The 134,450-nt window shown below is 59.0% G+C and overlaps 8 protein-coding genes across 15 annotated transcripts in view; 4 read left to right on the top strand and 4 right to left on the bottom strand.

The window, feature by feature from the left end:
* SCARA5 (scavenger receptor class A member 5) overlaps positions 1–35,808 on the top strand; it is a 38,485-nt gene extending 2,677 nt beyond the window's left edge. The window contains exons 3-9 of one of the 2 annotated variants that reach the window (XM_075750276.1): positions 2,637–2,765; positions 11,230–11,904; positions 18,157–18,237; positions 20,448–20,546; positions 27,405–27,452; positions 31,865–32,062; positions 35,541–35,808. In XM_075750276.1, the coding sequence (XP_075606391.1) occupies positions 2,637–2,765; positions 11,230–11,904; positions 18,157–18,237; positions 20,448–20,546; positions 27,405–27,452; positions 31,865–32,062; positions 35,541–35,677 (1,367 nt within the window). In that variant the 3' untranslated portion in view covers positions 35,678–35,808. The remainder of the gene's footprint in view (positions 1–2,636; positions 2,766–11,229; positions 11,905–18,156; positions 18,238–20,447; positions 20,547–27,404; positions 27,453–31,864; positions 32,063–35,540) is intronic. The other variant, XM_075750277.1, reaches the window with a different exon arrangement.
* Positions 35,809–36,797: 989 nt separating this feature from the next.
* PBK (PDZ binding kinase) lies at positions 36,798–46,444 on the top strand. 2 transcript variants are annotated; one of them, XM_075750284.1, is made up of 8 exons: positions 36,798–36,837; positions 37,728–37,799; positions 38,772–38,862; positions 39,271–39,413; positions 40,736–40,905; positions 42,736–42,865; positions 44,424–44,600; positions 46,095–46,444. In XM_075750284.1, the coding sequence occupies exons 2-8, from the start codon at positions 37,751–37,753 to the stop codon at positions 46,292–46,294; spliced, it is 960 nt and encodes a 319-aa protein (XP_075606399.1). In that variant the 5' UTR covers positions 36,798–36,837; positions 37,728–37,750; the 3' UTR covers positions 46,295–46,444. The 2 variants fall into 2 exon arrangements, with proteins under 2 accessions (XP_075606399.1, XP_075606401.1); XM_075750286.1 differs by having other exon boundaries at positions 36,803–36,842; positions 37,730–37,799.
* A 409-nt stretch (positions 46,445–46,853) lies between these two features.
* On the bottom strand, positions 46,854–65,709 carry ESCO2 (establishment of sister chromatid cohesion N-acetyltransferase 2). Of its 4 annotated transcripts, XM_075750262.1 has the most exons (12): positions 65,022–65,709; positions 64,062–64,288; positions 63,271–63,336; positions 60,672–61,677; positions 58,191–58,278; positions 55,425–55,485; positions 51,600–51,729; positions 49,942–50,073; positions 49,537–49,626; positions 48,945–49,088; positions 48,409–48,590; positions 46,854–47,479 (listed from the first exon to the last, which is right to left on the bottom strand). In XM_075750262.1, the coding sequence occupies exons 3-12, from the start codon at positions 63,318–63,320 to the stop codon at positions 47,341–47,343; spliced, it is 2,022 nt and encodes a 673-aa protein (XP_075606377.1). In that variant the 5' UTR covers positions 63,321–63,336; positions 64,062–64,288; positions 65,022–65,709; the 3' UTR covers positions 46,854–47,340. The 4 variants fall into 4 exon arrangements, with proteins under 4 accessions (XP_075606377.1, XP_075606375.1, XP_075606374.1 ...); XM_075750260.1 differs by lacking the exon at positions 64,062–64,288; XM_075750259.1 differs by lacking the exons at positions 64,062–64,288; positions 65,022–65,709 and adding an exon at positions 64,916–65,005.
* A 222-nt stretch (positions 65,710–65,931) lies between these two features.
* CCDC25 (coiled-coil domain containing 25) lies at positions 65,932–77,539 on the top strand. 2 transcript variants are annotated; one of them, XR_012834969.1, is made up of 9 exons: positions 65,932–66,087; positions 68,301–68,348; positions 69,062–69,101; positions 71,541–71,592; positions 72,094–72,169; positions 72,734–72,837; positions 73,910–74,129; positions 75,186–75,231; positions 76,611–77,539. XR_012834969.1 is itself a non-coding variant. In XM_075750288.1 (9 exons), the coding sequence occupies exons 1-9, from the start codon at positions 66,063–66,065 to the stop codon at positions 76,638–76,640; spliced, it is 624 nt and encodes a 207-aa protein (XP_075606403.1). In that variant the 5' UTR covers positions 65,932–66,062; the 3' UTR covers positions 76,641–77,539. The 2 variants fall into 2 exon arrangements, 1 of the variants encoding a protein (XP_075606403.1); XM_075750288.1 differs by having other exon boundaries at positions 73,927–74,129.
* A 4,119-nt stretch (positions 77,540–81,658) lies between these two features.
* On the bottom strand, positions 81,659–87,055 carry SCARA3 (scavenger receptor class A member 3). Of its 2 annotated transcripts, none has more exons than XM_075750264.1 (6): positions 86,702–86,881; positions 85,456–85,515; positions 85,270–85,389; positions 84,718–84,816; positions 83,267–84,310; positions 81,659–82,439 (listed from the first exon to the last, which is right to left on the bottom strand). In XM_075750264.1, the coding sequence occupies exons 1-6, from the start codon at positions 86,706–86,708 to the stop codon at positions 82,000–82,002; spliced, it is 1,770 nt and encodes a 589-aa protein (XP_075606379.1). In that variant the 5' UTR covers positions 86,709–86,881; the 3' UTR covers positions 81,659–81,999. The 2 variants fall into 2 exon arrangements, with proteins under 2 accessions (XP_075606379.1, XP_075606378.1); XM_075750263.1 differs by having other exon boundaries at positions 81,672–82,439; positions 85,456–85,615; positions 86,702–87,055.
* Positions 87,056–95,399: 8,344 nt separating this feature from the next.
* Positions 95,400–101,432, top strand: CLU (clusterin). The gene is made up of 9 exons (XM_075750278.1): positions 95,400–95,527; positions 97,085–97,192; positions 98,244–98,392; positions 98,555–98,725; positions 98,821–99,238; positions 99,797–99,910; positions 100,484–100,710; positions 100,973–101,154; positions 101,249–101,432. The coding sequence occupies exons 2-9, from the start codon at positions 97,108–97,110 to the stop codon at positions 101,253–101,255; spliced, it is 1,353 nt and encodes a 450-aa protein (XP_075606393.1). The 5' UTR covers positions 95,400–95,527; positions 97,085–97,107; the 3' UTR covers positions 101,256–101,432.
* A 349-nt stretch (positions 101,433–101,781) lies between these two features.
* Positions 101,782–106,037, bottom strand: SLC35F6 (solute carrier family 35 member F6). The gene is made up of 6 exons (XM_075750283.1): positions 105,904–106,037; positions 103,916–103,988; positions 103,673–103,844; positions 103,041–103,253; positions 102,759–102,869; positions 101,782–102,559 (listed from the first exon to the last, which is right to left on the bottom strand). Exons 1-6 carry the CDS (start codon positions 105,978–105,980, stop codon positions 102,087–102,089), a joined length of 1,119 nt encoding a protein of 372 aa, XP_075606398.1. The 5' UTR covers positions 105,981–106,037; the 3' UTR covers positions 101,782–102,086.
* Positions 106,038–114,295: 8,258 nt separating this feature from the next.
* KCNK3 (potassium two pore domain channel subfamily K member 3) lies at positions 114,296–129,426 on the bottom strand. The gene is made up of 2 exons (XM_075750282.1): positions 129,041–129,426; positions 114,296–115,273 (listed from the first exon to the last, which is right to left on the bottom strand). The coding sequence occupies exons 1-2, from the start codon at positions 129,321–129,323 to the stop codon at positions 114,384–114,386; spliced, it is 1,173 nt and encodes a 390-aa protein (XP_075606397.1). The 5' UTR covers positions 129,324–129,426; the 3' UTR covers positions 114,296–114,383.
* Between the last annotated feature and the right edge of the window lie 5,024 nt (positions 129,427–134,450).

Here is a 134,450-nt window from a genome sequence, read left to right as displayed (position 1 = left end):
GCTGAGTCTTGATGCCGTTCCCCAACCTCGATGTCACCCTGCAAGTGTCCCCCTGCTCTCAGCAGCGCGTCTGCTCCCACCTCTGCCCACCTCCTGCTGCCAGCTTTTCCAGTCCAGCACCCATCCCACCTTCCTGCAGCAGAGAGAGAGGGGCCGATCCTGCCCGGGGGGGCTGTCCCCACGCCCTGCCACACTGCGAACATGGCAGGGGGGTGGTGGAGCCTGGAGGGAGCCATGCTGGAGGAGATGGGAGGGAAGAGTTGGTGTCTTCTAGAGCCAAGGCCACCATTCCCAGCAGAGACCTTGCAGGGGCAATGGTGGGGAGGGGGTAGGTATTTTTGTGGCAGGTTGCCCTGGATCTCTCAGGACAAATCTGCTTATCCGTAAGTCACCCCGATGCAGAGCTGGCCCTCCAAGGAACCCCATTCCCACGGGAGAAGCTGCTGGAGCGAGGTTTGGGGGGGTGCGTCTGCTCTGCAGCCACACAGGGTGGGGGGCAAGGTCAACCCTGGGAGCTCCATCATGAGGATGGGACACACCCCCCCCCCCTCCCCGAGTCCCTCCCAGGCTCATGGAAAACACTCGGCGTGGGGCTGAGGACAGCCTGCTCCTCGCCTTGCCCCCCAGGACAGCAGCCCCAGACCCCCCCCCCAGGGTTGGGGGATGACGAGTCCTGGCTGCTTTCAGCCTCCCACCTTCTGCACCCCCACTGACCGGGCGGGCCACAGCCCCAGCTCCCCCGGGCATGGGCAGGGGGAGGAAATATTTGCTTTTCCCCTTGGTTACTGGCCGGAGCCCGCCCGTGGGCTCCTCGGAGCGGGCTGTTGTGAAAACCTTGCTTACGCAGCTGCGGTCCCTCCTGCTCTTCCGAGAGCAGCAAAGAGGAGTGGGTGGTTCGGGGCGCGGGGCCAGCTCCTCCCGGAGTCTCCCAGGACCTGATATAAGTGTTAATGTCAGAAAAATATTGCAGCTTTCCTCATTCCGAAAGCCTCGGCTCTGTTTGTTTGGCCGGTGATGGCATATGGGAACCGCGTGCGGGTAATGGATTGCAGATGGAGGGGTCCCGGAGGAGCGGCACCGCCTTTCGCACCTGAGCTGGGGCGCCCCGTGCACCCCACATCCCCACAGCATCCCCGCGGGGTGTCAGCGAGCCTCACCTCAGCGCTTTATCATTTGGGAGCCCCAAAACGGGGCTGAATTAAGCGATACGCCCAACGTAACCCTTTGCTGGCTGGAAGCTTTTGCAAACCCCCCCCGCCCCGTGCTCCAGTGGGACAGACACACGGACCCCCCAGCTGGGGACGGGCACGGGTGCCGTGGGGAAGGGTCCCTGCCGGGCTAGGGACGCCCCCCACCCGTTGTGCCTCCTCTCCATCTCTGGCACCCCAAGGGCCGGCTTGGTCCCACAGGGACGTGGATGGGGGGGTGGGACGGGGTGAGGTCCCAAACCCCAGCAGGGGTGGTCCCGGCTGGAAGGGGGCATTGCTCCCGGCCAGGGATGAGCGTGGTCTCCTCCCCAGGAGGTTTGGCTTTGGGGTTGTGGTGCTTCTTCACCCTTTCTGCCGGCTCCACGCAGGCTCTGGATCGGTGCTCGAAGGGCAGAAAGCGATGGGATGGAGGCACCCAAATGTCAGGGGGGGTGGGAGGGTTGGGCTCTTCCTCCACCTTTTGTTGGTGTCTCCCTGGAGACATCTCGGATCTGGCAAGGGGAAAAACCGGGCAGCGCTAACTGACCTGGCATGAAGTTGCTGGTTCTCAGCTGCTCTCCGAAACTTGGTGTTTCTGCACGTGTCCAACACAAAAACGCAGGCACCCGACGCCCCGCACCCCATCCCAGCAGCACTCGGTCACCCAGAGAGCCAAGGCGTCAGGCTGAAGCGTGACTGCAGCCTCGGGGCTGGGGACTGAGGGATGCGGGGTCTGTGTCCAGAGCAGGCTCCGGCTCCCACCTGAGACCACGACCTGGCCCAGACTTCAACCCGAGCTGTGAACGCATGCAAAGCCCCAAAACCAGATGATTTTTCCCTGCCGCTGGGTTGACGGCACAGGAGCTTTTCCTCGTCTTTCCTTGCATTTTTCCTCCCGGCTATTTTATTCATCAACCCCCGCCTCCTTCGCGCGCAGCTCTTGCTGCTCAGCGCTCGTGGAGGAGCTGGATCGCAGGTTTGGGCAAGCAGGGATGTCAGGATCCAGGCAGCTTAGAATCCTGGAGAGTGGTTTGGGTGGGAAAGGTCTTTTAAAGCTCATCTAGTTCAACCCCAACCCCCCTGCCATGGGCAGGGACACCCTCCACTAGCCCAGGTTGCCCAAAGCCCCATCCAACCTGGCCTTGACCACTGCCAGGGAGCCAGGGGCAGCCACAGCTTCTCTGGGCACAGGATCAGGCCTGCCCCTGCTTACTGCATTGCTGATGGTGTCCTGGTTGCGTGTGAGCTCCGCTCAGGAGCGGGGGTTTGTGCCAGCATCGATGGTCCCAATTCGGGGAAAACCGTGTGGATCAACACCGGGGCACGCAGAGCTCTGCCTGCACCCACGAGGCGTTGTCGAAATTATATTTGCAATATTTTTCTCCCTGTGGGAGATGGAGCCCGGGTGGGTGCACGATGCTCTCCCTGACACCCTGCTCTGTCTCCCAGGTCCCGGGCAGAGGATGAAGGCAGCAGGACGTTGCGGTCGGATGGGCTCCTTGGCAGCATTGAAATACGCCGTGGTGGGACTCTACCTCCTCGTCTTCCTCATCCTCGTCGGGGTCTTCATCCTCGCAGGTAAGGGCTGAACCTGGGTCCTCCCTCCATGGTGCAGCGATACCCGGAGCTCAGAGAACCGTGGGCATGGGACCACGTTTCTGCTGCCTCTGCAGAGGCGTTGGGGAGGGTTTTCCATGCCATCCAAGGGAGGAAAATATGGGATCCAGCAAAAGCGGGGTGCGGAGGCGATGCCTTGCCTTGGTTCGCAGCCACCGCTGCAAGCGGTGGCTGCGAACCAAGGCAAGGCATCGCCTCCGCACCCCGCTTTCAGCTCCTTGGGGACAACGACATGAGCCCATACCGGCTCCATACTCCATGTCTGGAGAGGTTTGGATCTAAGCTTTGAGGCTGGATTCGCTGCAGGGTCCAAGTCTCATGTGCTGGGAATGGTGAGGCTCGCGTTCGGGGCTCGAATGGTTCCTCGGTGATGAGAACCCATCGTTTTGCCTCGGGGTAAGGGTGAACCCCAGCTCCATCAGCGATGGAGATGCAGGCAGGGGGTTATCGTTGCACAGGGCATCCCGCACGTGCTGGGCAAGGCTCCTGCTTCCCCTCTCTGGCTTTTTTGGTGAGCGCAGGGATGGGAAAGCTGCTCGCAAATGCCTGTAATTGCTCCCAGCCCCAGCTCATCCCTGCGTACGCATCCCATGTGGTCCGTGTCGCCGCCGGCTTGTTTCCCCCCGCCCTCGTCGTGCTGGAAGCAGTTTGGGAAGATGCCTGGTTTACCCCATGGTCCCAGTAACCCCCCCCTTGCCCCAGTACCACCCCCGTGTGGGGTTCTGCTGGGTGGAGGGGCTTGGATGGGTGCTGCAGCGGGCGCGGGTGGGAAATGCCACCACCGAGGACCAGCTCCTCGCTTCCCACCCACCTCCTTCCCAGCTTTAACCCCAGCATCCACTGCGGGGGCGGTGGGGGGGAGAGGGGGGGACCCCCCTTTCCAGCCCCAAATCACCACTAGCTGTTCTCCAAGGCTGGGCAGGGCTGAGCGCTGCCCCCACACCATCCCTTCGGGATGATTTTCTGTGCCCTGCCTGTGCCTTGCCTGCTGCAGGCAGCTGGGGAGGGGGGGGGGCAGGGAGGGGGGATGGATTTCACGTTTAACTCCTTGCTGTGGCAATACCAGCACTGTGAAGGCAGCCTGTGACTTTTGCAAAGAGCGCATTTAGCTTTTTTTTTTTTTTTTTTCCTGGGCTAGGGAAGGGACAGAGAAGGTTTTGCTGGAATTTGGAAGCCTCTCCCACTTATTTCTTGCATTACATTGTTTTAATGTTGTTGTTGGCCCGCGAAAGCCTTGAGCGAGGGATGCCATGAATTGTGCAAAGAGCTCGGGACAGGCGCTCTTGTCCTGGGCTGAGCTACAGCTGCTCACCCCAAAGCAGCTCCAGCAATAACAATAACATTATGGCACTGGCTGTCGGCGGGGAGAGCTGGAGGCTCACGGTCACGGGCATTGTGAAAGCCCCACCTCCTGGAGTCCCGTGACTGGCAGGATTTCAGCTTTCAGTAAAGATCCCAGTAAAACCACCTTACCTCCCAGATGTGGACCGCAATCTTGGAAAAGAAAGGCAAAACGCAGCGGAAATCATCTCTTTCGTTATTGCTTTCTGTATGTCTTGACCTTTAAGCCAAGCCTCTGGCTTTGGACGTAGCTGACTCACAAGGTCTGCAGCCAGCCGTGCCGACCGCGGTGCCCGGACCTCTCTTATCACATCAAGGAAAACCACAGGCGCAGGCTGGTCTTGCAACAGGGTGAAGAGCAGTTCATTAACCAGAGACCCCATCCAGATGGGAGCCACGTGTAGCCCATGGAGACATCCTGCTGATGATCCCCTGCTTCATGCTGAAACCTCAACGTGGGAACTGATGGTCCTCAGAGGACCCAGGACTGCAATTCATGGGCACCCTTAACCATGGAGGGCTTGGCTTTCCCATGGAACATCTCGCTTTGTGCTAGCGGAGACCAGGCACCAGCGTGTCGGAGCTGAGACCTTCTGCCCAGCATCCCTCATCTCCCATCCAGGGGGGAAGATGCACAGAGAGCTACAGCATTTGGTGAAGTAGATGTTCTCTCACCTGCTCCTTGGGCTGGGGAGAGCCGGCCACGATGCCGTAAGAGGAACATCACTGTTTGGTGCCGTTCCTGCCCTCCCACAGCTGCGCTGAGGTCCCTGCTCAGAGCAGGTCCCACCTGAAGCAGACACCATCCCACCCAGGGCGTACGAATGCTGGGTGTCCAACTTCCAGATCTGACGCTCTTTGGAGAGGGATGGGGAGCTGCGATACCCTGGCTGGTCCCCAAAAAGCAACTCTGACCACGTCGGGGACGGGGGTGCTGTGCCCCTGGTCCATGCCCTCCGCTGCCAGCATCCCTTCATCCCAGGGCCAGCAACACGGAGTGGGGACGCTGCTTCCCATCCCGCCCATGGGAAAGGAGGAAAATCCCCAAAAACCTCCCTGGAAAGCACGCACGCGCAAAAACACGCATGTGCGTGCAAACACGCGCTTGCACACCCCACGGTGCTTCCTGGCAAGGCTGGGGCATGGTGGGGGAAACCACCCCCCCCGGAGATAACCCCTCCCAACACGTGCCGGTGTCCCTGGCACGTGAACCCGGCGGTTTTGGGGAGGTAGCTCCCCCAAGCATCGTTTCGAAGCCGGCTTGCGCAGGTGTCCCGTGACTTGCACCACGCTCCGTGGAAATGGGTTAGAAAATGAGTAAACTGCTAAAAATATCATGAACCACCTTGGAGCTGCTGTAACAGGATGTTTTCAGCAACGGAGCCGGAGCGGTTTCAATGCAGCCTGCTTTTAATATCCTCTCTCGCAAGCCTGGCAGCAGTTTTCTGGCTCCTGGGGTCTCACACTCCCTTTCTCCCCATCCTTGACCCCCCTCCTCATCCCCCCAAAGTTAGGACTCTGATCTCGCCTTTTGTTTTCGCAAGGCCTGGGTTAAATCCCAGCCGCCTGCGTGCACAGACCTGTATTTTGGTGTTTGAACCCAAATCCCTGCCTGGCCCCACGCCCGGGCACCCAGCCCTGAGCTGCTCTGCAGCAGCAGCAGGAGGCCAGGCAGGGTTCGTTAGGACGTGGCTAACGAGCCAAGCTCTTTCGTGTGAGCATCTGAAGCGTGCGTACGGATGGGCACCTGACCTGCACACCCCAGCTCCACGCTCATTTTGCATTGAGAGCTGCCACGTTGCCACGCTTGGCGCTCCCGGTTGCCTGGCAGAGGCGTCCAAGGAAATGAGCACCCTCCGTTTCAAGGGTCGCAGCCCCAAAACTCGCGTTCTGATGATGCCGGCGGAGGTGAAGGCAATAGATCCAGCCCCATCACGTGAGCGCTCCCCGATCAGCTCCAGCGCAAACTCCTCCTGCTCCAAAGCAGGTCTGTGCCTGCAGCCGGCATCTCCCTGCGACACGGAGCAACCTGAGCTGCCAAAAAGCCGCTGGCAGCAGGGCCCCCATGCCCAATATTAGCCCCGTGCCCCTTATTAGCCCTGTGCCTGAGCTAATAAGCCCCAAGAGACTCATGCCGGAGCTGCGTGCTGGCTGCTCCCCACCGTCCCCCGCTCCTCATCCTGCCCCAAATTCTTTTCCTGCAGCCGTTTCCCCCAGCCCAGGGTTTGGTTTCCACCCTTCCTGAAATGCCGGAGGATGTCTCCTCCCAGAGATGCTCTTGCTGGGGCCCGCGTGGGGTTGGGCTGGAGGTTTGGGATGTCCAGACCCGCTGCCGTTGTGCATCCAGTCGTGTGTTGAACTTCACGCTCAGCATCTGCCCGACTTCCCCGTGGAAATAAAACTCAGGGGAGCTGGTGGCAACACCTCGGGGCTCATAGCTGGGTCCAAATTGTCAGCAGCGCTTCCAGCTCGGAGACTGCACTGAGGCATCCTGCAAGACTTTGCATGCAGGCGCTTACTTTTCTGCAGCTGTGTGACGCTGCAAGAGTGGGATGGGGCGTGCGTTTCCCAAGGAAGGTGAAAAAAATCCATATTCAGCAAGCACGTGTCTGCTTTACTGCATCGCCTTGGCTCTACGTGAGCCTAAAAGAGGGGGAGAGAGATTTTTGGGTGCATCCAAGGGTGCTTGTACGTGCTCATGGTGCAGAGCTGCACCCCGGAGCGGGTCGCGGCGGCAGTGACGGCGTGCAGCGCAGTGGTGCGCGTGCACGGCTGTGCGTGTGCGTGCTTGTCCCCTCCGCAAGGCTCCTGCGGGACAAGGCACAGGAAAATTATTAGCAGGAGCGGGAGGGCAGAGGTCGCGTTCTTCATGAACCCCAGCGTGTTTCCATCGAGGCTGGACACCTCTGCCAGAGCCGATGGCCTGCGGCATCAGACGCTTCCCTGGAACAAGCTGGGAAGAGCTGCCGGCGGTCCCCATCACGCACGAGCGTGCGTGAGCATCTGCGTGTGCACGGCTCAGGGTGCGCGGGTCGCAACGCAGATGTGCAGAGAGGGCTGGTGCAGAGGCACGTTCGTAGCGCGCTGTGTGCGTAGATGCGTGCATTTCTAGAAATAGATGTCTGCCTGGTCACCTCAAGGCCTTTCTCTCCCCGTACTTTTCCAGCCTTCCTGCAGCGTGCTGGAAGCTCAACCCACGTGCAGCCCCCTCCTCCTGTCCCTCCAGGCCTCTCCTTTGCCACCTTTCTCGATGCCCGTTAGCTTCTTAGCACCTTTGCACCCACGTGCACGACTGCGAGCACACGTGCAAGGCGTGACCTCGGCACGGGGCTGGTGCTGCTCTGTTCGGCAGCGGCAGAAGGGCTTGGAAGGGGTTTTGGGGTAGGAACACGGGGTTCTCGCAAACTTCTTCTCCTTGAAACAGCGGTGGGGACAGCAGGTGGGAAGACGGCGTGTCCCCAAAACGCAGCAGCGGGAGGGAGCAGCAGATGGCGGAGCCCTTTGGGGGCAATTAGGTCACCCCCCCCCGCCCCCAGGCGCTATTTTGGGGACCTATGGCAGGGAGGGTGTTTGTGCTGGGTGCGTGTGTGCGTGCATCTCTGCTGGGTGCATTCGTGTGTGCGTGCACTGTGTGCGTGCGTGTGCGTGTACTGTGTGCATGCATGCGTGTCTGTACGTGCTGTGTGCATTCGTGCACGGTGGGCATGCACGCGTGTCCGTACATGCTGTGTGCGTTCGTGCACGTGCGCCATGTGCGTGCACGCTCTTGCATTTGCGTGTGTGCACACCGTGTGCCCGCGTGTGCTGTGTGCGTGCACTTGTGCTGCGCGCGTGCAAGCTTGCGTTCACCGTGTGTGCGCACGTGCGCGCACTGTGTGCATGTGTGCATAAGTATCTGCGCTGCGCGCACGCCTGCACGCGTGTGTGAGCATTCGTGCACGTGCTCCAGGCTCCCAGCTCTGGATTTCATGCAGAGAGCGGAAAGCAAGGAGGGCGTTACGGGCCCCCGACACCCACGTCCTGCAGCTTCGCCAGCGGAGCGGGGCGATGTCCGTGCCTCTGCCTTGCAGCAGGATTAGTCCATCCTACCAAAAGAAGATTTGGGAGGCAGGAGAGCTGCTGGCACGCACGCGTGTGCATGCACGGAGCAGCCCGAGGCTGGAGGTGTTGCTCCTTGGAACCTTCCCGGTGTGGTTTTTGGCTGCGGGATGCTCCGGAGCGGCCTGGGTTGCTGGCGGGTTGGTGGCTTGCGGTGCCGGGGCTGGGCAGAGGAGAGCCGTGGGGATCCCGGCTGGTTGCTGGAAGTGATCTATGGGAATTTGGGGAACTCCGCAGGCTTTGCAACTCGCCGCAGGTGCAAAGCGGGGAGCTCACCTGGGCTTCCCAACCCTCGGCCACCCCTGGGGTTATTCCTCCTTGTGCTGACCGCACGGGGTTGCTTTTCCCCTCGGTTTCGTTGTCTCCGCACCCATCACGGGCACCCCAGGTCCAGGAAGACTTGTCAGAGCAGCTTCGATCACGCAGAAAGCAGCAGCCCCCCGCCCCTTCGCCAGCCCCGTGGTGACTTTTCCCAAGGTCTGTCCTGGCCGGTTGTCCCCTCTCGGGGTGGCCTTGGGCACGTTGCCTGCTTGCTTTCTCCGTCGTGCCTCCCCCCCCCCGCCAAGGGAAGACGGTGCCCGCTGGGCGCGATGACCGGTGACATCGCGATGTGTGTCCCCCCCCGCCGGTGATGATGTCGGGGACAAGCGGGGACGTGCAGAGGGGACCAAACAACGTCCCCATGCCCCAGGAGGAGAGCTCCGAGCTGGCACGCTGCAGCCTGGCAAGCTGGGGCAGTCCAACAACGGGATTAATTAACGGGGGCTAATTAACGGAGGAAAGATGCCTTCGATGCTTGGGAGATGCTCAGCTCCTCCGTTACGGCACCCGCCAACCCACGGCAGAGCTGGGGAGCGATCGCTCATCCCAGACCCCCTCTCTGGGCACGGCGGGTCCCCCCGGTGCGTCGTGTCCCCCCCCAGCACCCCCCTGAGCACCCAGCACCGCCGCTGCGGGTGGCCCCGAGCCCTTTGCGTGTGCGCGGCTGCTTTCGCCCTCTGCTTGCTCCTGCGATTTTAATTCAAACCAAATGCCTCCGCTTGGTTTCTCCTCCGTGGAAATGAGGGGGTGAGCTGCCAGGCGGGTCCCGCGCCAGCCCGCGGCGTCGCGCCGGCCGAAGCCCCACCACAGCTTCAAGAACAATGGGGATTTTTTTTTTATTTTATTTTTTTTTTTCAAATTCTCATTATTCGTGTGGGTTTGGCTTTGAGTCCCCCACCCCGGGCTGCATTGGAGATCCAGCGTCGACGCAAGGCGGAGGGAGAAGATGATATTCCCCTGCCTGGATCAGAGTTTTTGGGGTGTGCCGAGGCATGCGGAGGGACGATGGGGTCCGGAATCAGGCTTTACTGGGTGCTATTGGGCTTACTGGGCAGGGGGTTGCTGGAGCAGTGCTAGGAGCTGCTGAGAGCAAGAGGTTCCCCCCCCAAATTTCCAGGTTCCCTCTCCAAATCCCATCTCAGTGCTCTGGGAGCTGGTGCGAGGACAAGAGGGCTGGGGATGAAGGCAGGAGGTGAAGGATGATCCTGAGCTGGGGTGGGTTTCCTTCCTTGGGAAGAAGAAGGAGAAGGACTGGGGCTGTTGGGGGACGAGAAGCTCCCCATGAGCCGGCAAGGTGCGCTGGCAGCCCAGAAAGCCACCCGTGTCCTGGGCTGCGTGTCCAGCAGCGTGAGCAGCAGGTCGAGGGAGGGGATTCTGCCCCTCTGCTCCGCTCTGCTGAGACCCCCCTGCAGTGCTGCGTCCAGCTCGGGGGGCCCCAGCACAAGAAGGACATGGAGCTGTTGGAGCCAGGCCAGAGGAGGCCACGGAGATGCTGCGAGGGCTGGAGCACCTCTGCTCTGGAGACCTCAGGCTGAGAGAGTTGGGCTGGTTCAGCCTGGAGAAGAGAAGGCTGTGGGGAGACCTTGGAGCCCCTTCCAGTCCCTGCAGGGGCTCCAGGAAAGCTGGAGAGGGGCTGGTGCCAAGAGCAGGGAGGGACAGGCCAAGGGGAATGGCCTGAAGCTGCAGGAGGGGAGATGGAGATGGGATGGGAGGCAGCAATCCTTCCCTGGGAGGGTGCTGAGGCCCTGGCCCAGGGTGCCCAGAGAAGCTGTGGCTGCCCCTGGCTCCCTGGCAGTGTTCAAGGCCAGGTTGGATGGGGCTTTGGGCAACCTGGGCTAGTGGAGGGTGTCCCTGCCCATGGCAGGGGATTGGGACTGGATGATCTTTGAGGTCCCTTCCAACCTAAACCAGTCGGGAATTCGATGATTCGATGATTCTAAGAGCCCTGGCAGTCCCTGGATGCGGGATGCGGGATGCGGGATGCAGATGCTCCTCAGGCAGGGTGGGTTTCCTTCCTCCTCCCCTCCCTCGGGAAGAGCCCTGGCAGCCCAGGGATGCGGGATGCGGCGTTTGGAGGCTGACGGCAAACCGCACCCAGAGCCGTGGAGACCTGCCGAGCCAGCCTGATGGTCTTCATTATAGAGCAAGGGGTTGAGTTCAGGCCCGGGCTCAGCGGCCAGCAGGGAAACCTGACTGTTAAAATGAAAATTAAAGCCTCAGCGGGGGAAGAGGCAGGTTTTAAGGTCTGTTTTTAGGAAAGGGAAGCGGATGCTGTTAGCAGCCAGTCCTCTGACCAAAGGCCGACACGAGCCAGGCGAAGCCGCAAGGCAGAGCTTTGTAGCATCGTGACCCATCTGGCAAAGCCCAGAGCCACCCCGAAGCCCAGAGCTGCTGGGAGCCTTTGCCGTCCTTCCTGAGCGAGGTGCCTCCTTCTCCAGCTCTTCATCAACCAACCCCCTTCTACAACCATGGAGAAAACCGTGGGGCCGAAAGGGGCTGATGGGATGAACCTTTTGGGGTTTGAGGTAGGGTTTTCACCTCCAAGCACCAAGGAACAGGGGGATGTCCAAGCGCTCCTTGGGAGGAGATGGGGGTTGCCCCTCTCAGGAGGGTCCTCACTTCCGTGATGTGGTTTCTGATGCCCCCTCCTCTCCATCCCTTGCAGTCTCCAGGCCACAGACGTCCCCCGAGGACCTGAAGGCGCTGATGGGGAACGTCAACCGCCTCAACGAGAGCTTTCGGGACATGCAGCTGAAGCTGCTGCACCTACCTCTGAAGGGGGACGTGCTGGATCACATCTGGAGGCTCCAGGACCTCCTGCAGAACCACTCGGACTCCTTGTTCCTCATGACGGGGTCACTGCAGAAGCTGGAAGGGCTTCTCTGGAGCCTGCAGACCCAGGCCAGCCAAACCGACAAGGCAGTGTCCAACCTCTGGGACAGCTTGACCCAGCAGAGCGACGCGGCTCAGCAGGAGATGTACAAGCTCTCCGTGGAAGGCAACAGCAGCTGGCTGCTGCTGCAGCACCATGACCATCTCCTGAGCCACCTGAGCAGCAGGGTGGAGAGCCTGAGTGACCAGGTGACGACTGTGAGCGGGGCCATGGACACCATGAACAGGACCTTCTCCTACGATGTGAACATCCACCATACCCGCATCCAGGACCTGCAGGTGCTGATCAGCAACGCTACCGAAGATGCCCGGCAGATGCGTCTCATCCACATAGCCATGGAGGAACAGCTAAAGCATGAGCTGGCCATCCTCAACAATGTGACCGAGGACCTACGACTGAAGGACTGGGAGCACTCCATGGCGCTGAAGAACATCTCCGTGATACGGGGTAAGCTGAAAAGCTCTTCGTAAGCAGCTCCCCTGCTGGTGCATGAAGCTGTCATGAGGAGGGGGGTGTCCTCAGTGCTTTGGAGGGTGGTGGAAATGGTCCCTGTGGCATGGGGATGTCCTGTGGGGATGTCTCTGGGTGTATCAAACCCATCAGACACCACTGTTTAGGTGTCTGCAGTGTTCAGATGTCTCCATCACCTTGGACTCTACTCCAAATGCTCCCCCATCCATGTTAGGAAGAAAGCTCCCAAGGCTCCCTCAACGATGGCTGGGGAAACTCTGCCAGGTCCCTCCTGACCATGAAAATGAGCCAGACTAAGCATGACAGAGACGGCGGGGTTTCGTCCTGCTTCGTACTGCAGTGATCAAGCAGAGGGCTGGCCAGCAGCTACCCTCAGTCATCGTCAATCACTTCACTCGCTTTACCGTACATGCCCTTTACTCCATTTTCCTCCTCTTGTCTTCCCCTCCTTTACCACCCTCAGCCCCTCCTGAATCATCAAATCACAGAATCCCCGATGGGTTGGGGTGGGCAGGGACCGTTAAAGCCCATTTAGTCCAACCCGCCTGCCATGGGCAGGGACACCCTCCACTAGCCCAGGTTGCCCAAAGCCCCATCCAACCTGGCCTTGACCACTGCCAGGGAGCCAGGGGCAGCCACAGCTTCTCTGGGCACCCTGGGCCAGGGCCTCAGCACCCTCATTGTGGTGAAATAAACAACCCGTCCCAGCTAACTCTTGACCATTGACCCTAGTTTTCCTGATAGCCTTTTTTTTTCTTTTCTTGTATTTGTATGGTTACCTTGGTAATCCCCCACTCAGTCTGCTAAGCATCTACTCCTTTTTTCTTAATTGTCTGCAAGGTCCAGCCATTTGTCACACTGTTATCTCATGAGCGTAGCTGTATGGCCAGGGTTAACCATCTGCTTGGACCTTTCTTCCTCTCTGACATCAGGAACGTCCAGCTGGTTCCTGTCTTACTGTCTCGCTGCTGTGGGATCACCCGCTTCTCTGCATCCCACAGCACTAGATCTCCTAGGACAGCCCAGCTCCAAGGTGGAGGTGCCTGCATTGGAGAAACCCATGTCTGCTGGGGTGGACCCCAGTCCAGTTGCTTGATGCAACTGGGGAGCAGCAAGAGGAGGGTCCCTCTGTGCTGCACCAGGAGAGAGGTGGCTTTTGCTTCCAAGATCTTAGAGGTTAAAATAGGAGAGGGAACGAAGGGAGCTGCACTTCTTGGGAGCAGCTTGGCTTCGAGGGTGATGGAGAAGAGAAAGGGTCGAGATCATCTGGACAGGGACAGCCAAGCAGGGCTGTGATGGGAACCAGCAAAGTCATGAGCATCCTTGTGATTTACGGCACAAGAGCAAGAGGGACCCTCTGAAATGGTGGGCAGCAAACGCAGGAGAGGCTCAGGGCAGCCCTTTCCCACGTGCCACCTTCTCACCTGGCTGGAGCTCCTTGCTGCAGGACTTTGTGGAGGCAGAAACCCAAGTGGGTCCAAAAGGCGCTGGACAAATTCACGTGGGACACATCCCTAGCTGCTCAATGCCACGGCCTGATCGCAGTGGCTGTTCAGTGCCACGCAGATGAACTGGCCATGGGAGGGGGAAAACCATGAAGAAACACAGAAGAGCCCAGTGCAAGCTCTTGGGGGCAGAGCGAGAGGTTGGGCAGCAGCTGCTGCCCCACCTGCACGCTGTCGCTTTGCACCTGCGGAGACGCAACGGGCTGTTCCCCTGCTACGAAACGCCCAGCTCCAAGCAGAACTTTATTTCTGGTGCTTCCAGCTGAAATACCAGATGGGGAGGGAAGGGACCGACGCCAAGGCATTTGCTCCCTCTGGCCATCTGCTGAGCTGGGAGGGGACAGATGTGGTTTGAACCGCAGCAGCTACACCTCCCCATCCAGGCCCACCATCACCCTGGAGTACCAGCAGCTCATTGGGGTCATCTCCCTGCTCCTTGGGGGACGTTGTGTTCGGGGCTGCTGGGACCACGTTGCACCCGCTGCTTTGAGGTTTTCAGAGCTGCCCACCCACCCCCGGTGCCCTCTCTTTCCCCCCACTGCCACGGGGAGGACGTCACCCTCTCTCGGGTGAAGCCACCGAGGAAGGGATCCGTCACGGAGCCCGCCACCCGTGCACCATGTTACTCCAATTAACATGAGCAGAAAGCAAAACAAATCCCCTCCCAACGGACCGGCACCTGATTTATCAGCCGCTGCTCTGACACATTCCTGGCAGCCCCCACCTCCCTCTCTCCCCATCCCTCCTCCCTGCCCGCTTGCTGTCAGCAGCAATGGGGCTGGAGAATTTTAGGAGCCCAACTAGCTTTACCCCGGCTCCAAATGTCCTCGGATGAATCTGCTGTGGTCCCAGCTGGATTTGCACCAGCAGAGCTGGTCCTGGGAGACGCAGGGCTGTCTGCTTTGGGGTGCATTTTCCTTCCCCTGAGACCTTAGCCACCCCAGGCTCTGGCTTTTGAGGCTGTTTGCTGGTGATGGCAGCTTGGGGAGGTCCCCAGGCTCGTCTCCAGCAGCTGACATCGCCAAGCAGCTCGCATGTCTTGGAGAGGGTTTGGCCTCGCAGCACGGAGGGGTTTTGGGTCTTAAATAACGGTGTCACCGGGAGGGAGGATGCCCGGGATCCACCACCCGCCTGGATCCGCTTGCACAACTCACTGGGTGGGAGGTACTGGCTCGCAGCGGGTCTGGCGGGGTGATTGCAACGGTCCCATCTGGCCGTCAGGTCTGTGCACGTCACGACAGTCCTCATCCCGACGGTTTTGGAGGGTTTTTCTCCTCCGCTGATGCAGTGAGCAGCCCAGCCCTGTGCAGGCAGGAGGGTGAAGCAGGGGTGCATCTGGGCTGGGGTTTTCTTTTACCGAGTGCAAAGCTCACAGGCTGTGGGGTGGGGACCAGCTTGGCACGGTGTCTGCAGTGCTGCTCAGCCTCTCCCAGTCACCCCTCCCAGTGCTCCTCCATCCTCCACCCCAGCTGCTGCCTGGGTCCCATCCCACCAGCTCCCCCCCATCTCTGCTCATGGAGCTGCCTGGGTGTAGCCAAGAGGAGATGTTCCGGTGGCTGATGGAGCACAAGGTGGTGGGTATTCCCACTGTGGGAATAATGCTGAAGGGTGAATGCCAAAACCTAGGAGGCAGCAAACAGGATGAGCCCGAGGGTCTGGCCATGCCCAAGCCCTGTTTGTAGCCCCAGGTGTTGGAGATAAGGGAATAAGGGACAACTTGTCTCTTCCCTGGCTGTTTTCTCCCAGCCTCCAGCTCTGACAGAGCAGATGAGATTGTCTGTGGCCCATGGTCACCCTCCATGAAACCTGGGAAGGGAAGGGAAGGGAAGGGAAGGGAAGGGAAGGGAAGGGAAGGGAAGGGAAGGGAAGGGAAGGGAAGGGAAGGGAAGGGAAGGGAAGGGAGGAGAGGAGAGGAGAGGAGAGGAGAGGAGAGGAGAGGAGAGGAGAGGAGAGAAGAGAAGAGAAGAGAAGAGAAGAGAAGAGAAGAGAAGAGAAGAGAAGAGAAGAGAAGAGAAGAGAAGAGAAGAGAAGAGAAGAGAAGAGAAGAGAAGAGAAGAGAAGAGAAGAGAAGAGAAGAGACGAGAAGAGAAGAGAAGAGAAGAGAAGAGAAGAGAAGAGGACCTTCGCAGAGGACTGGGGGGCTGCCCTGTAGCAGCTGATTTTAAGGAGGAAGGGCAGCTCCAACCCCCACCCCACCAAGGTGCCCCGAGCAGGCAGCTCCCGTGTCCCTTCCAGGGTTAACAGAGCTGAGGTGGGGCCCTAGTGTGGGTTATTTCCCAGTGTGCCCATAAACCGAGAGCAGATGGAAGTTGTCGGAGCTGCCCCCGCACAGGGGACCTCAGCCGAGCTGTGCTGGAGCCGGCGTGGGGGAAGCAAGACATTTCGTGTCAGCAGTAGTTTTGCTCCAGTGCCATTGGTGTGGGACCCCTTCCCTTTGGAGAGGATGCTTGGGGCAAAGGCAGGGTGATGAAATGGGAGACCTTTCCTCGGTGGCTCCCAACACAGATGTTTCCAGGGTTGCTTTTAGTTTTGCTCACGGTGGGAAAGCATCTGGTTTGTTTAAGCAAGTGGTTTTCAGCAGCCCACCCTTTGCTGTGCTGGGGTGCAGCAGGGGAGGGAAGAACTTGACCCAAACCCAGGAGCACAGCTGGGTTCTGCAGAGTTGTCACTGCTCGTCCTGGGACACCCGGGACCTTCAGGCAGGAGATACGCCTGTAGAAAACTCCCTTTGCCTCAACACTCCCACTGCTACCCATCAAACTCACCATCGCCTCTAGAAAGCCAGGGATCTCTGGCAGGCTCTGCTTTCTGTAACGCCTTCTCGGCTGAAATTAATGGTATCGATGTATTTTAATTCTTGACTTCTACATTCTCCATTAGTTCTTTATTTCAGAAGGGGTTGGGTGACACGGAGCAGCCCAAACGTACCCACATCATTCCACTTTAACAAACTGTCATGACCTGACCTCCCTCTTGCTCGTTTGGGGCACTGAAAATCAATGGCTGCACTGAACACCGTCTGTTTATGCAATCGGGTGCCTCCTATTGCTTATTTATTTGCCCATCTATTCAGTTTTTCAAACTCCAGCAGGCAAGTAAGTGGATTTGAGTACCGGTAGTTTTATGATGAAGGTGCTGAGGCCCTGGCCCAGGGTGCCCCGAGAAGCTGTGGCTGCCCCTGGCTCCCTGGCAGTGTTCAAGGCCAGGTTGGATGGGGCTTTGGGCAACCTGGGCTAGTGGAGGGTGTCCCTGCCCATGGCAGGGGTGGCACTGGGTGGGCTGTGGGGTCCCTGCCCACCCAAACCAGTCTGTGATATGATGATTTAATGGCTGTTCTTTAACGCTATGGGGATGAAAACTTCCACCAGCCATCCCAGTGCCTTCATACAGTGCACACCACCTCGCCTGGCTCCTGCCCCATGTCCCCCTCTTCAGCAGCTCTTGATGGACCTTCTCCATCATGGGGAATCCTGCCTCTCCTACCCCGGGCAAAGCAGCATCTCTGCTATGCGTGGTTCCTCTTGTTCCCACCCAAAAATGCCTCCTCATTGTACTCAGCTCTCCCGGGTGTCCATTGTTCTTTGCATCCTTTTGTTTTGCCAACTGAGAACCGGGGACATGTCCCCAGGGTCTAGGGTCCACCCCCACGTCCTTGCAGCACCCGGAGATGTGCATTACCTAGGGAAGAGGAAACCCAGGGCAAGCTAATGCGATATATCCCCGTAGTCCTCTCCCAGCCCCTGACCATCTCCAGCTCGGGACGTTTCCTGAGCTTGCTGTGGTTCATCTGCTCATCAACCTGCTAATTTCTGCCTAATATTTGCAGATCCTAATTCCTCATGCATTAGGACTGCTGAGCATCCCCCCCTCTTCCTCTCCTGATCCTTTTGCATTACCACATCGCCTGTAGCCCTGACTGGTTGTTTGCTTTCTGCACAACTGCAAGATTATGGCTTTTGGGGTTTCTAGGAAAACAGTGTTTAACAGTTTCCAGTTATCGCCCTGGCTTGGTAGGACAAAGACCAAATGACCCCTCCCGGCCTCTCTCTGCCCTATTTTCTATCATCCCATGAGTCTTTTTTTTTTTTTTTTTTTTTCCCTATTCAAATTCTTTCTTCCAATTGATTTAGCTCATAATTGTTTTCAGCTTTGCGGACTTGGCCCTTTGCAGGCTGAGGAATATAACTCTATTACTGGGTTGGACTTTCTGCTCGCTCACTTGAGTTTACACCGAAAAGCAATGACCGATGGCCAGTTCCTGATGAGATCAGTGATGCAAATCGTCTCCTGAAGGTTCATCTCAATATTTCCAAAATGTATTTCTTCTTTTTTTTTTTTTCCTTTTCTTTTTTCTTAATGTTATTTCATTGGAGATGTCACAACTTTTGGTCAAAAGGAAATCCCAGGAGGCTGGAATTTCCCATAAAGTCACGCTCAAGGTGGAACCACAGGAGCTGCAAGGTGAAGCTGCTCACCTTCTGGCATATGAGACAGGTGGATGGAGTCGTGTTTGGCCTTTAAAATCCATAGATCGTGGAAGAAGGCTGCTGGCAAGCTCCTTCACTGTCACTTTGCTCCTGTCTGCAGGGATTGTGTTTATTAGAGGTCCCTGGTCACCTGATAAACGATAACGGCCGGTGAAGGGTGGGTGGGTGCATGCACTCATGCATCTCCTGCAAAGCCGTGGCGCGATGGCTGCACTCCAATACCTCTTGTGTTTCAGGGCCACCAGGACCCAAAGGAGACCAAGGCAATGAAGGAATGGAGGGTGAACCTGGTCTTCCTGGCCTGCCTGGGCTGCGAGGTAAGGAACAACACATCCAGGTTGTCCGTAACCCTGCAAGTCTTCACCCAGAGTCCATAGAGTCCACGGGACACCTCCTGGTGACTTCCCAACCTGTCCCTTGGGACCTCACTGGCTATGCACAAATCTTGAAGAACAACAGGATTAACCTGTTGCCCCATCTCCTGCCAGACTCCTGGTCTTTAGGGACAAAAAGTCTCTCTCCGTCTCCCAGCTGTCCCCAGGACAGCGAGAGCTGCAAGGGTCCATCACCTGCAGGGTGATGCCCCCAGGCTCCTTTGACACAGCCATCCAGCCCAGGTTTGCGCAGGGCTGGCCACCACCCGGTGCTCACTAAAACCGAGCTCTGACAAGGCACCAGGGCTGGCCCCGCTGCCTGCACCCCCCGGCAGCACCCAGGGACCCGGCGTGGGGTCCCTCCAGCCTGGCAGAGGGGACCCGGCCGCCGGCTGCAGCTCTGAGGCTTTTCCTACAACACTTTTTTAAATGTCAAGAATGCCGGGGGTTTTTTCCCCTTCTTAATTCCAACCATTGTCTTTGAGAGAAACTCAATTTAAAAAAGAACAGAGGACACCCCCGACCCTGAGAAACAGGACTCGACTTGAGCCTGTTCCTAATTTTAAGCCAAACCTAGAAGTACTGGCTTTGCATCCGAGAGCCAGGGATGGCGCAGAGGTGATGGAGGATTCCCTTTGGTGAGGACTTTTTGTCCCCAAGAGGCTCTTTCCTATTGAGGCGACAGGATCCATCCTGCCTGGGGCTTGGACCTCCTTCTCCATCCAAGGTGTCCAGCCCTGGCTTCACCTTGACTGCTGAAGACATGACCCACGTAGGACTGTCAGCGTCAGAGCAGGGGGGTTCAGCACATCTAAGCATCTGAGCTGCTGGTCCTGGGATTAAAACCTCATCTTTTGGTACCCCTTTTCCTCTGGTTCCGCAGCGGGCGGCAGGACCAGCCAAGTTAGGCAGAGCCAGCTCAGAAACCCGATCGGTCTCTGAAAGCCCTTCTCAGCGCTGGCTGCCCCTGCTCGTTTCACCGACGGCTATATTTTTTTGCGTTGACAGATTCATGGCTGTTTTTCTTGGGTGTAACAAGCATCAGAAATATATTGTCTGGCTTCTTTCCTTTTTTTTTTTTTTTTTTTTGTTTAAACAGAAAAACAAAACAATCTCTGGAGGGTTCACCTTCAGGAAGAGTTGTTGAAAGGGCCACTATTTTTAGGTCTTTCTCCATCTTGCTTTCTCTGGTACTTTCCTGGATGTGGTCACAGCACCAGCCCTTTGGGTATGAGAAGGTCGGGTTCAGGTGCAGCCAGGTGTTGTAAAGCATCCCCGGTAAATCCCCTTTTGCACAGCGAATCTACCATCCTGCCTCCGCCCCAGCTCCTCTACCCAAATCCATAGGCAAGTCCTTACACGCTGCAGCATCCCCCCGGGAGGGAGGCGAGGTGTTGGCCAGACGCAGCAAGGAAAGAGTTAAGCCCCAGAACATGTCCACTGGAGCTGGTGCCTAAATTTCTCCTGGCAGTTTTTTTTCTTCTTAACCAGAGGAAAATATTGGCTAAGTTTGGAAAAGCCCAGCCCAGGAGGGGCGGAAGGCACAGTGCCGAGCGAATCCAGGGCTCCCTCAGCACGGGCAGGGCAGACGGGCAGCATCGTGCCAGGCAGGGGGCTGAGCTCGGGAGCTGGAGGAGCTCCATCTGAAGAGCTTCTCCCACAGGAGCTTCAGATCCAGCCCAGGCTCAGGCTCGGGCTGAGTCTCTGCTGGATCAGTCTGGTGGGATGGACCTCCCCCAGGTCCCTCCAGAGCCCATCACCATCACAAGGGTCTCTCCCTCCACCTCCCCTTGCTGGCCTGCATGGACAGAGGTCACCTCCATGTGTCCCCTACAAAGGGAGCCCCAAATTACAGCTCTTCCTCCTTGGTCTCCAGCTTTGGACCCCAGTTACCTTAATCTGAGCCCTGAGATGCTCAGAGGTGCATTAGCACCAGCCTGTCTCTGGGTTAAATCCATCCTGTATCCAGGGCCAGGTGCAGAAGGAGAGGATGGGTGGACTTTCAGTTGTGTCCTGATGGTCTCCAACTCCCGGCAGAGAACGAGAGACCGACTGGCACATCTTCTGGCAAGCAGGACACTTGTGAGTGCATGTCTGGTTTTTGCAGCTCTCTGCTGCAACAGGGTCATTTTGCCTCTTTGTCCTCGCTCCAGGGCTACCAGGTGACAGAGGACCACCAGGACCACGTGGCTTGAAAGGAGACCAAGGAGATCTTGGCCCTCCAGGTCCAGTGGGCTTGCGGGGATTCAAAGGTAAGGACCAGCCTCTGTGCATGCTCCCGTGTGGGTCGTGGGGTCTGGTTGGGCTTCTTGGGCAGCAAACTGGTTCTGGAGACCATTGGTGTGAGGGGCAGAGAGACTGGTCATGGGTGTGAGAGTGGTGGGTCTCCTGGCGTGGGACCCACCTGGAGCTCCTGGGGGGAGAAGAAATCTTGCTGAGCTGGGAGCAACCTCTGCACTGAGACCTCCCCACCAAGGCAGAGCGGTGGAGAGAGTCCAGGGATTGCAGGGAGAAGGGCAAAACCATTGGGTTTGTGATGCTCCTGCCATGCAGTGGGGCTCAGTGCAGGCAGGCAGGCAGCGCTGCCTGCACCGAGCCCTCACCAGAGCCCCGTGAGGACCTGTCGGGCTGCCCTCCCATGCTTGGCTCCGGCAGGATTTTAGGAATAGCCTTGTGTTTGTTTTCTGGTGACCTTTTCTGGCTCGTTGTGGTTTTACAGCATCTCACCACACCCCGGCTAAGAGCAGGGAGAAGCTGTGGGTGTAGGAAGTGGCCACACACCTATTTAGCAGGACAGATCTGTCCCAGGAGACTTTTTAAAAGAAGTTCCATGCTGCAACCTAAAACGGGATGGATAATCCCAAAACATGGCTTTTTCTGCCTCAAAACGCCTTGCGGGCAGGGGGAGGCAGGAAGAGCCCATCCCAAGGAAGGAGCACCTCCCTGGGCAGAGCCAAAGGGGACCAAAGCGGTGAACTCCCCTCATCTCATGCTTGTGGGTGATGTTGACCTGGGATGTGGCCACTCTGGCCACCAAGACCTGGGACCATGGCCGCAGACCAGTGTCCAGGTCCGGAAAATGCCTGGAGCCCTGCAGGCAGTGCTTCGGGCAGGGGGTGGTGTTGTCCCTTCTTGTGGAGGTCCCATGCGTTGTCTTTAGTTCTTCATGCAGCGAGTTTCTTGGATGAATTGCATGTGTGAAAGCTGAAGGAAAAGGTCCTCTTTGTGTCCTCTCTCTCCTCTATCTGCAAGCTTGGCAGCTGGCAAACTGGCCAGAGTTGGCTTCCAATTTTCCTGTAAGTCTTCCAAAGTGCTGGTCATCACCAGGGACAGGGTTTGGAAGACCCCCCGTGCCGTGTCTGGTGGCCCATCCTTCACGTGCGGTAGCCACAGCAGTGCCCATCTCCTGTACCTTGCATGCCACCAGAAAGCCTCTTGTAGTCTAGGAGCAGGACACATCTTGCATCCTTTCTCCACTTTGTGGTGTCTTCAGGAGAAGAACCTTTCCTAGGGACATGCCATCAACCTCCCAGTGCCAGTGCCTCCCAGTGCAGACCCAGGAAGATTTAGGTCTGGGTAGAAAGGAGATGCAGGAGATGAGATGCTGCCAGTAGTCTCCTTCTGTAGCGAAGGAGCAGCATGAAGCAGCCAGAGCTGTAGCCCAAGGCAAGAAGGTCTCCTGCCAGATTAGCACCTATATGGTCCTCTTTCCATCCAGCCGTCGCTGCTGTCATCACCTGCCCTACTGACACGATGGCTCTGTTCATCCCACCGCTCTCCCAGTCACCCCAGTCCGGGCACAAGCTGACCTCCTGGGGGAGAGATGGCTCTCCAGGCCACGTGGATGGTTAGATGATATTTATGCAGTGCTGTGTAGTCTTGAAGAACGCTGCTGGGTGCTGTCTCCTTCGCCCCATCCCATCTAACTGGCAGCCCAGGGCTTCTGGGCTGATGCAGCTGGGACAAGTCTCCATTCTCCCACCAAGGCAGAGGCTGCCAGCGGAGCACAGAGCCCTACGTGCTGCAAGAATAAAGAAACCAGCATTTCATGCTTGTTTTCCAGCGCTATCTCCTGGGTTTTTTGGAGGTAACTCTGGCCTGCAGAATTGCCATCCAAGTGTCGTGGAGGTGCAAGACTTTATCGGAGCTGTGGGGTGAAAATGCCTGGCCTGATGCTGCGGCGGGGGTCGAACTAACCCCTGGATACGTCCCTGGCAAAGGCGTGAGTGTTGCAGGGACGGGTGCTAACGCAAGGGAGACATCGGCGCCGAGATGTTCCTGGCAGAGCATCAAACGCTGAGGTCCGCCAACCAAAACCACAACACACTTTGGGACTGTGGTTTCCTCTCCTTCCCCGGAGCAGAGGAAAGTGGGCTTTTCTCACTGGCCAGTGCCAAGTACTCATTAGATGAGCAAATTATCCCAAGGAGCTTGGGCAAGTTGAATCGGGCTTCAATAGAGGACCAAGCCCTGATGAATAAATATTCTGCAAAGTACATCCCTGGGGGACATGTCCCTTCTGGAGGTAGGAGGTTGATGGGCTCCTGCGTCATGTTTCCACCCCTAAGACTGAGATGTTAATAGCTGCTGTGCTGGGTCAGTGCTGAGGTGTGTTAACAGACCCCGTGGTGGGCATCACAGCTCCAGCAAGGAGCTCTGTGGAGACACAACACTGAGGATGAAGCTTTTCTCCAGTGCTTACCAGCCCAGGAGGTGCTGCAGACCACCCCCAGCACAGCCCCTGCCTCCAGAGGAGAGCCATGGCCATGCCCCACGAGCTTGGTGAACCTTTCCCAAAGCTCGTCTGCATCTCAAGCCCCTTTGCCCGGGGAGGTGAAGCACTTCTTTTGGTTTTGGGAGGCAATGAGTCAGACGGCATGCCAAAGGTTGGTGGATCTTTGCGATGCGGTGCATTGCTTCTAGCTATCATCCTTTCACCTGTGTAGAGTAATCCCTGTATCTGAGGAGGCCTCTTGGCTTGAAGAAGGTTAAGCTGTCTCCAGGGTTCCACCAGCTGTGGCCTTGATGCACTCCCCTTTCTCGTGCATTTCTTGGAGGTGTCCTTGCTTTGGGGTGAGGATGACTCCGTGGTGGCAAAGCCATCAGGTGTTTGCCCCAGGGGGGATGGACCACCCACCAGAGCCCATCACCAGCACAGGGGTCCCTCTCTCCACCTCCCATTGCTGGCCTACATGGATGGAGGTCACCTCCAGGGCTTGGCTGTGTCCCCAACAAAGGGAACCCCAAACTAGAGCCCCTGTCTCCCACATCCCAGAGGTCAGGGGTGCTCAGATAAGGGGGTTTCATCCAACCCCTTCTCCAATAAATAGCAAACCATGCTGGCAGCAAGCACTGAATTTCTACAGTTTATGGGATTCTCTGAAATTTATAGGAAACAGACACCGAGCCAGGCAACGCTCCAAGCCCGGGCTTTAAGTAAAGGCCTGTTTTTCTGCAGCACTAGTCTTACACTTCTATAATGACTCTCTTCTGAGCACAGGAGAGCTATCGATCAGTTCCCCGGGAAATGCAGCCTGTCCTCGAGGAGAGCGGGGGACGGAGTGGATGAGCTTCCTCACCGATAATCCTGGGTCAAACCATCTCACAGAGACGGTCCAACCTGGTCAAGGCACAGCTTCTCCTCTCCGCAGTAGAGTCATTAATATTTTCCCTTGTTGTTATTTTCCTATCCTTGACACATTTTCCCTCAAAATTACCCCAGCGGAGTATTATTTTCCTCATTTCCAAATGGGGAAAATTATTCTGGAAAGTGAGTGTACATCAGTATTCTTCACTCTTCCATGGGGAACATCATGCAGGGAACATGTTCAGGAGGAAACAGCAGTAAATGAGCCAAGGTAGGGATCGCTAATCTATAGATAAATTCAGGGCAATAAGAGAAATCCCCTTCCTAAACACCACGTGCAGGCAAGGAGGAGGTTTTTGGCATGTTGCTGAAGGCAGAGCACGTTTCTGCCTGGGAAAATGGGGGTTTGGCAGCTTCTCCTGGGGCTTGCTCTGAGACCATGGTGCTCCACCTCACCCTGCAGACCCAGGAGACCCCATCCTCCTCCAGTGATGTCCTCTCCCACAAGCTTTTCAGGTTTTGTGCCCTGCCTCTCTCAGCAACACTGATTTTTGGAGCAGAGGTGATGCCCAGGAGCAGGACGTCGCTCGGGACCAACCTTCTGCCACGGCAAGAGCTAAGGGTCACTCGTCATGGCATCTGTGCCAAAATTGTGTGCACAGTCCAGAAAAAACTGGAGGCTGAGCTGCACTGATTTACCCGCAGCAGAAAACATCCAAGCAAGACCTTGACACTCGTTGGGTGAAGGCACCAGGCAGGATCTCCTGGTAGGACCAGCGGTGATGCCAGTAAGATGCTCTCCTGAACTGGTGGGCTCTGTCCCAGCCCCGAGGCTTTCTCCTGTCCACCTCACAGGGTCTTTGTCCCCAACTAGGGATGCTCTCCAGCCCTGACACCTTGGGGGACCCGGGACAGGGTGAAGTCAGCAGCAAGCTGTGCCACCAAAGAGGCTGTCCTCTCTGCTCACCTGAGAACTTCTGTGGGGAAAAGAGAGATGGGAAGAAGGGAAAAAGAGAAAATAAGAAGAAAAGCCTTCCAGAAGAGTGAAGAAATGAAGGGGCTTGGAGGGCTGCATGGGAAAAGCCAAGCTGGACGAGGAAGAATAAGGCAGAGGGGATGGGATGCGTTTTAAAGCACCCTTGCGAATCTGTTGGCATCGTCCATAAAATGCTTCTTTCTTTTAAAGGATCTTTCCTCTGCCAGATGTATATGAAGCTAAAAAAAACCCCAAAACAACAAAAACCCAACCCATCCTAAATCTAATGCAGTAGCACAGGTCAGGGATGGGGAGGAGAAGCACAGCCAGCACAGTGCGCGTGTGGTTAGACCCACCAACCCATCCCAAAGCAGCATCAGCTCCGACGATGGGCTGTTCCCCAGCTGCGTTTGGGATGGGTCCAGCCACAGAGTCCATTGCACCAGCTCCTCCTTCCCCATCCGTAACCAGTTCCCACTCCTCAACAGCCCCCGGACCCGTTTTTAACAGCTCAGCATCCTTAAGCCAAGCCCATCTACTGCTTTTTGGAGGCCCGGGTGCACTCCGTGGGCTAGTGACAGCCACATCAGGGCTCCCAGGCGAGCAGCATCTGGCCCTGAAGATGTGCTGGTGGGCATCTCGCTTGCCTGTGCCAGGAGCCCCTGGTTTCCCCCGCGGCATTCCCAGCTGCTGGAGAGGTCTCACCACCAGCTCCGCTGCTTTCTGCCGGCCGTGCCTCTTCATAGAATCATCGAACCACAGAATGGTTTGGGTGGGAAAGGACCTTTAATGGTCATCTAGTCCATCCTCTGCTGCAACAAGCAGGGACATCTTCAACTAGATCAGGTTGCCCAGAGCCCCCTCCAACCTGGCCTTGGATGTTTCCAGGGATGGGGCATCCACCACCTCTCTGGACACCCTGTTCTTCTTGCAGCGGTGCAGTAGTTTTGATTTGTACCGTTTGTTTTTTTGTTTTCTTTTTTTTGCCTTGGTCTTTTTCTTAAGGGTTTCTAACCGTTTCTGGTGGTTGAGGTCTCCCACCATTAGAGTATTTCCTTCCTCTGCAAGCCTCTCTGAAGTCCCTGACTTGTCCCAGTTGCCGTCACCTCCCTGACGAGGCCAGCAGCGACACAGCAGTTGAGTTATTTACTCCAGGAGTGTCAGACCACGACGTTCCTGCCCAGCACAGCTGCTATATTCCCATCCCTCGAGCTCCACCTTTCCACCTGCACCTCTCTCCGTCATTCCTATATGTTGCCCTATAGGATGCAGCCCTGACCCTGCAGGGAAAGCACTTCTGCTCTGGAAAAACCAGATTTTTGGGGACAAACACAAAAGAACCGTAACTGTTGCTTTACAAACCCCTTTCCTCCGGGCTGGGGAAGGAAGGTGGTGGAGATCGCGGGCTGCTCCAGCGTCCCGGCACCATCACGTGCCGTCGAGCAGCATCTCTGGCCTCTCTCCTGCTGCTCCGGGGCTGTTGTCATCTGGTTCCCATCAGCGGGGCAGGCTGCAGGCAGCTTTCCTCCATCTGACACAGCTGCGGCTGCCCAGGGGAGCAATCTCTCCTTCCCAGAGCCTCCAAGTTAAAGGGCAAGAATTTCCTGCAAGATTTTTTTTTTTTTTTTTAAATTATTATTATTATTTTATTTTATAAGAAATTTCTGAGTTTGTGTGTTGTTTGTTGTTCTTACAAGGAGACAAAAGAGGAGGATGTGTTGAAGCGGGGTTGTGCCGCAGGGCTGGGGCTCGCCCGGAGCATCGCTGGTCAGAGCAGCCCGCAGCCTTCCCTGGCCCCTTCCCTCAGGGCAAAGCCAGGACTAACAAAGCCAAGCCCACGGCCCCACTCAGGACAGTGTTTGCGGTGGGAAAACACAGCTGCTGCCTGCCAGGAGCAAAGCCAGAGCATGGGCAGGGGTTAAAGGAGGGATGCAGGAGGAGGCAGGCTATGCTCGCGAGCCGCAGGGAAAGCCAAGCCATGACACAGATAATTATTGAGCTCGTTATTTTTATATGGAAATAGCGGAGTTTTCGAAGGCAGCCTGTTTACCCAGCTGGTCTGAACACCCCCCCCCCCAGCGCTATTGCTTCTCGGCAGATACAGGGTTTGGTTCAGCAGATCTGCTCGCGAGGAGGTACCAGCCGGGCGTGGGATGGGGCGATGCTCTGTCGAGGCTGCGGGAAACCACGTCCCTGTCCCTGACCTCTGCAAAATGAAGAATTTTTATCCCCAAATAGGGTTTTTCAGCCTGAAATTGAGGGTTTGCTTTCCTTTATTCCTGCTGTGCTGCTGCCCTGCAGTCAGGGCTCGGCTGTTTGGGGTGGGGGGGTGGCAGAGTGGGTGGGATGGCTGGAGGGACCTCCATCCTCCCTCTGCTACCCCAGGAGGGTTTCGGGGGGGTTCCCCATCCTCCCGCCCTTACCCTGCACCCTGAGCGGGGGGTATTGCACAGCTCCAGCACCTCACCGAGGGGGTACCCAGGGCAGGATATCCAGTAAAAATCTGATTTTAGCAAGATTTATGTCCTGTGCTCTTTCTTTTACCAGGCGACCGAGGCCCGAAGGGAGAGAAGGGGGACCGAGGCGGCGACACGGGTAAGTTCTCGCTCGCAATCGTCTTGCCCGTGCTCCGGGCAGAGTTTGGTGCGGTACTGTGTCCAGCTCGGGGGTCCCCAGCACAAGAAGGACACGGAGCTGTTGGAGCCAGGCCAGAGGAGGCCACGGAGATGCTGCGAGGGCTGGAGCACCTCTGCTCTGGAGACCTCAGGCTGAGAGAGTTGGGCTGGTTCAGCCTGGAGAAGAGAAGGCTGCGGGGAGACCTTGGAGCCCCTTCCAGTCCCTGCAGGGGCTCCAGGAAAGCTGGAGAGGGGCTGGTGCCAAGGGCAGGGAGGGACAGGCCAAGGGGAATGGCCTGAAGCTGCAGGAGGGGAGATGGAGATGGGATGGGAGGCAGCAATCCTTCCCTGGGAGGGTGCTGTGGGCCCTGGCCCAGGGTGCCCAGAGAAGCTGTGGCTGCCCCTGGCTCCCTGGCAGTGGTCAAGGCCAGGTTGGATGGGGCTTTGGGCAACCTGGGCTAGTGGAGGGTGTCCCTGCCCATGGCAGGGGTGGCACTGGGTGGGCTGGGAGGTCCCTGCCCACCCAAACCAGTCGGGGACTCTGTGATAAGCTGGATCCCACCTACCCCCCTGCTGTGCTATGGCCATGCCATGCAGAGAGCTCATCCCTGCAACCCCTGGAGATGCTGATGGTTTCCTCCAAGCTTTGGAGATGCCTCCTGCAGCCCCAGGGACATCCATCCCTCCTGCCTCAGGCCCCCACGCAGGGGCTCCAGCTCCCTGCCACCAGCCACCACGATGCCCAAACGATGCCAAGCAAGAACAAGGATGGGGCAGGGTTCGAAGGGGAGCAGCAGCAGAGACAGCTGGGGACCAGGGAGCACCACGGCACAATGCACCAGCACCCCAGCAAGGACCGAGCACCCCGGCCCCCTCCAGCCACCGCTTGGTGGGCGAACGCAGCTGATTCCCATCCGCAAAGTGCAAACAATGGGGTATATCACTATTTAATTTCCTGGGATAAACATATCCCACATCTACCCCCTGGAAACTTGATGTTTGCATCCATATTCCCAAACCAAAGGGACCAGAGTGGAGCAGGGGCAGTGGGGAGCCCAGGGAACCGGGGGCAGATGGTCTCCATTACCAGGGGGGAGATGATATCTCAGCCCAACTGCAAAAAATCAAACCCTTGTTTTCTCGGCCACTGGGAGTTATTTCTCCTCTTTAGCTTTTCCTTTCTTGCTTTGCTGTTTTTAGGGGCTGGGCAGGGGGGAGGTCAAGGGGTTTGGAAGTAATTCCTGCCGCAAAAACAAATGCACACGCACAAGATGAGGAAGAAATGATGCTTTTGGGGTTTATTGGTTATGTTGGAGAGAGAAGGGGCCAGGAAGCTGCTCCGAGATGGACGGGGCCAGGCCAGTTCGCAGGCAGGGGGTTGCTGCATGCCTGGGATGCTCCTCTGCTGCTCTGGAGCTGCAGCCCGGGACGGCCTGATCCTGGACAACCCGCTTTGGTACCTGTGCATCTCCAGACAGCTCCACCAGCTCCTCAGGGCCAAGACCCAGGTGCAGCTTGTGCAGAGTCCCCAGGGCCCATGGGCACTAAAACAGCCCCAGGCTGGGCTTGGCTGGGCTGAACTGGGCTGGGCTGAGCGGAGTGGCCTTTACGGTCAGCTGGCACTGGTTTGGGAGGAGACTTCTGGGTTTTATTAGCTTTTATTAGCCCTCTAAGCAATGCTTGTTAGAGGCTAAGTGGAAGGGCTGTGGCCAGGACTCGGGCAGCTGAGCTCTGTGGCTTTATTAGCAGCCCTCACCCTGCTGATTAATGGGAACATCGCGGTGGTGCCTGGATCCGTGCCCTGATTGCACATCTCTTCCTCTCCTCGGGGAAGCAGTTGTCATCTTCCAGCACGCACAGGCTCTGATGAGCGTCCAGTGAAAAGCTGGGGTGAGGACAGAATCACAGGGCTTCGGGATGAGCAACTGGCTTGGGTTGGGGATACGGAGCAGGTTCTGGACAGGATGAGCAACCAGCTGATGTTGGAGATATGGAGCTGGTCCCGGACCATCGGTCACCTGCCTGCTCTCCTGGCACCGGGGAACGCTGGTGGTTTTGGAGGCAGATGGATGGTTTCACAGAGGGGATTACCTCCTGCCGGGGGTCTCCACCTCCACACCTTGGACTCAGTCCACGTGGCCGTTTAGCTATTGCTTGCCCAAGCCATTGCAGGCATGAGGTGACAGCACCTGGGGAAGGATCCCATGGCCCAGGATGCTCCAGGGTGCAAGAGGGACAATGGTCCCAAAGTCACGGCGTTCCCTGGTGCTGGGAGAGCAGGCTGGCAAAGGGACACCGCCAGTGCCACGGTGCTGGTGGCTGAGGTCACCAAAAATGTGGAGCTGGGAAGGTGACACCATGTTGCTCACCACCTCAACCTGAGCAGTGGAGGAGAAGTGCTGGACCCTGGCTTTCCCTGGCTGGGATCCTGGGTTTCCCTGGTCGCATCCTGCCCTCCGCTTGTTCTCCTGGAGCAGGGAGGTTGGGACACCAACGCTGGACCCGGCACAAGTTTGGTTTGGCAGGAGCAGCTCCAGGGAGCGTCCACAGCTCCAGTGCACGTGTTTGACTCAGAAGAGTCACTTCATCCAGCCCTCCGATGACACCATCCCTGGGGTGAGCCAAGGCAGCTGCCTCGGCAAAGCTGCACAAGGGCCGGGAGGAGACGTCCCATCCCAGATAGCAGGGACTGGTTGAAGAAGACAGCCAGCAGCATCCCAGATGAGGCCCTCCGCTGAGACATGATGCATGGACCCTCAGGGTCCACAGCAGGGCTGTGGACAATATCAGCGAGATGGTTCAGGGACATCAGCACGAGATGTTTCCTGGCTCCTCGATGAACCCGATGCTCTGCCCAGATCCAGGAAAACAGGCTCAGGGTTTCCAGACCCCTTCTTGAGCCTGACCCTGAGTGGGTCCTGGAAATGGGAGAGCGGCTGGTGCCGAGGCCAAGCAAGGACAGTGCTTTGTGGAGGTCGTTGGAGGAGGTGGCCCTGTTCCCACTGGGAGCGAGCCAGGGAAAACCCAGAGCCTGAAACATGAAAAAAACAACTTTTGTGCAGGTCCCAGCCAGCCAGCAGTGCCAAGACCTGTTGCATGTCTGTGCAGCAGAACCCAAACGCTGCTCCGGTCTCTAAATGTCCCATTAACCCTGCACCTCCCAGCCCCAAGAGCCTGGGGCAGGCTGGGACCCTGCTTCACCCACCTTGGCCAACCTCATGGTCACCGGCTTGCTTGGCGAAGGTGCCTAAAGAGACCTCAGCCGAGCACGGCTGCCTGTGACATCCCACCACGGCGAAGTTAAAGCAGATGTCAGCCCAATGTCAGATTTTACCCAGCTCTTCGCAGCTCCCTCTGCGATGGTCACCTGTTGGCGTGGAGATCTTTTGGGTTCATCACTTGTGAAGTTGCCGTGGTCCATGTACCGGCAAAATCACAGCAGACGAGAAGGTTTTGTTCCCTTTGACATTGCTGGGACATTGGTGGTGGCTGTGGTTGTGGTGGTTTTGGTGGTGTGGAAGCAGACTGCAGCCCCCTGACCTGTTCTCCACCAGGGACCAGCCTTGGGCATGAAGGATGAGCTGAAGCATTGGTGGTCATCAAGGAGGAGGCCTCGGTCTGCCTGGAAACACTTCAAGCAGCAATCCAAACCCCATTTATCTTTGCACTTGAGAAGGAACGTCACTGAGCATTTCCCATGGGAACGTGTGGTTTTCATAGGGAAAAACCCCACCCTGGCTTTGAGAAATGTCTTTAAATAAAAGTCTCCGAGCAGCTGCAGTACAATCTAGTTTGGGGGATCCCAGCTCCCCATGTCCCCCCACCACAGTTTGGCATTTCAGACTGATGTGAACCTCCCCTCTCCATCCCCTCAAGCATGAATTCAGGGTCCATCCAAGCAGCGTGGACTTGGTCCCGAGTCCTGTCTCCAGGCTGGAAGAGCCTCCCCATCACCCGATATTCCCTTTCTAGTCCCTTTTGGAATCTCTGTGCCTTGGTTCTGCTGGCATCTCCTCCTCCCCTGAGTTGCTCAGATCTTTCCTCTCGTCGCAAGCCTGAGCTGTGTCCGTTTGGTCTCACCTTGACGGCTTCAAGACTGATGCTTGCTCGGTGCCTGCCCTCCCTGCAAAGTGCTGCAAAGAGGTTTCCCACCTTGGTACGGCCATTGCAAGGCTCAACCTCCTCCCAAAAAACTCCAGTTTTGGTGGGACCCCTCCAGCACCATACCCAACAGTGGTGGGATGTCCTCAGGTGACATGGAGGTGCATCACCCAGTGCTTTCTGCAGCCACGGGCACCATGGGGAGGGCACGGGAGGTGGTCCAAGGTGGGCAAGGGGCAACACTTGGAGATGCCACCACGCTCCCTCTGACCTCCCGCTCTCTTTTCCCAGCAGCAGCTGCCGAGGAGGGGATGATTCGGCTGGTGAACGGCTCCGGCTCCCACGAGGGACGGGTGGAGGTCTTCTACGACCGGCGTTGGGGCACAGTGTGTGACGACGGCTGGGACAAGAAGGATGGAGACGTGGTGTGCCGGATGCTGGGCTTCCGAGGCGCCGAGGAGGTGTACCGCATGGCCCGGTTTGGCCAAGGTAAGACCCCCCACACCTTTACCCCCACACACACCAATACCTGGGGTCAGCCCGTAAATAAACCAGATACCCCCAAAAAATGAGCCTGGGGGCATCCAGCATGTCCCCTACAAGCAGGACAGGGGCTGTGGTGGCCCGAGAAGCTTCAGTCTGGTTGAGCACCGGTTCATTCAGCACGGCCAGCCTGGGGTCTCTCCAAATATTTTGGCGTTGGCTTGCGGGACCGCGTGCAAGCACATCGCTGGCGCTGGCGGGCGGCTCCGTCCTCTGCTCCGGCTCCTTCGGCGTGCACGCCCCACCATGCTCTGACTGAGCGCTGCAGAACCGTCCCCGGGCTTGTTGCTTTTGCACGAGAGCTTTGGGTTCTTCAGCCGGACGTGACTTTTGAGATCTATTTTCTTGTTTAGAATAACAAAAGGGAAAAAAAAAAAAAGGAAACGCTTTTAAAAACAGAGGGGAAATGTCAGGAACGCTTTGGTGGGCGGAGGGGTGGCCTTTGGCCCCAAACCGTTGTGTTGGGGTGTTTCTGCCTAGACCAGCTCCTTTTCCATGTAGGCTTTTTAACTCCTTGAGTTGCTTTCTCTCCAACTGCTTGGGGTTGCCAAGGAGATGATGGATCCCAAAAGCAGGTAGCCACCACGGCAACATCTAGCCATGAACATGCTGGTTGGCCAGACCTTCTCTGTGAGCACAGTTGGACCCCTCCAAGAGTTGGTGTCCTTCACACCAGCCTTGGGAGACCTCAGAGCTTGTTTCACCACCAGTGCCGCTTGGGATCCTGGCACACTGTCATCCAGAGCCTACGTTGGGGGATAGGCTTGACTTGGGATGTCCCAACTGGGAAGCCCCAAAGGTCCTGCTACACCATGGTTGCATCTTTGGACATTCTTGATGGGGCAGGAGAACCCCACTGATGCCCCGTTGAGTGTGGTACATCCAATGCCTTGCCATGGCCACAACCCCCAACATGCTGGTGGCTGGTGTCTCTCCTGGGGCTGTTCCCTCCAGAATAGGGATTGTGCATCCCCAGGGGCTTGGTAGTCCCCAAAATCTGGGGCTACCCCACTGCCACATGCCAGATGGATTGAGCTGCACCCATCACCTGTGCAGACAGATCTGGGTCCGTGTTTCTGCAGGGCTGGAGACAACCACAGAATCCTCGACGGGTTTGGGTGGGCAGGGACCTCCCAGCCCATCCAGTGCCACCCCTGCCATGGGCAGGGACACCCTCCACTAGCCCAGGTTGCCCAAAGCCCCATCCAACCTGGCCTTGACCACTGCCAGGGAGCCAGGGGCAGCCACAGCTTCTCTGGGCACCCTGGGCCAGGGCCTCAGCACCCTCCCAGGGAAGGATTGCTGCCTCCCATCCCATCTCCATCTCCCCTCCTGCAGCTTCAGGCCATTCCCCTTGGCCTGTCCCTCCCTGCCCTTGGCACCAGCCCCTCTCCAGCTCTCCTGGAGCCCCTGCAGGGACTGGAAGGGGCTCCAAGGTCTCCCCGCAGCCTTCTCTTCTCCGGGCTGAACCAGCCCAACTCTCTCAGCCTGAGGTCTCCAGAGCAGAGGTGCTCCAGCCCTCGCAGCATCTCCGTGGCCTCCTCTGGCCTGGCTCCAACAGCTCCGTGTCCTTCTTGTGCTGGGGACCCCCGAGCTGGACGCAGCACTGCAGGGGGGTCTCAGCAGAGCGGAGCAGAGGGGCACAATCCCCTCCCTCGACCTGCTGCTCACGCTGCTGGACACGCAGCCCAGGACACGGGTGGCTTTCTGGGCTGCCAGCGCACCTTGCCGGCTCATGGGGAGCTTCTCGTCCCCCAACAGCCCCAGTCCTTCTCCTCAGGGCTGCTCTCCATCCATTCCCTGCCCAGCCTGGAGTTGTGCTTGGGATTGCCCTGACCCACAGTTGTGCAGGACCTTGCCCTTGGCCTGGTTGAACTTCATGTGGTTCGCACGGTCCCACCTCTCCAGCCTGTCCAGGTCCCTCTGGATGGCATCCCTTCCCTCCAGCGTGCCGACCCACCACACAGCTTGGTGTCGTTGGCAAACTTGCTGGGGGTGCACTCGATCCCACCATCGAGGTCACTGATGAAGATCTTACACAGTGTTGGTCCCAGCAGGGACCCCTGGGCGACACCCCCCGTTACTATGAATAGCGCCCTGGGAAAAAAATGAACCACGAAGAATCATAGAATCTTTAAGGTTGGAAAAGACCTCTAAGCTCATCAAGTCCAACCGCCAACCCAACATCACCATGTCTACTAGATCATGTCCCGACGTGCCACATCTGCACGTTTTTTTGAACACCTCCAGGGACGGTGACTCCACCACCTCTCTGGGCAGCCTGTTCCAATGCCTGACCACCCTTTCAGTGAAGAAATTTTTCCTAATATCCAACCTAAACCTCCCCTGGAGCAATCTGAGGCCGTGAAGAAAACGAGGGATTTTACCAAGGTGCTGCTGGAGGGCTCGGGCTGGGGAACGGACCCCCACCCCATCGCCCAGCACAGACCTCCGGCGATGGGGAGTTAAGATGTGTCCTGGGCATCGGTGCTGACCGAGGGGAAAGGCTGAGGTGCAAAAGGGGAAATTTATTCTTGTACGTGGGGCGTCCCAGTCAAATCGGGGCACCCAAATGTGGTTTGAAGTGGGGGTTCTTCTCCCCTTCGAGCGTTCGGGGACACCACGATTGGAATGACCACTAACACCCCCCTTACTGATGATTAATCACAGGAAAACTTTGCAAAGCAACGCTATTCCTGCAGCGTTCTTGCTGCTTTTCTATTGATCCCGCCGTCCCTGGAGCCGTTACCTCGCTTGCCCGGGGGTTGTCCTTCATCCTCCACGGACAGCTTGAAGCTTCCAAGAAGTGAAATCCTTATTTCTAGTCCTTTAATTTGCTTGACTTAAGCATGAAAAATACAAAAAACTCCAGTAAAACTGCCCCTTTACATGACAGTCTATAATGTGAACTAATACACACGTTAACAAAATTAATACGCGTTACTATAAAGAAGGAATGATAAAACAGCGGAGGGAATCCTCATAACGGGTGAAACCTTTCGTTCAAGAACGGCTTGAATTATTTCTGCTTTATCCCGATGATGCAGCGATGCACGTGCCCTTGGTTGGACGGGATCCACCGAGGTGCCGGTGCCAATGCCGGTGCCAATGCCAGAGCCCACCGGTGCTGGTGCCAATGCCGGTGCCCACCGGTGCTGATGCCGGTGCCGATGCCAGTGCCGGTGCCGGTGGTGATGCCAGAGCCCACTGGTGCCCATCCCGATGCCGGTGCCAATGCCGGCGCTGATGCCAGTGCCGATGCTGGTGCTGATGCCAGAGCCCACCAGTGCTGATGCCGATGCCGGTGCCGATGCCGGTGTCAGTGCCAATGCCAGAGCCCACCGATGCCGGTGCCAATGCCGGTGCCAGTGCCGGTGCCAGTGCCGGTGCCAGTGCCGGTGCCAGTGGGTCCCTGTTTTTGCAGGCACGGGGAGGATCTGGATGGACGACGTCTCCTGCAAGGGGACAGAGGAGAGCCTTCTGCACTGCAGCTTCTCCAGCTGGGGCAAAACCAACTGCGGCCACGCCGAGGACGCCGGCGTGAAATGCCTGACGCCGTGATGGGGAGGGGGGGACGGGGACACCCCCGCTCTGGCTGCAGGGGGGGGGGGCTTGACCCACCCCACGGATCTCACCTGTGCTTCCTGAAATGGTTTTATTATTAGAGAAATAAATGCCTTTTTATTACTCTCTACCACGCTGGTGCAGCCGTGCTCGGAGGGCGTGGGGGGGGTTCAAAGGACAGTGGGGGTTCAGGGGGGTCCGGTGGGGATGAACTTGGGGGGGGGGGGGTGTAAATACAGACCCTGGGTCTGGCTCAGCCCCGGTTCAAGAAGCCCCGGTGTGCTGGGTGGGGGTACAGGAGCCCCCCCACAGAGACACCCTCCCCCCAGGGCTTGGGGGCCCCCCAGAAACACTCTCCCAAGGGCTTGGGGATCCCTCAGAGACACCCCCATAGGGCTTGGGAACCCTGGTGAACCCCACAAGCAACCTCACCTGGGGGCCCAAGAGAGACCCTCCCCAAGGGGGTGGCAATGCCATGGGGACCCCCCCAAGGGCTCGGGAACCCCCCCCAGAGACCCCCCCCCCAAGGGCTTGGGGACCCCATGGAAACCCCCTAAGGGCTTGAGAACCCTGCCAAACCCCGGAGACACCCCCCATGGCCTGGGGGCCCCACAGGGACACCCCCAAAGGGTTGGCAATGACCATGGAGACCCCCCCCCCCAAGGGCTTGGGGACCCCACTGACCCCCAGAGGTCCCTCCCAAGGGTGTGGGGACCCCACAGAGACCCTTCCCCATGGGCTTGAGGACCCACAGAGACCCCCCACCAAGGCTTGGAGACCCTGCTGCACCCTAGAGACCCCCTGAAAGACTTGAGGACCCCATGCAGACCCCCCCAAAAGCCTCGGGAATCCCACAGAGACCCCCCCCAAAGGCTGGGTGACCCTCCGTAGCCTCCAGAACCCCTCACAGATGCCCCCCAAGGCCTTGGGGACCCCCAACAGACCCCCCCAAAGCCCTTGGGGACCCCTCCGTCCCCCCAAGCCCTCCCCCACAGCCCGGGGACCCCCCGAGACCCCCAAGCCCCGCCCCGTCCCCATAGACCCCGCCCCCTGCTCTGACCCCGCCCCCTCCGCCTTCCGCCCGGTTTGTCCGCCCGCGGCCGCCGTAGCAGGGGGGGCGGGGTTCCCGCGCGCAGGATTCAAACGGCGGCGGCGGCGGCAGGTAACGGCCGGGGTTCGGGTTCGGGTTCGGGTTCGGGTTCGGGTTCGGGTTCGGGTTCGGGTTCGGGTTCGGGTTCGGGTTCGGGTTCGGGTTCGGGTTCGGGTTCGGGTTCGGGTTCGGGTTCGGGTTCGGGTTCGGGTTCCTCCTTCCCCTCACCCTCCGGCCTGGCTTCCCCTCACCTCTCGGTGGGACCCGGGAGTCCCCTGCCTTCCCCGGGACGCCTCCTCACCCCTGGAGATGGGACCCCGGAGTCATCTTCTGCCACCCCCCGACCTGGGACTCCCCCCTTTCACCTCAGAGGTGGGACCCGGGAGTCCCCAGAGGTGGGGGGGGGAGCAGGAGGGGCCTGCTGGGTGCTGACTGCTGGGTCCTCCCCCTTCACCCCAGAGGTGGGACCCTCAGTCCCACCCCTGCGCTGGTGCCGGCTGTGCTGAGGTCTGGGGGGGCCCTTGCCCTGGTGGGAGCAGCCTGGGGGGGTGTGTGTCCCCCACCCCAGTTCCTTCCCTCGGTGCCACGTCCCTTGCGATTCCCTTCGGGCACCAGTCCCAGGCTCTTGCTTGACTTCAGAGCCGCCCCCAGACCCTTACGGGGTTCGTTCCCCCTCTGTGAGTTGTTCCCCGCGGGGGACACAGCGGTGACAAGCTGCGGGGTGACTCTGGGGAAGGAGGGAGCCCACATCTCTGCTTCAGCTGTCAACTGAGCAGAGCCGGGAGAAGTCAAAGTAGCAGTTAGGAACATCCAAGGGATTAATTTATGTTCTTTCATCTACTGTCACGGTATCTGTAATGCCCCTGCACGGGTTAGGGCTTGAGTCCTGCACACCTTGTCCTCCCACGGATCCGTTTTTGGGGCTGGAGGTGGAATAAATTCTCTCCTCTCTGCTGTAGGGCTCAGGGCAGTTTGCAGCGATGGAAGCCTTCAAGTCCCAAAACAACCTGGCTCACAGGGAGAAACCTGGTGAGTTGTGTGAACCCTAAATCTTGCCAAAAGCGCTGGCAGGGAAACCAAATGCTTTGGGTGTTAAACCCGTGTGTCGAGGGGGGTGTTGTGCTTTAACCCCAGCGGCAGCTCAGCCGCTCCCTTGGCCGCCCCCCCCCCCCATCCCTCTGTCCCCCCCGGCAGAATGGGGGAGAGAATCGGAAGGGTAAAAGTGAGAAAACTGAAGAGTTGAGATAAAATCAGCAAAGCAAAAGCTGCGTGTGCAAGCAAAGCCAACTCAGCAATTCCTTCGCCGCTTCCCGTCGGCAGGCAGGTGTTTGGCCACCGGGACTTGGGAAGACAAGCGCCATCACTCCAGACGTCCCCCCATCCTCCTCCTTTTCCCCAGCTTTATTGCTGAGCATGACATCGCACGGGCCGGGATGTCCCTGTTGTCAGTTGGTGTCAGTTTTACCATCCGTGTCCCCTCCCAACTCGCTGGCAGAGCAGCGGGAGAAGCCGGTAAAGCCTTGCCGCTGTGTAAGCACTGTTCAGCGAGAACTGGAACATCCCTCTTGTCAGCGCTGCTTTCAGCACAACTCCAAACCCCGGCCCCCTACAAGCTGAAGAATATTAACTCTATCCCACCCAAAAGCAGCACGGTTGCTGAGCCCAGAGAGTAGATAAGACCAAAAAGCCAAGATCTAAGATCTTGATGACCCAAGACTTAGACTTGAGCCAAATCTAAGATCAGGCTTGAGTGTAAAACGCTGCACAGAGCTGTCCTGGGTGAGAAACCTAACGAGGGTGGTGGTGACAGCTCGGTGGGATGGGAGTTTGAATTTGGTAAGATACTGGGGGGGAAGGGGGTTTGGAAAAAAACTTTTCTAAAAATCCAGTCTCATGCACAGCACATATGGTAGAATCATGATTTGTAATTAAAGCGTTGAAGCTCCTAGCGAGAAGCTGCTGCTTGTGGTTTGATCTGCTGGGTTTCTCTTGTCTTTTTAGACGGGGGGCCAGTTTCTGTCACTATCCCAGCCTCTCCCTTCATGCAGAAGCTTGGATATGGCACTGGGGTCAGCGTCTACTTGATGAGAAGGTATGCGTGAGAGCACAGGCGTGGGGTGGTGCTTGGGGCTAGGCATCTTTATTTTCCTTCTAGAATAATGTAGGAAATGGAAAGTGATTGAACTCTGAGCAAAAAAAGGGGCAGGTCCTGCCTGCGCCCCTTCAAATGGGCACAGAGCCGAGGAAGGGGTGCAGGATTTCCCGAAAATGAGAATCGATAATAACCTCGCTTGACATCTCGATGGAGCAAAGCATTGCTATGCACCTCTGCAGCGTGCGCGTTAGCAAACGTGAGCTTGCTTTAGCGCTGGTCTTGATTAATTCCGCAAAATAAAGGCAGATGCTCTCCAGAACGGCTCCTCAGTGACCTGTGTGAACTTTAACCGTGGTGCCGCTTACAGACAGAGCGGTTCCGAGACGTGTGGGTTTTTCCATGCAGATCTCCCAGAGGTTTGTCTCACTCCCCTTGGGCTATAAAGAAAATTAATTCCAAATGCAACAGGAGCCAGCAAAGCATCTATCAGCAGAGACTGAACAAAGAAGCCGAGATTTTGGAAAACCTCCAGCACCCAAACATTGTGGGTAAGTTTCCAGCACAGCCTGCGTCGCTTAAATTACAAATTAAGCTGTTGGAGCCGAATCGGAGCCAGGTGATGTGACACAGGGCTGCTGCAGGGTTTCTCTGCCCTCCCTGGCTTCGGAGAGGGGTCGCTGGGCTGTCTGCCCCTTCAGTCAGGCCCTTTGTGGACCTTAATTAAATTAATTTAGTCTCGCCCTGCCTGCTGGGTACCTGGAAGTGCTCCTGGACTGCCGAGGCAGCACAGTCGGTGGCAGAAGATGTCCCTTGGTGCCTCGGTGCCTGTTGACGCCAGCGTCAGTCGCTGAGAGGTGCTGATCCAGGGGGGGTTCCCTGCCAGAAACGGTCACGGTGGGACTCCCGAGCGGCCGTGTGACAGGGCAGCTCCGGCCGGAGGAGACGCTGACACACCTTTGAGCGACAATTGGGGCTCTGTCACACTCTTGGCACTCGGTGGTAGGAATATTTTGAGAAGCTGCTTTAGTCTGTGTTTAATTTCTGCTCTTATCTTGTCTAAAATCTCTCCTGCCAGTCAGAACAGCAGCTTTGTTTGACTTTCCTTTTATTTGTGCTTTAAACTGTCTTGGTATGGGCACTTGTATTAGAAATCCTGCGTGCAAAGAATTTTGTTTGTATCCCTAAAATGGCACATCTCGCTTCTGGCAGGAATTTAAGAGCAAAGATAGTCTTGACCTTTCACTTTGCAAACGTTTCCCTCCTTTTTTTGTAAAAGGTCCCGTAAATCATTTACAGGCTAAGACTTTTGCTATACCGTTACGCAAGACTTTGCCATTTATAACTCCACCTGAAGAGCATTGTTTACAGACAAGAGTAAAACATGGAGAAAGGAAGATTACGTGATGGTCTGTATTCGTGGACCTTGTGAAACAGCCCATGTGAGACGGAGGCTTAGGCTCGGCTTTACCAAACGTCCCCCCGCCCTTTGCCGGGCATCTGCGGCTCCTTGTCTTTGCAGCTGGGGACGTCGGCCCTGCAGATCTGCTGCTCTCCTCTCTCCTTTCTCCTGCTTTTCTGTCCCACAAAGATTGGGGTAAACCTCCCTGCCCCGGCACAGGGTGCAAAGCTGAGCTGGGAAGCAACGAGTGGGGTTTCTCTGGGGTGTCCACGGACTTTCCTGTGGCTTCACCTCTCCACATAAAGCCACGAGCCGGGTTTCCCCGGGATGGGAAGGTGTTTGGGCTTGGTTACAGCCACTGGGAAGGCACCGGGGGAGCAGCACCAAACCCTCGGGCTCCATCGGGCTGGCAAGCACGTGGAAACACCGCTGCCTGCTTTGGCTCTCTGACAAATCCATCTTTGTTGGAAGGTTACCGCGCGTTTACCGAGGCCAACGATGGAAGTATGTGTCTGGCCATGGAGTACGGAGGAGAAAAATCTCTCGGTGACTTGCTTGAAGACAGACGTGCAGAACGGTTGGGCCCTTTCCCTGCTGCCACCATTTTCAAAGTTGCCTTGAGCATGGCGAGGGGGCTGAAGGTATGTTTAACGTTCACCGTAGCTGTTCTCTGTGGAATCACATGCGCTGGTGACACTGGAAAAATGAATGAATTTGGTGTGCGAGGTGGAGAGCAGATGCTGTGATATAAGGTCTTGGTGGGTTGGTTTTTTTTTTTACCGGGGTGCTGTACAGACTCAGGTGAAAATTGAGCCCTGAAGCTTGAGACTGAAGTCATATAAAAAGAGATGCAACAGGGCTTTTCTGTCACAAATGCTGGGGCTACTGGCCATCCCTGCTTGCTAGCCGGCGAGGAGGCTGGCCGCCTGTGGCTGCCAGCTTGTGTACCTCCCCTCGCCGAGCTGCAGCAGCCATCGCGCTGAGGCTGCGTTTGGGAGGAAAAAAGGGTAAAAACGGAGACTCAGCAGTGCTCTAAACCACAGCACGGCAGGGCCCAGAGGGTTGTGATCAGCGGCGCAGAGTCTCGCTGGAGGCCTGTAGTGAGTGGTGTGCCCCAGGGGTCAGTGCTGGGTCCGGTCTTGTTCAACATCTTCATCACTGACCTGGAACAGGGGACAGAGTGTGCCCTCAGCACGTTTGCTGGCGATCCCAGACTGGGAGGAGAGGCCGACAGAGCAGGAGGCTGCGCTGCCATTCAGCCAGACCTGGACAGGCTGGAGAGTTGGGCGGAGAGGAACCCAATGGAATCCAACGAGGGCAAGTGGAGGGTCCTGCACCCAGGGAGGAATAACCCCAGCACCAGGACAGGGTGGGGGTGACCTGCTGGGAAGCAGCGCTGCGGAGAAGGGCCTGGACGTCCTGGTGGACAACAAGCTCTCCATGACCAGCAGCGTGCCCTCGTGGCCAAGGAGGCCAACGGTGTCCTGGGGTGCACGGAGAAGAGCGTGGCCAGCAGGTCGAGGGAGGTTGTCCTCCCCCTCTGCTCTGCCCTGCTGAGGCCACATCTGGAGTTGTATGTCCAGTGCTGGGCTCCCCAGTTCCAGACAGACTGGGAACTACTGGGGAGAGTCCAGCGGAGGGCTGCGAGGATGAGGAGGGGCCCGGAGCATCTCTGGTATGAGGAAAGGCTGAGAGAGCTGGGGCTGGTTAGCCTGGAGAAGAGAAGGCTGAGAGGGGATCTGATCCACACTTACCAATATCTAAAGGGTGGGGGTCAAGAGGACGGGGCCAGACTCTTCTCAGTGGTGCCCAGTGACAGGACAAGGGGCAACGGGCACAAACTGGAACACGGGAAGTTCCACCTGAACGTGAGGAAAAACTTCTTCCCTGTGAGGGTGACCGAGCCCTGGGACAGGCTGCCCAGAGAGGTTGTGGAGTCTCCTTCTCTGGAGAGATTCCAAACCCACCTGGACACGATCCTGTGCGACCTGCTCTGGGTGATGCTGCTCTAGCAGGGGGTTGGACTAGATGATCTCCAGAGGTCCCTTCCAGCCCTGACCAATGTGGGGTTCTGTGGGGTTCTGAGCCTCACCCCGGCTATGCCAGCGGTCAAAGTCCTGCCTGCCCCGGCCGTGGCAGCGAGTCCTGGGCTATTGCTGCTGAGGAGCTGCAGCCCGGAGCTCCCGGGATCACGCAGGTGTGCGCTGGGCCATCGGCTAAGGCTCTCAAGCGCCTGTTCCTAGAGGCACTTTGCTAAAAGCAACCCTGAGCCTCCAAAACTAGGCTGGGTGGAACAACCGGCCCCACGTTTTGTATGTGTTTGTTAGAGGTAGCTGTTGACCCATCCTTGAGGTTTTAAAGCTAAATATGTTCAACATTAAGAATTTGGTGCTTTTTTGTCCAAATCCAATGGCTCCTCCTGCCTCTCCGTAGCTGTAAGCAGGTGTTAACAGCTCCTCTCTGCCTCTTAGTATCTTCACAACGATAAGAAGCTGCTCCACGGAGATATCAAGTCTTCAAACGTGGTTGTTAAAGGCGATTTTGAAGCCGTCAAGATCTGCGACGTGGGAATGTCCCTGCCCCTGGACGAGAACATGACCGGTAGGTCAGGCTGCTGGGAAGGGGACCTGAACGCTTGGTGACTGCCAGAGCTTGGCGCTGGGAGCGGAGCGAACGCATTTACCCTCCCGTGTCCTCGGAGGGAAGGACCGGCGAGTGGTTTGCACTGTGCGTGGGTGAAGGGGATTTCCGGAAGGTCCAGCTTTAATTCCCCAGGCCTGTGACATTGCTCCCGTGGGCAGGAATGCCCATTGTATTCTGGCTCAGGCCCTGCTGGACCCTGCTCTTGCCAGAGAGTTAAATAAATGAACCTTTCTCGTAGGTCTAGAAGGACGCACGAGCCAAAAGCAAGCGTTATAAAGGCTTCACGTAAATGAGAAGCAGATGTCTAATGGCGTCGCGGCTTGGCTGTGAACAGCGGGAATGTGTTTGGGTTAATTACAAGAATGCTTTTCTCTGCCGCTTTACACAGCGCTCGGGCCTGCGACAGCCTCGTAATTTATAAAGCTGCTCTATTACAGTTTTATTAGTAGCTGTTCCTTTTTATAAGGAGTGAGGGAGCTGGAGGCAGCGCCCCAGCGTAATCTCCTGGAGAGGAGTGTGGTTAAAGTATCGGTGTCTGGGCTGATTTAAGAGGAGGAAGTCCCCTCCGCCCAGCTTTGCCTCCTCGTGGTCTCGAGCAGACGACGAGCACCCACCGACGGCGAAGACGCTGGGTCCCCATCCGCGTGGCAGCCAAGGATTAAAGCGCAACAGCCTGGGAAGCGTTGAGGGATTTCGGCGTTGGCTTCTCGTTATAAGCCGGGCTTTGAAGATCAGTCCCGCAAGAGAAAAAGTTTCTTGAAGAGCTGAGATTTGCTGACAGCTCAGGAATTTGTTAGGGAGAGTTTTGGGCAGGGGGGAAATGTGGCACCTCGCTCTTGGCAGCGGGGACGGAAGGGATCGAGTCAGAGCTGGTGCTTCCTTCGTCATGCTGAGAGCCGATGGCCTCAACTCTCCCGAGGCTAATTAAGATCAAGGAGGCGTTAAATTGAACAAAGCGGTGAGAACTTGGTTTGGGCTGGAGTGAAGAAAACAGGAGGGCTGCCTGGCTGGCAGGAGGCACTGTGTGGTGGAGACTGACGGAGGGCTTGGTTGGCTTCGTCTCTCATCTGGGCAAGGGGTCCTGTGGGTGCTGTCACCCCAGTCCTGCTTCCCCGGGAGGGGGGGAACAAGCTGAGAAGGGGAAAAACCTGGGGAAAAGGCAGATAATGTCTCACTTCTTCATTGCGGGGGGTGTCTTATGGCAGGGTTAAGCTACAGAGCGCGGCTCTGGCCTTCAGGTCTTCTCCCCAAGCTCTGCGTGGCCTCAGACGTTCCATCTCCTCGCGGAGGGAGCACGAGCCCTGCTGCGTCTGGCAACTGCTGCAGAGCAAATTCGCAGGTTCCGGGGAGGTTTGAGACTATGTGGATGCAAAAGAAAAATAGGTGCAGGCCCCCAGAGGATCCTGCCCTGTGGCCTTGGCACACCCGAGCGAACCGGAGGCTAAATCCCTGCTCTGGAGAGAGCTGTGGCTGCAGGTCCCAGCAGACACCCAAGCTGTGGTTTTGTTCCTTCCAGTGAGCGACCCGGAGATGTGCTATGTCGGCACCGAGCCCTGGAAGCCCAAGGAGGCTCTGCAGGATGATGGTGTGATCACCGACAAGGCTGACATCTTCGCTTTTGGGCTGACTCTCTGGGAAATGATGACCCTTTCTGTGCCTCACCTCAACCTGGGCGACGACACTGGTGACGAAGGTTTGTTTCTATACCTTTTCAATCCCTCCAGGGATGGGGACTCCACCGCTTCCCTGGGCAGCCTGTCCCAGGGCTTGACAACCCTTTGGGGGAAGACATTTCTCCTGATCTCCAACCTAAACCTCCCCTGGCACAACTTGAGCCCGTTCCCTCTTGTCCTATCGCTTGTTGCTTGGGAGAAGAGACCGACCCCACCTGGCTACACCCTCCTTCCAGGTAGTTGTAGAGAGTGACCAGGGCTCCCCTCAGCCTCCTGTTCTCCAGGCTCAACACCCCCAGTTCCCTCAGCCGCTCCCATCAGACTTGTGCTCCAGACCCTGCACCACGTGCTTGCCCTTCTCTGGACACGCTCCAGCACCTCAATGTCCTTCTGGTAGTGAGGGGCCCAACACTGAACTCAGCACTCGAGGTGCGGCCTCAGCAGGGCTGAGTACAGGGGGACGATCACGGCCCTGGTCCTGCTGGCCACGCTGGTTCTGGTACAAGCCAGGACGCTGTTGGCTGCCTTGGCCACCCTCTCGTTTGGAGTTAGACCGAGCAGACAAGGCGGGGGGGAGCAGATGGGACCAGCAGGGAGGGCTACAGCTACACATCTGTGCCCTGGAGCGATACACAGCCAAAAATGACACGGGCTGTGCTGGGAAAACTCCTCCTGCTGCAGCCTTCACGCTGGCACAGACCTGCAGGCTGGTTTGTGTTTTCTAACTCGGTCTCCAGGCAGCTGGGGGATTTTTCCTCTCCCTCCTGCTCTCAGCATCTCCTGGCTGCAGAGCTTTTTCCCAGCAGCTCTGCAGGGGTGACTCAGTTATTCTGCTGGGAAAAAGGGGTTAGATACAGCTTCAAAATAAGTGATTTAAGGCAAAGGGAAAGTAATGATGTATCCCAGGCAGTAATTGGTGCCAACATCAACCACCAGCAGGTCGAGGGAGGGGATTGTGCCCCTCTGCTCCGCTCTGCTGAGACCCCCCTGCAGTGCTGCGTCCAGCTCGGGGGTCCCCAGCACAAGAAGGACATGGAGCTGTTGGAGCCAGGCCAGAGGAGGCCACGGAGATGCTGCGAGGGCTGGAGCACCTCTGCTCTGGAGACCTCAGGCTGAGAGAGTTGGGCTGGTTCAGCCTGGAGAAGAGAAGGCTGCAGGGAGACCTTGGAGCCCCTTCCAGTCCCTGCAGGGGCTCCAGGAAAGCTGGAGAGGGGCTGGTGCCAAGGGCAGGGAGGGACAGGCCAAGGGGAATGGCCTGAAGCTGCAGGAGGGGAGATGGAGATGAGATGTGAGGCAGCAATCCTTCCCTGGGAGGGTGCTGAGGCCCTGGCCCAGGGTGCCCAGAGAAGCTGTGGCTGCCCCTGGCTCCCTGGCAGTGGTCAAGGCCAGGTTGGATGGGGCTTTGGGCAACCTGGGCTAGTGGAGGGTGTCCCTGCCCATGGCAGGGGTGGCACTGGGTGGGCTGCGAGGTCCCTGCCCACCCAAACCCGTCTGATTCTATGATTCTTGCTCAGATGAGTCTTTTGATGAAGACTGCTTTGACGAGGAAGCGTATTATGCAGCCCTGGGAACCCGCCCGGCCCTCAACATGGAGGAGCTGGACCCATCCTACCAGTGCATGATCGACCTCTTTTCTGTCTGCACCAACGAGGACCCCAAGAAGCGTCCCTCTGCCGCGTGCATCGTGGAAGCCTTGGAGGCAACTCTGGCCTAGAAGTAAAAGCACTTAAGCTCCCGTGCCGCAGAGCTCGGGGACAACACAGTTGTCACATTACATCTGCCTTAAAGCCCTTCCCTTGCTGTTTGTGTTAAATTAACAACTTATTTGTCACCGATATGTTAAAAATACTTTTTTTTTTTTCTTCTTAATCTGTGTGGAAGCAGTTCTTTTATTCTCCCCCCCTACGGCACGTGTGTGTCCCTGCCCAGTACGTGCAGCAAGGTTTGGTGAGGGCCCTTGCGTAAAGTATTTGTGTTCCTGAGGTGGTTGGGGACAGCGGCCCCAAGCTCAAGGAAATGTTTTCCTGACCCAACAGGTTGTTACACAGAGTCGTACCACAGTAAAAGAGGGTAAAGGGGCAAGAAAAGTCGCCACTCTGAGGGATTTACTAAAGAAAACACTGCCAGTCAGGGAATTCCTGCTAAAGAGGTTACAGCACATACTTGTCCTCCTCCCCCACACAGCCACTGCCACCTTCTCCTCCAACCTCCTCGAAGTAGGAGAGTGCTGGAAGCATTGCCACATCTCTGCACAGAACCACGCCGGAGCTGCAGCATTTCTCACATTTTATTGAGCAAAGGGCCCTCGTGCCAGGTTCCCCTGCAGCGCAACACCGGGGGGTTCCAGGTCTTCCACCCTGGGGGAAATCCTGCCACAAGTCCGACATCTCATACTCTGTGCCTACATTCAGCAACTGGTTGTACTAAGAGAGCTCAGAATTACAGACCCCCGCATCAGGGAGAAAACAGCCATCTTTATATTAATTAAACTTTTTAAAGAAATTAAGTTACTCGCAATAAAATTTCATTTCAGAAGAAAGAAACCTACCCCAAATCCAAACGAGGTTCCACAGCACACGCTAAAACACGACACAACTCTGTACACAAAGTGACACGCTCTCCCCCAGCTCGCTCGCAAGGGGAGGAAGAACAAAGGGCTCAGCAGGAAAACAGCGTTTAGCTAGGTACCACCGCTCGAGTGTTATTTTAAGCAAATTATCTCGGATGATTTCAGCAAACCTCAACTTGTAATAATCCGAATCAGTTGTTATAAATAAAGTTGTAAACAAGGAAGTTAGGGGTTTGGCAGTATTTCGTTGCAAACAGCTTGCCGTCCGGCGTCGGGTCGGAGAAGGCGATTTCGTGGGTGCTCAGGTAGCAGCCGTACATGAAGGTGCTCCTGAAAGAGAGAGCGGAGCTATCGGGGCACTGCAACCCGCTGGTACCTGCGGCCCTCCTCTGCAGGGACCTGCTCTTCCTCCCGTCGCTTCGCTTCCAAACCAGAGGAGATCGCTGCGAAAGGCCAGCTCGCTCTCTCCGATTGTGGCGTAATCAGGAACCATTTTCAAATTAGCGAGAAGGATAACGTAAAACCAAAATACAGTCAGGAAAAAACCCCCAAACAGAGGTTTTTGATGGAAACCCAGAGGTTTCAGTTAAATATCTTGGAGCGGTTCATGAGCTAAGTCCACCACGGCAGGGCCAGGACTCTTGTGGGCACCCACAGGTCACCCCGGTTTGGAAGGCAGCACATCAAACACTCAGACACTTTATACAGCTGTAGTTTATACACACAGAGCCAGCAGGTATGACCCAAAGATGATACGTGCCTCTACAAGCTCCTGGACTACCGAGCTCCCCCTCAAGGTAGCCCATATTAACAGACAGGGGAAGTTTTAAGTCTTCCCAGTTTGGTCTGAGCTTGAAAAGCTTGGAGGTTTCCTGCCTGGAAAAACCCAAGTGTTTGGGGCCCATCAATTTATCCAGTAAAAAACAATAAAAAAAATAAAATAAATGGTATTTTGTCCCAACAAGCAGAGTTTCTCTTGGAAAATCCAGTCTGTGTAGCTCTGCGTACCGTTATACCCAGCACTCAACAGCCTGGCCCACACTTAAGTTTATAAATAAAAATATTACTTAAATATTACATATACATAGAACATCTGTCCACTTGATATCCTTCCACTGCGGAGTGGGGATTTCAGACCTGCTTAACGATACAGATCTATCCTTTTCCGTAAGTTCCTTCTAAACGCTCTTTGCTGCGATCGTTCTCCCTCCCCCAAGGATCAACCCCCGGCTCCGCGCTGCCCTGAGGCCGCTCCCTACCTGACCACGTCCACCATGCGACGGGCGATGCCGTTCCTGCGCCTCGGGCCGAACACCCAGATCCTGCTGACGCCGCAGACGGCGGGTTCGGGCTCCGTGGAGCAGCGCCAAGCCCGGTGGTGCTGCAGGGGGTCCTGGCCGGGGGACGGCACAGCTCCCGGCTCAGACAGCACCCGGAAAGCCTGCGGGGACAAGGGGAGGCATCACGCTGCTCCTTCCCGCCGGGACGCAGAGCCGCGGGCCTTCCCGCGCTCCCAGCCTTGCCTCCTGCTGTCTCTTACACGGCAGATCACCACGTAAACAGCTCCCCAAACCAGGGTCGGATGGAAGCTCGCCGCCGCGCAAACTCAACCAGCAACATCTCACTCTGAGAAAAGCACAAGCTTTTCCTCAACTTTTTTTTTTTAAATTTTTTTTGGGGGGTGGGTTTTTTTTTGTTTATTTCCTTAGTTTTCTTTTCCCTCCCCACCCTGCGCAAAGCCAGGATTTCCAGTACTAACAGTCCTTGTTATTAGTCTACAATTAATAACACATACCTGCTTGATTGATTCAGCCACTAAGCACCCAACAATCATCTTCTCGTTGGACACAAAGAAATAGATTTTAGTCTTGGCTGGGCAGCTCAAAGGAACTTGCTTAAATCCCAGTTCATTATCTACAATTTCTTGCACATCTTCTGCCTAAGAAAACAAAACCGGAGAGAGGTGTGTTAGGAATTACCACGTGCGTTCTTTGACTCTGGCATGAAACCTGTCAGAAAGGGGACTCGTTCCCCCAAATAAGCCCATGCTTACACAAGATCAGGCTCTAACTGCATAGAAAATTAAAGAACAGGCTCCCACTCGTGTCTCTGCCCATCCAGACCTCTCTCAGAGCGCACCTGCCTCTCAGCCCAGCCTCGGGACGGAAAGAACCGGGTTCTGTTGGTCGTTTAAGGACAAGAGCTTCCGGGCAGGGCTCGGATGTGCCAGGGTGGGTGTCTGCAGCAAGCCCGATTGCTGCCCCAACGCCACTCGGCTCTCCTGTTCACCGGCAAGCGGTGTGTGATCACGCACCGAGGTAGTGCCAGGAGCTGAGCCAGTAGAAAGCTAATCTACACTATAAACCCCAAAATAAACAAACATGTACCTTCTTGACAGCGTATTTTGGGTCATTTGGAAGAATCAGTACAATTTTCCCATCCCAGAACTCTGCCACAACTCGTTCTTTCTTCCAACCCTGCCACAGAGGGGAAAAAAGAAACCCAAACAAACAACGAGTTAGTGGTTTAGCAAGAGAAGGGAAGTGATTCAGTGAAGATTCTGGCAGATGAAGGTGTAATCTGAACCACTTCAGCTTTCAGGAATAAAGTCAAGTCACATTTATCAAACCCATGAAGGCAGACGCTTGCTGGAGCTGCCAAACTTACACTTTAACCTCTCCTCTGGATGACAAAACACTTGCCTGCAGCTGTCTCGACTTCGTACCTGGATATCCCAACACCACTTCCCCCCGTCTTCCTCAGCCGAGCTGCGAGCGCAGCCATCGCCTTACCACGTATCTGAGTCCCTCGAGGAATCTCTCGTGGTGCTGGATGTGCTGGGCTTCGTCCTCGGGGCTAGCAGCCGTGTAGATCATGCCGCACGATTTGCAAACTACAGCACCAAAATGCTTCTGACCGGCATCCTAGTGAGAAACAAAACCAGTTAAGCACTCTGAAGCCATTCAAAACCACGTTCAGTTTAAAGAATGAGGTTGAGAATTGGTTCTAGTAATGATCATCAAAGATCCCAGTATTTGTTTTGATTTGAATTTGTGAAGGGGAGGACCAGCTTTTGCTCGTTCGCAGAATATTCGGAACTACGCGGCCTAAGTTATCCAGGGAACACAATGAACGCGTTATTTGGAATGAGCCTTGAAATAGATGAGCAACATCCTCACTGAGAAAACAATGTAAAAGAGCACCACAAAAAGGTAAACTCTGTTTAGTCTTTTCATCGCTTACCTAAAAATAACCTCGTTTTTATCTCTGTCAGTACACAGGGAGGGGAAGAGAAGGAACTGAATGCCAGCTGCGCAAGCAAACAGCAGATTGCTCTCCAAGAAGCGCTGGGAAGCAAAGCTGAGTTTGTTAAAGACTCATCTAATTTCCCTGCACTGGCTGCTGCTGCAGCAGCTCCTTTCCTTTCCCACGCCCCGGTTCGGGCTTCCCCCCGTGTCACAGCACCCACAGCCCGTCCCCGGTGGGCCCAGCAGTCAGACACGCCGCCGAGGCGTGCCGGGCAGGGTTGGAGCTCGTGGCTGGCCCGCCGGCCGCGTTCAGGGCGACCGAGTACACGCCGCCGCTCTCCTCTCAGCGCAGACGCTCATCTGGGTTTCTCTCTTCCACGGGGATCAGTTTTCACAACACAAAGTACACAATTTGTATCTGTGAGGTCTCAAATTTGACAGAAATCATCCAAATGGTGCTAGAAAGGGCAGATCAGCAGACAAGAACGATCACATAAGCCCTGATCCCGCAGGAAATAGGCTTGAAAAAGTCTGCATGTCACCAAGTGAGAACAAATGTTTTACTAAAAAATTACTCATCGCTGAGGGTGTATTTTCTGGAAACACATACACGCAACGGCTACATGACACGCAAACCTCGGAAACGTTGTTTGGCCTCCAAACTCAGTACTCCACGCTGAAGGGCAACGGCAGGAAGGCAGACATGGAGCTACCAAAGAGGCACCCACTCACTAACGGAGTGAGCTGCGCTCGGGCTCAGCTCTGGGTCCCGTTCCTGCTCCCACGTTTGCCGCTGGGGTGGCGGTGCTGCGCTGACTCTGCTCACACAGTGGGCCAGGAAGCCGTGGGAAAGGAAAATTATCCTATAGCATCCATACATGCTTGGCTGAGTTCCCCTTTGCTTTGGGTTTTTTTTGTTTGTTTTTTTTTTAAATATTATGTTCCATAAATCACTTTTGAATTCTAAAATGTAATAAAGCATTAGTCCCAGGGAAACCATAACGACCTATTTCCCAGCTACCACCTTCTCCGTGTCTAGTGCTAAGTATGTTAATCACTGCCCTGTCACGGTCGTTGCAGTGTGGTTGCTTTGAGGTTTACACGTAAGGAAATCCACTTAATGGTTAGCCTCAAGATATATTTCCTGTTTCCTCACCGCCAAGTCACCCAGAGGACCCCACACACCCCGAGGGGAACCTTACAATGATCATCTGATCTCTGGAGCGCTTGCAGAGCTCTTTCGCCTTCTTGCTTTTCTGTGAGGTGTGAGATGTTTTTGCAGGTGGGCTGCACCCAAATGGAGAAGTCAGTTCATCCAGCGTAGTCTGCGTCCTGAAAATCATTTCAGAGAGAGGTGAACATCAGTTGCTGCAGGCAAAAAGGTTAAAATTACACGTCGGGTAGCAGGGCAGGGTAGTGACTCTTATTACAGAACACCCTACACTAAGCCAGGTACAGCAAAGCTGCGAGAGCTGTGGTGCCAGCTCCTCTGGGGGAGGGAGGGAAGGAGAGGGGCTCTAGGAAGAGCCACAACTGCATCAGAAGTTCAATAACTCTTGCTTAAGCACCCCTCTCACTTCCCCAGCCATCCCGTTTCCAGGATATTGGAAATTCAGCAGCTCCTGGAACAAAGGGATATCTAACAAACCGGGAAGCAGAGGGCCGGGTCCCCAGAAACTGTGGGTGAAGAAACTGGTGCCCAAGTCCAGCACCTCCCTCCTCAAACCGCCACTTATGTGCGACTAGACCCCCAAAACGCTCCTGCGCAGGCTCAGGGGGTCTCGGCAGCAAGCCGCGCCGCTCTGGCAATCTTGCACCCGAGTCTGACTGGGATGCAAAAACCCCAAAAAGTCTCACCTAAACAGTCCCACATCTGAAATCATCTTACAAAGCTCCAAGCGTTCCCGTTCTGTGAGGAAAGCTGACTACACAGACTGAAGCAAGGCCGTGAGGAATTCTTCCTGTTTAGATCCAGACACGGAAGCTTTATATGACTTTTTAGGTTTATAACGTGGGCTGCAGCGATAGGGAAGCACATTGTCAGGGGTGTTAATAATTGCACAGTTTTTCTACCCTGCCTTTAGACTTCTGTACATAAAGGTGGTATTTCTTAAGCAATCTTAAAGTGGGAAATTGTAACTATTGTGCAGTGAACCTTAACATGGAACTAATTTAGAGATACAGCAAAAATTTTATAGTTTTGGATACTAAGGAGAATTTCCAAAGCAGAGACTTCATACAGGAAAAGCTTTTGCTCATCAGCTTCCCAAGAGACAATTGCAAATCCAAGACTGATTTTCAGTTAATCACAAACACCGGGATTTCCACATATTCCAGGGTTCCACTTGCACCACGGAAGGTATTTGAAAAGCCACACGAGGAAGCAAAGCAAGTATTGCAATCAGATCTCTCTTTCAACACTTCTGTGGCAGAGGACTACAGTAGCGCGACAAGTCTTGGAAAGTTTATTTTGGCTCTTTTAGGAGCAACTTTAAGTGGGATTTTTTTCTGTTCACAATAAACTCAGCTCAGAACGCTTTTATTGTTAACAAAATGCATCAAGAAGTTGATTCAATATGGGAAAGGGATTAGTAGCTCTGGTTCTTGCATGGGAAAACAAGTCTTTTTCCACTAGAGGTCTACAAGTACAGCAGCAAATTAATTGAAGAAATAACCTAACTGGAAGCACAGACACCAGGTAGTACAATTACACCCTACAAGTAAAGCATCCCAGTGCTTGCAAGCGATTTATCAAGATCATGCTTTTTACAGAAGCAAAAAAGCAAGTTTCACATGCTCATGCTTCATTTCCATCACACCAAGTATCAAACATCGCCCAGCAGATCTACAAAATACCCCCTCAGGTGAGCATGGGAGAGCGGAAGAGAAGCTGGTGCTTCCGTTAATCCTTTCCACCCATTTTCATTACAACTCCTGTCTTGTCTTTGGCACCTAGATCAAAACTGAGCATGCTGCTGTATTAAAATTTCTCAGGGTAAAAAAAAAAAAAAAGAAAAAAAGTGCAATACAGCACACAGCTGAGCGGTGCAGTTAGTGATCTCTGCACGCCAGGCGATTCCTGCAGAGCACACAGATACTTCTCGGAGTGCTAACAGCGTTGGTCTACGTTAGCCACGGCACTGTAATAGTTACAAAAGCATATCACAACGAGAGTTACTACGGAAAAGCAATGAACTGGATGGCAGAGAGAGATCAGTTTGACACTGAATTTAAAGAACGTGGGTATTCTACACCACCAGCACAAGGCAGGTAAACGAGCCTTCTGAAATACGGTCAACGTGCTGGAGGGAAGGGATGCCGTCCAAGGCGAGTTAGCACCGTGCAAACCACATGAAGCTCAACCAGGCCAAGGGCAAGGTCCTGCACGTGGGTCGGGGCAATCCCAAGCACAACTCCAGGCTGGGCAGGGAATGGATGGAGAGCAGCCCTGAGGAGAAGGACTGGGGCTGTTGGGGGACGAGAGGCTCCCCATGAGCCGGCAAGGTGCGCTGGCAGCCCAGAAAGCCACCCGTGTCCTGGGCTGCGTGTCCAGCAGCGTGAGCAGCAGGTCGAGGGAGGGGATTGTGCCCCTCTGCTCCGCTCTGCTGAGACCCCCCTGCAGTGCTGCGTCCAGCTCGGGGGTCCCCAGCACAAGAAGGACACGGAGCTGTTGGAGCCAGGCCAGAGGAGGCCACGGAGATGCTGCGAGGGCTGGAGCACCTCTGCTCTGGAGACCTCAGGCTGAGAGAGTTGGGCTGGTTCAGCCTGGAGAAGAGAAGGCTGCGGGGAGACCTTGGAGCCCCTTCCAGTCCCTGCAGGGGCTCCAGGAAAGCTGGAGAGGGGCTGGTGCCAAGGGCAGGGAGGGACAGGCCAAGGGGAATGGCCTGAAGCTGCAGGAGGGGAGATGGAGATGGGATGGGAGGCAGCAATCCTTCCCTGGGAGGGTGCTGAGGCCCTGGCCCAGGGTGCCCAGAGAAGCTGTGGCTGCCCCTGGCTCCCTGGCAGTGGTCAAGGCCAGGTTGGATGGGGCTTTGGGCAACCTGGGCTAGTGGAGGGTGTCCCTGCCCATGGCAGGGGTGGCACTGGGTGGGCTGGGAGGTCCCTGCCCACCCAAACCAGTCGGGGATTTGATGATTCTAAATCTTTTGCTCTGTACAACTGTAATAAGCCAGCGCCTTCCCAAAAAGCGACTCATTTCAACAGTTTAAAAATTAATACTGTAGGCTTAACCGGTAGAGGACATCCTGCATGACAGACAGAGGAGCTGCTGGTTCCTGCAAAAGCCACCGGTTGGCCTGAGCAGTGACCGACCTGCCCCGCCAGTGTTTCTCAACAAGGGACTCACAGTTTAACTTGCCCAATTAAATATAAAGTCGAATTTTCCACACGTTGTAGCTGACGTACACAAACTTAGCTCAAATGGTTGCTTGCAACACAGAATTGCTTCAAGCATGGTAAGAACACCCACGCCAGAGCCAATGCTGCTGTACTGGGAGGTGATGGAGGTCTAGTGAACTCCTAACACGCACGTTTGCCATCTGTACAAAAGTAGTATAAATGAAAATCCCTCTACAGGGCTCAAAAAACACCAAGGCTGTGCCATCGTTGGTGATTAATATATCCTGAAATAGTCCGCCTTGTTCTAATGATTTTACTATTAGCAACATCTAAGAGAAAACTATTATTTCTTTTTTAGTTAAAAAAAAAAAAAAATTCAGCTCAATAATATGTACAAATTCACAACTAAGGTGTCCTACAGCCAGTAAGCAAGCATGTATTTCCTTATTCACGGGCTAGAATCCCTCTAAACCAACACAAATTTAATCTTGCTTTTTTTTTTTTTTAAAAACAACAACAACAAAGCCACAGAAACAAACCCAAACCACCCTCAGAACTCCCAAACCTTACAAAGACTGGGAGAAAGCTAAGCTATTATATTAAGAATTAGTATAATTCAAGAAAAAAATTATTCTGCAGATATGACACTTGTGATTATTCTTGGAGAGACTTAGCAAAGATCAGCCTACCTTTTCTTGCTGGCGGGGGGTGCACTGAATATGGGGTAGACAACAGCATTTGAAGGAGATGCTGGAAAAAACGAGTGAAATTATTGTGATTTAGAATCCTTTTTAGTTGCAGAATACATTGATACATGGAAACAGAAATTCAAACACCAATGAGACTTCACACTGACCCACAACAGTGAAATTGAACTCTACAGGCAAGAGTTGTGAGTACTGGGAAGCTGTTGATGCTGCAGGATATAAAAGTTATGTCCATGAGTGGTATCAAGCCATAATTACCTTCAATCCACTTAAGTGACATTGATCAGGCTCTCTGGTGCTTTCCCCTCTCACAGTGGAATTATGAAGCAGAAATTTCTGCTGCGGTAGTTTAGTTTTTCCATAGCTATTAATTAAAAGTGTTAATCAAGCACAGGTTTCTCCATTTTCCAATATTTTGGCTGAGGCAACCTGAATCCACAGCTGCTTCATCCTGGGATGAAGCTGGGAAACGACAGGCTCAGCACTAGGTTACAGCACACAAGCTGCAAGCTTTAGGGTAATTCAGCAAAGACTTTGGTAAGTAAACCCAAGCAAATGATTAGTTAGGAATATATTTTCCCTCAAGTGTCAAAAGTTTAGGTACTAGACTGCTTTCTGCTTTTATATTTTGACTGCGTTCACAAACAGACAGAGACTTTTTAGGAATTACAGTACGTAAGTAGAAGAGCGGCCCTAACAGCCTCCAAAAAAACATACCATGAAGATGAACCAGTTGTTTATAGGAAACAGGACACAGTAAAAAAGTCTCTTGTTAATATCAGTAGCGGAAAAGCGGGTGAGGAGTCATGAAGATGACACTAATAAACAATAAAAAGCCTATGGCTTCCTAGAAATGCAGGAGCTTAGAGGGCCAAGATGCTTCTTGGGAAAGGCCCCAGCAGGCAAATAACGTCAGGCGATCTTTCCTTTATATAAAGAGGTGGAAAACGCAGTAAGAGGAGTCTTCAACACAGAGCTGGAGAGAGCAGAAAGAAAAGAGGCTGGCAGCCCAGAGCGTGCCACCGCTCAGGACAAGGAGGCATGGAGAAATGGTGACCTTCAATAAAACAGACTTCACTATGTTCCAAAAGTGGATAAATAAGTTCCCATGTGAAGCAAGACTAAAGAGGCGGGGGAAAGCTCAGGAGCGCTGGCAATTTCTTCAAGAAATAGATGAAGACCAGATGTGTCAGAAAGAAGTGGAGTAAGAGACAAACATGGCTAAATCATGATTCCCCCCCACACTGGAAACTCAAGGAATCACAATGGGAATAGAAACCAGGGGAAAGCAGAGCAGCAACACGCTGTTCTGAAAGCAGAAACGCCAAATTGCAACACGAGCTCGACCTGGGGAAGGCGACAGTACCAGGAAAGTGTCCTGTAACAGCAAGGGGAAAATCCAGGGGTTTCAGCTACCAAAAGAGGAGGAAACACTAAAACCAGATGACACAACATTTAGTGCCTTTTTATATCAGTCATCAACAAAAGACTTAGTTGTGATGAGATCTTTTCAGAGTGGCAAGGACTGGATCAACCCAGGGCTGCTGAAGCTAGAACAACAAACGCTGCCTATTTTTAAAAGGGAAAAACAGAGAAATCAGGAAATTAGGATAAAATAAGATGACCTCACCTTCTGCAAACATACTGGCACATGGTAGTGCATACTTGGAAGATGAGAAAGCAGGTAGAGGCCAACGGATTATTTTGCCTTAATAAAATAATATTTAAGCAACATATTTTGATTTTATTATCACTTGTTATTCCCAAGAGGAAAAATAATAAGTGTCTTAAAATTAATATATAACTTCTGAAAATTTCCTTATGTTAGTAGGGAAATAGGGTCTCTGCAAACCAACCATAAGAAAAGGGGCAAAGTAGACTGGGAAGGGGGGAAAAAATATCCTGTTCAAATAATTATTGTTAATAATTCACTGCTGAAACACAAAGCGTAGAGTGGAGTTTTCTCAGTGACCATCAGGAGTAAACAATAATATATGCTTATAACTTTGTAGATAATAACCAGCACAGAGGGGCATTTAAGAGTTTAATTTAAAAAGCATTCTTACATTGAAAATGGGCAGAAACACATAGATTGAAATAAGGATAAGGTGAACCACTATACTTAACAAGTTGGGGCAAAATAACAGAGGGATCATCCCTCTCGGGTTACGGTCAAGCCAAAGGCATCTCACAAAGTTTCCTGTGTAAACATATACATTCACTGCATGTCTAATATATGAATTAGTCCCTTCTTGCTAATTAGTGCTGGTTAGGCACAGATAGAAATCAGTTTGGGAGTACCATAGCAGGAAAGACACGGCTTAGTGTGGAGAGAACGAATGAAGAAGTCAGATGCCTAAAAATCAAGATTTAAAAAAGAAAGCTGAAAGAATCAAGGTAACAGTGCAGGGAGAAAAGAATGGTGAAAAGTGTAATAGTAGGTTTCAAAAACAGTAACTTCCCCAAGCTTACTGGGAATAGGCATGTAGTAAACCAAAGAGGAAAGATAGGTTAGACATCGGCATAAAAACCAATTTACATACTGCTAACCCTAAACTAGATTCGTCAGAGACACAGCAGAACCTCCAACGTTACTGTCCAGCTTATTTAAACACTAAAGTATAGGGTGACCTGGGAATTCAGCAGAGTTGATCCTGCTGGGGACAAGCAGGTAACCTAAGAGATTTTTCAAGTCTCTTCTGCCTCATTTTCCTACACATAGGCCAAAATACATATAATCCAACTTACCTCCCTTATTCACCTTCGGTGGAGATTGGCTTGAAAGAATAACGCAGTCATCTGACTCACAGCTTGTAGAGCTGATTGCACCAACATCCTATAAATTAAGACAATTTTTTTTTTAGGGCAAAAAGAAAACTCTCCAGTTAATGAAGTTCTCAGCAGCTACAGAACCACATCTAGTTCAAGCGACCTTCACAACGAGCATTAATTGACATTCTGAAGCGGTACCAACAGCTCTTTTTTCCAATAACGAAACGCGGTCTTCGCAAACTACCCATCTGACCGCTATTAGAGTTACACCTAAACGCTGAATTTGAAAGTGTTGCTGAAAACGTTGCACGAGGAAAAATTCATTTCCTGCAGGTTACTCGCAGCCTCGAGGCGTGCCAGCGACATTTCTCATCTACCTGCCTTTGGCTACTGTAAGGCTAAATTCAGCTTACGACAACAATCACAGATTTTTATTCTCAACACCTTGACACCTACGCTTTTGTTTTATTGAGGGACACGGGGGTTTTCCTTTTGTTTTTAGAGTAAATCTGAACTGTAGAGATCTGTATCATTTCTTCACCTTAGCGTTTCTGGGACTCTGCTTCATTCTCTGTCTACAACTGTGCTTCTTCCCAACTTTTGGAAGCCTCTCACAAATGTTCTATGAAAAATTAAAGTTTGCCAAACTGGTTTTTTGCCTTGAATTCTGCTCATTTTGTATGTGATAGTGTATTATTTCCCATCTCATCAGCAAGCCTAGACAGTCACCAGGTAGAGCAACCAGCTGTAGCAAAATCTCAGACTAGATGAAGGCCAAACTTGGTCTGCATTCAGTTTGCAGTAACGAAGTCACTCAGTCCCCTTTTCAAACACTCCATGCTTCTGGTTAACCTCTGAAAAATAATTTGCCAACACAAAAAATTGCCATCACAGCAGAATCAAATGCTTTAAAGTCGCATTTTCTTTTTACTGCACGTGCAAGATTAGATTGCACGAACTAACATTTGTGTTTTATTAATGCTGCATAGTAAAACTATATTGACAATCAAGTCAGGAATGTGAGAGAGACACTAAAACAGTGCAGGTGAACAAAGGAGACAATAAACTGTCCTTTATTGAATGGACACAGGAATATAAAACACATTAGCTCTATAAAAACAGCTTCCCGTCTCGTTCAGTGCTTCCTTTCAATGCCCAGTATAAAATACTGCAGTAGTATTCCACCGGCTTTTCCTACAGTTCAGGTGCCAGAATGCAACAGCACTAAGTGTCATGAAATGGTTTGCAAACCTGCTCTGAATTTGTATTTTACTGCTGCACTCGTTCCATCGCCACCCTTACCTTTCACACGCGCTAGAAAGCAAAATCCACATCCCAAGCTAAACAATTCTCTAGTAAATCATAAAGTTAAAAGCGAGCAAGCATTAACGGGTCGGGAATAAGCGAGACTCGTTGCAAAGTTTAACCAATTCCAGCACTGTTAAACATATTTGCGCAAGAATCAAATGTGTGTTTAAAAAAAAACCCCCAACCAGCAGTTTTCTATCACCAGGAGCATTGACTGGTAAGGTAGCGTATGCCTCTCCAGTGATAATACAAAAGGGTTACAGTTCTTCAGACACACAAACACTCACTGTTGGTTTGTTAAAGCCTGAGAAACCAGGGCTTAGTCTGGCTTCCTTGGAGAAGGGAGCTACAGGATTAGCACACAGTTCCTGCTGAGGAAAATCATCACTAAAAAGATAATCCCAGACCAGACCAAAGCCTGCTAGCGCGACTTGAATTACAGCACAGGCTGTACCAGCAAGCAACATCTTGTGACCCAGGAGAAATCTCTAAATAAATACAGACACTCTAGAAACAATTTTGCTTTCTCTGTCCAATTACTTCACTGGCTGAGAAGTGCGTGGCTGGGGAAAAGCAAAATTGGCTTCCAGGAGCAAAGCAGAACTCTTGAGAAGCACCTCCTTCCTCTGGCTTTGAGCAGGTAACGTTTTGCAGAGTTTTATTTAGGGAAAACGCCCAGACTGTGGGCTCACAGCCTCCCCCAAAGCTCAGCAAGGTCAGACTTGGCATGTGTTACAATTATTAAAACAGAAGAAAAAAAAAAAAAGGAAAAACAACCAAACACAAAAGGACATTTAAAAACTTCTTTTTCAGCTTTGCCCTTTTTCACGAGAAAGGAGATACATATTGTCTTTTGCAAAACATCCTGCAGAAAGCTTCCCCTTCCGCTGTCGTAAATGGAATATTTCACTGCAACAGAGAGCTAACAACTGTCGGGGTCACCGACAAGAACTTCTGAAGGTTTATCACAGTTTTGTGCCTTTTTAAGGCAGGAATAAATCTGTGAAAGTCTTCCTAGGCAAAATCCACTAATATAACTAAATAAACACTCTATGAGTAAGTGGAGCGTGCGTTACTTCCACCTTGCTCAGCGAGCTCCGTGAGCGTCACCTGAACACCTCCACGGGTCTTGGTGTCGCCGCTACTTACCCCATCCCCTACGTCACCGTTTCCCAGAGCTGCAGACTTGGAACTACAAAAGGGACCAGAGGGGCTTCTGCTTTTCTGCGGAGATGTTTTTCCTTCACCTGCCGAATCTCTCTCTTGACTTACACAGCTTGTAAAGTCCTCTCCCTTTTCATTTTCCTTCTTCTGAGACACAGAAAGACTTCTCAATATACCACCCTCCTCAAGAATTTTGTTTCTATCAGCTGAATTTGATTTTGTAGTTGTCGGTGGTCTGGGCTGATTGTTTTCTGGCAGAGATTTGGGGAGCTCCTGGAGAGATTTAGTGTCTACAACTGGTTTTTTAGAGTGCGATTTCTTCCTGGCAGAAAAGAACGCTGCTCCCAACTGGAGTTTCAGGGCTGGTTTAACTGTCATGCTTAGGACTCTGAAGGGCGAATCCATCTTCTTTTTAATTAGGCAATTCACATTCTCTTTCTCCACACTGGGTTTTCCCACTGGCATCTCTCCCTTTGCCTTCTTAAGCGTTTTGGGGACAGTTTTGCTATGCTTGGAGTTGGTTGCGTGCTTGGTTGGCTTTGAGCTTGTATTCCTGCTCAAGTTCACGTTCGTCTTCTCGGTCCTGCTGGCAGCTGGGAGGTTTTCATCCCTGTTCCTCTCACCCAAAGAGCGGTTCTCGTTCAGTTGTTTCCTCTCAAGAGGAGTAAGGTATCGCTTTTCCTTGCTATAAAAAGACACCGCAGGCACAAGGGGCTTGTACAAGGAAGCGGGTTTTGGGGATAATTTCCTTGAGGACTCCCTCTGTGTGGCTGTGGGAACGTTGGCTGTCTGAAGGGGGGAAATATCCAGCCTCCTCGACAGCGCCGGCTTCACCGGAACAGCCTCGTTTTCTTTCATCTCATCGCTGGAGCTAGATGACCATTTTATTTGGGAAGCAAACCGATTATTTCTCGATTTCTTTAGTGGAGACAGACCTTCAGCAAAGCCTACCATCTTTTTTTTCACAGGGGTCTCAAAGGCTAAGGATGAACTGTAAAAATAATTATAGAGCAAAACATCACATATACTACCGAAAGCTTTTCAATTATTGTTTTGCTTAAATAACACTTAATTTTCACTCAGCCTAGTTGCCTGTACTGGTATATGCCCTGTATCAAATAGAAATCTCAAATACCAAACTATTATATACAAATATCAAGACGCCTAAGATTGTCTTGCTATTCTCTTTTTTTTTTTTTAAAATACCAAATCTATTTTCTTGCCTGAACTTGTTAAAGCACCTGGGAACAAGAGTCATTCTACTTTCTGGAACACTGCTGACAGGATCAACACTATTCATGATTAAGGAGAAAAAAAAAAAGATGTTTGATTTGTTCCAGGAAAACTGCGTCAACTCAGATTTGCACCTGTGAAGAAGCTTGTGCATCCCTCACCCCTGTATGTAAAACTGATAAAGCTGGGGCGGGCGGGGGGGGCGTGTATCGCAATATTTTATGCCGGTTTCTGAAAGGCACACACGGAAATCTCACTCTAACAGCTATTTCAGAATGTAAAACCTCATCAGTAAATTGCTAATAGGTTCTGAACCTCCTGCCCAAAAGGAGGTGATAACACTAATACCACCACATTTATGCGAAGGACGCGTTCAGTCGTTCCCGGGAGGTAACATATTTGGCACACAACATAGCGAGGCATTTCCTCAGCCAGTATTTACACTTTATCTCAGGAATTTGTCCTTCTAATTCAGACATCAAACTTCACTCTTGGTCTCTTTCCCCTCCCCCAAGAAATATTTTTGTGGGGGAAATACAGGACAAGCCTGAGAAAAATCTGTTGGCCTGGTAGAGTTACAAAGGAATGAGAAAGAAACTATTCTTTTGGATTTAAACTCAGCTTTTTGTTTGTGGTCAGTGGCTTCTCCTTCACTAGATTTAGGGGGAAAAAAATAATTTGTAGTTTTTTTTAGGCATACGTAACACAGGAACTATTTTTCTATTAACACTAGAAGACTATTCAGATAATTTGTGCAGACCTCAGTGTTTCTGTACTGTATATCCAAGTCTTTCCAAGAGGGAAAAAACTGAGGCTTTACCACAAAGAAATGCAAACATCAGGAGTTTTATTTCTGAAGTTTCTAAACAACCAGTTTTTAGGTTTCTACTGGTTTTGTGACTTAGGGCTAGGTCTGTGTGTGAATGTCAGGTACAGGTATATGCACCTGACAGAGGTGACTGCCAAAACAAGTTACCTTACTTTAATCAAAGAAAGGGAAAAAAAAAAAAAGCCCTAATGCACCGTGTTAACGTGGGCCTGCAAAGTATCAGCTCAGTGTAACAGCTTTTCTCCTTTCTAATTCTGTGATTTGCTACAGATTGAAGATCATTCTTAGCTTGGGTTTCCCTATATATTAGATAAAATCTCTGGAGATGCTCAATACAATATAAAAATGTTATAAGTCACTGATTAATAAACTGGGGTGATGCTACCTGCATCTCAGAACTATATTAGGTTTCTTCCACTTTACATTAAAAGCTCTCAAGGATTTTAAACATCTGTTTTATTCTACATGCAGCAATTAATTTGTTTCTATAGAAAAAAAAAAATCTATGAAAAGCTAACGTACCCATCGGTATCAGAACTACGGCTCCTTTTCTGTGGGGTAACAGCTGCCATGTCTTTGCCAGAGCGCCTACAAGAACATATTTTTAATAGTTTGAAATTGATTTCCAGTAAAAAAATAAAATTAAACAAAAATAAAAAAGTAGGAAGGAAGGAAGAAAAGGTGGGGACTGGGAAGAAAACACAGAATGGAAGCAGTTCAGGCACAAGAGACTAGAGTAACGTAGGGCTACGTTTCAGCTGAGCGTAAGCCATAAAACAAGTGCACACAGAAAGGATCTTCCAGGTCAAGCCCAATTCTGTCATCATGGACAAACACATCCTAAAGTCCCATCTCTAAAACGGAGTCAGGTAATTCAGAAATGCATTTTACTTTCTGTCTCTTGCAAAGCTCATTCCAGATCTCACTAACATTGCTCCTGCCTATATTCACGGTCGGTTTATTCCCGCGAGGATTTCACGTTGGCATTTACCTTCCAGCCGAGACAGCTCTTTACCCGACAGACAGTTTCTCTCCCAGCTTCCATCTTGCCAAATACCATAAACCACACTTTTTTTTTTTTAGCCTTCATTAACACAGTACCCATTTAAACCAGTTTAACGCTGTTCCATCTCTTCCAGTTTGAGATAATTATCGTACAACATTCACCTTTCTGGTATGTGGCGTTTCACAACCGAAACCCCAGAATAAACAAATACCCTGTATCCAAGAGGACCAATAATATTCATAAACTTCTAGAACAGCAAAGAATAATTTATTCAATAATCTGCCAGTAGGGGGAAGTTCCTCCTAACCTGCCTGCGTTAAGGTGTTGCTGGTTTTGGGGAAGCAGTGACCGATGACAGCCCAGACAGGACAACCTGGGACCACCAAGCACATGAGCAGTGACAGAAGATGGAGCCAGGAGCTGCAGCAGGAGCCGTACAACCTCAGCACAGAGCAGCGCTGGCAGAGGGCAGCTTGAAGAGAGGGCAGGTAATGCTTTAGAAGCACAGGGCAACAATAACAAGCCTGAAGGTACCTGGGAAATGAGATATCAGGTGCAGATGAAAGGGAGGAGATAAGACAAGGAGACACTGTTGGCAGGAGAGTCAAGGCACACATGTGGAGGGAGGAAGCCTTACAGCTTGCACTCCTAACCCAGGATCTAGCTCTGCGCTGCCAGCCCCAGCCACCCGCACACCCTTTCCCAAAACGTTCCCAGCCAGCCCCTCACCTCAGTGTTGCATCACACCTTCACCCCAGCACCCCACGGGCACCCTGCAACCTAGGGGGGCACCAGCCCCTTAACCCCAGCACCCCAGCACCCATCCACAGCACCCCACACCTCCCAGAAACCCCCTCCCCACACCTGACCTGGCCCCAGGGCCTGGCCCCGTGCTGCCTGTCCCCCACCCCACCTACACGGCTACGCGGGGCCTGGTGCCCCTCAGCACCGCACCAAACCCCCACCTCAGGGTCCCTCCCCGGCCTCAACACCACACCAGGCCCTGGGCCCAGCAACCCCCCCCCCTCCTCACTTCAGCCCACACAGGCACCTCAGAACCGCCCCAGGCCCTGACACCCGCACCCCTCGTTCCCCCTAACACGAACCCTACGCCTCGACAGGCACCGGAGCGTTCCCCAGGCCCCGGCCGCGCTCCCTCACCTCAGCGCCGCCTTCCGCCACCAACACTCCCGCGCCTTCGAACCCGCGCGCCTTCTCCCGCCCGCCCGCTCTCCTCTTTCCATTAGCCGAGCGCCTCGTCACTCACGTGTATTTCATCGCCATTGGCCTAACTAGGGCGCGCCGATTTGCGCCCGCCCTACTTGGTTTCCAGCCAATCAGGTGGCAGAAATCGCCACACCCCTTCTCTTCCCAGAAAGACTCCAATTCCCAGCGTGCCTCGCGAGAACGGAGCCGCCTCCGGGCCGCGAGGGCGCGCGGGGGCTGATGGGAGTTGTAGTCCGTACGCGCTGCGGGCTGAGGCGCGGGTGGCGGGCAAGTTTTACATATGAAAGAACGGAGTGAATGGAGACGCGTTTGCAAAGGTTAACGGGGCGGTTAAGGGGGTGCCCAGCTATGCTTTTGCTTTTAAATGGGCCATCAGAGCCCTGCTGTGAAGCATTTCCATTGCCTTGGGCTACACAGTCTGGGTGACTCCCCCCTTCTCCCTCTTTGGCGCGCGATAGCGGTTCCCTCTGCTTTGCCTTCTGTCCGCGGCCTCCGAAAATGCCGCCGGAGACACCCCTCGGGGAGGCCGCTGCGGCCTGAGGGGGCCAGTGAGGGATTCAGGGCAGCGGCAGCTCCACGGAGGCTCCTCGCTGAGGTCCTCCCGTGGGCCCCTGGCATACTCCGAAGGCCATTTACGTCTGGCCAGAAAAAAAATAAATAAAATAAACCGTAACCAAGCCCACCGCACCCACAAACCGAGCCGGAGGAGTTTCGCGCATGCGCACACAACGGAGCCCCTCCCGCGCTGCAGAGCTGCGCATGCGCTCTGATACTCCAGCAGCGCTGGCATCCCACGTTGCGCATGCGCCAGACTCCCCGTACCGTCACCCCCACACACCCGGGCAGTTATGCGCATGCGCAAAGCTCTTTCTGGCTTCACCTCCCGGACAGCTGACGCATGCGTATGAAGAGGGACCGAGCCTTCACGCCGTACTGCGCATGCGGGATCGCCCCCCGCGCGCATGCGCCGTGCTCCTTTCCGCCTCCCCGCCCTCCCCTCTGCCCCGTCGCCAGGCGCTGCCGGAGCGGGACAGCGGCAGCGTGCGGAGCCCCGGGCCGGGCGGGCTGAGGAGCGGCCACCATGGTGTTTTATTTCACCTCCAACGGTGAGCGGGTGAGGGGAGGGCGGTTAGAGCCCTTAACGGCCCGCTCGGGGCGGGAAGGAGGAGGGGGAGTGCCGGGTCCCGTCGCTGTGAGGGGAGCGCTGGGCCGCGGCCCTGGCCGGTACCTCAGTGAGCGGGGCCGTCCGGGAACGGCACGTCCTCCTGCACCCCCGTTAGTCCTACCCGTGCCTTTTTGTCAGCCTCTGGGCCGGGTTGAGTGTAAACAGCCCCGGGTTGGGTCGGAATCGGCTACGGCTTAAAGTCATTTCAGGAGGGAAGGGGCTCCCTGAGCTGAGGAGCCTCTTCTTGCTGGTTGCTGAGAGAATAGCGGGGCCCGTGAGTGACTGCCGAAAAGCTTTCTCAAGTGTACTGATGGCAGGAGTTTGAGGGGACGCATAATGCATAAATCGTCTCGTTATTTTTGCTTTAATAGAGACAAATCCCTTTTGTCGCCCGTACGACAAGGTTAGCCCCTTCTGAAGCATCAGAAACCTGAGGGTTGATGCAGTTCGGGCTGGTGATGCAGAGAATAGTACAGGAGTATTACTTTTGGTTTGCCCCCAGTCATTTCACCCATGTAGAAATGTTTTTTTACCCCTTGCCCACTGTATCCACAAGTATTTTATAGCATTGCTTTCCTCAGTTCTAGGCATGAAGTTCTTTAATGAGAAGGATTTAAGTGTTTGTCTGCTTGATTTTCCTTGGACAAGGCAAGATTTGATAGTCTTGTGAATGTTTCTTAATTTGTTCTTGGGATTTGTTTACAATATTTTTTCCCTCTGTTGTGGAAGGTCAGGCCCTTTACACACCCAAGGAACAGACACGCTGGCTGTCTTGATCACTTAGTCTGACACTCGGATGGGAACGTTTTCTGCTGATAAGCAGGCTGCTAGGGAGAAGTTCGGAGACTTTCCTGGACACGGACCCTTTTGTGGGGAGAAAAGTGCCTGGCAGAGGTGTAGGGTAACTTGGGGGTACTGGGAGCAGACAAGCTGCAGTTAACTCTGCTCATGATGTGAACGATCTCCTTTTTTTTGCAAATGATAGCTCAGCAGAGGGTTTCGGATACGTTGTAATCTGTTTTGCTGCCAGAGAGATGCCTACAATAAGATCATTGCAGTTTGCCTAAAATGTGCTGCACCGTTACTAATGTGTGTTAAATCACGTGGGTTTAAAGTAATCTTTTTGGTTATGTTAGCGTTCCCCTGCTGTTTTGGCAGGATGGGCTTTATTTTCATGGAACAATCACTAAAGCAACATTATTTTTGAGTGTTTAATTTTACGTTTATGTGTAGTGCCTGTAGTCACATTTTCTGGACTCTCCTTCCTATATGTCCAGGCTGGATTTTTTTCCCAATCTTTAACTCCCACAGGCATATAAGCCTTTCAGATATTTGAATTTGCATTTCTTATCACCTCATTACTAAATAGAAAAGTGTTAGCTGGGCTTTGTGCTAGTGATGTTGGATTTCCGATAAAAATGCCCTCAGAAAGGACTGGGTCAGTAAGCAGTTTGGGATCCAAGTCATTGCACTGCCAGAGTTGTAGCACGTAAGTGAAGCGTGTCTGCTGGTTTAATGACTTTGAAAATACGAAATTAGACACTGTATTTTCAAAGAATGCTTTTTGGAGGCAGATTTGGTCACTCACGTTTCATTTGTTTGCTCTTAGTCTTTAAATTGTGCGTTATCAGTGAGTGACTTCAGAAATCCCGCTGTGAATTCTGCTCGTTTGGCAACGGCATATGAAAAATGCAACTCTGAATTGCTGCAGCAGGTTGTTTCAGCCACTGGCTGTTACAACTTGAAGCCGACTGCTGAAGCTGTTTCACTCAAGGCCACCCAGAGAGTTAATCCCAGACTGTAAATACGATGTCACCCTTTCTGGCTCACAGACGTGTGCTTCATTGAACAGATTATACAACTACACAGATATGGTCTGAACCACCTGGATATTGAGGGTGTTTTGCCCAGAAAGCTGTTCCTTGCTGGATGGTCCGTGGAAAGCAGTGGAAACACCGCTTTCCAAAGTCCGTTGAAGCATTCGGGACAAAATCAGGAGGAAATGCAAAACAAGCTTCCAGGAGGGAAGTGGGATGGATGGATGAAGCAGTTTTCATTCTAATTTCTGTGAGCAAGGCTCGTTGGTGTGTTTGTCACTCCCTGCACAGTTTGTCCAAACCCCTTTTGATTTGTTTTCCTCTTTCTATCCCTCAGTTGTTCCTTCCGTTTACACCATTTACATGGGAAAAGATAAGTACGAAAGTAAGTACGTTAACGTAATGATGCCTAACGGCTTCGGTTTAGATTTGTGGGGATTTAAGGTAATTTTGAAAGGATGTATTTGTATGTGTTAATTCGATGTATTGTTTTAAAACCTGTCCACCCTTGCAAATGATTCTGACTCACCCCTCTGAAATCCACTGTGTTACTTTTAGTTAGGATAAATAAATTTTGTAAATCCTTCTCTGCATACAAGTGAAAACTAAATTAACTGAAAATAAAATCTGTCTAGAGAAAAATACTGTTTTTCAGGTTGTTTTTGATAACTTTTTGGAAACCAGCCTTCCATTTCCCTACTCAGTCTGTATTTTTCCCCTCTCCACTGAGCGTTTGTACTCAAACTTCCCATGCCCATCCTTTCCCTCACGGTGAAGATTACTGTTCAGTAGTTGACGTGAAACCTGGTGTCTTCCTCCAAGGGAAAAGTGTTAGCGTGGCTGTTTTGAAGACTTGCCCTGAAAATCCATTAGGTGCATATTTGAAGAAACATTTTGACCTAAAAATTTCCAAATTGCTTGATGGAGGTGTTCCTGCCGTACCTGGAGCAGGCAGGTGCAGCGTTAAAGCCCTCTTCTCTTTCTGTTCACTCACCATGCGGTGGCTGACCAAGAGCGGAGGATTCCTGCTCGATGGGTAGTTGGATTTGTTGTTGATGGGGTCCTGGGCTTTGCTCATTGATACTTTTATTCCTACAGATGAAGACCTAATAAAGTATGGCTGGCCTGAAGATATCTGGTAGGTACTGAAACTCATCGAAACAAATTGCCTTTCGTTATGCGACTGAGCCAAATGATTGTAATGACGCTCTGGCTTCCACAGGCGCTGTAGAGTCTCTTTTTTTCCAAGGCCACTTAGCACTTTAATTGCAATCCCAGGATGGAAGGTGGATTGCAGCAGAGCCAGGTGAAGCTGTTGGGACCCCATCGATTCCAGATTCATTCCCCTGCATCTCCCCCTCGACCCTCTGCTTTGCTCATCATAAGAGCCGGCCCCTTTGCGAAGCTTTTTGGGGTTTGTCTGTGTATGGAACCGCTGGAGTAGCGATAACTTTATACACAGATGTTTGTGTTTTAGAATATGGGTGCTAGTTTGCTAGTGTGTTTGGGAAATGAGCAGAGTTAAACGAGAAGGGCAGCTTGGTATTTGTAAAAGAGAGCAGCTCCTGAGTCAAGCAGGGGTAGCAGCTCCTGGATATCCCTGTGCACGGACAAGCGAAACAAGCAAAACCAAAAGACAGGGAGAGTGGAGGCTCATGCTGAAATCATGGAGCAGTCAGGCAGCGCCTGGGGATGGAGCCAGAAGATTTTTGAGCAACAGTAAATGTTGTTTGTTGGTGCTTCGTGTCACCCGCGTGTGCGCTGCGGGCATGTGCTGGCCTGGCCTGTAAAACAGCCATCGCTGTCTCGGGAGGTGGAGTCGGTGAGCAGGAGCAGAGTCGTCTGACGTTTTGATTCCTGTTGGGTGAGAGCTGTGTCTGCTCTAAGCAGGGCAGAAGGAAGCGCTCTGACACGTGTCAATTGGGTTTGGCTGGTAAGATCTCATCGGAAGAGAAAAACAAGAGAAGGGGAGTTCCCACTCCTGTTAGCAGCAGTCGGTGCATCTCTGCTGGCTGGATTACTCTGTCAGCTTTCCAGACTGACAAGGTTTGGGAGATCTTTATGAAGGATTTGCTTGCTTCCAGGCACTGTCGCACAGACCGGATTATCGCAGTTGCTGCCCTCTCCTTCGCTAACGGTTTCTAACCAGAATCGCCGTGTGGATTCTGCTCCTTCTCGCTCTTCAGGGTGGTCTTTGCAGGATGAGCTGGGGTCTCTTAGTAGAACTGGAGGCTGAATAGGTAGTATCTAACGTGCTCCATCGAGGATGTTTTGTCAGCAGTCAGCTAACTGGCAAGGGAATATTTTTTCTTTTTCTAGCAGAAGAGATTGTACTTCAGCTGAATCGCACTTTGTTGTAGCAGTATCACATTCATTTTCTGTCTCATGTTTGTCCTATCACTACGTAATTTAAGGTATATTGACACTGTTATTTAGGAGTGACCTTGAGATTCATCCTCACATTGCCTGGTCCATGAAAGTCGTCTTTTCCCTTCTCTTTCTTGTCTTGTAGCTCACACCAACATCATCCGTGTAATTTTATTTGTCGCCTAGTGCCACCTCAACAAAATATCACAGATCCTCTTGTGGAGGCCTCCTGAAAATTGTTCTCCTAACAGTGTCTGGCGCCTTTTAGACTTACTTCTGCTTAAGAGGGGTCAGTGGAATTGGGGTAGGAGGCTCAGGAGGTACAAGTGAGAGTTCAGGTGTTGGTGCTGGAGCGTTTTCTGTCTTGCAGCAGGAAGGAGGCAGCCCTGTTATGTTAAAATAAAATGGTGTAAAGAAGGGTTGGGAGCTGACATGAGACTGCTCCCCCTCTGTCCTTGGAAGTTCACAGCGTTGGAATGAGTGTTGATGAGGACAGAGGCTTAAAAATAGATGATCATGGTAAAAACAGAGTCAAGTTAGAAGAGGTTGGGAGAAGGGCAGCGGGAGCCATCAAGGAGATGAAGAGCCGTGCTGTAAGGAGGGGTTGGGGAGGAGAGGGCTGGGGGGGTGATGGAGGCTTCTGAAGTCTTGGAGGCAGTGAATGAAGTGAAGGCCGCGTTCGCCTGCTATCGGGACAGCTACCCACTGAACCCACTCGATCCTGTGCACTTCCCGGGCAGCATCGCCTGCTCCTGCTGTTGGGAGGCAGAGCATTCTACTGACCAGTGAGAAATTTGGGGTGGGTTTTTTTTTGCTCTGTGAGCTTGAGACAAGTCATGGAAGTGGTCTAAGTAGCAGTGCCTGCTGCAGAGTTCACGAGTTTGCTGTTTCTCTTAAGAATAAATAGACAGAGGAAAACACCAGATGCGTAGGCTCATCCTGTGAGTGTTGCCTGCGTGTAATATAGCATTTACAAGGAAAAAAGCGAGGGGGAAGGGGGGGTTATTTTTTTCAGTCTCCCATTGAGAGGACTGATGTTTCTTGAAGGATAGTCTTTGACTCCCTTGCCTGCTTTTAAACATGTATGTCACGAACATTTCTATACTTTTTTGTCCATGGAGTGCCTGTTTTGTCACTCGTTAGGAAGTAAATCTTTCAGATCACCATCTCTTATCCTCTGTTAAACGTGCTTTTTTTTTTAATTCTGTAGGTTCCATGTGGATAAACTCTCTTCCGCGCATGTGTACCTTCGGTTACACAAGGTAATCCTGTGACACGTATATTTAAAAATGTTAATATTCACTCGTATAAATCTGCGCGTGCCCGTTCTGCAGTGATTCCTGCGCGCAAGACTCCCTTTGCTCACGTGAATTGTTGAAGTCTGCAGGGCTCCCCGGGGCTGCAGGTAACCACCGGGGAGGGGGGAGGCTGAATTTACAGCCTCTGTTACCAAATAACCTGGAGAGGAGGCAGAAGTTTAACGTGGCCCAACAGAACAAACGGTTTCTGGCTTAACACCAAGCGTGTATGTAGGAACCATCGCTGAAACGGGGAGAATACTTTTGAGAAAAACAAGGTGCAAATCGGTTGTGGTGCTTCGAGCCTCTCCTTATAAATGCCACGGAAGACTCCAGTCTTGTAAAACGTGGAGCGGAGAGGTGGTGGCTGTGTTTGCGGGGCATCGCGCCGTGCTTCCCGGCCTTCGTGTGCTCATCGGTCCCTGCAGCGCCACAAGCTGCTCACGTTGCCTTGCTCTGTCGCAGGGGCAGACGGTGGATGACATTCCTAAAGAAGTTTTGATAGACTGTGCCCACCTAGTGAAGGCGAATAGCATTCAAGGTAATACTGATTCCTGAGAGATCGGTCTGAGGTGCTTGTGGCAAGTGTTTCTGGTCCAGACGAGCGCGTGTTTTTTGGATCAAACGTTTGTGACGTTTCTGCTGTGGTGCTCCCTGTTAATCCTGTGCACGCGGGTCTTACAGGAAGCAGATGTCGCTTGCAGCTGCTGGGGCTGCCCGTTACACTTTTGCAAGGAGGAATTTTAAATCTTTGAAATTCCCGTGTGTGCCTCCGTATTGCTGCCTGAGCCAAGGAGGCCTCGCAGTCTCTTCTCTTGCACCACCTTGGGGCCCCCTTCCATCGTAATCGCTCTTCTGGCAAAGACGGTCTCCATCTGGAGTTCGTTAACACTGCTGCAGCGCTCATGTTACTGCAGAAAATGATGTCGTGGTGTTCTTCCGTTTCACTGTAACGCTGGAAGGACTTCTTCATTTTCTTCTGTCTTGCCTAGCTAGTAATGTTTGTGACAGGAATAACTGCCCGTTTCCATGCGCACAGAAGACTTTAAGACCTCTTTCGGCAGGGAGAGAATTGAAGTGTTTCCCTCCTTTCTTTCTCCCGCAGGTTGCAAGATGAACAACGTCAACGTGGTGTACACGCCGTGGACTAACCTGAAGAAGACAGCAGACATGGATGTGGGGCAGATCGGCTTTCACAGGCAGAAGGATGTAAGTGTTTGCTGCAAGCCAGTGACGGTGGCAGACTGTAACGTTCCTGTGTTAGGAGCTGGGTGGATCGTCTTCAGTATTTGCCCTAAAGCCAGGGGAATCATCCGCTCCTGAAGGAATCATCCGCTCCTGAAGCGCAGGAGAGATCCCAGGGCCGTGTTTGGACCTGCCTGAACATCACCTGAAAATCCGTGGTTGAGTGTCAGCCTGTAGCAGAGCGTAGCCTGTACAGGATGTGTTTCCAAACTGCACCGCGGTGTAGCTGGCGAGTCTTTGCTGATGCCGAACGGTACCGTGTGTTAGTCTGTGCTGTGCGCTTGAATTTATCACCACTGAAAGCGTCTCTACAGCTGAAGAGCCTGCTTCTGAGCAGTAGTGTAATCACACGTCTGGAAGGGCTCAGGACTTGAACTTGCTGTGCAGAGGGGTCCTGGAGGTGCCTGTCACTGTGTTAGCTTTACTGTCTCTGCCCCGAGAGCTGTCTCACCCTGGTGCTGCCTCTGAATTTGTTAAAAGGCCGAGCAGCGTAGCTTTGGGGTAGGGTCAAGCCAATGCGCTAAGCTATTCCCAAGCCTGCCCTAGTGTCCACAGATAGTGTTACGCTTAAATTGTAGTTATGTAGCTTGGCTGCTGGGAGAGGAGGCTCTAGAGACGCAGTTGTTTGACTAAACCAGGTCTGTACCGGGGCAAGAAACGCTAAAAACCCCGCAGTCCACAAGCGGCACGTGAGCTTCTCTTCCCAAAATGGTCTGCAGAGACCTCCTGCCACCTCTCCAGGAATCGCCAGAGACCGGTTCTTGTCTGTTGGCCTCTTTGTTGGGGCACGTGCCGAGAAACAAAATTAGTAACGCTTATGTACTTAGTGATGCTTATGCTTATTAGCTACGTGCTTCTGAGCGTTGGGAGCGGGTCTCTGCTTGCCGTTACACAGCCTGCTGAACAGGCCTCGGTGGCAGTGATTTTCCTTAGCATCTGTTTTTGTGGGATTCAGCCGTGTGTAAAGTAAAAATAGGGTGTTTTCTTTCCGTTGAGAAAGTGCCAGAATAAAAGTATTTTTTTATAAGGATCACAGTTCTTTGCACTCCAAAGGTGAAAATGCTGACGGTGGAGAAGAAGGTGAATGAGATCCTGAACCGGCTGGAGAAGACAAAAGTGGAGCGTTTCCCAGACCTGGCTGCTGAGAAGGAAGCCCGGGACAGAGAGGAGAGAAATGAAAAAAAAGCCCAGATCCAAGAGATGAAGCGGAAGGAAAAAGAAGAGATGAAGAAGAAGAAAGAGCTGGAAGAACTTAGGTAAGTAAAAAACCTGTAGTGCCAACTCCTAACTTCTGCAGTTTTCCTCGGCGCTGGGAGAGAGTCATGGGTCAGCAGTTTCTGTTTAAGTCGGCCCAGCGTTACTCAGTGTTCAGCTGACCCGCTCTGGCATAGATGTCTGCACGGCCCAGTGATTTCCTTTGTCTTTAGAATAATTGCGTTTTCCCCATTTCTCCTAAAATAAATCTGGATGTTAAACCATTGTTGAAAGAAAGGAGTGCGTCTTTCGAAACCTGTCCCTAACTTGGGTGAAATTGGGCAAGCCCCTTGGCTTGTCATCAGGATGGGAGCGATTGCTTCTGGCTTTGCCCGAGCCTTGGAAAGCACTGAGCCTTCGCTAGAGTTCTTCAGCTTCCTCTTGCATCACTGATGTTCACTAAAACACGTGTGAATCCTCAGTCACACGCTCCTTTAAACCCAGAATGAGGGATGATGTTTTGAAATGTCATATTGACCTTTCTGTCCGCGCAGCAGCACGCGTGAGCGTGACGGCCCCGTACAGCACTGGATGTAGCCGCTGGCTGCCCCCAAAACCTCACTATTAAGCTTTACTAAGTCGTGTTTATCTGTAAATGACAGTGAAACTGGAATTTGAAAAACTCCAGGATTTTCTGAGTGATTCAACACAGGTAGAGCTCAGAAAGGAGGGCTTAGAGAAGCAGATTAAACCGAGGAGAAGTCACCAGCTGGCATGTCCGTGCTGCGGAGTCAGGGCCTGCCTGCTTACTTAACCTTGCCCCAGAGCTGCCTCTTGGCCGTCCCCCAAAGTAAAGGATTTTCTCCCTCCTGGGATGATTTAGCTGGTAGTTCCAGAACAAAAATGCGGAGGAGTCTGCGTAGTTGCAGGGGTTTGTCTGGTTGTTTTAATTAGCCAAAGAGTATGAGATAAGCAAATACTGGTCCAGCCTGCCTGAGTTCAGAAGGGAAAAAAAAATAAATTCGCTTTTCTGGTACTCGGTCCTGTCTTATGAAAACACCTCTTTGTTGGTGGGTTTTGAAAACCTATCACCCAAGATAATGTAATTTCTCTTCCAGGAGCTACTCCTCGTTAATGAAGGCTGAGAACATGTCCTCCAATCAGGTAAGAGCCGGCTGATGCCCACAGAAACCTTTTGGAGACAGCTGAAATTCAATGCGGGATGGCGCTGGTGCAGCTCCCGCATTGCGGTCTGCTTTTGGTGACCGCCGCGTGACAGAGCACATCTCCGTCACCCCTTCTCAGTGAAGGACATTGCCGCTCTCCTCCGCTTTCTGACGGGGCCCTATTGCTTTTTTGTCAGCCAGGAGGAGCCTGCGCTGCTGGAAATGTGTGTAATTCCACCCGGTCCACTTCCCCCCCAAGTGAGAGAACAAGTCGAGCTTTAAGTGGGGCACCAGGCTTGATTCTCCGTGTGAGCTGTTTGGACGTAACCCTCTTCATGAGCAGAGGGGATCTCCCTAATGGCAACCATGACCTGTGTTTGCCACCTTGTTACTTCAAGGAAAGGGGGGAAATGCCCATTTTTACCCCGAAATACGCTGGAGGTGTATGGACAACAATTTGGGGAGGGGTGAATCTAGGTGCTGAGGGGCAGAAGAGGGAACTTGAAGGGATGTGGTTGCAGAGAGCTGGGGGTCAGCCCGGGACTGGAGCAGTATAACGTGGCTGCAGGCTGGCGGTGGAAAAGGAGCCAGAGAGGAGGGAGATGAGGGGGAGGATGAGCAGAGGAGGGCTGGGGGCTGAAGCTCAGAAGAGGTCGTGGTGTGCACTGGTTGTGCCTGCGCTTTGCCCGAGGTCTGGCGCATCGGCAGCTTCCCCCTCGGTGGGACCTTGAGCAAGCGGATCTCGGAGCTCCTCTGAGTGACCCCCACTTTAAAATCCACCTTCTGCATCCTAGTCCCTGACTAACTCTTTAGAGAAGCGTGTGGGTTTCAAGAATTCTTAATTTTCTTCCTGGTTGGCGTGCACATCCCCTTTGAAACTTGAACCGGGTTGACATACGAGTGTCTCCTGACACGCACGAGCAGGTTGGCCCCAATTAGCGATGCTCGTAAGGCAGAGGCTGCGCAGGACATCTCCTCCTCTCCGCACCTGACCCCCAGCTGATGCCAGCCTGCTTTCCTTCTCCCCAGCTGGAGAGAAGCTTGGGTTGTGACCCGGGGATGGTCCTCCAGGCTGCTGGGGAGAACCTGGTCGCTGGTTCCTCCCAGGTCGCAGCCGCTGAGCTGCAATTTCAGGGAAGTGATACATCGCAGAGACAGCAAATAACAACTTGCCGTTTCACAACGCAGAGCCTCGCTCAGGGCTGTTCCCGCTCCAGAGCTGTCGTTATACGTCTGTTTGGTCTGATTTCATGGTGTTTGTACTGAAATGGCAGGAAACCGGAATAAATGACAATTCTGAAATCCTGCTGAATGCACCGTTTCACCATTTTCCGTTTTAATGTGCACAATGATCCTGATTTGTCTTTCTTCCCACAGGATGGCAACGATTCAGATGACTTTATGTAAATAAAGTCTCTCTCCTTTCTCAATCATGAGGTGGTTTGGGATGTCTTAATATGTCACCATCGCTAAGAATGCCAAAAAAAAAAAACCCCAAAAGAGTGAACTCTGACTCCGTTTCTTCAGAACCTGGTTGGTTCCTCCGGCAGCCAAACCAGCTCTGTGCCATGGACAACTTCTGAAAGGAGAAGATCTTTATGTCTGCACGTACATCTCTTTTTCAGGGCCGTGGGTGGAAGGAAGCAGCATTGACTTTAAGTTCTACAAAGACACTGATATTTATTCCAGGGAAGGGGTTGGTGTAGCTTTTAATCCAACGAGATTTAAAGAAAAGAAAACAAATCCGTGCTGTCTCACCGCTGTCCCGGTAGCGGAGTGACTCAGAAACAGTTGCCGTTAACGGCGTCACTGCTGTGAACGCGACGCTGCCGACTGCGTAACTCTTCTCTTCGCGCTGGCGCTGGTCAGCAAAGCTGGGGGATCCCTCTACAATTGGGGGGTGTAAAATTTCGACGAGCTCACAGCTGCTCTGCAGACACCCACCCCCCCCAGCCCTCGCCGGCAGTAAATCTGGTGGCTCCTCGTTAAATACGGAGCCGCCGATGATGAAGACTGAGCTCGGCTCTTGTTGCGGCCTGCTTGAGCGCACGACCCCGGGCTGCGGTATGTGCCGTTAGCACAGGATGAGAACAGCCCCGCGGCGCATTTATTTTTTCCTTGGAAAACCTTCTCTGGAGAGAAAATTTTGTGAAGCAGAGTTGAGTTTTGCGTAAGCCTGTCCAGGCCGGAGCTTTCGCCTGAGCACTCTGTAAGGTTTTGTGGATAAATCTGTACAAAATGGTCGTGGTAATTCTTGCAGCACCTGTATATATGTCACGATTAAATTCATACCGTGCCGGTAAAAACGTGCTGCCAGGCGGCAGTTACCTGGTGTGCTCACGCCTCTGAGCAGGAGCGGAGCCGAGAGGGTCTGCGCAGCGTCTCGGGCAGCAGAACGGCACGCAGAGCGCGGCCGTGCTGAGGGGGGACGGCACGAGTCTGCCCCAGCCCGGTTTTGGGGTGCCACTCTGGGTGCTGCAGACTTGCCTGCGGCCTCGCAGGGTGGGAGCTGGGGAAAGAGCCCCTCTGCCTCCGGCCTTGCTTCTCCTCGATGCGGAGCGAGGATGTCTCCTGGCACGGGGGGGGGATTTTGGGGAGGGAAAAGGCAAAAGGGGAGCATGCCTTAATGACCTGAAATCTTAACAGTCTCATCAGAGAACGACTCAATTATTACAGGAAGAAAAACCTCCCCTGCTCCAAGGGCCAGGCCCAGTAACGCTGCACTTCAAGTTACCGTCCGTGGTTCCCAGCGTCTGGCCCTGCCCCCAGCCCTGCGGGGCTGGGGAGAGCGAGGGCGTCCAGGCCCTTCTCAGCCCCCGGCTCCTTGCTGGGAGGAGGATGGCGATGGTGGGCTGTGCATCCTCTTGCTTCTCCTGTCCTGAACCCGGGGTGACTCCAGCTAACACCCCCCCAGGCTCTCCTCAGTGTCCCACCTCTTTAGGGACCCGATGTGCAACCCCCCGCCACCGGTGCTGATGGGGAAACTGAGGCACGGTGCAGCGACTGGTTTTCTTTCCCCTCCCAGCTGCCCCTGGCAGAGGCAGGGGAGAAGCCAGGAGTCCGGGAGGATGGCGGGGGGCGAGGAGCTGGGGGCACCCAGCTGCCAGGCCTCCCTCCTCCCCGCCATCAATGGGCCCTTTCATGGGACGCGGGTGTGGGCCGGGGCCGGCGACCCGACAGCCGGTCCTGAGCTGCGCAGCCATCAGCAACGCCCGCGGCCCTGCAGCTGCCGACTGTTGTGCTTGGCTGCGGCGCCCGCCACGGTGCCCGCCCGGCTGCCCCGGTGTCCTCCGGCAGCTACTGACGGGTGGTGGCCCCTCTGCATCGCTGCCCGTGGGTCGGTGTCCCCAGCACCCTGAGCATCGCTGCCCGTGGGTCGGTGTCCCCAGCACCCCTCTGCATCGCTGCCCGTGGGTCGGTGTCCCCAGCACCCCTCTGCATCGCTGCCCGTGGGTCGGTGTCCCCAGCACCCCTCTGCATCGCTGCCCGTGGGTCGGTGTCCCCAGCACCCCGAGCATCGCTGCCCGTGGGTCGGTGTCCCCAGCACCCTGAGCATCGCTGCCCATGGGTCGGTGTCCCAGCACCCTGAGCATCGCTGCCCGTGGGTCAGTGTCCCCAGCACCCTGAGCATCGCTGCCCGTGGGTCGGTGTCCCCAGCACCCTGAGCATCGCTGCCCGTGGGTCGGTGTCCCCAGCACCCCGAGCATCGCTGCCCGTGGGTCGGTGTCCCAGCACCCCTGAGCATCGCTGCTCGTGGGTCGGTGTCCCCAGCACCCTGAGCATCGCTGCCCGTGGGTCAGTGTCCCCAGCACCCTGAGCATCGCTGCCCGTGGGTCGGTGTCCCAGCACCCCGAGCATCGCTGCCCGTGGGTCGGTGTCCCCAGCACCCTGAGCATCGCTGCCCGTGGGTCAGTGTCCCCAGCACCCTGAGCATCGCTGCCCGTGGGTCGGTGTCCCCAGCACCCTGAGCATCGCTGCCCGTGGGTCGGTGTCCCAGCACCCTGAGCATCGCTGCCCGTGGGTCGGTGTCCCCAGCACCCTGAGCATCGCTGCCTGTGGGTCGGTGTCCCCAGCACCCCGAGCATCGCTGCCCACGGGCCAGGAGGTGCTGGGTCCACACCACCCTTCCACGGGGCTGTCCGGGCCAAGCCGTCGGGAAGGGCAGGGATGGTGAGAGGTCCGGCAGCCCCAGGTGCTTCGCTCCCACCCCACCGACCCGCAGCCGCCAAGAAAAACCCCCTTGAAGGCGATCGGCCCCAGCTGCCGTCAGCGCTTCCCGCCCGGCCCTTTCCCGCCTCCGCTCCTTGTTTATTTATTAATCCTTTTGCTCCCAGCTCTGAAATCCCATCGCCCACCCTCGCTGCCGCCCAGAAAGCGCAGCTCTGCCCGGTGCCGGGGGGGGAAAGCTCTGCCCTTGCACATTTTTCGCAGGCCGGGGAGAGGAGGCGGCCGTCCATCCACAAACATTGGCAGAGCCGCTGCTCCGTGTTATGCTAAGGCCGCTCCCCGGCCAGATGTGCCCCGGCTTTCCGCAGACGCAGGAGTTTGGGAAGGGGTGAGGAGGTCAGGGTGGGGGGTTAGAGCACGGCCAGGTCCCACCTGGTTTGGGGAAACTGAGGCACGGAGCGGCGGCGGGCATGGCCAAGGCTCCGGGAACCCCGCCGCACGCAGGTGGCGCGGGCGGATGCGCCCGGTTCGTTAAGACCCAGCGTAGGTGCTGGGTGCCGGGGGTCAGCGCGGCAGAGGGAGCACCCGCTCCTGGCACCCGCACCCCGAGCAGCACCCGCACCCCGAGCAGCACCCGCACCCCGAGCAGCACCCGCAGCCCAGCTGTGTGCCTCCGGCGTGCGACCATCCGGCGCACGTGGCCGTGTCCTTGCCACAGGCGTGGGTGGGAATCGCACGAGGACTCACTGCGGCGCAGCACCCACGGCACCGGGGGTCCAGGACCCCGAGGTGGGCTGGCGTGGCCCCAGCACCGGGCAGGTTTGCAGGGTGCCCATGACCTGCGCCCCCAGCACCGGGCAGGTTTGCAGGGTGCCCATGTCCCCCCCCAGTACCGGGCAGGTTTGCAGGGTGCCCACGACCCGCGCCCCCAGCACCGGGCAGGTTTGCAGGGTGCCCATGTCCCCCCCCAGTACCGGGCAGGTTTGCAGGGTGCCCACGACCCGCGCCCCCAGCACCGGGCAGGTTTGCAGGGTGCCCACGACCCGCGCCCCCAGCACCGGGCAGGTTTGCATCCTGTCCCTTGTCACCAGCTTGGGACTGGGGTGCCCCCCAGCAGCCCCCCCCAGGGGCTCAGGGCTCTGTCCTGGCCCAAGCCCCAGCAGCGCTGCCCCAGCCCTGCCCAGCCGCTGCCCGGGGGTCTGTCAGCCTGTGCCCCATCTGTGTAACGAGTTGTCAGGTCTCTGCTCCCCCCACCGCCCCCTGCTCGGAGCCCCCCCCAGCCCTGCGCTGCCTCTCCAGCCATGGCAGCTACAAACCAGGGCCGGGGCTGTGCTGGCCCGTGTTAATAACCAGCCCCGGGCTGTTTCTGCGATGAAAACAGGAAACTGCTTTGCCAACAGCAATAAACCGCCCGGGCGGCCGGATCCTGTGCCCCGGGCAGGGCTGGCTGGGCACGGGGCTCCCCGGGATGGAGGGGACGGGGACCACGGGGCCGGCCTGGCGGTTATCCCCAGCGCCGTGATGCTCTTGGCACCCCGACCCCAGCTCGGGTACCTGGGGCTCCGGGCACCCCTCTGCTCCGGTGGGGTTCCCCCAAAGCGCTGGGGACAGGCAGGGAATCCCCGGGCAGGGGCGGGGGGGGGGGGGGGCTGAGGTTTGGGGGAGAGCCTAGAGCCCCGTCTCTCACTGCCAAGGGCATGGGGGGGCTGTGGGGGTCCCTGCAGGGGGGGAAGCGCAGCTGTGGTGAGCCGGGAGGGGGCTCTGCCGGGGGGCAGGAGTGGGGTCCCCACCAGAGACCGCGTCTCACACGGCACACGTGCACACTCGCACACGTCTGCATGCACATATGTGCACACATCTGTGGGCACCCTCTGCCTGCGGGCCTATACGGGCGTGCATAAGCCTACGCGTGCACACGCATGCCCACTCGCGCACACATGAGCACGTGCAGTCACGCGCACACGTGTACATGCATGCTCACCCATGCGCACACACGCACGTGTGTGTGCACATATATGCACACTGACTCATGCTCACTCATACACGCGTGCACACGCGTGCGCGCTGACTCGTGCACATTCACGCCCACACGTGCACGCTCATGCGCAGCCACGCACGCTCGTGCCCACACGGAAGGTACACCACGCTTCCCCCCACCGCTCGCGCCCGCCGCCAGCGGCCCTTTGGCTGCGGATGCTCCCCCGGCGCACCCCCGGCCCCCCACCCCGGTGTCCCCAGCACAGGAGCCGCCCGTCCCCATACAGCTTTATTGTGTTGGGAGTACACTGGGGGGGGCAGCGCGGGGTTTTGGGGGACGGAGGTGGCCGGGGAAAGGGAAAGGGCACAAACCAGCTGCACCCCATCCCACGGGAAACCCGGGAATGGCCGAGCCCAGAGCCCGGAGCCAGCAGCATCCCTGAGAGCCGGGGACCAGCCCCAGACCCTCGCACTGCGGGGGGACCGGGACCCCTCTGCCCCCCCCATCCTGCGAGGCTCTGCCTCACACCCCTGCGGGGGATGCTCTGAGGGTCCGGGGGGGCGGCGGTGGGGACCCCCCCCATTCCCGCCGCCCTGGTGCCCTGGCTGGCAGCAGGCTGGGTTACTGTCCTGGGGGGCCGGGGGGGCCCGGCAGCCCCGGGGGGCCTCGCAAACCGGGGTCTCCCTTGGGCCCCGTTGGGCCGGCCTGGCCCACAGCCCCGGGGGTCCCGGGGAGTCCCGGTTTGCCCTGTGGGCCAGGGGGTCCCGCCGGCCCCGGCACCCCAGCCGGCCCTGGGGGTCCGGGGTCTCCCTTGGGTCCCCCCTGTCCCCGGGAACCGGATTGCCCGAAGCTGCCCTTGGCACCCTTCAGGCCAGGGAAGCCTTTTAAGCCCAGGGGACCCCTTTCGCCCTGGGGGCCAGGGGGTCCTGGGGGGCCGGAGGGTCCCTGGGGGCCCGGCGAGCCCAGGCTGCCTGCGTCGCCCTTCTCTCCTTCGCTTCCTGGGGGGCCCTTGACGCCCACGTCGCCCTTGAGGCCGCGGGGGCCCGGGAGGCCGGGTACACCTGGGGGGAGAGGAGGGGTGAATAGGAAATATGGGGGGACAGCACCCCAAAGTGGGGACAGAGGGAGATGCCCCAGCCCTGCAGCCCTTGCTAAGACCGGGATCAGCTGAGCCTGGCTCCCCCAGCCCTGCAGCCCTTGCAGTGGGCTCCAAGGACAATTGGCATTGCACGGGGGCACGATGCTGTGGGGCCACCACAGGGCTTCCCTTAAAACCAGATCCAGGAAATGGCTGGGCTCGTTAATTAGGACAGCTCTGTAACGATGCAGATGTGGTTGCCATGTGGCTCCAGGCTGGGTGGTCCATGGCGGAGCAGGAAGCTGCTGGGGTGCCCGTGTGCTCCGTGGAGCCCGTGGTGGAGCTGCTCCCCTGGGTGGATGGAGATGTCCCCAGGCCACCCAAGCCACTGGGGGAAGCTTTGGGCACCCTCGTCCAGGGGCAGCCATGCTCTTTCCACCAGGACCAGCAAGAGGGGTCACTGGGACCAGTGTGCAGGCCAGCCATGCTGGAAGGACGTGGGTCACCTCCCCGCTGTCCCTGTGTTCCCATGCAGGGACATCTCTGCAAGCCGAGGGCACGCAGCTCCATCCCCAGGACACCTCTGCATCCATGGGCAAGTGTCTGGGTGCCTTTCTGTGCATCCCAGCATTGCCTTGGCCTCAGCAATGGTGGTTTGAGTCCTCCACAGTGCAGGACACTCCCAAGGAGCCCAGATCCCACCATGCTCAACCACAGAAGGAAGAGCCCCCAAAATTGCCTGCCCAACACGCCGAGCTCCAACCCACCCCAGGCAGGGCTTAGGTTGTCCCCCACCAGGATGCACCTTACCTCGTAAGATGGTGATGTTTTTCAGCATCTCCCCATGCCGGACATCCACCACCTTCATCTCCTCCATGACCATGGACAGGTTGCGGATGTCAAAGTCCAGCCGGGCGCTAAGCAGGCTGTAACGCTCCCGCAGCAGGTCCGTGGTGCCCTGGACCAGGCTGAGGGACTTGTTCAGGTAATAGAGCTCCTCCGCGTGGGTATGGAAGCCCAGGGTGCAGGAGAGCCGCACGTCATCCAGGTAGCGCAGCATGCTGTGGACGTGGCTGTCAGTGGCGTTGATGTTGGCAAAGATGGTGCTGATCTCGATCTCGTGGGAAGTCATGCGACCTTCCAGGGTCTCGAAGCGCTCGGCCGTGCGGTTCTGCGTGTACCTGTTGTGGTAGCGCAAGTCGTTCATGTTCTCCTCGTGGTCATCCAGAAAGGAGGAGATGTTGTCCAGCTGCAGCTGCAGCCCCATCACCTGCAGCACCAGGTCATGCATGCTCTCCGAATTCTGGCCGACCTGCCGAACCGCCGCACCGACGCTGCCTTGGATGCTCTTCACCAGCTCGCTGGTCTTGGAGGAGGTGGCCCGCAGGCCGCTGAAGAGGCGGGTGTAGTTCTGCCACTCGGTGACGATCTTCTGCAGCATCAGCGTCTCCTCATCCGTCTTCCTCTGGATGACCTGGATCCAGTCGGAGGTTTGCCCCAGGGTGAAGTTCATCTGCTGCATGGCTGCTCGGACATCGTAGCGCTCCTGGGTCAAGCCCTTGAGAGAACTGTCTAGCTGGGAGGTGACCACCTGCCAGCCCCCAATCTGGGCCAGGAACTGCCCCAAGCTGTCGTTGACCTGCCGGATGGAGAAGGAGCAGTTGTCCACCTCGCTGGTGATCTTGTTGCTGGTGGACGAGAGCTGATCGTGGGTCTTGGAGGTCCGGTCGAGCAGGATTTCTTGAACCAAAAGCATCTTCTGGATCTCCTCCAGCTCACCCTGCAACTTGGTGATCTCCTGGCCCAGCTGTCCTGTCTCGTGGCAGAGGGAGCAGTTCCCTGAGGTCTTCTCATCTGAAAGAAGGGCAGACGGGTCTGTTACCCCACCCCATTCCCTCACTGGGCGTGGAGACCCTCCTGCTGAGGAAGGAGCCTCACCATGGTTTGTCCTTGCAGACCCTGGAGATGGGCACTGCGGAGCCACCGCTGGGACAATCCTGATGCCACCAGCATCCCACCCTCATCCAGCTCCTGCCACCTCTGTGCGGCAAGTTCCCCAAAAAGCCCAACACCACCAACACCACCCTCGGGGTTGTACAGTTGTCCTTTCCCAAAATCCTGGGAGATAAGCGGGGGTTTGGTTCTAGGGGAGCCCCAGGACCTGAAAAGCAGAGATGCTTCTACTGGGTTCTGCTCATCTGGAGAAATACATGGTGCTGAAGCCTGGAGAAGACCTCCAGGTCCAAGTACAAGCCACTCACCCAAGCCCTGGAGGTCCTCCTGGATGGATACAATCTTCTTCTCATAATAGGTCTGGGCTGAGCTGATGTCGCTGGAGATGGAGTCGACTTTCTTGAACACTGTGGAGGAAAGGTGGAGGGTCAGGGAGGTGGGCAGGCACCGGGCTGTGAGTGTCCTCCACACCTTTCCTCCTACTTTGTTCCCTGGCAAGGAGGGTGGCCAGGACTTGAAGAGCTGGGTGGGTGGTGGGTGCTGGGTTCACAGGGTGGGTGTCCCAAGGGGCTTTTGGGTTTGGGGTTTGGCTACGGTCTACAAAGCATGTCTGGGGGGGAGTCCAGCCCTGGGGAGCACGCCATCCCTCTGCTGAGGGTAAAGCCATCCCCTGGCGAGGTGGCACCATGCACAAGGTCCCACATCCAACCCGGGGGCAGGTTGAGGGGGGGGCTGGATGCTCCTCTCCATGGCTGGGTGCTCAAGGTTCTTTGGGGGAGCCCCAGCATCCCCGAGGGGCTGCCTGGAGGAGGGCAGGAGGGGAGGCAGGAGCTGGACCTCCCAACCCTGCCCGTGCTCACCCAAGGCAGCCAGCACGGTCACGGCCACGATGAGGAGGATGGAGAAGATGTAGAGGACTTTGACGGCCGTCTGGAGGGAGAGGTTCTTCTGGCACCGGCTGCAGCTGGTCCGTGCCCTGGCTGAGCGCAGAGAGGGGAGGATCAGGCCCTGCCGCACCCCCTGCCCACCCCGGGGAACATCCTTACCGCTCGGTCGGTAGCTGAAGGTCGGCATCTCCTCTTCCTCTCCTCCCGTCGGCTCGTCTTCTGAAAACCAGCACAGGAGGGACATGAGCTGCCTGCACTGCCGGGACCCCACCTGCTGCCTGCACTCTCCTGCTCCCAGCCCCGAGGATGCCGGCAGTCCCTGGGAAAAAGCTGGGAAGCCACACGGGAGCCATCGCTGCCCCCCCTCAACTGGCCAAAGCCCGGTGGCACCAGCCTGTGGGGACGCGTCCCCACTCCACCGCCTCGGCTGGGACCCTTGCACTCTGAGCCCGTAAACTTGGGGAAATTCGGTTGAATTTGGCCAAAAAGCAGGTGATGGAGAAACTGACAGCTCCTGGCTCCCAGCCCCGAGGGGCTTTGCGGCTTCCCAGCCCCTTCTTGCAAAAACCGTGGGGGCAAAGAAAACCTATGTGCCACCCCAGCCAGCACCCAGCCCGGACCCCCTACCCGGTGGGAGACAAGTTGGGGTCCTCCCGCAGGGTGGGAAACACCATGGGCTGGATCCCACCCGTGGCCCCAGCACGGGGGATGTGCTCAGCGCCAGTACCCGACCCCGAAGGAGCCCGGGACGGGGGGATGGTGACTCCCCGCCAGCTCCCCAAAGCTCCCCGGGAGCTGTACCATGGCCAAGAGCCCCCCGCAGCCCCCCACCAGCCCAGACACCCCCTGCCCGGGGCCTCCCCATCCTCCTCACCGGCAGAAGGAAGGTTTCCAGCCAGGGGTGCCGTAGGGGGGCTGCAGGCACGGCCGGAGTGACCGCGGCACCGGCATCCCCTGCTTTATAAAGCCCGGCCTCCCCCACGTAAAAGCGGGCAGGGGGGCAGGAGAGGGGCGGCGGGCGGGGGGCTCGCTGGGCTGGGGGCGGCAGCGATTCCCTCCGTCCTCCCTGGCATGGCCCTTCGCTTTTCTGCTGCCCTAAATTTTGCTTTTCTGCCCCACCGAGTCAACAAGTGATGGGATCTGAGCAAGCGGGGGAAGCGCTGCCGCTGCTCCCGGAGCCCTGGCCACCCCCCCACCTCCGCTGTGGGGGTCCCTGGCCCCCGCCATGAGGAGACGCTGCCCGTGGGGAGCAGGGGTGCAGTGGGATTTGGGGGTACATCTACCCGGTGCCGGCTGCCCCCCCAGCTCCGCTGCTCCGGCACAGCCGTCCCCTCCTGTCCCCCGTGCCACCAGCCCCGCTCCTCTCCCCCCGGCTCCAACACCCCCCCGGCTGCCCCCCACTCACCTCTCATAGCCCCCGATCTGGGGGGGCGGTGGGTGCAATCCTGCACCGAGCCAGGCCTCACCACCCCGGTTCCCGCATCCGCCCCGGCACGTCTCTTCCCGGCGAGCGTCAGCGAGAGGCCAGCATGGCCGGGGCTGCTCCCCGCCGCCGGCCCCCCGCTCCCAAAAAACTTCCTGGGGAGCCTTCAAAAACGACCACGGTGGTGGAGCATCCCCACGGCCACCCACTCGCCCATGGCCTTCTGCCCACGCGGGACGGGGGACGGCAGAGCCCGGCCGGGCTGGGTGCCGGCCACCGAAAGGCGAGGGAGGTGCTGGGGTTTGTGTGGAGAAGAAAGCCTGGTCCCGCGCCCGCCCTCCTTCCCTCCGGCCCTAATGGCTAACAAATGTCTGGCCAACGCCAGGCCCTGCTGGGCCCGGCCAGGCCGGCCTCACTCAGCCTGGTTTTGGGGGGCCTGGGGTCTGGGGAGGGGGTCTGGGCCTGGGGAGGGGGTCCTGATCTGGGGAGGGGGTCAGGGCCTGGAGAGGGGGTCGGGGTCTGGGGAGGGGGTCTGGGGAGGGGGACGGGGCCTGGGGATGGGGTCCTGATCTGGGGAAGGGGTCCTGGTCCAGGGAGGGGGTCCTGGTCTGGGGAAGGGGTCCTGGTCCGGGGAGGGGGTCAGGGCCTGGGGAGGGGGTCTGGGGAAGGGGTCCTGGTCTGGGGAGGGGGTCCTGGTCCGGGAAGGGGGTCCTGGTCCAAGGCAGCAGGGTTCAGGAGTCTGACTTAGGGAGGTGAGGGGCTGGGGTCAGGCTTGGGGGTTTGGGTACGTGTGTCTGGGTCAGGGAGATGGGGGCTGGGGGCTGGGGCTGGGGTCCCGAGTCTGGCCCCTGGACCTGGGTGAGGGAGTTGGGGTGCTGTGGTTCAGGGTCTGGGGTCCTGCCCAGGACCCAGGGTGCTGTGGTTTGGCTCTCCGCTTCTGGGTTGGAGCGGTGGTCCCAGGTCAGAGACATGGGGCGGGGGTCCCATGGGGGTCGGGGACGTTCAGGGGTTCCTTGCCGAGACCCCCCCTCCCCACCAAGGCTCTCGTGTCGGGCTGCTGCTGCCCTCTGCTGAGACCCGGCCGGGCTCCCAGGCTGCCTTCCTCCCCACACGGCCTCCCTCCTCCTCCTCCTCGGGTCCCCCCGGCCACCCCTGGGTCACCGAGGGGGATGGTCTCCAGCCGGCCAAACCTCTGCTACTCCTGCGGCAGCCCCCAGGCCCCTCTCAGCTGGGTTACAGCAGTTGATTTTCTACGATACTCCCCGTAGCAGCACCTGCCTACCCCCTCCTCACTCGGACGTGGCTCCTGGACATCACCGACTCGTGGTTTGGGGTCCTGGGGCCTCCCCCTCACCCCCCTGGCCATTTCTGGGAGCGTTTGTGGGGGTCTCTCTGCTGCTTCCCCAGACTTTCCCCACCACGTCGTACCGGGGAACATGCCAACGTGTATCACGGCAATTGTTTAATCACCACACGCGATGCTCTTGCAGCAGCTGCGTCCTCTGATACCCCAACCCGTGGCATCTTTTTGGGGTTCACGAGGTGGCTGCTGGAGGATGCTCACTGGCAGCTGAGCTCTTCTTCCCACCATCCTCATCCTCGGCAGCTGCAGTTTGCTGCTCTTCCTCAGCCCGTTCAGGCCGTCCCTGATGACTCAGAGCCGGTGGAGCCGATCCAGGGATGTCCAACTCAGCCGATCCCGGCTTCCTTCAGCTGCAGCTATTTTAACCGCCGCCTTGCTACGGGATTTACCAGCCGGCTAAACGCTGGTGCTAAATCAGCGGCGGGGTTGTTCTCTTGCGTTCGTGCTGACTCAGCGTTTAGGCTGCTGGCTCTGCGGCTGCAGAAGGGCTAAATATACTTCTGCTGGGGTGGCAGATGGGTCCCTGCCACGAGTCCCTGGGCTACCAGCCCCTGGGCTACCTGCCATGCCCCAGATCCTGCCATCGAGTGCAGCTCTTCACTTGGGGGTCCCCAGGTGAGCCCACAGCTCCCACCGCGCTGCTCCTCTGGCTTTAACCAGCTTATGGACCGGAGCGTGGGGTTCGCAGGGTCTGAGCACTCAGAGGGCTTGTGGTCGCCCTCCATTGCCTTCAACACTTGGTTTAATGGTTGGACGTGATGATCTTAAGGGTCTTTTCCAACCTAAATGATCCTGTGATTTCTATGATTTTAAGTAGCAGAGAGGCTTGGAGAGCTACAACCTGAGAGATGGAGAGGGATACGGACCCACAACCCTTTGAAGACCATGAGGAGCATAAGGTCATCACCTGGAGGTCACTAATGGGGGTTGAGACTTTGGGTGTTGGACACTGGTGGCTCCTCTTTCCTCCTCCATTGATCCCAAAGGCTGCTGAGGCTCGAGATGGGATTCAGTTGGGCTGGTTCAGCCTGGAGAAGAGAAGGCTGCGGGGAGACCTTAGAGCCCCTTCCAGTCCCTGCAGGGGCTCCAGGAAAGCTGGAGAGGGGCTGGTGCCAAGGGCAGGGAGGGACAGGCCAAGGGGAATGGCCTGAAGCTGCAGGAGGGGAGATGGAGATGGGATGGGAGGCAGCAATCCTTCCCTGGGAGGGTGCTGAGGCCCTGGCCCAGGGTGCCCAGAGAAGCTGTGGCTGCCCCTGGCTCCCTGGCAGTGGTCAAGGCCAGGTTGGATGGGGCTTTGGGCAACCTGGGCTAGTGGAGGGTGTCCCTGCCCATGGCAGGGGTGGCACTGGATGGGCTGGGAGGTCAACGCTGTTCTCAGCCCAAATCCAAACCACAAGCTGCTATGGAGAAATTTAACTCTATCCCAGAAAGGAAGAGGAAAAGCAAGAAAACTTGTGGGTCAAGACAAAAATCATTTAATAAATGAAGGAGAAATAGAAAAAGACAGAAATAGATAAACCAAAGCAAGGGACACCAAGGCCATCGCTCACCAGCTCCCATGGTCCTGAGCAAAAGCTGGCCCAGCTCCCCCAAGCCCGATGGGTCTGGGGATGGTAATACCATCCCAGTGCTCCCAGTGCCATTGAGGTCACAGCTGGAGAGCCCAGCACCATGAAAAAAGCCAACTCCATCCCAGCCAAAACCAGTATACCCAGCAAGTCTTCCCTCCCTGCGCTTGAACATCATAGCAAGAAGAGGTTGGGCATTGCTTAGTCCTGCCTAAAAGCCCCCCAGTCCTGCCTAAAAGCCCCCCAGTCCTGCCTAAAAGCCCCCCAGCAAATCCAGTACACCCATTTTCACCCCATAACATGAGCCGGAACACACGGAGACAGCAATCTCATGGAGGAAATGGGGGACTATGGCCACGGAGCATCCCCCTCCGGGCAGCCCCCCAGCAGCGCGGCTTCCAACCGCTCCTTGTAGCCGGCCCCGTCCTCCTGCAGCTGGCTGAGCCAGGTGAGGACGTTGCCCTGGGGACAGACTTGCCCCTTGCATCCCCACCGCATCTCCAACGGGAAGCCAAAAATAATTTGGTAAGGGCTTAGCACCCCTCCCTGCACCCGGACGGATCTGATCCCCGCCAGGATCAAGGGGAGCATCTTCACCCACTCCTTGCCGGCCCGCCGGGCCAGCCGCAGCAGGGCTGCCGTGGCCGGTCTCGCCTGGCCGAGCTGCGGGGTGTCCCACAGGAGCTTCGTGCCGGATGCCTCCATCACCGGCTGCACGGCATCCCGGAGGAACCGTGGCACGCGCAGCAAACGGATGGCACAAGGCGTCCCGTACCGTGCAAAAACCTCCCTGCAGAGCACCTCGGTCGCCTCCTCCGCCGTCCTCTCCCGCATCGGGAAGGCTTCCACCCACCCCGAAAACTCATCCTCCACCACCAAGAGGGAGCAGTGCCCCTCCTTGGTCTCGGGGAGGCCGTTGACGTAGCCCAGCTGGAGCTGCGACCACGGCCCCTCTGCCCGCTGGGGCAGCACCCTGCCTGCTCCGTCCCTGCCTGCTCCGTCCCTGCCTGCTCCGTCCCTGCCTGCAGCACACTTCAGGCAGCTCTGCACCCAACGGGCCACCTGCCCGCTGTCACCTTCCCAGGGCGCAACCTGCCGCACCCTCGCCAGGGTCCCCGTCACCCCCTCGTGCAAATAGCTGTGACACCGGGCGATTATTTCCTGCCTCTCGTGCTTCGAAGGCTCCCAAATTTGCCAGCTGCCCTCGGCCCTGCCAGATATCGCCTCGGCCCTCCTGCCCACTTTCTGGCTCCACTCCCTCTCCTCCGGGTCCTCGCTCCCGTCCCCTCCCACGTACCTGACATGCAGCGTCCCTGGGTTGGTGTGGACCCACCATAAGATGCTCGGCCATAAACCCTCGCCGGAGCTCGCCCGAGGCTCCCACTCGCCGGTCTGGCTTTGCAAACTTTCCACCAAGGACCAGCAGCCGGTGTACAAATAGAGGGGTGAGGAGCATCGGTGATGGCACAGGAGCTGCTCGAGGGCCACCAGCTCCGCGCCCGGCACCGAGTCACCCTCGGCCACCCCGAGCAGCCACCGCTCTTCCAGGTTGGCCGCTGCAAAGCCGATGGAGTGAACCTTCTCGCTGGCCACGAACCACACGTTGGCCTTGGGGACGTGGGAGGGCAGCTGCTGTAGGGGGGGAGCGGTGGGCACCGGGGTGCCAGGGGGGTGTCCCCACTCAGGCTGGGGTCCCCTCGACATCTCCCCCCCGTTCACCAGCAGCAGAGTCCACCGCGTCGGGTGTGGGTTCGTCCCGTGGGACCCCAACGCTTCGCCCCGTAGGAGACACCTCCAAGGGGAATGGGGCATCTGGATGAGGACGGGGGCCGGTCCCGTGAGGGTCTCAAACACCTGCGCGGCCCAGACCGCCGCCAGGCACCCCTTCTCCTGCCGCAGGTAGGAGACCTCGTGGTCCTTCAGCATGCGGGATCTGTGCATCACCGGGACCAGCCGTCCCCGCTGGTCCTCCTGCAGCAAGGCAGCTCCTGCTGTCTCTCTGCTGGTCGTTAGCCTGATAACGAAGGGCTGGGACTTATCGGGGAATCGCAGGGTGGGCGCAGTTAGGACGGCGTGTTTCAGGCGGTTCAGCGCCTGCTCCTGCTCCGCTCCCCATTCCCATTCCACCCGCTCCGTGGTGAGGCGGTGGAGCGGCCGGGCCAGCTCCCAGTAGTCGGGGATGTGATCCTGCAAGGAGCCGAACTGCCCGAGCAGCGAGCGGAGGTCGTGGACATCCCGCGGCCTGGGCGCTTTGCTGATGGCCTCCAGCTTGCTGGCCTGGATCTCTCGCCCCTCGGCCCCGATTGTCATCCCCAGGTAGTCCACCTTGGGCCGGACGAGCTGCGCCTTCTCAAACTTGGCTTTAAAGCCTGTTTTTTGGATGAGCTCCAGGACTCTCCTCGTTCGGGCTTTGGTTTCCTTTTGGCTTTTCCCAGCGATGAGGATGTCATCGACGAAGGACAAAACCCAAGGTTTATCTCCTTGGGCCAGCTGGGACAACATCTGAAGCACCCGGCCGTGCACGATGGAGGTGGTGCTGTGGAAGCCTTGGGGCAGCCGGGTGAAGAGGTACTGCCGGCCTCTGAAGGTGAAGGCAAACCTGGCTCTGGAGCCTGCTGCCAAGGGGATGGCAAAGGAGGAGTTCGATAGATCCACCATGGAGAAATACCGGCTCTTGGGGCTGAGGTTCGCCACGAGCTTGGTCCTGTTCAGGACAACCGGAGCCACCACCCTGGGGGTGGCCTTGTTGATGGCTTTGCAATTCAGCGTCAGGCGCCAGGTCTTCCCGTTGGCCTTCCGGATGGGCAGCAAAGGGCTGTTGGAGGAAGAGATGCCTTCCACCACCACGCCGTTATTCAGCAGGTCCTGCAGGATGCTCGCCACGGCGTCTTCCATGTCTGCTGGAAATGGGGGTTGCCGTTTGAAGGGCACCGGTGCCCCGCTCACCTCCTCCTCCCCGGACACCAGCCCGCAGTCCATCTCGTATTGCGTCCACAAGTCTGGGAATTCCTCCTTCCACTCCTCTTCGCTCCCGACCTCTGCCACCATCAGACAGTGGACCAGCGCCGCAGGCCTAGGAAGAGCCGGTGGACGTCCCTGCTCCAGGAGGTCATCGTCAGGGTCCTCCCAGATCTGCTCGTTCTCAAACGGCTCTGGCATGGCGGGGAGGTGCTGATCGTCCCCGTACACCGTCCCACCAATGGAGACGGGGACGTCGCGGTACGTGGCAAGGTCCTGCAGCCGTGGGCACTGCTGCATTGTGGTGATGTCTGCACAGACGTCCACCAAAGCACCCACCACCTCCGAGCTGCCCGCCCTGGCTCTCGCTCCTCCCTGCCCCTGCTCCAGCCGGTCACTCTTGTTCCCTGTCTCCGTAGGGTACACCTTGGTTTCTGTCTGCAGGATCACCTCCACCAGCCTGACTGCCAGGTCTCTCATGGACCTCCCTTCCCACCGTGCCATGTTTTCTCCCAGGCGCTGCAGCTTCTCCCACACTTGCTTCCTCCGCTCCTCCCCACACCTTGGGGATGGAGGGTTAAAGTCCTGCCCATGCCCATCCCCTCGAGGGACGGTGGCAGCATCCTTGTCCTCCACCCACAACCCCAGGCTCCGGGGCGAGCTGGTGGTCCTTCCCTTCTCATCCCCGCTGGCGCCTGCCTGGACCAGGGGCTGAGTTTGACCCATCTCATCCCCGTGGCCACCACCTCCCCTCGGCACGTCCTCATCCCATGCTTCGTGCCTGACGATCGGCTCATCCCAACCATCTTCCCTGACCGTGCTGTGGATGTTGACCACCGTCGCCAAGGCCATCTGCTTTTCTTGCTGGGCTTCCCCACCTCGGGTGGCTTTTCGGTAGGTCCCCGGCTCCTCCAGCAGCCCCTCCGGCTCGGTGCATCTCTCGACAGCCTGCATCCTGGCAGCTCTCCGGCTCTCCTCGGCTCCTCGGGAAGCCCGGCACCGCTTGTTCCCATCTTTCAGCCATCCCACCTGCCACAGCAACCGCAGGGTCCTGCTCAGCTGCCGGCCTTTACCGGGGTGCTGGGGCCGGCGGAACCTGGCAAACTCTTCCTCCAGGTCCCCCGCCACCGGCTGCTGAGGGACGGCATCTTCCACCGCTTGCGAGGTTCCTGGCAGGGGGAGACCCCCATTCCGCTTGCCCTTCCTGCTCCAGAAACAGGCCATCGCCCCGAAAACCAGGGAGGAAACTGGGCGTCACCCCGCCAGCCTTCGCCTCGCACCGCCGCGGCACGGGGGCTTGCGGTAGGACCGAGGGACGTCCGTCTGCGGCAGCGAAAGGTTACGGGGCTGCCCTGTGCCTGGGGAGGAGGAGGAATCTGGGGGGTAAGAGGAAGGTTGGTCAGGCCTCTCTCGGGGCGGGGGGGGAGGAAGGCAGCAAGGGCTCAGCCCGCTTCCGGGAAAACACGCGCCGCCATGGCCCCCGCGCAGCCCGTGCCTCCCCTGCACACGCGTGTGTCCCGCACACGGTCCCGGGAGAACATGCACGGACATGTCCCCTGTGCAGTCCCGGCAGAGCTTGCACCCCCGTGCACCCCCACTGTCCCCCCCCCCATCCCGGGAGCACACGCACCCCACACCCCCCCCCATCCCGGGAGCACACACACCCCCAGTGTCCCCCCCCCCCCATCCCGGGAGCACACGCACCCCCAGTGTCCCCCCCCCCATCCCAGGAGCACACGCACCCCCACACCCCCCCCATCCCGGGAGCACACGCACCCCCACACCCCCCCCCCATCCCGGGAGCACACGCACCCCCAGTGTCCCCCCCCCCATCCCGGGAGCACACGCACCCCCACACCCCCCCCCCATCCCGGGAGCACACACACCCCACACCCCCCCACGCGTGTTCCGTACCAGGCACCGTCCGAGACGGGCGCCGCACCGGGCCGGGGCCGCTCCGCGGGGGCTCCTGTCCCGCGGGGCCGTGGGCTGCTCCCTCCTCCCGGCGTGGCGGGGTGGGGGGGGTGGGTGTGTTTTGGGGGGGGGTGTGTTTTGGGGGGGGGTGTGTTTTGGGGGGGGGGTGTGTTTTGGGGGGGGGGGGGGCAGCACTCCCCAGCCCCGCGCGCTGCTCCCGCCCCTTCGCTGGGCGCCAACCGGTTCCCCCAGTTCCCAAAGTGGCATTTTCGTGCTGGGCCGTAACCAGCAGCCGGAAAGTCGTTTCTCGCCCCGGGGGGGGGGGGGGGGGGGGGGGGGGCTGTTTCGGCCTGGGGGGCCCTGGGGGAGCCCGAGGAGGGCTGGGGGGGTGTGTGTGCCTCAGTTTCCCCTGGGGCAGTGGGGGATGTTGTAGCTCTGGGGAGGGAAGAGGAGATAGGGTGGTGCGGGGGGGACCCCATGTAGCCCCCCCCCCCCGGTACGCGGCCGCGGGTGGGAAGGGGATGCCCCGTTAGCACCAGCCCCCCCCGAGGCTGCAGCACCCCGGGGGAGGGGCAATACGGGTGTTTTGGGGGGGGGGGGGCGGGGTATTGGCAGTGTCCGGCGAGGTTTTACTCCCCCCAGATTGCAGCACCCGGATTTGGGGTGCCCTGGGGTCCCCGAGGAGCGTGCAAGGTCCCCGTCGTTCTCCCCGCCCCGTTTTGGGAGGGCGATGCCCACCCGCGCACCGCGCCCATCCCCGCGGCGTCGGGGCGACAGGCCGGGCCGGGGGGGGCGGGACGGAACGGGGGGGGGCACCGGGGGGGGGGGCGGGACGGAACGGGGGGGGCACCGGGGGGGGGGGGCGGGCCGGGCCGAGGCCGGTCCCGCCGGTTCCAGAAAGCTCCGGGGCCGGAGCGGGGCGGACCCGCAGCGCCGCGGCCGGATAAATAGGGGCGGGCGGGGGCGGGCGGCCGCGGCGGAGCTCGCCAGGGGTGCCAACCGCAGGTACGGGTCCTTCCCTTCCCTTCCCTTCCCTTCCCTTCCCTTCCCTTCCCTTCCCTTCCCTTCCCTTCCCTTCCCTTCCCTTCCCTTCCCTTCCCTTCCCTTCCCTTCCCTTCCCTTCCCTTCCCTTCCCTTCCCTTCCCTTCCCTTCCCTTCCCTTCCCTTCCCTTCCCTTCCCTTCCCTTCCCTTCCCTTCCCTTCCCTTCCCTTCCCTTCCCTTCCCTTCCCTTCCCTTCCCTTCCCTTCCCTTCCCTTCCCGTCCCTTCCCTTCCCTTCCCTTCCCGTCCCTTCCCTTCCCTTCCCTTCCCTTCCCTTCCCTTCCCTTCCCTTCCCTTCCCTTCCCTTCCCTTCCCTTCCCTTCCCTTCCCTTCCCTTCCCTTGTTTTTGCCGGTCTCAGCCAGTGCTGGAAGCCCCCCCAGGACCCCCCCTAACTGGGGACACGGGGGTCCCCCCGGGGTGCCCCTGCCCTGGCTGGGGTGCAGTGGGGTGGGAGGGATGGGGGGTCTGTGCCTGGTTTGGGGGTGCGGGGGTCATGCCTGTGGGTCAGCCATGAGGGGACCATGGCCACCCCTGGGGGTGGGGGACACGCTGTGGGACATAGTGGGGGGGGCTGTGCACCCCAGGGTGCCCCCCACCCTTCTGGGCCATGCTGGGGGAGGTGATGCAGGGGGTGGATGCTCATCCCACTGGGAGGGAGTTTCCCACAATGCCCTGGGCTGGGCAGGATGGAGCTGGGCCAGGCTGGGGGGGGGGGGGTGTTATTTGAGGGGCAGCAGTGCAGGGGGGCTGCAGCAGTGGGTGCTGCGCTGGGTGCTGCGCTGGGTGCTGCGCTGGGTGCTGCGCTGGGTGCTGCGCTGGGTGCTGCAGGGCACCAGGCCAGTGCTGCTGGGGGGGGGGCTGGAGCCGTTGCACAATCTTCGGGGGGCTGGTAGCCGCGCTGTGGCTGGGCTAACTGCACGATCATTTTTTGGGGGGAAGGGGGGGGGGGGCTGGTGCCATTGCACAACCCCGGGGGGGGGGGGGGGCTGGCAGCTCCCACGCTGGGGAGAGGGGAGCCGGGGGTGCCAGCGCTGGGTGCCGTGGGCATGGCACCCTTCTCGGGGTGCTCTCCCTGCCCAGCCCTGCCCTGACTTTGCCCCCCCCCGCAGCCCCCCCAGCTTTCCCCATCACCCTGGGGGGGGTTAGGGGAGAAGAAAGGCAGCGCTGGCTCCCACGGCGGGGGGAAATCCGTGCCCGGTCACCGTCTTGGCCGCCCGCCCCGCCTGGCCCCGGGCCTGGGGCTTGTTTGTCCCGCAGGCAGGCGGGGGGGGGGGGGGGGGGGCTCAGGGCTTTGCGTCCCAGCCCCCCCCAGCCCAGGCTGCAGGCAGGACCCCGCTGCCCAGGGACCCCCCCCCTCCCCGGGATGGGCTGCACCCCCCGGCTCCCCTGGGTAACGTGGCATTAGCTCAACCATCCCTGTGCCCGGGGGGGGGGGCTGGTCCCCGCTGCTGACTCAGAGCCCCGTGTCTGGGGGGGGGGGGGGGCCAGATCCTGCTCTGAGCCCCCCCTCTGCCTGCGCAGGCAGCTGCCTCCGGGACGGGACCATGGCGCTGCTGGTGCTCTCGCTGCTCGGCCTCCTGCTTGCCTGGGAGGGGGGCCAGGCCCTCGTCCCCCCCGGCGAGCTCAAGCGTGAGTGGGGGCTGTTGTGGGGGGGGGGTGGGTGTCGTGGGGTGGGGTGGGGTGGGCAGGGGGCCCAGCAGCACCGTGCCCAGGGCGGCGCTGGGTGGGGAGGATGCAGGACCCACCGCGTTGGGGGGGGCACAGCTTTTCATTTTTGGGGGCTGGGGGGGGTTGTTCCCTGCAGGCTGGGGGAGCAAATGGGGTGGCTGTGGGATGGGGGGAGCGCTGTGCCTACGGGAGGGGGGGCTGGATGGGGGGGGGCATGGCATCATCCCTGGGGGGCTGGATGGGGGGGGCACAGAGCATCATCCGGGGGGGGGCTGGATGGGGGGGGTGGATGGGGGGGGCATGGCAGCATCCCTGGGGGGGGCTGGATGGGGGGGGGCATGGCATCATCCGGGGGGGGGGCTGGATGGAGGGGGGCATGGCATCATCCTGGGGGGGTGGATGGGGGGGGGCTGGATGGGGGGGCACAGAGCATCATCCTGGGGGGGTGGATGGGGGGGGGACAGAGCGTCATCCCTGGGGGGGGCTGGATGGAGGGGGGCATGGCATCATCCCTGGGGGGGGTGGATGGGGGGCACAGAGCATCATCGGGGGGGGGCTGGATGGGGGGGGCACAGCATCATCCCTGGGGGGGTGGATGGGGCACAACATCATCCCTGGGGGGGTGGGAGCCCAGGGTTGGGGCTGAGTGTTGGGGGGGGGGGGAGAAAGGAAGATCCTGCCCCCCGAGACCCCCCTGGGCTGGGCGGGTGAGGGCCGGTGGCCATGGCCGGAGCGGGACGGCGCAGCCCAGCCCGACGGCCGTTCCCGGGGGGCAGACGGGGACTCGTGGGCAGCGCTGCCCAAACGTTGGGGGTGGCAGGCAGGGAGACACAGCCCCAGCCCGGGCGAGATTTTGGGTCGCTTTTCTCGGGTTCTGTGAAGTGGAATCAGGCCGTTGGTGAGCAAACAGGACTCTGCACCCGCAAATATTTGTGTGCGCTGGCGGGGCTCCCACCGCAGCCGCCTTGGGAGCGGCCGGCTGAGGGATGCTCTTCCTCCACCCCCCCCCCAGAGATGTCGGCAGCCGGCAGCAAATACATCGACACGGAGGTGGAAAACGCCATCAACGGGGTGAAGCAGATGAAGACCCTCATGGACAGGACCAGTAAGGACCACCAAGCCATCCTGCACACCTTGGAGGAGACCAAGAGGAGGAAAGAGGTGGGTGAGGATGAGGAGGGTGGCCGCTCTGCCCCCGGGCTGCGATACCCCCCCCCCCACCGCACTGGGTGTATCCGAAGGGCTCGGGGGGGGGGTGCTGTGTCCCCACGGGTCCGGGGAGCGGGGGGGTGCCCTCGGGGCTGGACCACGGGTGCCTTGCAGGAGGCGGTGCAGCTGGCCCGGGAGAGGGAGCAGCAGCTGGCGGCGAAGCAGGAGGTGTGCAACGACACGATGCTGGCGCTCTGGGAAGAGTGCAAGCCCTGCCTGAAGCACACCTGCATGCGCTTCTACTCCCGTACGTGCCGCAGCGGCTCGGGGCTGGTGGGACGGCAGGTGAGTGGTCCCACAGCACCCGGTGATGCTGGGGGGGGGGGGGGGGTGTGCCCCACAGATTTTTTTTGGCCTGATCCTGCTCCCCTGCCCGGCAGCTGGAGGAATTCCTGAACCATTCCTCGCCCTTCTCCATCTGGGTGAACGGCGAGCGCATCGACTCGCTGCTGGAGCGGGACCAACGGCAGGAGCGGCAGTTCAAGGATTTGGAAGAACGTTTCGGATTGCTGGAGGATGAGGTGGATGACATCTTCCAGGACAGCACCCAGGTCTACGGCCGCTTGTCTCCCTTTTTCGATGCACCCTTCAGCATTTTCCGAGAGGCTTTCCGTCCTCCCGTCCAGCACATCCGCCTCTCCCCGCGCAGCGAGAGGTTTTCCCGGGAACTGCATCCCTTCTTCCAGCATCCCCACCACGGCTTCCACCACCTCTTCCAGCCGCTCTTTGAGATGACGCAGCGGATGCTGGAGGAGGTGCAGGGCGGCTGGGAGCACCCGCTGGGTGGCTTTGCCCCAGGTAGGGTGCTCGCCGCGGGCTGGGTGTCGTGGGCTTGGAAGCGGCAGGTTTATGGCCAGGCTTCCCGGCAAAATCCACCCCCCCCCCCCGCTTCTTATTAGGGGGTGACTAAATTAGAGGATGAGCTCAACCCTACTACGACACAGCAGAGAATCCCCACGGGAGCTCAGGAATCACAAGCTCCACTGTTTGCAGAGCTGGGCTGGGTTTTTGGGTTGTGGGGTGGTGTTGTGTTTTTTTTTTTTCCCTCCCCCCCCCTAAATCTTGGCTGCCAGAGCCGCCGTCGTCCCGGGAAGGTGTTTGTTTTGGGCCGGCAGCGCCGGTTGCAGCCCGGCTGCTGGTGCTGTCACCGTCTGCCACCGCGGCCCTGGCTCAAACAGCCGGAAGGGGGGTCAAAATTCCCTGGAAAAAGCACTTTATGTGTCCCCCGGCACCCCGGGGTGTCGGCCGGGGCCGGCCCTGCAGCTCTGCCCCAGGGCTGGGGGGGGTCTGTGGTGCTGCCCCCCCCCCACCCCATGGTTTTTTCGGGGTGCTGAGGCTGGGCCGGGTTCTCCGCAGAGTCCCGTAACTTCAGCGACGACCGCATGGTGTGTCGGGAGATCCGGCGTAACTCGGCCGGCTGCCTGCGGATGCGGGATGAGTGTGAGAAGTGTCGGGAGATCCTCTCCGTGGGTGAGCCGGGACGGGGACTGCGCTGGGGGGGGCGTGTAGGGGGTGAGATGGGGGGGGGGTGCAAGGGTGGGGGGGGGGGATTGCACCAGGGCTGGGGGGGGGTGAGATGTGGTGGGGTGCAAGGGGGGGGCATGGGGTGCAAGGGGGGGGCACACAGCAGGGCTGGGGGGGGTGAGATGTGATGGGGTGCAAGGGGGGGGGCATGGGGTGCAAGGGGGGTCATGCAGCAGGGCTGGGGAGGGTGAGATGTGGTGGGGTGCAAGGGGGGGGCATGGGGTGCAAGGGGGGTCATGCAGCAGGGCTGGGGAGGGTGAGATGTTGTGGGGTGCAAGGGGGGGGCATGGGGTGCAAGGGGGGTCATGCAGCAGGGCTGGGGAGGGTGAGATGTGGTGGGGTGCAAGGGGGGCACACAGCAGGGCTGGGGGGGGGGAGATGTGGTGGGGTGCAATGGGGGGCATGCACCAGGGCTGAGGGGGGTGCAAGAGGCAGCATGCAGCAGGGCTGGGGGGTGCAAGGGGGAGCATGCAGCAGGGCTGGGGGTGAGCCCCGATGCCCCCCAAACCCCCCCCCCAGACTGCTGGCAGACGGACCCTGCCCAGAGCCAGCTGCGGGAGCAGCTGGAGGACGCGCTGCGCCTGGCCGAACGCTTCACCCGCCGCTACGACGACCTCCTCCGCGCCTTCCAAGCCGAGATGCTCAACACCACCAGCCTCCTGGACCAGCTCAACCACCAGTTCGGCTGGGTCTCGCGGTTGGCCAACGTCACCCAAGGCGGCGACGGCTTCCTCCAGGTCACCACGGTGAGTCCCGGCGGCACCGGAGAGCCCGAGCCCCCCGCCTCTGCCGCGGGTCCCCCCCCCTCCTCTCCTACCCGCCCCCCTCCCCACGGCAGGGCCGGCAGCCACGGAAAGTGGGTCAGGGGGAGAAAGAGGCGATTGTGCGTCCGACCAGGCGCTTCTCGGCACAATAACTGGCCGCGGGGCCGGGTGCCAGGGCCGGGGGCCGGCGCGGGGGCTAGCCCGGCTCTCCCTGCTTTGTGTGTGTCCCCCCCCCCCCCTCCAGGTCATTTCCAAGGCTCCCAACCTCGAGGACCCCTCGGCCCCCCCCGACACACAGGTGACGGTGCAGCTATTCGATTCGGAACCGCTGTCCCTCACGGTGCCCGGGGACATCTCCTGGGACGATCCCCGCTTTATGGAGATCGTGGCCGAGCAGGCGCTTCAGCACTACAAGCAAAACGCCATGTGAGTCCGGGGACCCCCCCTTCCCCAGGGCAGGGCTTGGGGGGGGGGGGGGGGCCACGCCACGGCTCACCCCCTCCCATCCTTCCTTCGGCAGAGAGTAGCCGAGCGACGCACCCCGCCACTGCCGCCACCCCACCGAGCCCCCCCGACACCCCGTCTCCGTACCAGGGGGTCAAATGCCACCGCCACTGCGCGTGTCCCCCCCCCCCCCCCCGCTGCCGGGGTCCCACTGCGGGCCCCAAACAAACAGAAAATAAAGGTAGAGTTGAACACCCCGACTGCGCTGTCCCGTGCATCTTGGGGACGAGCCCCGGCGAGCAAATAAACATTGCAAAAAGCGTCTGCGCGTGTCTGGGGACGATCAGCCGATACTGTGAAATGGGGGGGGGGGGGGGAAAGACCTAGCCCCCCCCAAACCGGGGCAGCAGGAGCCCCCCCACAAGGACACAGGGGCTCGCTGCCTTCTCCCCCACCCCATGCGAGGTGTGGGTCCCCTCCTTCCCTCGGGGACAGCGAGGATCACATCCTGCACCCCACGGGGATGGAGGGGGGCACTCAGCAGGGCCCTGGGTGCCGGACCCCAGCCCCTCCCCACGCCCAGCACACACCGACACGTGGGGAGCGAGCCGCTGGCAAATGCACTTTATTGGGGGGGGACACAGGTCGGGGAGCAGCGGGGCCAGCCCCAGCCCCACCACCCCCCCAAACGCCCCCTGGGACCAGGGGCAGAGGCTTCCAGCTCCCCCAGGGAGCTGGCTACCCGCCGGGAAGGGCAGGCACAGCCTCACCCTCCCCGAGCCCCTGCAGCGCGGCAGGGGAGAGGCTTCTCCTGCAAACGGCAGCTGGCGTCACTACCACCGCCGCGCCAACACCGGAGAGTTGCTCTGGGGAAACGAACCCCACGGCCAAGCCGGACACGGGGCAGCGAGGGCTCAGCTCTCGCTGTTGATGGTCGTGTTCTCCCCGCGCAACAAACCCTCCCGTTCGGCCGCCCCGCCGGTTTCCTCCGCGTGCCAGGGCAAGCGGGCGAGCAGGGGCCGGTGCAGACCGTTGTAAAGAGCAGCACCCGCCAGCAGCACCCCAAAACCGAGGATCTCCAGGCCGTGGAAGGTCTCCCAGCCCACGGCCAGGCTGACGGCCCAGATGACGAGGGTGCGGAGGCTGTCCAGCACCATGCGGGTGGTGGCACTGATCTCCTTGGTGACGCTGATGCCGGCGAAGTTGAAGAAGGCGATGCTGCTGATGTTCCCCAGCAGGGCCAGCGCGATGAGGGGCCGGTGGCCGATCTGGCAGAAGGCGTCGAGGGCGTCTTCCAGCGTCCGCCGAGGGTTCCCGCTGAAGCTGCCCGCCGGGATGTAGTACATGGGCACCAGGAGCAGGGCCAGGATGATGAAACCGAAGAAACCTGGGTGCGAGTGGGTGGCAGATGGGTGCTGGCTCCACCTGGGGCTGCCCAGCTAACCCTCCCTGCCCTGTGGGACCCAAATCCCCCCCGCCAGCAGCACCCCCCGCTGCAGAAAGCGGCACTCCCGAGGCTGGTTTGCAGGATGCAGCACCCCTCCAGCACTCAGCCCCCTCACCCCGCGGCCGCTGTCGCGACAGACCTTCGGTGCCGACGGCCCGCAGCGGGTGCACGTCGTGCTTGTAGACAAACTTCTCCTCCAGCACCATCTGGATGGCGACGATCACCTGCGCCATGATGATGAGCAAGTCGCCTGTGGGGAGAGAAGAGAAGGGAGGGGAGGCTGAGCCCCCCATCCCCGTGCCCACCGGACGGGCAGCGCCACACAGCCGTGCCTGGAGAGCCCGGCACGTGCCCTGGCAGGGGGGGATCCCCCCGCCCCCCCCCCACCGTGGCCATCCCACCTTCCCTGAGCACCACGTACCTGTTATCACCTCGCTGAGCTTGTGTTTCTGGTCGTGGGAGCTGCGCAGGTCAGCCAGCCCCACCACCACCAGCCCCACGATGGTGACCAGGATGCCCAGCCACTGGCTCAGCTCCAGCTTGCGGCCCAGGAAGGCCACGGAGAGGAGCCCGGTGAAGATGATGACAGATCCTCGAAGCATCTGGAAGCTGGAGGCGCTGGTCATGTTCAAGGCTGCATGGGGAAGAGACACATTAATGAGTCGCACGTGCTACGGCCACCGCCCCTCTGCTTAACGGTCTGCTGCGGTAATTAGGAGCAGATCAGCGATTAACCAGAGGAAGGGGCAGCGACGCCATCTCCCCCCGCTCCTACTTAGAGCTGACAGCAGAGAGGCTCCACGCCGGGGCACGGCTCCACGTCCCCGCTCCTCAGGAACCCCGTGCTCCCCGAGGAACGCAGCTTACTGAGCCCTCCCACAACTCACTGCATGGGTGGGAAGTGTTTGCTCAGACTCCTCCAACCGGCTTTGGGGTTGTCCTCCCCCAAAATCAAATGCGCCACAGAGTCCTGCAGCCTGACTGCCAAATCCGGCCCCTGGGACAGCCAGGACAAGGGGGGACGGAGGTGGCGTCCCCGTCCCCAGCACTTACCCACGTACATGATGCTGGTCCCCGTCATGTCGCAGAGGGCGGGGGGCAGGAAGAGCAGCGGGTTGAAGGGCTGCGCTGGCGCCATGCTGGGCTCTGGCCTCCGCCGATCCCTCCACACCAGCAGGTAAAACACCACCAGGCAGGAAAATTCACCCAGGAACATGCCCACGGCCTGCGAGAGAGGTGGGTGAGGGGGGCTGGTCCCACCGGCGAGGCCCATCCTGCCCCGGGCCGGGGGCTCACCTGCAGGAAGGGGTGCTGGAAGCCATGCTCCTCCGTCCCGCCGCAGCCGGCCGCGCTGAAGTTATCGGCCCACCTACGAGGCAAAGGAGAGGGTGGTGGTTAGAGCAGGAGGCCGTGGGAGAGTCGAAGCACGCTCTGAGAGCCAGCTCAGGGCTGTCCTCCGGGCCGCCAGCCCCCCGAGGTGCCAGCCTGGGGACGGGATGTCTGTGCGGAAGGACACAGCGGGGAAGGAGACACCGGCGCAGCCGCCCCGACCTGCCGGCAGCTCCTGGCCCCGCTCCCGGCCCTGAGTGACAGGCAGGGAAATGGACACCGCCGTGTCGCACAGCCCCACGATCCGGTGTCCCCGCACCCAGCGCTGCCGGCACGCGCGGCCAGAGCCGGCCAGGCAGCACCATCTCATGCTGGGGGGGCAGGGGCGGGCCAGGACAGCGCCGTGGGGGGTCACCCCGACCCCTTCCCTCCTCCCTACGTCACCGGCCTTGAAGACTTGGGGGCTGAGGGACACAGGGCCCACAAAGGACGCTGGATGGCGGGCTGGGGGGCAGCACCTCCCACTGCTCACACTCCCAGCCATGGTTTTGGGGCACAAACCTCCTCTTTTGGGTATTCCAAGCAGCACAGAGGGCAATGCTGGATAACCGCAGGCTGTGGCACAGGTCCTCGCGGCCCTTTTCAGCGAGGATCTCCCCTCTCTAGGACCATCTGCACTGGGAGGGGACCCCAGCTCCTCGGCAGCCAGCTGCCTGCCCCCCAGGACACCCCCAGCGCAGCGGCGCAGCACCCCAGCACAGGCAGGCAGGCACCCACCTCCCCTCCATCCGCTTTTTGCTGATGCCGAGCTGCAGCGGTGCCGCAGACCTGCTGAGCTTGGGGAAACGGGACACGAGCAGAGACCAGGGCAATCCCCAGCCCGTCCCTCACCACTCGACCGAGGGGTTTTCAGCCAGGCCAGCAAGATTTCGAGGTGAGTCAGCCCCGGGTGACACACCGCAGCCCCTCCGCCACGGCCCCGTTTCGCAAGAGCCTTTGTCGGCCGCACACGAGTCTCGTGAGCTGGCTGAGAGATGGGTGCCATCTCCCGGCTCTGCTCTGCCCCGTGGGGATTTTGTGCCTCAGTTTCCCCATCTGGAGACCTCGATCTTTTGCAACGCTGGGGCCACCCGGAGCCCGGCCAGCCGGTGAAACCCCCCTGACAGCCACGTGTCTGCCCGGTGGCACCGGGACGAGCCGGCCTAGCGGGCCTGCCTTGCCCAGGCAGCTCTCAGGAACACCGTCCTCATCCTCGCCACGAGGGCCGGGAGCACCCCAAGGTGCTCTCTGCGGGAAGGGGCTCAATCCAGCCCCTGCCTGGCTCTTGGCGTGAGCTGGAGAGCAGAAATGGGTGCAGGGACCTGGTTTCGGGGGAGCACTTGCACCCACAGCGGGAGACCCGCACCCCAAGAGGGGTGGAGCCCCCCCTTCCCCCTCCACCGCCGGGAGCTGGGCCCCCCAAGCAGCAGCAGCCCATCACTACGGGGCACCCCACAGCCCGGGCCTGTCCCCCCCCCAGCGCAATGCAGCCCCCCACACCGGGGGGGGGGGACACGGGGGACACACAGGGCGGGTCCTGGGGCTCTGCCAACACAGCCCGGCCCCCGGCCCGGCCAGAGGCAGCCGCAGGAGCCCCCAGCCCCGCGCAGGGCAGGGCAGAGGCCCGAGGGCCCCTCCCTGAAGCCCACCCCGGGCTGTGACACCCCCGGAGCTTGGGGGGGGCGGGGGGCACCCACCCTGGGACGGAAGGAGGGGACCGGGGGCCTGACGGCCGGCTCCAACCTCCCCCGGGGAGTGGGGGGGGGGAGCACCGGGCCCGGGGCGGGGTACAGCCCACAGGGAGGGCCCCGACCAGCACGGTGCGCCCCGCGTCCAAGGGGGGGCCGGGGCCGCTGCCGGACCCCGGGGCCGGGGGATGCGAGTTCCCCCCCCCCCCAGCCGCCGGGAGGACTCACTTGGCCGCCAGGGTGTTGATGGAGCCGGTGAGCAGCATGAGGGCGGCCAGGCCCAGCTGGTACCGGGACCAGGCCATGGCCCCGCCGCCGCCACCGCCGCCTCCCGCCCTGCACCGGGGCCGCCCGCACGGCCACGCCCCCACGCACGGCCACGCCCCCCACGCACGGCCACGCCCCCCACGCACGGCCACGCCCCCTGAGGAGCACCGCTCCGCCCCCGACTGGTCTCGCTCCGCCCCGCAGCGTCTGGCCACGCCCACAGGCATACATGGCCACGCCCACAGGCATACATGGCCACGCCCACAGGCATTCATGGCCACGCCCACAGACATTCATGGCCACGCCCCCCCACCGGCCCCGCTGCTGCCGGTCCCGCCGGTCCCGGTGCCGCTTGCTCCGCTGCTGCCTGTCCCGGTGCTGCCTGTCCCGGGGCTGCCGGTCCCGGTGCCACCTGCCCCGCTGCTGCCCGTCCCGGTGCCGCTTGCCCAGGCTTCTTGCCGTGCCACCGTCCCCCGTGTCGCGGTCCCCGCAGACCGCGCTCCCCACGCTGTGGCTCCGTGGTTCCCGGCATCCCGCTGCCCCGGTCCCTACGCCGCGTTCCCCCGGTGTCCCGGTCCCCGGGTCGGTTTGCGGTGCCGCGGTCCCCGAGGGAGCTGTGCCTGTCAGCCCGTGTCACGCGTGGCCCCGCCGCGGCGGTGCCGGCAGATGGCGCCGGTGGTGCACGGTTCCCGCCGGGGTGACCTTCCCTGGCTGCCCTGCCCGGGCTAAACCCTGCCTGGGCTAACCCTGCTCTGCTGGGCTAAACCCTGCCTGGCTAAACCCTGCCTGGGCTAAACCCTGCCTGGCTAAACCCTGCCTGGCTAAACCCTGCTCTGCGGGGCTAAACCCTGCCTGGGCTAACCCTGCTCTGCTGGGCTAAACCCTGCCTGGCTAAACCCTGTCTGGGCTAAACCCTGTCTGGGCTAAACCCTGCCCGGGCCAGCCCTGCCTGAGCTAACCCTGCTCTGCCGGGCTAAGCCCTGCCTGGGCTAACCCTGCTCTGCCGGGCTAAGCCCTGCCTGGGCTAACCCTGCTCTGCCGGGCTAAACCCTGCCTGGCTAAACCCTGCCTGGGCTAAACCCTGCCTGGGCTAACCCTGCTCTGCCAGGCTAAACCCTGCCTGGCTAAACCCTGCCTGGGCTAACCCTGCCTGGGCTAAACCCTGCCTGGCTAACCCTGCTCTGCCTGGGCTGAACTCTGCCCTGCCCAGGCTAAACCCTACCTGGGCTAAACCCTGCCTGGGCTAAACCCTGCCCTGCCCAGACTAACCGTGCCTGGGCTAAGCTTGCCCAGACTAACCCTGCCTAGACTAACCCTGTCTTGGCTAACTCTACCCGGGCTAAACTCTGCCCGGGCTACACTCTGCCCTGCCTGGGGCTAACCCTGCCCTGCCTGGGCTAAGCCTGCCCTGCCTGGGCTAAGCTCTACCCTGCCTGAGCTAATCCTGCTCTGCTTGGACTAACCCTGTCCAGGCTAACCTTGCCTGGGCTAATCCTGCCTGGGCTAAACCCTGCCTGGGCTAAACCCTGCCTGGACTAACCCTGCCTAGACTAACCCTGCCTGGACTAACCCTGCCTGGACTAACCTGCCTGGGCTCTCCCTGCCTGGACTAACCCTCTGCGGACTGGGTGGGGGTGCCGTCCCCAGGACTCCCGGGGGGTTCAGGCCCCTCACTCACGGACGCAGCTCCAGGGCAGCCCCCCCCCCCAGCCTCCCCCCCCCCCCAGGCTGGTTCTCGGGGGGCACTGCCCCCCCCCCCCCCAGCTCTCTCCACCCACCCGTGATCCCCAGCCCCTCACCGCCCCGACCGAGGGGTCCGGGGGGCCCCTCCACACCTGGCAGCGGGCTCCGCTGTCTCCCCCCCGCCCCCCCGGGCCTCTCCGCCAGCCGGAGATAAATTGTTTTTCCATCCGACGTCAGCCCCGGCGGCCGTGACCCGTGGGAGGCGGCGGGGGGAGAAAAACCCACGGCAAGGGCCTTCGCCAAGGCCGTCTGCGCCGACCGGAGTTAACCCTTCCCGCGGCTGGGGGGGCCACGGAGGGGCAGGGCAGGCGTGGGCGTCACCTCCTGGCCCCGCTGCCCCCAGGGATGCTGCGGGGAGGGGACAGGGACACATCCCGGGGGGGGACAGGGACACATCCCTGGGGGGGGGACAGGGACACATCCCGGGGGGGGACAGGGACACATCCCGGGGGGGGACAGGGACACATCCCTGGGGGGGGGACAGAGACACATCCCGGGGGGGGACAGAGACACATCCCTGGGGGGGGGGGACAGGGACACATCCCGGGGGGGGACAGAGACACATCCCGGGGGGGGACAGAGACACATCCCGGGGGGGGACAGGGACACATCCCTGGGGGGGGACAGGGACACATCCCGGGGGGGGACAGGGACACATCCCGGGGGGGGGACAGAGACACATCCCGGGGGGGGGGAACAGAGACACATCCCTGGGAGGGGGGGTGATGGGGAGGGGACAGAGACACATCCCTGGGGGGGATGCAGCGGTGGTGGCTTCGTGGCGGGGGGGGGCCCTCCCGAAACAGGGCTGAGGCAGAGCAGCCCCCCCACACCCCCGGGACACCCAGCAGCCCGGGGCACCCGCCGCCGTTCAGGCTGTGGATTTTTCTCCGGGACCCCCGGTGACCCCCGTACCCCAAACGCATCCCGACACCCCCCCCCACCCCCCCCACCCCGGCGGGGACCCCCCCCCCCCCCCCTGCAGCCGCGTCCGAAGGGAAAGGGCGAAGGAAGCGGGACGGGACGCGGCCGCCTCCCCCCGGCCCCGCCGACTTCTCCTTGTTTGGTGCCCCGGAGCGCCCGGCCGGTTCTCATCACCCCTCGCTCCGGCCGGGAAGACAAACACCCCCTGTCCCGTGTGTCCCCCCCCCCCCGCGTCCCTCCCCGCAGCCTTCACCCGTGGAAAATACCGGGTGATAAGCTGGGGACGGGGGGGGGGGGGGCACGGCAGGGAAGGCGGCCCCCTGGACACTGTGTCACCCGTGGGGACGTTCTGGGCTGGGCCAGCTGGGGTTGGTCCCCTGTGCCCCCCCCCCAGTGCTTGTCCCCCTCCTCCAGCCCCGGGACGGGTGAGTGTCCCAAGGACACGTGGGCGAGCGGTGGCAGAGCCAGTGACTTCCCACGTCCCCTGCACCACACGCACGTGCGTGCCCACCCGGTGCCAGCCCCGCACAGACACTCGTGGGGAGGGGGGGGGGTGTCCCCACGGGGGAGGAGACGGGACATCAGGGACACCCAGCCCCCCCCCCGGACACTCTGCAGCGGGGTACCAGGAGGAGCGGGGACGGGTGGCAGCGTGGGGACGGTGGCACCTCCTGCCCACACGCATCCATCCCTGCAGGTCAGTGCACATGCACACCCCCCCCAGACCCCCCCAGAGATGCTCCCGGGCCCCACGGAATTAATGAGGCCATGAGGCCTGTCCCCTCGTTAACAGAAGCGCTTAATTCTTCCATCTCCCGGGCTCTGTTCCCATTTCCCTGGGCTCGGGGCTGCCAGCCGGAGCGTTCCCATCCCTCCCTGTTTGCCCTTTCCTGGGGGGGGGGGTTGGTTCCCCCCACCTTCACACACGCCCTTTGCCCCGGGGCGGTGGGCAGAGGTGGGCAGAGGTGGGCAGGGACACCGCTGCCTGCCTCCACCTTGTCTTCATCACGGGTGCGACAGCAGTCGCCCCGATGCCGGCTGAGGGATGGGGTGGCTCTTCCTCGGGGCACCCCCCAATTGCAGGCTGCGGGCAGGGGTTGGGGAGCTGCCTCCCGGGTGCCCCCAGGCAGAGCCCACTCGGGTGAGGTCAGGAAGGGAGTGACATCACCCCAGAGTGACCTCACGCCACGGAGGATGACGTGATGCTGCCCGTGGAGATGTCACTGGCTGCAGCGTTTTCCCTCCGCGCCCCGGGTCACCCCAGTGTCCCCGTCACCAGCTCAGGGTCCCCAAACCGGTGCGGCTGGCACTCCCCATCCTCTCCAGCACCTCTCGCTCTCCCCAAATTCGCATCCCTGAGGGGGTGGGCTGGGGACAGGGTGCGGTGGCCCCCAACGTGTCCTTGGGGTCCCAAGTCCCCCAGGTGCCTCGGGATGCCCTCAGCACCCGAAGGACCCTGGTGCAGAGCAATAGAGATGTTGAGGCCACGTGTGGGATGGAGCGGGAGGAAGGTCGAGGTAATAAAAATAAGGATCCCTCCCCCCTGCCCAGCAGTGTCTGCCGGAGCTTTTTGCTGGGTTTAATGAGCTGGGAAGGGAAAACAAAAACATTTAATAAGGCTTTTTTTTACGAAAATTAAATTCCTATTTACTGAAAATGGCTTTAGAAACCAGAGCTGTGCAAGCTTGCACTTCTTTTTCTTTTGGCTCCATTAAAAACCTCATTTTGCCCATTCTCCACCTGCCTCCCACCCCCTACCCGGCCCCTTTTCGTCCAGGACAGTGGCCTTCCCTCCCCACCCCTCTCTCCTCCTCTTCCTCATGGCTTGGAGGAGGCGGCAGGATGAGTCCCGTCTTCCCCGGGGCTGAGCTTCCCCCGCAGCCATGAGCGAGCGGCCGCGCTGCTTAATACCAGGGAGGAATTTTAAGTCACTCCAGCGGACTGTAAATATTTGGGCTACGGCTGACAAGGAAAATTTAAATGCTTTGAGAAGGGGAAAAAAAAAAAAAAATGACCCGGGATGAGGCAGCGGGAGCGGACGGCTCGGGCACTGCTAACCCCCCCGGGGCTGCTGCCGGCGGCTCCTCCGCAAGGGACCCCTCTCAGCCCCCGGCCGTGGGGTGTCCCGGCTCCCACCCCGTCCCCTGCCTGCAGCGGCGACCTGCCCGCACAGCCCTGGCTCGGCCAGAGAGCCCAGCCCCGGCGGGTCCCCAGCGCTCCCCTGGGATGCCCCACTTTTCCCAAAGTGGATGGTGGGGCTGGGGGACCCGCTGGAGGTGGCCGAGCCTTTTGTCCTGTCACTGGGCACCACTGGGAAGGTCCTGGCTCCATCCTCTTCCTCATGGGGTATTTGTAGCCATGGTGAGACCCTCCTGAGCCTTCTCTGCTCCCCAGGTCCCTCAGCCTTTCCTCCTAGGAGAGATGCTCCAGTCTACCATCTTCATGGCCCTTTGCTGGACTTTCTCCAATATATCCATGTCTCTCATGGACTGGGGAGCCCAGCACTGGACCCAGCACCCACCAGTGCTGAGCAGAGGGCAAGGATCCCCTCCCTCCATCTCCTGGCAACGCTTTGCCTCATGAAGCCCACAATGCCCTCAGCCTTCCTTGCGGCAAGGGCATGTTGTTGGCTCACGGTCAACCTGGCGTCCACCAGCATCCCCAGGTCCTCTTCTACCGAGGCGCTTTCCAGTCGGGTGGCCCCCAGTGTATACTGGTGCCTGGAGGTAGGACTCTGTACTTCTCGTTGAACTGCACAAGGCTCCCCTCGGACCGCTTCTCCAACCTCTCCAGGTCCCTCTGGACAACAGCAGCATCTCCACCACTGTGTCACCACCAGCAGGTCCACCCCAACCCACCAGTGACTTTGTCCCCAGCTGCCCCAGTGCCGGGGGGTTGCGCAGTGTCGGGCAGGCTGCGTGCAGAGGGTTAGGAGTCTGGGCGACCAGTTACACCCTGGGAATGGTTATACTGGATCAGACCAAAGCTCCAGCTGGCTCGGCAGCACGTCTTCCCGACGGAAGCATTGGAGGCAGAGGAGGATGGAGGGATGTCTCCATCCCAGGGGCAGGAGGGAAGGGTTCGCAGAGGGACCCAATGCCAGGGAAGCACCCAGCACCCTGAGGCTCCAGCACACCCATGGGTGCACCCTCGGGCAAGGCAAAAGCTTCTGCTCGGATAAGCCGCTCTCTCCACCAGCTGCTGCCGAGACAGATCTCCTCTTTGCAGGCCTAGCGTTATTAGATGAGGTGGTGGCTCTCGCCCGGGCTTGGAGAGAGAGGGGTTTGTTCACTTCAAGGCGGGAGAGCAGCCCAGAGCTCTGCTGACGGCCCCAGCCATGAGGGTGGCATGTCCCCTCCATCCTGGTGCACCCTGGCCATCAGCGGTGCCCAAATCCCCTTAGAGGTTTGGACCCAGATGCCACTCGAGGTACCCCCCAGCTCTCCTCTTCGTCCTCCTCCTGTCCGTGCCTCAGTTTCCCCACGCAGCCCAAGCCAGGGGGAGTCAGCCCTGTCATCCCCCGGGTCACGCAGCAGATCGCAATCGTTGGACGCTTCTCGGCTGTTGCGGGGAGCAAAGGGACGTCTCTAGTCCCTGCCGCGGAGTGAAGGCTGCAGAGGTGCTGCTATGGGCAGGAGGAGCAGGGATACGGCTCTGCTGGGTTTCGGGGGGCTCCCACGGAAAAGCTGCTGCAGGGGGCCCCCTCCAGCCTTGGGTCATCAGGGGGTGACGGCAGGATTGGGAGAGGCAGCCCGAGGTCCTTCTCCCGCTGAGCCCACCGAAGGATGCTGCAGCCCCGGCAGAGCTCAGAGCTGAGCCTTTCCTTTGCCCCTCTCCCTCATCCGTGGGAAAAGTCAGGCGAGAGGCAAACAGAGGCTCATCCCGAGGAAATTCTCACACTTCCTGATCCCTGCAGAGGAAAGGCGACGGGGAGCGGAGCCGCCACGCAGGGAGGTCCCAGGGGAACGGGACCCTCCGCTCCCAGCCCCTCATCCTCACCCAGCGCCCCAGGGAAGGAGCCGAAGCGGTGCCGAGGTTTGAACCAGCCTTTATTTCTCTCTCTAAGGAAAGTAACTCAGCGGTACAAATATACTTTGGCATGAGAACCAGAGAAACCTTGCTGGGGGGGAGTGCGGTTCCCCGCGGGTGCCCTAGGATGAGAAAGATGCAGAGAGCAAAAAAATTCCCCGGAGTGATCAGCACGTTTCCCCCAAGACTCCTTTCCGATAGATATTTATAGATTTCTATAGATATGATGATAGCGTCATTTGTAATAAATATCCTCTCTGGTATCTAACAGTATGTACAGGTTGTCAAGTATTAGAAATACATTGGTTTTCTTCTGTTAAAAGGTGAGAAAAGAAACAGGCGGGTGCCTCGGCTGTCCCCAAATTCCCCCCGGCACCCCTGGGGCTCAAAGAGGGGCCGGTGCATGTCCCCGTGTCCCCCGGTGTCCCCGCTGGCGGGGGGACAGCCTGTGCTTTGGGTGCTGGCGGAGGGGGGGGGACCGCGGTCCTGGGGGTGATGGGGGTGCTCCCCGTGGGTCTGGGGGCTGCCCCGTGCGTAGAGGGGGGGGCAACGAAAGGAGTTTTCACCCCCCCGCTCTTGCTGTGATGGGGTGGCCGTGCCCGAGGTGACCCCCCCGGGGTGTCGGATGGGGGCAGCCCCGGGAGCATCCCCTGCTCCAAGCTCAACGGATGGGGGTGAGACGGGGTGCGGGTCGAAAGGGGCAACGCGGGGGTGTGAGGGAGGAGGGTAAAAAAAACCTCTTACAATGCCCCAGGTTGTCCCCCCAAAAAAGCTCCCCGAGGGTAACGGCCCCGGCCCCAGAGCTACCACGGGGGGAGGATGGAGACGGGGGTCCCAGGGGACCACACTGCCGCTGCCCGTCCTGCCTCCCGCGGACGGCTCCGGGCTTCCCGCTGCCACCTGGAAAATCCCGGGGACGCCCAGGTTCGCCCATCTGAGAAGGGTTAAAATAACCCCACGGAGCTCTCGGAGGGCTGCCCACCGCGTCGCGGCAGGCCTTTTCGGCAGCCTACGTGACTCACGGCTTGTTTTCTCGGCCGCAGGGGCAGGCTGATGTGCGCAGCGATCGAAAAAGCTCCGTCTAAGCCCCTCTTAGCCTGATTTGCCCGCTGATGCGTGCTCGCCTTCGCCACGGCATCCCTCCCTGCCCGGGGACCTGCCTTCCCCCGGGGGCCGTAGAGGATGGAGGGGACGGGACCCCGCCGTCGGAGCCCCACGTCCTCGTCTCCCCACGTCCCACGAGGCCTCCGGTGCACACGCAGTCACGCGTTCGGCTCACGGCCACGCCGTCGCACGCAGATTCACACGCTCGGGCTGCCGCGGGGCTGCCGCGGGGGGTCCGCAGCCACTTGCACAGAGGTATCACGGCGGGAGGTGCAGGCGTACCCCTCCCACACCCCGTCAGGTTAAAACACTCTCCAGCTTTTCAAGTTTCACATTTTTGAGGAGTGGTTTTGCAAAATAAAATAAAATAACATTAATTTAAATTAAAATAAAATAAAAACGGCAGCTCCCTTCTTCCCGCTCTGGAGAGGAGCGGGCCAGCCTCGCCGCTGCTCCTGCATCCCTCCCGAGTCCCGGCAGAGGAATACGGCCCCCAGCACCCCCGGGGGGTCCCAGCCCGCTGCCTCCCCCCCTCCTGCAGCCAGCTCCTGGGGCAGCTTCCTCCTGGCGTGACCAAGAACAGGTCCTCAGCTGCGGGGGCCGAGGGGGGGTCCAGGGACGTGGGTGGGGATGGAGCGGGGCTACACGGAGCTACGGCGCTTCATGAGCCCCTGGAAAGCCGCGAGACTGTGGAGACCGGTGGAGACGGAGCTGATGGCCGATCGGCGGGCGTTGCAGAAGCATCTGTTGGAGGGGGTCTCCGGACAGCGGCCGGGTGAGGAGTGGCTCTGCTCCACGCAGGTGTCCGAGGTGGAGAGGTCCCTGGGGATGATCATAGGGATGGAGTACTGCAGCTTCTCCCGGCTCTTGTACCACAGGCACGAGCACATGGATTGGAAGTGGAGAACCTCAGTGTAGACGTTACGGAAGCCACCCCCGCCGCCCCCGCCGCCCCCCGCTGCCGCCGGCACGGCCGAGGCGGTGTCCGCGGCGTGGATGCTGCTGGCTTGCCCGTTGCGGGTGAGCAGCGCCCGATGTTCGGCATCCCGCTTCTCATCCTCGGCGTTCATGGTCATGAAACGCAGCACCACCAAGTTGAGGAAAGCCCCGATGACCGTCAGCCCCGTCAGGATGTAGACGAAGCTGAAGGCCACGTACTGTGGCTTGTTCTGGAGGGCTTCGTCCTTCTGCAGGGCCACGTAGTCCCCGAAGCCGATGGTGGTGAGGGTGATGAAGCAGTAGTAGTAGGCGTGGAAGAAGCTCCAGTGCTCGTAGTAGGAGAAGGCGGCTGCCCCGATGCAGAGGGTGCTGATGCAGGAGAAGAATCCGATGGTGACCATGTTGGCCATGGAGACCTCCGCCCGCCTCATGCCAAGGCACTTCTTGATGCGGTGGAGGAGATATTTGACGAAGGTGTTGATCCTCTCGCCCAAGCTCTGGAACATGACGAGGGTGAGGGGGATCCCCAGCAGCGCGTAGACCATGCAGAAGACCTTCCCCCCATCCGTGCTGGGGGCTGCATGGCCATAACCTGGGGAGAAAAGCCACAGAGCGGGATCAGCTTGGCGGTCTGAGGGGGGCACAGGGTGTGCAGCACCTCAAACCGCTTCCCCGACTGAGTTGCTGGTGGTGAACCCCAACCCTGACCGGTGCCATCCTCACCCCCAGGCACAGGGAGTGACCACGGATGGCTGGGCAGGCTGGGGGAATAGCGGGGTCTCCAAAAGGAAAATGAAGGGGAGGGGGCTGGAGAAGGAGGAAGGAGGGCTCGTGAGAAAAGGAGCTGGGGGGTGGTGGACGAGGTGCTGCACCCCTGGGCTGGGGTGGGAGCAGCTGGGAGATGCTTGGATGGGCCCTGCCTGGCGTGGGGGGACGTCCTCAGCCTTAGGATTTTGGAAACTGGAGATTGCTCTTCCCTGAAACACCCATCCCGGGATGGCCCATCCCAGAGCAGCTGGCTGCAGAGGCGCAGGAGGTGGGGAAAAGAGGGGTTTTTCAGGAATCAGGAGAGGAGGGCTGCTGGCTCCCCTCCATCACCCCAGCCCCACGTCCCCGGGTCCCCGTGTCCCCCTGCCCCACTGCCCGCTGTCTGGGGGCTGCCGTGGGAGCTGGGGGAGCATCGGCCCCCAGCCCGGGGGTCCAGCGGGGTTCCAATCCGTCTCCCACCCGTACGAACCCCATGGCCGTGGGACTCTGCCGCTTCGTCCCAGGGCATCCTGGGCGCCTGCAGCCGGGCAGCGGGATGTGTGGGTGCCCAGCCGGCCGCCCCACGGAGCTGAGCAGGGCCCTGCGCTGCCCCGGGTGCCCTCGTCACCAGGCACCAACCCCTGCCCTTCCCCTTCCCTTTCCCTTCCCCTTCCCTCTTCCTGCCCCTTTCCTTTCTCTTCCTTTCTCCTTTCTCCTTTCTCCTTTCTGCTTTCTCCTTTCTCCTTTCTTTCTTTCTCTTTCTTTCTTTCTTTCTTTCTTTCTTTCTTTCTTTCTTTCTTTCTTTCTTTCTTTCTTTCTTTCTTTCTTTCTTTCTCTTTCTGTCCCTGTTCTTGTCCCTGTCCCTGTCCCTGTCCCTTCCTTTCTCTCTTTTACCTTTTCATTTTTTCCTTTCCTTTTCCATCTCCCTTTCCCTTTCTGCCTCCCTTTCCCTTGCTTTCTGTTTTTCATTTCCCTTTCCCTTTTTTCCCTTTTCCCCCCTTTCCCTTTCCCCTTTTTCCCTTTTCCCCCCCTTTTCCCCTTTTTCCTCTTTTTTTCCCCTTGCCCTTCCTCCCTCTGCACCACCACACACCATGGACGAGCACGGGGCCGAGGGCTGCCGAGGGCTTCCCCTCCAGCACTGCGGAGCCAGCGGGCCGGGGGCTGCCGGAGCAGCAGGGGCTGACAGCCAGCAGGCAGGAGCAGGCAGGAGCAGGCAGGAGCAGCAGGCAGGAGCAGGCAGGAGCAGGCAGGAGCAGGCAGGAGCAGCAGGCAGGAGCAGCAGGCAGGCAGGAGCAGCGCTGGGGTCGGGGGCTCGGGCCCTGGGGGGGTCACAAACTCTTCCCTCGGGCTCTGAGCACGTTTGGGACAGGGCTGGGGGTGCCGGCACAAGCACCCCCGCTGCAGCACCCACTGCTCCAAGGCCTGTCCTAGCAGTTAGACCAGGCCCAGCACCCGCACCAGCGCCGCAGCCCCCGAGCCCGTGGGAACAGTGGGGGGAGCTCCCCCTGCCCCGGCTCTGTTTAATCCTGGCTGGGTGGAGGCAGGCGGCATCCCTCACTGTCACCCTCGCCGGCAGCCTCGGGAGGCCAAGGATTAAACCGGGCTGGAGCGAAGTGAAAACAAGGATTGTCAGATCTCCATCCAAGCCGCCTCCGAGGAGCTGGCGTGACCTCTCCCAGCCGCCAGCACTGCCAGCTCCGGCTGTGGCTGTGGGAGCCGGAGAGCAATGCCGGAGAGCATCACCAGAGCATCACCAGAGCATCACCAGTGCATCACCAGAGCATCACCAGAGCACTGCTGGAGAGCATCACCAGAGAGCATCACTGGAGAGCATCACCAGAGCATCACCAGAGAGCATCACTGGAGAGCATCACCAGAGCATCACCAGAGCATCACCAGTGCATCACCAGAGCATCACCAGTGCATCACCAGAGCATCACCAGTGCATCACCAGTGCATCACCAGAGCATCACCAGTGCATCACCAGAGCATCACCGGAGCATCACCGGAGCATCACCGGAGCACTGCTGGAGCACATTGCCAGAGTGCATCACTGCTCTCATCAGTGCCGGGTGCCAGCCTGCCCCTTTTGTCCCCAGTGGAAAAGGGGGCTGCTGCTTGCTGTCCCCTCCCTGCCTGCTGCTTGCTGTCCCCTCCCTGCCTGCTGGTCCCCTCCTCAGCGGCGGAGGGGACACCGAAGCCATGCCATATCCCCTGGGTGGCCGCCGGGTCCCTCAGCAGGGCTGGGCGGTGTGTTTGGAACCGGGGTCACATCCTGCCACCCTCCCCCTGCCTGTCTGCCTGCCCTTGCCCTTCACCTCCTGCCAGACACCTCCGTCCCCCTCCCAACAGCCCAAATCTCCCCGTTCCTCATCCCTCAGCCGGGCAGGATTTCAGGATGCGAGCCTTGAGCGCTGCCCGCAGGCCCCGTCCCTGCCGACAGCCTCGCTGAGCATCCTCCTGCCTGCTCCTGCCTCCTGCCTGCTCCTGCCTGCCCCGCACCGCCGCAGCCTCCTGCAGCTATATTTAGCCCCGTTTCCCCGGGGAAGGGAGTTTATGAGCTCTTGCGGCGCGTCCAAGCGTCCGTCAATCTGCCAGCCCCCCCCCTTTCCCGGCTTTGGCAGGCGCTGCCTGATCTCCAGCACGTCTGAGGACGGCGGGGGAAGGTCGCCGGGATATGAAATCCAGCGGGCAGGGAGAGGGAGACCCCGGGAAGGTGGCAGAGAGGGTGAACCCCCCCGAACCCCCTCTTGCACCTGCAATTTCCTTCCCGCCGCGGGAAGGAACAGCATTGGAGAGGAGGGCTCGACTCTCGGGGATGCGGCAAAGTGCCGGCAGCTGCCAGGTTCAACCGCGGCTCCGCTCGCTCTGCCGCACCGGCGTGCCTGACTGGGTGGCATGTCCCGGGCACAGGCCGCGAGGCTGCCCGCCACGCTCCTGCCATCCCTGCTCTTGCAGAAAGGGCTCAGCATCCCCACTCCTTTCCATCTCCCACCTCCCTCCCGCAGGCCCCCCAAAACCTCCCCACTGGGTGGGTGCTCCTCAAAGGGGTGTCCCAAGGGGGATGCTGCCAAGGGAAAGCAGAGTCAGGGTGCTTTGGGTTCCCGCTCAGGGTGCTGCAAGCGGGCAGGGAGCACGGCGCGTGTCCCCGGGGAGAAACCATGACATGTCCCTGAGGAACGCGGCCGGCTCGTCTCCTTTTTAGGGCTGCGGAGGAGCAGGGGTGGATCTGGCCGCGGCTCCGGGGAGCAGGTGCAGGTCTGGGCTGGCCTCTGGCCTGGAGCAAATCCCAGGCTGTCGGGAGCGATGGATGGCGGGGATTAGCGGGGCAGCTGCTGGGGGCGGGATGGGGGGGGGAACTTCGCAGAGCAGAGGTGTTACAAAGCTGGAGGGTGCAAAGAGCTGGGAAGCAGGGAGAGGGTCCTCGGGAGGTGGTATTGGGTGCTGGAGGGGTATGGGAGGGGGCTGAGTCCTCCAGGAGTGGGGTGCAGGGAGCCAGGGAAGGGTGCAGGGAGCCAGGGGTGGGGTGCAGGGAGCCAGGGAAGGGTGCAGGGAGCCAGGGGTGGGTGCAGGGAGCCAGGGGTGGGTGCAGGGAGCCAGGGGTGGGTGCAGGGAGCCAGGAGTGGGTGCAGGGAGCCAGGGAAGGGTGCAGAGAGCCAGGGGTGGGGTGCAGAGAGCCAGGGGTGGGTGCAGGGAGCCAGGGAAGGGGTGCAGGGAGACAGGGGTGGGTGCAGGGAGCCAGGGGTGGGTGCAGAGAGCCAGGGGTGGGGTGCAGGGAGCCAGGGGTGGGTGCAGGGAGCCAGGGGTGGGTGCAGGGAGCCAGGGAAGGGGTGCAGGGAGCCAGGAGTGGGTGCAGGGAGCCAGGGGTGGGTGCAGAGAGCCAGGGGTGGGGTGCAGGGAGCCAGGGGTGGGTGCAGGGAGCCAGGGAAGGGGTGCAGAGAGCCAGGGGTGGGTGCAGGGAGCCAGGGGTGGGTGCAGGGAGCCAGGGAAGGGGTGCAGAGAGCCAGGAGTGGGTGCAGGGAGCCAGGAGTGGGTGCAGGGAGCCAGGGAAGGGGTGCAGAGAGCCAGGGGTGGGTGCAGAGAGCCAGGAGTGGGTGCAGGGAGACAGGGGTGGGTGCAGGGAGCCAGGGAAGGGGTGCAGAGAGCCAGGGGTGGGTGCAGGGAGCCAGGGGTGGGTGCAGGGAGCCAGGGCAGGGCACGGGGAGTCCCAGCTGAGGACAGGGGCTGGGAGCTGGGCTGGGGTATGAGGGACATGAAGCCATCAGGAAACCAGCTCCGCGCCTTACAGAATCGCTGCAGGAAAGCAGGGACTGGCAGTGAGCGAGGGCTGGTGGCCACAAGCTGTGGCCCATGCCAGGACACCTCCGTGCCCAGGTAGGAGTCCCGCATCCCGCTGCCAGAGCCATCCCGCCGCTTCTCCTCCGGACCAGCCGTGGGGGACACTCCTGGGTCCATTTTGGTTCCTCCTGGCGCCCACCCGCACCCCCCCATAGCCTGGGCTGGCTGGTGTCCCCCTCCCTTTCCCAGCACAACTGCCGCCTCTTGCCATTGCACCAGCGACGAGGGACGGCGGGGAAGGTTCAGGCATCCCACGTGATGTGGGGTCTACCAAACCACTGACCGCTCTGGGGGTCTCCAGTGCTTTGGAGCAGCCCTGGTTTCTGCCCCAGCCTGGGCTGAAGACACCTCTGGTCCTTCCGAGTCTGGTTTCACAGGACCATGAAACCCCACAGCCCACGGAGCGCTGCCTCCCTTCCCACCCTGCTCCCCGGCGGGTTCAGCAGCGGCCACCAAGGTCACTACATTCCTGTGCATTTTGGGGAGAAAGGAGGGACCTAACTGCGCCCGTAGACACCGGAGGATCCGCAAGCAGGGGTGCTCCGGGAATGCCTCGGTGGAGGAAAAGCCTCATCCCCTGGAACTCCATCTCCCATGGAGACCACCCTCCCCCAGCGGACCCCATGCTCGCAGCTGGCTGGCACGACGGCGAACATGCAACGACCTCACGCTCCCAAAACCCTTAAGCACCCAAAAGCAACCAACACCCAAAGCACTCAGCCCTGAGCCCCCCCCCGAGTCCCTGCTCAGGGCACCCCCTTCTCCCAGCCCTCACGGAGAAACCCTTGGGGACCCCCCAGAGATGGAGGCAGTGGGTGGGCATCCCTTGGGGTGCAGCGTGCCCTGGGCAGCATCCTCCTCCTCCTCCTGCAGCCAGCCCTACAGCCCCCTGCCCCATTGCTCCCAGTAAGGACCAGCATCCCGCTGAGTGTTCCATTTCCTCGGGGTCCTGGGTGACACAAGGTACCAACGGGGCACAGGCAGCGCCCAGATCTCTCCATCGCCTGTGGCCAAGGGCAGCCCTGGCTGTGCCCAGCCCTGCCAGGTAACAGTGCTGGGGCCGAGCCCGGGGAGCTCGGCTGTCCCCCAACCCGGGGACGGGGACCCAGGCGATGCAGCCGGCACACGGGGTGCCCCTGGGCCCTGCCTGGGAGACACCCCGTCTTCCCAGGGCGAGCAAACAAGCAGGCAGGGAGCGGCTGGGAAAGGCGGCATGTGGCAGAGGCAGCAGCGCTGCCAGCCTGCCCTGAGCAAACACAGCCCTGGCATGAAGGGGCACGGCGCTGCCTGTGCCGTGTGGGGACACACGCGCCCTCCAACACCTCCGTCCCCCCCAGGACAGGGGTTTGGGGCAGCAGGAGGGAGCTCATCCTGCCCAGGGACACCTTCTGGGCAGAGCAGGGTGAGGGGCAGCCAGAGCAGAGGGACAGGACCTGGCTGCCGGTCCCCAGGGCTGGGCTGAACTTGGGTGATGCAGAGCTGGAGCGAGCCCTGGGACCACAGCACCCGGGCTGCCCTGTCCCAGCTGGGTCCCAGACAGACCCAGAGCAGGGACTGTCCTCACTGCACCTTTACCAGGGCAGGAGAAGGGGCAGCCAGGTCACCATCCTCACACTCTGCCGTGTGTCCATCCATCCATCCATCCATCCACTCATCCATCCATCCATCCATCCACTCATCCACTCATCCACTCATCAGTCCATCCACTCATCTACTCATAAGTCCATCCATCCATCCACTCATCTGTCCATCCATCCACTCATCCCCTCATAAGTCGGTCCATCCATCCATCCACTCATCCATCCATCCGTCCATCCATCCATCCATCCATCCATCCATCCATCCATCCATCCATCCATCCGTCCATCCATCCGTCCATCATCTCCTCCTGCCCACCTCTCTGCCTGCGCCCCCCAGCCCAGTGCCATCCCCCCAAAGCCCCCCCTGCACACAGCCTCCCTCCTGCCCCAGTCTGGCCCAGCAGCGCCGGCGGCTGTCCTGGGGGGGTCACCTTGGGAGGAGGAGTCACTCGGGGGGGGGTGTCACCCTGGGGAAGGGACCTGACCAGGAGGTCGTGTCTCTGTGGGGTGGGAGGCACCCTGGGGTTGGAGACCCCCCAGGACACCACCTCCCCAGCGGGGTGGGGGGCATGGAGGCGGGGGCCAGACGCTGGGCTCCCCCTGCCCCCTTCAAAACGCAGCATTGGGGTAACCCCCCCCGGTACCCCCTCTCCTCCTCTGCAGCAGCATCTGCACCCTGCCACCCCCGATCCCAGCATCACCGTCACCCCTTCCCCCAGATTTGCCCTAAACATTTCGGGGGTGTCACCCCCCCCAAAGGGGCTCAGAGCCATCCCCATCCCTGCTCCTGCTGCGGGGAGAGGGGGGGGCAGCCCCCCCCCCCCCTCCCTGCCCTGCTGCCCGGGGGGGGGGTGCCCAGCAGGAGGGGCTGGGGGTGCAGGGGGGGTCTGGCCCCCCCCAGCAGCGCTGCCCGCGGGCGGGGGCCGGACCCTGCCGGAGATGGGGGGGGGGGGGGCAGGATGGTGTCATGGAAAATCCCGGCGCCGGCCAAGCGCCCTGTTTGCGCCAAAACTGGCAATTTTTCCCTCCATCCTGGGGCTCGGCCAGGCCCCTTCCCGGCTCCCTCCGCCCCCCCCCCCCCCCGCTCCATCCCTTCTCTTCCTCCCGCAAGAAAGGGGGTGCAGCCCCCCCCCCCCCCTTAGGGCCGCAGCAGGAGGGGGATGCTCTCTGTGCTTGTGCGCGAGGCGGGGTACCCCGGTGATGGGCACGGACACCCCGACCCCGGGGGCTGGTCCTGCGGTCTTGGAGGATGGGGGACGGGGGGGGGGGGCACCCCAAAACCCCATGGGACGGCACAGCCCTGCGGCTGGGGGCATCCCCGCTGCCCCGGGGGTGGCTGGAGAGCGGAGCCGCTTCCCTGCGCTGCTTTCTGCACCGGGGCAAGGGGGCCCGGGGGGGGGGCCCGGGGGGGGCCCGGGGGGGGGCCGGGGGGGCCGGGGGGGGGCCCGGGGGGGCCGGGGGGGCCGGGGGGGGCCCCCCGGGGGCACCTCCCACGCGTGCAGGAGACCCTGAGCATCGCCCCCCGCCCCCCCCCCCAGGGGTGACCGAGCCCCCCAGCCTCATGCAAGACTCCGACCCCAAAGGACCCCTCCATGCTCGCCCCGGCGGGACGGGGACGTGGTGCAGGCCCAGGCGTCACCTCCCGGGGGATGCAGGGCCCGATCCGGTCACCCCGCCACCTCCCCCCCCCCCGGGGACCCCCCCATGACTCTTCCTGCAAAGCTCCTTACTCCAGGGCCGGATCCTTCCCCGCCACCCCACATCCCCGCCGCCTTCCCCCCGGGATGCAGGTGGGTGCCACGTGCTGCCCCTCGCTCACGGAAACTGGGGTTTATTCGGCATTTTTTGGCAGGGGCCTTCGCGGGGCAGAGCCGAAGACCGGCAGAATTGGTGCTGCCCCATGGCTCAGCCCCAGCCCTCCCCGGGTCCCTTCGCCCGGGGCCTCCCCCTGTGAAAAGCAGGATGCGGCTCCTTCCTCCTGGTGCTCCGCTTAGTTTGGGAAGTGGTGAGGTGTGGAGGGATGTGCCCCAGCACCGTGCCCCAGCACCGCACACCGGTGCCCAGCGCTGTGCACCAGCACCCAGTATTGTGCATTAGCACCCAACACTGCGCCCCAGCACTGTGCACCAGTGCCCAGGACTGTGCACCAGCAACATACACCAGTGCTCAGCACCACGCGCCAGCGTTCAGCACCGTGTAGGAGTGCCCAGCACCATCCGTCAACACCGTACACCACTGCCCAGCACTGCACCAGTGCCCAGCACCATGCCCCGAGCACCTAGCCCCATGCACCAGCACCCAGCACCGTACACCAGTGCCCAGCACCATGCCCCGAGCACCTAGCCCCACGCACCAGCATCCAGCGCCACGTGCAGTGCCGTGCACTGTGCACCAGTGCCGTCCACCAGTGCTGAGCATCATGTGCAGCCCCCAGCACCGTACACCAGCGCCCAGCACCACTTGCAGCACCGGTGGGGCCCTTCTGCCCCACGGCCGCTCTCCTTCACCCCGCTCTGCGAGCAGACAGGCGAGACCCCCGCCCCGCCGCAGCACGCTCCGCTTTTACTCCTTCAATTAACCCTCCCGGCCGTGATTTATCCAAGGTGGCGGTGCCTGCTATAAATCCTGCACCGCAGTCACTTCAGCCTGAGAGCTGCCTGATAAATATTTAAGCCGGCTCATAAATCACAGGCCGGCAGAGCGGGGCTCTCCCGCGGCTCCGGCACGGTTCCGGTCTCTTGGCACCAGACCTGGCAATGCCGAGCTGGAGCAACCAGCCTTGGGGTTTGGTAATTGGGGGGGAAAAAAAAAAAAAACCCCAAACCCAAAGCAATTGGGTTCTTTTTTTTTGCCTGGGTGATGAACTCCCCTTGTCTCGGAGCATCTCTGCCCCGGCACGTGGTGTTTATGCCTTGCTCTGAGTCAGGCTTTGCTGGCGAGTTTAATGAGGCATCAGCTGGGAGAGGCCAGGCTGGGGGCAGGGAGGGAGTGGGTATTAATTGCTGTTATCGCTCCGGGATGGAGAGGAGCAGGGAATTTATAGCCTGGGCAGGAGGAGACGGCAGCGGGGAGGTGGGAGCAGGACGGGGTGGTAGGGATGCTTGAGGAGGGGCAGCACTCCGGCCAGCGGGGCCAAATCCCAGGCTCGGAGGGTCCCTGGGTTGAATCCCGTGGGAGAGGGCACGTGTGATACCTCCCCACCACACCACGCCACAAGTTTGCTGGAGTCTTCCCGGGAAGAGGTTCTGCCTCCTCGGTGAAGGCGCCGAGCCCTGGATGGGCAGGCTGCTGGGGCAGCAATCGCAGCCTGCTGCCCCAAAAAACACCCGTCCCTGCCAGGCAGGGCTCAGGGGTGGCTCTGGTCTCGGCACATACATGTCATGTCCCCATTCACCCCCTTCGTGCTCATTCCCTGCTACAAGCGTGAGTGGCAGAGGTGCATATGCCCTCATTAGGTTTCAGAGTGAACACCCCAACCAGTAATCCCAGCATACCACAGGCAAAGGTGGCTGGGAGTGACCTGATGTCTAACTGGAGAGGGAAGGAAAGAGGTTCTGACCTCCCAGTGCTGCTTTCAGCTGCCTCCTGCAGGTCGGCAGCACAGCTGGGGCACTCAAACGAACCCCAGCAGCGGCCGAGGAGCCGCCGGGCTGGACGGGGCCGTTCTCCTGGGGAAGGTCCAGCTTATCCCCAGGGGCTGTAAGGGGTGAGGCGCTGCCTGTCTCTCCCTGCTGCCTGGGCATCGCCTCCCGTGGGGGTCTGGGCTGAGGGGAGAGGAATCCCAGCCCTGGAACAGGGTGGTACAGCTTTTCCCTCTGGCACATTCACCCTGAGACCTACCAAAGGCATGTTCGCAGGTGCCAGCGCTAATTTCCACTGCTATCCTCTTCAGCAGGCGTGCAGGATGGGAACAGAAATGTCCAGAGGGGCAGGAAGGAGCGGGTGCCCCATCCCTGGCCTTACCCCGCCGCCAACCAGCCCCACTGCAGCCCCCAAACTGCTGCAGCCTTCTCCCTGTCCCCGCGGCTCCCGTGCCTTCCCTGAGACGTTCCCTTCTGCCGCATCCCCCAAGGCCAGAGAATCGGGGCTCCTTCCCCTCCCACCGGTGCCGGTGCCGGTACCGGGAGGGTTGTGCCGGTACCACTGGCACCGGGGGTGGCTGTGGGTGCGCGTCCAGGGTGTCTCCAGGTCCTTTCTCTATTCCCGGGCCAAGCCCCCAGGCAGGAGCAGGGAAGGGCTTCCCGCCGGGAGAGATGCTACGGCTGGGATGGATTGGGGACAGGCACGCTGTCCCCGGAGGAGGCAGCCCGGGGACAGGGGTGACGGGGTGACTGACGGGGAGAAGAGGGTCGGTGGGGACCTGGTCTCCCCCTGGGGTGTCCCGGCCCGGGCAGGGTCACTGCTCCGTTGGTAAATGAGCGGGGAGGGAGGAGGGCTGTGACAGATGGTGACACCGCGGTGGCATTTGCCACCTGCCCCAGCCCACATGGCCGCTCACTTCTCCACACACAGCGAGGGGTGGTGGTGGGGGGGGAAACCGCGTTTTTTGGGAGCCGTCCAGCGAGAGCCATCACAGCCGGCCCTGGAGCATGGAGGCCCCCCCCGGTGCAGGGACAGGGACGGAGGTGGCAGGGGACGTGTCCTGCTGACGCTGACACCCCGCGAGGGGACCCCGGGGCCAGCTCTGCCCGGCTGCAAAGGCAGGCGTGCTCCGTCCCTGCCCACCCTGCAGCTCCCCTTGCCCCCGGCTTTGCAGGGATGGGGGCAGCGGGTGACGGCAAACCTAAACACCCCAGTCCCCGGTCCCCCTCCGCGGTGCTTTGGGGGTCCCCGGGCACTGGGGGGGTGTGGGGGGGGCTGCACCCCACTAGCAGGGTGCAAAGCTCACGGAGGGAGGGAGACCTCCGGAGCAGCGCTGGGTGCGTGGCTCACCTCTTGGCTCTTTTCCCAGGGAGAGGAAAAAAACCCCCAAAACCCCAAAATGTACAAAAAACTTTCCGAGCGGGACCCGTCGCCCTCCCGGCTTTTCCTCCTTTCTCGCTTTAAAGCCACGGCGCAGGGGGCTCGGCCGGCACAGGAGCCCCGGCATCCCGCTTGCCTCCCCAGCACAGCGAGGAGCTGGCTTGTCGCGGTTCCCAGCTGCAACAGGAGCCTCAGAGAGGGGCTGGTTTGTGATTTCCTGGAAGAATACCTTTTTTTCCCCCCACTGGAAAATCCTGTTTCATGGGAATAATGGGATTTTCTTTCCCGTCCTGTGGCTTTTGATGATTTTGTTCTCTTTGCCGGTGCACGCTGGCCCCGTTCAGCAGCACCCGAGCTCCATTGCAACGGGCCAGCTAAAACACTTGCCCTAAAAACCAACGCATTTTGATAAAAAAGAATATTGCCTTACATATTTATGTCCGTGCCCATTCTCCCTACACACCCTTGGGCATCACGGAGAGGCCGAAGCGGCCGGGACAGAAGGGCTTTGACGCTTGCAGAGCAGCAAAGCCCGGTGCGGGGACATGCCCTCCGCGTTTCCCTTCCACTCCGTTACGGCTGGACACTGGGTGTCATCGCCCCAACCCCAGAGGGGCCCCTGAGCTCCCACATCAAGCCCCAGATGAGGTTTGAAGGTTTTAACCCCCAGCCCCAAACTGGCAGGGTGCTTTCCTGGGGTGTAACGCCTGCATCGGGGCTCAGCCACGCTCTCGGGGTTTTCCCTCTGGGGCTCCAGGCAGCTGCAGGCAGGGCAGGGGAGCTGGGTGTCCCCAGGGGAGGCAGGGCAGGACCCCCGACGCCTGCCCGCAGCCCGACGCTGAGCCACGGCCTCTCGGGACTGTGCACACCGGGCTGGCTTTGTCTTCCTCCTCCATCACTGCAGCATCCTTTGTGTGGGCTGGCGAGACGCCGCTCGCTCCCGCTCGCCTCCCGCTCGCTCCTCTCCCCAGCCCCCTGCGCACCCCTTTGCCCGCTCCTCCTCCCTCTCACGTCAAACATAAGCTGCTTGTCTTCACTTTCAAAGCCTTTCCCAGCTGCTCCCGCCAGCCGGGAGAGGCCAGACCCTGCCTCCGCTCAGCCCGCAGCCGCTCCGACACCCGTTATCTCAGCCCTGGGAACCAACAGCCACCCCAACACCCACACCTCAAACCCGCCAGCCTGCACCCCCGCGGGGCCGTGGTACCCCCGGGATGCTGTCGGGGCCTGGCCAGCCACATGCCGTCCCGCTCCAGCCACCGACCGCCCCCCAGCCCGCCAGGCCCTCGCCGGGCACTGGGGATGGGGGATTTTGGGGACCAGGAGATGGCGGGTCACCTCAGATGTTCCATCGAGGGGACCCAAAGGATGGACGGGTTGACGATGCGACGGGGTGAACACACAGAGGGCTGGAACCCTGCGAGCCCCCCCCCGAGCTCCTGCAGCCCCTCTCTCAAAGTGGGGGAACACCCTGAGCACCCCGGGTGGGGTCAGATCCACCCCGAGCACTGGGGTGCAGCACCGACACCCCCCTTGTAGGGCCAGAGCACCTGTGCAGGCGGGGACACATCCCTCCCCCCACCCCCCCCAGGCTGGGGGTCCCCCCAGGCCCCCACCCGGGAAGGGCAGGAGATGGGCTGTGAGGGAACCCTGTCCCCAGGGGACCTTCCTCCTCCTCCTCCTCCTCCTCCTCCTCCTCCTCCTCCTCCTCCTCCTCCAGGGAAAGGGTCAGCCGAGGAAATCACCTGTCCCACAGCCCCACTGTGACACCCCCCCCCCAGCACCCGCTGCCCCCACAGCCCTGCCCGACTCTGCCCCCCCCCAGGAACCTCCTCCCAGGGCTGGAAAGGGGGTCCCAGCTCAGGCCCCCCCGGGACACCCCCGAGCTGCAGAGAGGGGTGGGAGTGGGTGTGAGAAGCCCCCTCCCCATGCGGGGGGGGTCCCACGATGGTGGGGAGCCCAGACGCTGCGGGGATGGGAGCAGGAGGGTCCCTCGAGAGTAGGGAGACCAGAGACCACGGGGATGGTCGGCGCTCCCCGGGGACAGGCAGCCGGGGCAGGAGGGATCCCCCGATGCCTCGGGGATGGGCGCGACGGGGAGGGTCCGGCGATGGCTCCGGGGTTGGGGGGCGAAGCTGGCGAATAGCCCCGATACCGCGGGGATGGGCGGAGGTCCGGGCAGGGGTTTCCCAGGGCAGCGGAGCCCTGACGCTACGGGGATGGGAGATTTCGGGAGGATCTGGGCTGGGGTTTCCCGGTGGCGGAGGAGCCGTCCGGGAGAGTCGCCCCGATACCGGGAGGGGGGGACGGGCGGAGGTCGACCCGGGATTTCCCGGTGGCGGAGGCGGGTAAGCCTGCCGCTGCGGGGATGGGCGTTTTGGGGAGGTGCTGGCGGGGTTTTCCCGAGGGCAGGGGGACTCGGCGGGCGGGTCACCCCGATACCGCGGGGACGGGCGGGGATCCGGGTTGGCGGGTTTGCCGGTGGCGGAGGAACCCGGCAGGCCGGTCGCCTCGATACCACGGGGATGGGCGAGGGGGTGGGGAGGGGGGTGTCCAGGCGGGGGTTTCCCGGTTGCGGAGGAGCCGGGCGGGCAGGTCGCCCCAATACCGCGGCGATGGACTCTCGGGGAAGCTCTGCACGGCGGAGGGGAGAGGGGAATCACCGGGGCCGGTATCCCGTGGCTGGGAGTCGGGGGATGGTCTCCGGTGTCACCGGGACGGGGGCAAGCGGTTACCTATAGTAGTGATGACGGTGATGGCGAAGTAGAAGGAACCGGCGAATTTCCACTGGACGCCGGCCTTGTGCGGCTTGAGCTTGAGGACGACCCACTCGAGTTCGCGGTAGCTCTCGGCGCTGAGGTTGTACTTGTTCTTCAGCTCCTGGCTCTTCGCCTCCAACCGCCGCCGTTCCGCCGTTTCTTCCTCCGACTCCAACGCGTCGAAGACGGCGGCGCCCACCAGCAGGTAGGTGAAGGTGCACATGATGAGCGCCAGCGTCCGCACGTTCTGCCGCTTCATGGTGCGGCGGCGGCGGCGGCGGGAGGCGGCGGAGGGGCCGTCTGGGGCATGGCGGCGGCGGAGGGCCCGGCCCGGCTCGGCTCGGCTCGGCTCGGCTCGGCTCGGAGCGGTGGCGGTGGCGGCGGCGGCGGCGGCGGCTCGGAGAGGGGAGGGAGGCGGGAGGCGGTGGAGGGGGCGGGCGGGGGCGGAGCTGTCCTTCAGCACCACCGCCCCGCCGCCGGCACCGGGACCGCACCGGGACCCGAACCGGGACCGGCACCCGCACCCGCACCGGGACCCGCACCGGGACCCGCACCGGGACCGGGACCCGCACCGGCACCCTCACGGGGACCGGCACCGGGACCGCAGGGGAACCCGCACCGGGACCGGCACCGGGACCCGCACCGGGACCCGCACCGGCACCCGCACCGGGACCGGCACCCGCATCGGGACCCGCACCGGGACCGGGACCGGCACCGGGACCCGCACCGGGACCCGCACCGGGACCGGGACCGGCACCGGGACCCGCACTGGCACCCGCACTGGGACCTGGACCCGCACCGGGACCCGCACCGGGACCGGGACCCGCACCGGGACCCGCACCCGCACTGGGACCCGCACCGGGACCCACACCCGCACCGGGACCCACACCGGGACCGGCACCCGCACCGGGACCCAGAACCACAACCCGGACCCACACTGGGACCAGCACCAGGACCGGGACCGGCACCGGGACCCGCACCAGCACCGGGACCAGTACCAGGGCCGGCAGGTCCTGTGCCAGGACGCACACAGGGGTAAATGCTGGGGGTGCGTGCGGGGGCACACTCAGGGAGGTACATACACACCCGTGTGCACCCCTTGGGCACGCTCGTGCGCACACACACACACACACGCACGTGCAAGCGCAGGTGCACATGTACGCAGATTCCTGTCCAGAGGGGCCTGGACAGGCTGGAGAGGTGGGACCGTGTGAACCACATGAAGTTCAACCAGGCCAAGGGCAAGGTCCTGCACGTGGGTCGGGGCAATCCCAAGCACAACTCCAGGCTGGGCAGGGAATGGATGGAGAGCAGCCCTGAGGAGGACTGGGGCTGTTGGGGGACGAGAAGCTCCCCATGAGCCGGCAAGGTGCGCTGGCAGCCCCGAAAGCCACCCGTGTCCTGGGCTGCGTGTCCAGCAGCGTGAGCAGCAGGTCGAGGGAGGGGATTGTGCCCCTCTGCTCCGCTCTGCTGAGACCCCCCTGCAGTGCTGCGTCCAGCTCGGGGGTCCCCAGCACAAGAAGGACATGGAGCTGTTGGAGCCAGGCCAGAGGAGGCCACGGAGATGCTGCGAGGGCTGGAGCACCTCTGCTCTGGAGACCTCAGGCTGAGAGAGGTGGGCTGGTTCAGCCTGGAGAAGAGAAGGCTGCGGGGAGACCTTGGAGCCCCTTCCAGTCCCTGCAGGGGCTCCAGGAGAGCTGGAGAGGGGCTGGTGCCAAGGGCAGGGAGGGACAGGCCAAGGGGAATGGCCTGAAGCTGCAGGAGGGGAGATGGAGATGGGATGGGAGGCAGCAATCCTTCCCTGGGAGGGTGCTGAGGCCCTGGCCCAGGGTGCCCAGAGAAGCTGTGGCTGCCCCTGGCTCCCTGGCAGTGGTCAAGGCCAGGTTGGATGGGGCTTTGGGCAACCTGGGCTAGCGGAGGGTGTCCCTGCCCATGGCAGGGGTGGCACTGGGTGGGCTGTGGGGTCCCTGCCCACCCAAACCAGTCGGGGATACGATGATTTAATGGCTCTCTGGCCAGCCCAGCTGAAGGGACGCTGCTGACGTGATGCGCTTTGGCATCAGCGTTACGGCCTCTCCTCTCACCGAGGGACACGGAGGGCGATCCCGCACCCATGTTACTCTCACCCCACCCTATCCCCAGCGCACGGACCCACCTGCGGAAGCATCCGTGTGCAGGGAAAGGCCGGATCCTGACACGCTCTGCGCAAGGGACGGAGGCTAAGCCGCCCAAACCAGCGGGATCGGGGCTGTCGCCGCTGCCAGGGGTACGCCTGGCATCCCGGGGGTGCCCTGTGTGCTTGCAGGGCACCGCGCCCTGCTCCATCCCAGGCTGCGGGAAGCGTGGGAGATCTTTGGGAGAAAGGCCCCAAATGCAAAAGTCCTGGGTGAAAGCCGGGATGGATCCTGCCGTCTGGAAAAGGAAATGATCTTGGCTTGCCCGTGTGGCTGCGGGACACGTTTCGTCAGCTGCTGACACCTGAAACGAGGAACAATTGTGCTTTGCACATGTGCTGGCACCTCAAGCAAGCTGCCGGCAAGCAGTGACATGTGTCACCACGGCAGGACGCCCGGGTCCCTCCGGTCCCCAGGGTGTTCCCGTCCCCGGCTCGGCCATGGCAGCATCTCTGCTGCCTCCCGGCTCCTCGTCACGTCCAGACGCACGAGGCGGGGGGATAAATCCTGCTCCAACGGGGCTGGAAGGCGGGCGGCGGTGCTGACAGGGCTCGCGGGGACGGGAATTATTTAATGTCACAGCCTCCGCTGCTCTGACGCAGGGCACGGGGAGGGAGGATGCTCCAGGGTCGTGCTAAATTAGCTCTCGGGGGACCTTTCCATGTGCCAGGAGGTGGCAGTTGCCCTCCTGGGCTCCCAGCCCTGCTCTTCCCCTGCCCCCCCGGGAACATTTCTGTTTGTTTTTCAAGTCGTGCAGGTGAGAAGGGGCAGGAGAGGAGGGAGGGGGCAGGCAGTCCGGCCGGGCTGCAGCAGCCAGCACACACGTGCGCACAGGGCAGAGGCACGCTGAGCCCATCCAGAGGACGACTTGCGTCTGTTTTGCACTCAGTGAAAGCAAAATAAAGAAAACCCAAAGATTTTTCCAGGAGGCAAAGTGTGTAAAAAGCTGAAATAATAATCACTGTGCAGAGCTGTGATTTCTTTGCCCTCAGCAGCACGCTTCCCCGATCCGCGGTTCCTCCAGCACGCGTGCGCGTAATCAACAGGTCGTGCCAAAGGCAGGGCGGTTCCTCATCCAGAAAAAAGCAAAATGACTTTGGGGAAAGTGTGCTCTCAGGTTTGGGAGGATTTCTGCAGGGAGAAGGAGCCTCCAGTGCACAGAGCAGCTCAGCGTGGCGGGGGCAGGTGGTGGGGAGCTGCCGGTGTCACTGTGACCCTGGGGACGGGGAAAGCCTCTGCCAGGCTCTGGGAGGGTGACGGTCGCACCCGGGTGTCTGGAGGGGACCGCGTTACCCTCCGATTTCCCTTTGCGTCTGGAAATTAGAGCTGGAACAGTAATTTGCAGGAGCTTTGCAAGTGTCTGCTCGCCAGTATTGCAGCTCAGGGGGTGCTGTGGCTCATGGGGTGCTGTAGCTGATGGGGTGCTGTAGATCACGGGGTGCTGCAGCTCATGGGGTGCTGTAGCTGATGGGGTGCTGTAGATCACGGGGTGCTGTAGATCATGGGGTGCTGTGGCTGGTGGGGTGCTGTAGATCACGGGGTGCTGTAGATCATGGGGTGCTGTAGCTGATGGGGTGCTGTGGCTCATGGGGTGCTGTGGCTCATGGGGTGCTGTAGATCACGGGGTGCTGCAGCTCATGGGGTGCTGTAGATCACGGGGTGCTGCAGCTCATGGGGTGCTGTGACTCATGGGGTGCTGTGGCTCATGGGGTGCTGTAGATCACAGGGTGCTGCAGCTCATGGGGTGCTGTGACTCATGGGGTGCTGTGGCTGATGGGGTGCTGTGGCTCATGGGGTGCTGTGGCTGGCAGGGTGCTGTAGATCATGGGGTGCTGTAGATCACGGGGTGCTGTAGCTGATGGGGTGCTGTGGCTCATGGGTGCTGTAGATCACAGGGTGCTGTAGATCACGGGGTGCTGTAGATCACGGGGTGCTGTAGATCACGGGGTGCCGTGGCTCAGAGGGTGCCATGGCTCATGGGGTGCTGTGGCTGGCAGGGTGCTGCTGCTTCTCCAGCACGAGCTCTGCTCTTCGCCAGCCGGAGCCGCGAGGCGTGAGCAAACAGAGTGCAACACAAGCTGTCGCCGGCAGCTGCTGCATCGCCCACCACCGCAGCCCCGGGCGGGCTGGGGAAAAGGCAGAGGCGACCTCTCCTTCTGCGGAGCATCCGGCGGCTCTTCGCTCCCCGAAACGCTCTCTGCTCCCTGCTGAGCCCCAGAGATGAGCCCCAGGAGCATCCCTGGTCATCATACTCAGCTGCCGGCAGCTTCTGTCCTGCTCCGGGGCCTCTCTGGACCTGGGGAAGCAGTGGCAATGAGCTCCGATGCCTTATTCAGGCCCAGACTGGGGAGCCCAGCTAGCTGCCCCCTTGCAAAAGATGCAGAGAGTTTGCTTGCTGCCGTTCTCTGTGCCCCCCCCCGGCTGCTCCAGGGCTTGTCCAGGCTCATCCAGGAGGCACGGGCAGGGCAGACCGCATCCCACCCCACCGCCCTGCAGAGGGGTACAAGCCTGCTGCCAAGTGCAGGCAGGGAGGGGGAAGCACCTTCCTGCTGCCAGATCCAGGACCGGAGATCCTGGCGGGGGGTGAGGTCTGGCTCCGGCAAGGGACTGAGCTCTCTGATCCCAGAGGAAACGGTAAAAGAGAGCGGCCCCGCAAGAGGGGGAGGTGCTGGGTCCTCTCTCAGGTCCTTGGACCCCCTCAGTCACTCCAGATACCACGGAGAGGAAGAGGATGGTGGTAAAAGGGGCCCAAGGAAGGGAAGCAGAGAGGCCCTGCCTGGCTCCCTCTGCCTGGAGTGAGGACAAGCAGGGTGTGAGCAGATAGCTTCATTTTTGGCATCAGACTGGTGAGGGCTCATCAATGGGCATTGGACTGCCCTGACCATCCCTGCTCCTCCACCCCAGCACCCTGCTCTTCCATCTCTGCTCCTCCATCCATGCTCCTCCCTCCTCTACCCCAGCACCCTGCTCCTCCATCCCATCTCCCTGCTCCTCCATGCCAGCATCCTGCTCCTCCATCTCTGCATGTCTGCTCCTCCATCCCTGCTCCTCCATCCCACCATCCTGCTCCTCCATCCCAGCACCGTACTCCTCCCTCCCATCATCACTGCTCCTCCATCCCAGCACCCTGCTCCTCCATCCCAGCATCCTGCTCCTCCATCTCTGCATGTCTGCTCCTCCATCCCTGCTCCTCCATCCCAGCACCCTGCTCC

This window comes from Balearica regulorum, chromosome 3 (assembly GCF_011004875.1).
Source record: "Balearica regulorum gibbericeps isolate bBalReg1 chromosome 3, bBalReg1.pri, whole genome shotgun sequence".
NCBI lineage: Eukaryota > Metazoa > Chordata > Aves > Gruiformes > Gruidae > Balearica > Balearica regulorum.
The sequence above is the reverse complement of the archived record's forward strand: the minus strand, read 5'-3'. Positions and strand labels throughout refer to the sequence as shown.

What these genes read in the sequence shown, in the direction of transcription:
- PBK (XM_075750284.1), top strand. Translation starts at nt 37,751, where the DNA reads ATGGAAGCCTTCAAGTCCCAAAACAACCTGGCTCACAGGGAGAAACCT. An exon ending in GGCTCACAGGGAGAAACCTG is followed by an intron (nt 37,800 to 38,771) that starts GTGAGTTGTGTG and finishes TTGTCTTTTTAG; the next exon opens with ACGGGGGGCCAGTTTCTGTC. An exon ending in GCATGGCGAGGGGGCTGAAG is followed by an intron (nt 40,906 to 42,735) that starts GTATGTTTAACG and finishes TCTGCCTCTTAG; the next exon opens with TATCTTCACAACGATAAGAA.
- ESCO2 (XM_075750259.1), bottom strand. Translation starts at nt 64,998, where the DNA reads ATGGAAAGAGGAGAGCGGGCGGGCGGGAGAAGGCGCGCGGGTTCGAAG. An exon ending in CGTAGTTCTGATACCGATGG is followed by an intron (nt 61,678 to 63,270) that starts GTACGTTAGCTT and finishes TTATTTTTACAG; the next exon opens with TTCATCCTTAGCCTTTGAGA. An exon ending in CCCCCCGCCAGCAAGAAAAG is followed by an intron (nt 51,730 to 55,424) that starts GTAGGCTGATCT and finishes AATGATTTTCAG; the next exon opens with GACGCAGACTACGCTGGATG.
- CCDC25 (XM_075750288.1), top strand. Translation starts at nt 66,063, where the DNA reads ATGGTGTTTTATTTCACCTCCAACG. An exon ending in TGTACCTTCGGTTACACAAG is followed by an intron (nt 71,593 to 72,093) that starts GTAATCCTGTGA and finishes GCTCTGTCGCAG; the next exon opens with GGGCAGACGGTGGATGACAT. An exon ending in GCTTTCACAGGCAGAAGGAT is followed by an intron (nt 72,838 to 73,926) that starts GTAAGTGTTTGC and finishes TGCACTCCAAAG; the next exon opens with GTGAAAATGCTGACGGTGGA.
- SCARA3 (XM_075750263.1), bottom strand. Translation starts at nt 85,540, where the DNA reads ATGTCCCTCCTGTGCTGGTTTTCAGAAGACGAGCCGACGGGAGGAGAG. An exon ending in GGAGGACCTCCAGGGCTTGG is followed by an intron (nt 84,311 to 84,717) that starts GTGAGTGGCTTG and finishes CCCTTCTTTCAG; the next exon opens with ATGAGAAGACCTCAGGGAAC. An exon ending in AAACATCACCATCTTACGAG is followed by an intron (nt 82,440 to 83,266) that starts GTAAGGTGCATC and finishes CTCTCCCCCCAG; the next exon opens with GTGTACCCGGCCTCCCGGGC.
- CLU (XM_075750278.1), top strand. Translation starts at nt 97,108, where the DNA reads ATGGCGCTGCTGGTGCTCTCGCTGCTCGGCCTCCTGCTTGCCTGGGAG. An exon ending in CCCCCCCGGCGAGCTCAAGC is followed by an intron (nt 97,193 to 98,243) that starts GTGAGTGGGGGC and finishes CCCCCCCCCCAG; the next exon opens with AGATGTCGGCAGCCGGCAGC. An exon ending in GCTTCCTCCAGGTCACCACG is followed by an intron (nt 100,711 to 100,972) that starts GTGAGTCCCGGC and finishes CCCCCCCTCCAG; the next exon opens with GTCATTTCCAAGGCTCCCAA.
- SLC35F6 (XM_075750283.1), bottom strand. Translation starts at nt 105,980, where the DNA reads ATGGCCTGGTCCCGGTACCAGCTGGGCCTGGCCGCCCTCATGCTGCTC. An exon ending in TCCAGCACCCCTTCCTGCAG is followed by an intron (nt 103,845 to 103,915) that starts GTGAGCCCCCGG and finishes CCTCTCTCGCAG; the next exon opens with GCCGTGGGCATGTTCCTGGG. An exon ending in GACCAGCATCATGTACGTGG is followed by an intron (nt 103,254 to 103,672) that starts GTAAGTGCTGGG and finishes TTCCCCATGCAG; the next exon opens with CCTTGAACATGACCAGCGCC.
- KCNK3 (XM_075750282.1), bottom strand. Translation starts at nt 129,323, where the DNA reads ATGAAGCGGCAGAACGTGCGGACGCTGGCGCTCATCATGTGCACCTTC. An exon ending in CACCGTCATCACTACTATAG is followed by an intron (nt 115,274 to 129,040) that starts GTAACCGCTTGC and finishes TTTTCTCCCCAG; the next exon opens with GTTATGGCCATGCAGCCCCC.